General features: G+C 42.3%; 5 protein-coding genes across 15 annotated transcripts in view; 2 read left to right on the top strand and 3 right to left on the bottom strand.

The window, feature by feature from the left end:
* Window positions 1-16,774: 16,774 nt before the first annotated feature.
* Window positions 16,775-20,764, bottom strand: dhrs7cb (dehydrogenase/reductase (SDR family) member 7Cb). Of its 2 annotated transcripts, none has more exons than XM_014179562.3 (7): window positions 20,610-20,764; window positions 19,355-19,508; window positions 18,999-19,111; window positions 18,275-18,485; window positions 18,089-18,181; window positions 17,702-17,854; window positions 16,775-17,359 (listed from the first exon to the last, which is right to left on the bottom strand). In XM_014179562.3, exons 2-7 carry the CDS (start codon window positions 19,506-19,508, stop codon window positions 17,172-17,174), a joined length of 912 nt encoding a protein of 303 aa, XP_014035037.1. In that variant the 5' UTR covers window positions 20,610-20,764; the 3' UTR covers window positions 16,775-17,171. The 2 variants fall into 2 exon arrangements, with proteins under 2 accessions (XP_014035037.1, XP_014035036.1); XM_014179561.3 differs by having other exon boundaries at window positions 19,355-19,511.
* A 7,954-nt stretch (window positions 20,765-28,718) lies between these two features.
* mpripb (myosin phosphatase Rho interacting protein b) lies at window positions 28,719-102,947 on the top strand. 3 transcript variants are annotated; one of them, XM_014179564.3, is made up of 23 exons: window positions 28,719-29,672; window positions 36,172-36,249; window positions 43,010-43,075; window positions 56,775-56,926; window positions 57,043-57,308; window positions 60,987-61,428; window positions 64,566-64,692; window positions 74,171-74,275; window positions 76,026-76,082; window positions 76,758-76,826; window positions 77,075-77,164; window positions 77,359-78,036; window positions 78,185-78,322; window positions 80,056-82,737; window positions 89,592-89,739; window positions 91,953-92,070; window positions 99,543-99,702; window positions 99,789-99,902; window positions 100,043-100,129; window positions 100,268-100,433; window positions 101,000-101,085; window positions 101,506-101,577; window positions 101,878-102,947. In XM_014179564.3, the coding sequence occupies exons 1-22, from the start codon at window positions 29,469-29,471 to the stop codon at window positions 101,536-101,538; spliced, it is 6,066 nt and encodes a 2,021-aa protein (XP_014035039.1). In that variant the 5' UTR covers window positions 28,719-29,468; the 3' UTR covers window positions 101,539-101,577; window positions 101,878-102,947. The 3 variants fall into 3 exon arrangements, with proteins under 3 accessions (XP_014035039.1, XP_014035038.1, XP_014035040.1); XM_014179563.3 differs by lacking the exon at window positions 101,506-101,577; XM_014179565.3 differs by lacking the exons at window positions 80,056-82,737; window positions 101,506-101,577 and having other exon boundaries at window positions 28,726-29,672.
* A 1,946-nt stretch (window positions 102,948-104,893) lies between these two features.
* Window positions 104,894-117,306, top strand: si:dkey-94l16.4 (uncharacterized). Of its 3 annotated transcripts, none has more exons than XM_014179567.3 (6): window positions 104,894-105,131; window positions 106,843-109,400; window positions 111,199-111,292; window positions 112,246-112,295; window positions 114,344-114,417; window positions 114,660-117,306. In XM_014179567.3, the coding sequence occupies exons 2-5, from the start codon at window positions 106,848-106,850 to the stop codon at window positions 114,389-114,391; spliced, it is 2,745 nt and encodes a 914-aa protein (XP_014035042.3). In that variant the 5' UTR covers window positions 104,894-105,131; window positions 106,843-106,847; the 3' UTR covers window positions 114,392-114,417; window positions 114,660-117,306. The 3 variants fall into 3 exon arrangements, with proteins under 3 accessions (XP_014035042.3, XP_082826612.1, XP_014035041.3); XM_082970486.1 differs by lacking the exon at window positions 104,894-105,131 and adding an exon at window positions 105,748-106,077 and having other exon boundaries at window positions 106,843-109,385; XM_014179566.3 differs by lacking the exon at window positions 104,894-105,131 and adding an exon at window positions 105,756-106,077.
* A 274-nt stretch (window positions 117,307-117,580) lies between these two features.
* On the bottom strand, window positions 117,581-141,886 carry LOC106589506 (serine/threonine-protein kinase SBK1). 2 transcript variants are annotated; one of them, XM_014179578.3, is made up of 5 exons: window positions 141,750-141,886; window positions 124,169-124,461; window positions 123,741-123,943; window positions 123,070-123,261; window positions 117,581-122,873 (listed from the first exon to the last, which is right to left on the bottom strand). In XM_014179578.3, the coding sequence occupies exons 2-5, from the start codon at window positions 124,338-124,340 to the stop codon at window positions 122,166-122,168; spliced, it is 1,275 nt and encodes a 424-aa protein (XP_014035053.1). In that variant the 5' UTR covers window positions 124,341-124,461; window positions 141,750-141,886; the 3' UTR covers window positions 117,581-122,165. The 2 variants fall into 2 exon arrangements, with proteins under 2 accessions (XP_014035053.1, XP_082826613.1); XM_082970487.1 differs by having other exon boundaries at window positions 141,623-141,884.
* A 1,165-nt stretch (window positions 141,887-143,051) lies between these two features.
* Window positions 143,052-144,179, bottom strand: part of wu:fj29h11 (uncharacterized) — a 67,471-nt gene continuing 66,343 nt past the window's right edge. For 4 of the 5 annotated variants that reach the window (XM_045710175.2, XM_045710173.2, XM_045710174.2 and 1 more), the window contains one exon: window positions 143,052-144,179. This exon is cut by the window's right edge and continues 223 nt beyond it. In XM_045710175.2, coding sequence (XP_045566131.2) covers window positions 143,926-144,179 — 254 coding nt within the window. In that variant the 3' untranslated portion in view covers window positions 143,052-143,925. The other variant, XM_082970485.1, reaches the window with a different exon arrangement.

Below are 144,179 nucleotides of genomic sequence, written 5' to 3' on the forward strand. Positions count from 1 at the left end.
TTCAAATACACCCACTCAAAGTGGCGCCATCTTGGACCCCCAAGACGACTTAAGCTGTGCAGCTATTCATGTTGACCCACGACTGAGTGGCCACGCAGGACTCCAACATCATCATCAAGTTTGCTGATGACACGATGGTGGCCAGATCACCGGCAATGATGAGACAGCCTACAAGGAGGAGGTCAGTGACCTGGCAGTGTGGTAAGACCGAGGAGCTGATTGTAGACTACAGGAAACGGGGGTGAGAATGCCCCCATCCACATCGATGGGGCTGTAGTGGAGCGGGTCGAGAGCTTCATTCCTCTGTGTCCAAATCACTAAGGACTTAAAATGGTCCACACACATGCACACAGTCATGAAAAAGGCGAGACAGCGCCTCTCACCCCTCAGGAGGTTAGAAACATTTGGAATGGGCCTCAAAAAGTTCTGGACTACTGAGAGCATCTTGACTGGCTGCATCACGGCTTGGTATGGCAACTGCAATGCCCTTCGAGCTCATCGGGGCTCATCCCTGCCATCTAGGATGGTGTGAAAGGAAGGCCTGGAAAATTGTTAAAGACTCCTGCCATCCAAACTATAGACTGTTCTCTCTGCTTCCGCACAGCAAGTGGTACAGGAGCAATAAGTCTGACACCAACAGGCTCCTGGAACAGCTTCTATCCCCAAGTCATAAGACTGCTAAATAGCTACACAGACTATCTGCATTGACCCTTTTATCACAGGACTCTACACATACACTCATCATATGTGCTGCTACTCTATCATACTGTATATTCTGATGCCTAGTCACCTTACCGCTATACATATCTACCTCTACCACCCCAGCTAACAATTTTAGTGAGACAGAACATTTTTGTAATGTTACCCATAATTTTCCCCTCACATTTGACTGTCCAGTTTTCTGTAAGTTAAGTGAACAGTGTATCTATGTTAGCATTTTTACATTTTGGTCATTTCGCAGATGATCTTGTCCAGAGCAACTTACAGGAGCAATTAGGGTTATGTGACTTGCTCAAGGGCACAGACAGATTTTAAGTCGGCCCAGGGATTTGAGACAGCAACCTTTTGGTTACTGGCCCAACACTCTTATCCACAAGGCTACCCGCTGCCCCAGCAAATACTTTCTGAGAACCATTTTAGTATGTTTTGGGGTTAAAGTTAGGAGAACATTCCTTTAATAATGTCAAGCAGAACTTATCTAGAACGTGGTTACAATGTTCTCAGAATATACAATATTAATGTTCTAGACGTGTTTTATGGGATGTTGCAAGAACATTCCTGTGTCTAGTTTTCTGAGGGTTAAGAGAATATTCCATCAACATCTCCCCAAACATATACAGAACATACACAGAACATGGTGCCATATTCTCAGAATGTAAGACATTAATATGTACATATGTACTTATACAGAACATGGTTGCCATGTTGTCAGAATGTAAGATATTAACCTTTTACTGCAGTGGGCTAAATCAAGATTACACAGAGTGATTCTTGGTAGTCAAACAAATCTACTTTGAAACAAAAGTATACACCTCACACACATGCTTGGGGTCTTAAAAAAAGAAGACACCTGTTCCATGTCAGATATAGAGTTGAAATGTATTACATTTTGAGTTTGGATCCCAAACATCACAGAAGACTGAAATATAACAAAACTGTTAGACCAAGAAACACCCGATTTTCGTTGTTTAACATTCCACCCATGAGGCCAAATAGGGCGTGTTGGTCATTGACTGCAGGAAAGGGCTACTGTTCTATCTACATATGTACATATCTACGTCAATTACCTCGTACCCCTGCACATCGACTCGGTACTAGAACCTGTGTATATAACCAAGTTATCGTTACCAGGGTTGAGTAGTGTCACGCCCTGGCCATAGAGAGGGTTTTATTCTCTATTTTGGTTAGGCCAGGGTGTGACTAGGGTGGGCATTCTATGTCCTTTTTTCTATGTTTTGTATTTCTTTGTTTTGGCCGGGTATGGTTCTCAATCAGGGACAGCTGTATATCGTTGTCTCTGATTGGGAGCCATACTTAGGCAGCCTGTTTTCCTTTGGGTTTTGTGGGTGGTTAATTTCTGTTTAGTGTTGCTTACCTGACAGAACTGTTTGGCTGTCGGATTTTGTTTCTTTGTTTATGTGTTCTCAGTACAATAAATACATGATGAGCACTCAACATGCTGCGCCTTGGTCTACTCCCTGCAACAGCCGTTACAAGTAGGTTACTTTCTAAATGTAATCCGTTACGGTTACTAGTTACCTGTCCAAAATTGTAATCAGTAACGTAACTTCTGAATTACCCAAACTCAGTAACGTAATTTGATTACTTTCCCCTTAAGAGGCGCAGGTTAGCATTTTGCATCATGAATCTTCTTCTGGAGGCAGCTCTGCTGAGTGGTCACTAGCTGGCACAGCCACAAAGTCATAAAATCAGATTATTTTAAACCTAACCTTAACCACACTTAACCACACTTAACCCTAATGCCTAACCTTAAATTAAAGCAAGTTTTTGTTTTCATACATTTTTACAATAGCCAATTTTTACTTCGCAGCTGGCACAACTTCACCGCATCTAAGGGACGATGGACGGGGCCATGTACTGTCAAATCTTGGGTGAGAATCTCCTTTCCTCAGCCAGGGCATTGAAAATGGGTCATGGATTGGTATTCCAGCATGACAATGACCCAAAACACACGGCCAAGGCAACAAAGGAGTGGCTCAAGAAGAAGCACATTAAGGTCCTGGAGTGGCCTAGCCAGTCTCCAGACCTTAATCCCATAGAAATCTGTGGAGGGAGCTGAAGGTTCAAGTTGCCAAACGACAGCCTCAAAACCTTAATGACTTGGAGAAGATCTGCAAAGAGGAGTGGGACAAAATCCCTCCTGTGATGTGTGCAAACTTGGTGGCTAACTACAAGAAACGTCTGACCTCTGTGATTGCCAACAAGGGTTTTGCCACCAAGTACTAAGTCATGTTTTGCAGAGGGGTGAAATACTTATTTCCCTCATTAAAATGCAAATCATTTTATAACATTTTTAACATGTGTTTTTCTGGATTTTTTTTCTCTCACTGTTCAAATAAACCTACCATTAAAATTATAGACTGATCATTTTTTTGTCAGTGGGCAAACGTACAAAATCAGCAGGGTATCAAATACTTTTTCCCCTGACTGTACCTATGAGCAATTAAAATATACAGTGCCTTCAGAAAGTATTCATACCTCTTGACTTATTCCACATTTAGTTATGTTACAGCCTGAACATGAAAACATGTTTTTGACATTTTTGCACATTTATTGCCATTGAAATACAAAAATATATAATTTACATACAGTTTTCTGACCCCGTGACTTTTTCCACATTTTGTTAGAATACAGCCTTATACTAAAATGGATAAAATTATGTTTTGCCCTTTATCAATCTACACACAATACCCCATAATGACAAAGCAAAAACAGTTTTCTTTTTACATTTTTGCAAATGTATTACAAAAAAAAAACGGAAATATGACATTTATATAAGTATTCAGACCCTTTACTCAGCACTTTGTTGAAGGACCTTTGGCAGCAATTACAGCCTCGAGTCTTCTTTGGAGTTTCTCCCATTCTTCTCTGAAGATCCTCTTAAGCTCTGTCAGGTTGGGTGCACAGCTATTTTCATCTCTCCAGAGATGTTTGATCTGGTTCACGTTCGGGGTCTAGCTGGGCCACCCAAGGACATTCAGAGACCCGAAGCCACTCCTGCGTTGTCTTGGCTGTGTGCTTAGAGTCGTGGTCCTGTTGGAAGGTGAACCTTCGCTCCAGTCTGAGGTCCTGGATGCTCTGGAGCATGTTTTCATCAAGGATCTCTCTGTACTTTGCTCCGTTCATCTTTGCCTCGAACTCACTAGTCTCCCAGTCCCTGCCGCTGAAAAACATCCCACAGCATGATGCTGCTATCACCATCCTTCATCGTAGGGATGGTGCCAGGTTTCCTCCCATACGTGACGCTTGGCATTCAGGCCAAAGATTTCAATCTTGGATTCATCAGACCAGAAAATCTTGTTTCTCATGGTCTGAGAGTCTTTAGGTGCCTTTTGGCAAACTACAATTGGGCTGTCATGTGCCTTTTACTGAGGAGTGGCTTCCGTCTGGTCACTCTACCACAAAGGCCGGATTGGTGGAGTGCTGCAGAGATGGTTGTTCTTCTGGAAGTTTCTCCCATCTCCACAGAGGAACTCAAGAGCTCTGTCAGAGTGACCATTGGGTTCTTGGTCACCTCCCTGACCAAGAACCTTCTCCCCCGATTGCTCAGTTTGGCAGGGCGGCCAGCTCTAGGAAGAGTCTTGGTGGTTCCAAACTTCTTCCATTTAAGAATGATGGAGGCCGTTGTGTTATTGGGGACCTTCAATGCTGCAGAAATGTTTTGGTACCCTTCCCCAAATCTGTGCCTTGACACAATCCTGTCTCGGAGTTATACGGACAATTCCTTTGACCTCATTGCTTGGTTTTTGCTCTAACATGCACTGTCAAATGTGGGACCTTATATAGACAGGTGTGTGCCTTTACAAATCCTGTCCAATCAATTGAATTCACCACAGGTGGTCTCCAATCAACTTGTAGAAACATCTCAAGAATGATCAATGGAAACATTGATCAATTGGAAACATGCACCTGAGCTCAATTTCAAGTCTCATAGCAAAGGGTTTGAATACTTTGGTGAACAAGGAATTTCTGGTTTTTATTTTTAATACAGTTTAAAAACTTTTTCGCTTTGTCATTATGGGGCATTGTGTGTCGACTGCTGAGGATTAAAAAAAAATGTAATCCATTTTAGAATAAGGCTGTAACGTAACAAAATGTGGTAAAAGTCTAAGGGTCTGAGTACTTAAGGAAGGCACTGTATATCAAGAAGAGTATGGTAAGATTATGGAAGACTATGTTTTACTCATTGTATCAGTTCCCTGTTAATATGCTGAGTGATCTATCTTTTTTTATATTTATGTGAGGAACCATTCTACAAAATGTAGATCTGTGAACACTGGGGTTTACAGAAGATTATAAAACGGGTGGGTCTAATCCTCAATGCTGATTGGTTAAAATCGCATTCCAGACGGTGTCTATTCCACAAGTTACCACCGGCTACATCTATGATTGTAACAGTCGTCGTACGTAGTGGACCAAGGCGCAGCGGGTTGAGTGCTCATAGTGACTTTATTGAACACTGAACAAACAAAACAAGAAAATGATCGAACGAACAGGATTACAGGCTACACACACAGCTATGCAAACAACAACTTCCCACAAAGGGACAGGTGAAACAGGGCTACCTAAGTATGACTCTCAATCAGCAACAACGATGTACAGCTGTTCCTGATTGAGAGCCATACCAGGCCAACACAAAGAAATACACAACATAGAAAACCATAGAAATACAAAACAAGAACATTACCCAAAAACCCCGGAACACATAAATCAAACACCCCTCTTACATAAATACATATCCCATTAAACCCCGAACCACATAAAACAAATACCCCCTGCCACGTCCTGACCAAACTACAATAACCAATAACCCCTTATACTGGTCAGGACGTGACAATGATGGTACAATGGCTATTTAATCTGTTCCATCTGACTGCGCAATCCACTGTCTCATCAGCCCAGCCAGGCAATTTATAAAACTTGATCTCCATTATAAAAAGCATCTAGACATTATCCCACATTTCTTTTAGACTAACATTTAATTTTCAATAGTGGAGATTTGTATAAACCTTACTGTCTGTCTCGCCGACATTTGCAACATTGTTTAAATTCTATCTCCAGCTGTAACGATGTGCACTGAGAGTCAGGAAGTTCAAGGAGTGCATAATTTAATAAACAAATGAACAAAACAAGAAACATGAACAACGCAGACAGCAAACTGAAACAATAACGCCTGGGGAAGGAACCAAAGGGAGTGACATATATAAGGAAGGTAATCAGGGAAGTGATGGAGTCCAGGTGAGTGATGACGCGCAGGTGAGCGTATCGATGGTGACAGGTGTGCGCCATAACTAGCAGCCTGGTGACCTAGAGGCCGGAGAGGGAGCACACGTGACAGTACCCCCTCCCCGACACGCAGTTCCAGCCGCAGGACACCGACCAAAATGACGATCACGGGGATCAGGAGCGGACCGGTCACCTCTGCTGAGGCGCGGGAAACTTGTCAGTCCGGCTGAGATGCAGGAGCATGGTGACCTAGAGTGCCGGAGAGAGAGCATACTTGGCTTTACCCCCTCCCCGGTGCGTTCGGCTCCAGCCGCAGGACGCCAACCAAAGGGACGATCCCGGGGCTGAGGAGCGGACCGGTCACCCCCGCTGATGCGCGGGAACCTGTCACTGGCTGGAGCACGGGAACCTGACAGACCAGCTGAGGCAGAGGAGCCAGGCGATCCGGCTGAGGCATGAAAGCCCGACGAGCCGGCTGAGGCAGGGGAGCCTGGCGATCTGTCTGAGGCATGAGCGCCCGGACACAACGCCCGGACACAACGTCAATCCCATCGAATAAAAAAAAAAAACTCACTTCCCTTAAGTGAGTCGTTATTCTGTAACGATGTGCGATGAGAGTCGGGAAGCAAGTTCAGGGAGTGCATGTTTTAATAAGTAAACGCAACATAATACAAAACAATAAACACTAACAGCACACAGACAAGAAACAGAAACAATAACGCCTGGGGAAAGAACCAAAGGGAGTGACATATATAGGAAAGGTAATCAGGGAAGTGATGGAGTCCAGGTAAGTCTGATGACGCGCAGGTGCGCGTAACGATGGTGACAGGTGTGCGCCATAACGAGCAGCCTGGTGACCTAGAGGCCAGAGAGGGAGCACACATAACACCAGCTGTCGCATAGTAATGAACGTGTCGTGTCGGGATGCGATAGACAGGCAGCTTTTCTCAGCCAGTTGAAATCATGAATCAGCATCATTTTTATGGACGTATACAAATAACTATCAATAGAAAACAGGTAAAACGAAACGAAGTCCAGCTAGTTTGCAGTCTTTCCATCTTCAGTTTAAAGTGGTTGTGTTAGCTGTGTTGTTGGCTAGCTCCTCTGAACAACAGTGTCCTGACTACTAGAGAGCACATTTTCTATGCCAGGTGAAATCGCATATTGTTATGGATGTATCCAAATAATTGTCACTAGAAAACAGCTTAATCAAATGCAAATGGAGCTACATTGTTGTTATTCGGGCTGCACTGTTTGACGTGACTGTAAGTTAGCTGTTGTTGGCTAGCTAGCAAGCAAGGGATAAGAACGTTGCCAGCCAGTATGACAATAGAACATTTAGAACGAACAACTGGGTCGCGTCCATAGATACAGAACAAAAAGACTTGGCGACTGGGTCACATCTCTGGGAACCGAACCGATAGAACGAAGTACCAGCTGGCTTGGGTAGCAACCCTAAATTTGTGTCGGTGTCATAGGCGTCGTAAGAATAGGACCAAGGCGAGAGGATAAAGTGCTCATCTTCTTAATTTATTTAAAGAAAACACTTAAACAAAATAAACAAACGACGAAAACAGTTCCATAAGGCTCCCAGGCTATACAGAAAACAACCACCCACAAAACACAAGTGAAAACAAACTCCACTAAATATGGCCTCCAATTAGAGACAACGACAACCAGCTGCCTCTAATTGGAGGTCATTGCCAAAAACCCAACATTGAAATAGAAAACTAGATATACACATAGAAATAGAAAACATAGAACATAAACCAAAACACCGAAACACACAAAACAAACACCCCCTGCCACGCCCTGACCAAACTACAATGACAAATAACCCTTTTTACTGGTCAGGACGTGACAGTCGGAACTATATCTTGTGGAAGGATCAAATTGTATGAATAAATTCATCAAAGTAAAGTCTATGAAAATATGTCAATTATTATTTGAATATGTTGGTAACCCATTGTAAAAATGTCACACCCAGATCTGTTTCACCTGTCTTTGTACTTGTCTCCACCCCCTTCCAGGTGTCGCCCATCTTCCCCATTATCCCCAGTGTACTTATACCTGTGTTCTCTGTTTGTCTGTTGCCAGTTCATTTTGTTTCGTCAAGCCTACCAGTGGTTTTTCCGGTGCTCCTGTCTGACTCTAGTTCCTGTTTTCTAGCTTTCCCGGTTTTTGACCATTCTACCTGCCTTGACCCTGTGCCTGACTGTCGTTCTGTACCTTGTTATACCACCCTGGTTTACTGACCTCTGCCTGCCCTTGACCTGTCGTTTGCCTGCCCCCCTGTTTTTGTAATAAACATTTGTTACTTCGAAACTGTTTGCATCTGGGTCTTCTCCTGAGCCTTGACAAAAAGTGATAATGACCTCGAAGCTGGTGTTTTGAGGATATATTGGCATGGTTTGCTAGACTTCGTCTCGGGCCTAACAACACCCGTGCCAATGTCCTCCAAACACCGGCTTTTCAGACATTATCACTTAATTAGAATCTTATTTCAAGATTAAAGATGTATTCTGTAAAGAAAACAACAATCACTGTATGATGCTGAAAATAGAGAAAAGGGAGGCATGTTCTTATAGACGCATCATCTGATGGAACAGACATTGACATTGTGAGAACCCATTAAGAGTGAAAGAGAGTACAAAAGGGACAATGCTTGTATTTTCCTCACGTCTTATAGTCAAATAATAAAAGCACTCGTGTTGTCAGTATCAGATCTGTTAGCTACTCTAGGCCTAGTAGCAAACCTAGCCCGCTGGTGTTAAAGGTTTTGTGTAGACAAAGGTTTGGGCAATCATTGCACTGGGCACAGACGTCAGTTCAACGCTAAGTTTTGATTTACATTTGGTTGAGTTGTCAACTAATGTGAATTCAACAAAAAATAAACAAAAAATGTCACCATGTCATTGGATTTAGGTTAAAAAAAATGGGGCGAATTTTTTTTTGAAATTCTCTTTCGTTGATGACTTTTTTCAATTCCATTTTTCACATTGATTCAACGTCATCACAATGACATTTTGGGTTGAAATGACGCAGAAACAATGTTGATTCAACCTGTTTTTATTCCAGTGGGATTACCGTGCCCCCTACATAATCGGCATAACTCAAGATAGTGTTAAAAACACAGGACTTTAAATATTGTTAATTTATTTTATTTTATTTAACCTTTATTTAACTAGGCAAGTCAGTTAAGAACAAATTCTTATTTACAATGACGGCCAACCAAAAGGAAAAAGGCCTCCTGCGGGGACAGGGGCTGGGATTAAAAATAAAAATAAAATATAGGGCAAATCAAACATCATGACAAGAGAGACAACACAACACTACATAAAGAGAGACCAAAGACAACAAAAAAGCAAGGCAGCAACACAACATGGTAGCAACACAACATGGTAGCAGCACAAAACATGGTACAAACATTATTGGGCACAGACAACAGCACAAAGGGCAAGAAGGTAGAGACAACAATAAATCACGCAAAGCGGCCACAACTGTCAGTAAAAGTGTCCATGATTGAGTTGTTGAAGGAAGAGATTGAGATAAAACTGTCCCGTTAGAGTGTTTGTTGCAGCTCATTCCAGTCGCTAGCTGCAGCGAACTGAAAAGACGAGCGACCCAGGGATGTGTGTGCTCTGGGGAGAATGTGACTGGCAGAACGGGTGTTGTATGTGGAGGATGAGGGCTGCAGTAGATATCTCAGATAGGGGGGAGTGAGGCCTAAGAGGGTTTTAAATAAGCATCAACCGGTTGGTCTTGTGACAGGTATATGGAGATTACCAGTTTACAGAGGAGTATAGAGTGCAGTGATCTTTTTTATTTTACCTTTATTTAACTAGGCAAGTCAGTTAAGAACAAATTCTTATTTACAATGACGGCCTAGGAACAGTGGGTTAACTGCCTTGTTCAGGGGTAGAACGACAGATTTTTACCTTGTCAGCTCGGGGATTCGATATAGCAACCTTTCGGTTACTGGCCCAACGCTAGGCTACCACTAGGCTACCTGCCGCCCAGGTAGCCAATAAGGAGCATTGGTGGCAAATCTGATGGCTGAATGGTAAAGAATATCTAGCTACTCGAGAGCACCCTTCCTGCCTTTCTATAAATTACGTCTCCATAATCTAGCATGAGTAGGAACGTCATCTGAATCAGGGTTAGTTTGGCAGCTGGGGCGAAAGAGGAGCGATCACGATAGAGGAAACAAGTCTAGATTTAACTTTAGCCTACAGCTTTGATATGTGCTGATAGAAGGACAGTGCACTGTCTAGCCATACTCCCAAGTACTTGTATGAGGTGACTACCTCAAGCTCTAAACCCTCAGAGGTAGTAATCACACATGCAGGGAGAGGGGCATTCTTCTTACCAAACCACATGACTTTTGTTTTGGAGGTGTTCAGAGCAAGGTTAAGGGCAGAGAAAGCTTTGTTGTGGAGCGTTTAACACAAAATCCGGGGAGGGGCCAGTTGAGTATGACTGTATCATCTGCATATAAATGGATGAGAGAGCTTCCTACTGCCTGAGCTATGTTGTTGATGTAAATTGAGAAGAGCGTGGGGACTAGGATCGAGCCTTGGGGTACTCCCTTGGTGACAGGCAGTGGCTGAGACAGCAGATGTTCTGACTTTATACACTACACTCTTTGAGAGAGGTAGTTAGCAAACCAGGCCAAAGACCCCTTAGAGACACCAATACTCCTTAGCCGGCCCACAAGAATGGAATGGTCTACCATATCAAAAGCTTTGGCCAAGACAATAAAAATAGCAGCACAGCACAACATTGCTTAGAATCAAGGGCAATGGTGACATCATTGAGGACCTTTAAGGTTGCAATGACACATCCATAAGCTGAGCGGAAACCAGATTACATACCAGAGAGAATACTATAGACATCAAGAAAGCCAGTCAGTTGATTATTGACAAGTTTTTCCAAGACTTTTGATAAACAGGGCAAAATAGAAATAGGCCTATAACAGTTAGGATCAGCTTGATCTCCCCCTTTAAATAAAAGATGAACCATGGCTGCCTTCCAAGCAATGGGAACGGGTGATCACCTCCCTCTCCTACAGCCCATTCCTGAGGGGGTAGTATAAAGGTGTCTCTCCTGCACTGTGTCATTCATGGCTGATATTTAAGACATGTCACTTCACATATCACTTTAGGACAATCACTTCAGCACTGTTCTATTATGATCTACATATTACACAGATCAGAGTGGAATGACGAATGAATGGGGAGAGACTGTAAATGTGTGATTTGTCTTTAGTTGTCATTGCATCCAACTGCACAGTATATCTGATTCAGTAATTCAATGCTGTTCACCGGTTATTGACATTAATTTCAAAGTCACAAAATACCTAAATATGCATAATGTAATTCCCCATACATGGTTGACTCTCACTCATGAAAAATTGATAAGTGAATTATACAACCTTTATTACATACTATAAAACATACATAATTCCACCATCCTTACATGACATAGCATATGTAAATAACTCAGATCAAAACAATTTGGAAAGTCCAGCTGAGCACTCAAATAAGTTTTTACATTTCAAAATCTCAGCGAGTTGCATTTAGGAGGGAGACAAAAGGCTTAGATATGGGATTATAATGATGACAGAACTATGTGAGTTTTTATTTTGAATTTCGTGGTCGCACATTCAGATTCATGGTTGCAAGTACGATTTTCAAATGTGTAATGTAATTTCACAAGCTTGTATCATGATGTGTGAAAGATTTAACTATGGTCACAAACGTGTAACTTGACATTTGAATAAATTCAATAAGATTTGCAAATGTAATTTATATTCAGAATTATTGTAAATCCATTTACGACTATGAATATTCTGCTGTGAATCAAAAATACACTTGCAGATTTCTGTCGCTGTTGTCACATTGTGTGTATGTGTGTGTGTGTGTGTGTGTGGTGGTGGTGGGGGGGGGGGGGGGGGTGCATGACAGTGGTTTGTTTATCATGTGAAATATAACAGTACATTTCAGACGAACTCCAGACCAGCATTGACAGCCGCTGCTGCGTTAGCTTTCTGGCCTTTGACATTCATTCTAGCTTTACCATCAACTGGCTAGCTTTATCAGACAACTTTAGATATGAGGGGAAAACCAATATATTTGCTAGTTAATGATCTGATTGATAGTTTATATTATGCAATTTAACGTTAGCTAGATAGCTAGCTAAATTGAAATTGCTGGGGAAAGGTATGTAGCTAACTTCAATCACTACTACGTGTAGCAAATGTTAGCTCGGTTTCTAGAAAATAAAAACTGTTAACTATAGCTATATTTGCTAGCTAGGACTTGTTACTGACTTTTGAACACTTTTTGTCAAACTGCTTCATTCTACTGCCTGTTTATTAATTGGCATGACAGTAGTTTGCTTATCACGTGATATATAACAGTATATTTCAGACCAACTCCAGACGAGCCATTGCATTAACAGCCGCTGTTGCGTTAGCTATCTGCCCTCTTACATTCATTCTAGCTTTACCATCAACTGGCTAGCTTTATCAGGCAACTTTAGATACGAGGAGAAAAACAATATATTTGCTAGTTAATGATTTGATTCATAGTTTATATCGATGCCATTTAACGTTAGCTAGATAGCTAGCTAAATTGAAACTGCTAGGGAAAGGTAGCGAGTTTACTTCAATCATCACTGCAGTGTAGCAAATGTTAGCTAGGTTTCTATATAGCTATATTTCAAAGACTTGTTACTGACTTTTGAACACTTTTTGTCAAACTACTTCATTCCACTGACTGTTTATTAATTGGTGACTGAAAAAGTTGGCAAGAAAAATGCAAATAGACTACTAGGCGTTAGTGGTTGGGTATCATTTGGCTGATGTGCACATTTACAAATGTTTTAATTACCGTAATTTCCGGACTATTAAGCGCACCTGAATATAAGCCGCACCCACTGATTTACATTTTTTTATTTATTTTGAACATAAATAAGCCGCACATGTCTATAAGCCGCAGGTGCCTACCGGTACATTGAAACAAATGAACTTTACACAGGCTTTAACGAAACACGGCTTGTAACAAAAATAAATAGGCTTTAATGAAACACGGCTTGTAACAAAAATAAATAGGCTTTAACGAAACACGGCTTGTAACAAAAAATAAAAAATCAGCAGTAAGCTTTAGTTGTCTTTTTGCACTGAGTCAATTCCTCACGCTGCTGTTTCCAACTTCTTATCATCGACTCATTAAGACCAAGCTCCCGTGCAGCAGCTCTATTTCCCTTTCCAACAGCCAGATCAATCGCCTTCAACTTGAAAGCTGCATCATATGCATTTCTCCGTGTCTTTGCCATGATGAGGGTGACAAAATGACTACCGTAATCAGAATGATGGGAAGTTTGAGAGCGCTCGATTTAATCTAAACAGTAAACAAAAAAGTTGTTTGACCTTAACCCGTTCGGCAATTTCATTGGTCTAATGAAAGCTTCATGCCGCCAAAAAACTGAGCACGTCACAGAATGTGTTTTTTTTGAAAGCTTTGGTGAGGAAAGGTACATAATGAATTTGTCATCTCCCTATCAGGCCACTGCATGCTGTGACAAGGGCCTGGATGGTGACACATCTGCTTTATGCTGCCTGACTGAATACGGGCCTTCAGTGGTACCTTCCAGTGCTGCTCTAGAATTCCATGGCCCAGTCGACTCACCTGGGAATAGGGGATGACATGTTCGTTTTTATAAAAGTATGGGAGACTTAAGAGGGAGGAGAGTGCATGAGTTGAGTACAGTGAATCCAACCAGTGGCCCTGGATAATTAAGCAATAAGGCCCAAGGGGGTGTGGTATATGGCCAACAGCTAAGGGCTGTTCTTATACAGGTCGTAAAGTGGAGTGCCTGGATACAACCCTTAGCCGTGGTATATTGGCCATATACCACAAAACCGAGGTGCCTTATTGCTATTATAAAATGGTTACTAACGTAATTAGAGCAGTAAAAATGTTTTGTCATACTTGTGGTATAGTCTGATATATCACGGCTGTCAGCCAATCAGCATTCAGGGCTCGAACCACCCAGTTTATAATATGCTATATGTCATCACACAGACCGCCATAGTGAAGGAGGTTTACATAGTGCATAAAGTATTTTACCACCAGCAGACCTTACTTATCTGTGCTCAGGAGAGATCGCAGGTAGTTGGTCTGAAGGCCCTTGGACTATACGGCTTCTGTAGCACCTGTACAGAGATGGATAAAGTTACTGAATACTCTTGAAAGAGAAAGCAATAGTTAACATTTGCATTGTTGATTAAGGACTATGTCACACCCTGATCTGTTTCACCTGTCTTTGTGCTTGTCTCCACACCCCTCCAGGTCTTGCCAATCTTCCCCATTATCCCCACTGTATTTATACCTGTGTTCTCTGTTTGTCTGTTGCCAGTTTGTTTTGTTTCGTGAAACCTACCAGCGGTTTTCCCCTTGCCCCTGTCTGTCCTAGTTCCTGTTTTCTAGTTTTGTTCCGGGTGTGACCTTTCTGCCTGCCCTAACCCTGAGCCTGCCTTCCGTTCTGTACCTTGCCACACCACACTGGATTATTGACCCCTGCCTGCTCTGACCCTGAGAATGCCTGCCGTTCTGGACCTTTTTGCACCCTATCTGGATTACTGACCTCTGCCTGCCCCTGACCTGTTGTTTTTCCTGCCCCTGTACTAGTAATAAACTTTTGTTACTTCGACAATGTCTGCATCTGGGTCTTACCTGAAACGTGATAGTATAAGGGTCCAATAAGACAAATGGATGTGTAAAAGACGCAGCAACTCAATGGTGTTCAATAGGGGGGGACTAGGGTAGTGTTGCGCTGTCCATCAGAAAAGATGCAAAGACTATCCATCAACCAATTACAAACGTAAAACAGTGTTTTTTCCGACCAAACAGCCTCGTTGGACATGCGTTTCATGCATTTTGGTTTGAAGGTAGCCTTACTCTGTGGTTCAAGCTGTATCTTCATGTCTCTAATTTTGTTCTCACTCCCTCTGACCCCTAAGCCCTCCCCTGACCTCCCATTGGCCCAGGGCCTCCTGGAAAACCCTCTAATTAAAGTATCTCTGAAAGGGAGTTACTCCAGGAGAAGACAGGTTTATGGTGCATAGCGTTTATCCACTCATATGATTGGAGTATTAGCTATACATGTATTTATTTATTTTTTAAATATGCATGACTTACTGACATGGAGTGCTCAATGTTTCTGCTGATAGCAGGCCTCAACCTGGATGCAGGGAAATGTCCTGCCTTGGAGTATTGTTGTATTCAAGCGCCTGGAAATCACATGATTTAAAATACAGCTATAGTTTTTGTTATCTACTCTGCAGTGATGTTGGGAGTAAACTCGCTACCTTTCTCCCAGCAGTTTCAATTTAGCTAGCTATCTAGCTAACGTTAATGCCATCTGTATAAACTATCAATCAGATAGATGGTTATTAACTAGCCAATATATTGATTTTCCCCTCATATCTAAAGCTGCCTGAAAGCAAGCCTGTTGATGGTAAAGCCAGGATGAATGTCAGAGGCCAGATAGCTAACGCAACAGCGGCTGTAAATGCAATAGATGGCCTGGAGTTTGTCTGAAATGTACCATTATATTCAGTGGTGAAAAAAAGTACCCAATTGTCATACTTGAGTAAAAGTAAAGATACCTTAATAGAAAATGACTCAACTAAAAGTGAAAGTTGTCCAGTAAAATACTACTTTAGTAAAAGTACGTGGTTTTAAATATACTTAAATACCAAAAGCAAAAGTATAAATAATTTCAAAGTAAAATATTAAGCAAATCAGACGGCACAATTGTCTTTTTTATTTATTTACGGATATCCAGGGGCACGCTCCAACACTCAGACATAATTTACAAACTAAGGATGTGTTTGGCGAGTCTGCCAAATCAAAGGCAGTAGGGATGAGCAGGGATGTTCTCTTGATAAATGTGTGAATTAGACCCATTCTTGTTCTGCTAAGCATTCAAAAAGTAACGAGTACTTTTGGGTGTCAGGGAAAAAAGTTCTAAAAAAATGTAAAGTAAAGTACAGATACCCTAAAAAAAAAAAACTACTTAAGTAGTACCACTGATTATATTTCTTTTTTATATACTGTAATGAAACAGCTGGGAGCAGGTCTCGAACCCTCGACCTTCTAGCCCGAAGTCCAACGCGCTATCAACTGTTCCGCAAAAGCACGCTCGTGCGGCAGAGTCGATTTCCGCGTTTATAAACCCAGGGTCGTTACAGTATTTTCGATTCACAGCATAATATTCATAGTCGTAAACGGATTTGCAATAATTCTGAAAATAAAATACACTTGCAGATCTTGAATGTGTTCAAATGTCAAGTAACAAGTTTGCGACCGTTGTTAAATCTTTCACACATCATGATACAAGCTTGCGAAATTAAATTACACAGCGAAATTCTAAATAAAAACTCACGTAGTTCTGTCATTATAATCCCATACTTAAATCCCTAGAGAGCAAGTGACGCGCAGGATTAACACACATGCAGGCCAGCTGGACCTCAGACTGGGCCATACAATTAAACAGATACACACACATGCAGATTTCGAGATGAGGACCATTCTCGCGGACTCCTTAATTTACATGACAATATCACAGGGAGGGATCATCGCAGAAATAGTTGTCACATGACTGTGCGTGTAGTGAGTGAATGTGCGACGCATATCAATACTAAGTATCTATTACTGCTAGACATTTATGTCATAAACAATGTCAATGAAATCTAAATATTTATATCAATGTTTTCTATAAAAATCACAGACAAATAATGTAATTCATATGGACAAGTGTATTGGTCAAATGAAAAGACAACATTAACGATCACCCACAAAACAACACGAGGCCATATATTCCAATTATGGTTAGGCTAAACATTGAAATATCCAATAGAAACAATGTTTAAAGTGAGAGCAAAAGTTAATTTTGATAGTGGTGGGTGGTGCAACTTTGGCATCCTTTCTGCACAGGCATGACATAAGAATACAAGAACAGTGAACTGCTGCCATCTACAGGACCCAAGGCAAACTGCAATGACATCAGAGGCCATGTACATGTAGCATAGGCTTCTAAATTGCCACGAATGGTTAGATTTCATTGCATTATGCCATAATACACTATACATTCTATTGTCCTTCTTTAATTTTCTCTTCTTCTCTCTTCCCTTCCTTCTACTGCATCTGTTCTGCCATGGCAGAGTCCTTCACTCCAGCAGCAACCACGGCAAAGAAGAAAGAGGGAAAGAAGGAGCGGAGGTAGAGAGCGACCCTGGGGATGGGGTGGGCCAGCAAAACCTCTTTCTTCTTCCTGCTCACCGTTCGCATTATCTCATTGGCCAGATCGGCCGGGCGCACGCCAACTGAGGAGAGAAGGAGCAAGACACGAGTTAGCGTAATCTAACAGGGTTTGATAAAAATTAATGTGCTCAAAATATTCAAACATAACAACAACAACAACTGAAGACCTCAGAATAATCATAATGAATATGCATTTTTTGTTACTCGCTCAATATATGCTATATTGCCTAATGATTTAGTCTGAAAATCATTATAGACTCAAGTCTATGAATGTGTATATGTGTAAGTCTGCACTCATATACTGCCCGCCCTCATTTTGTTTGGAAGTCATTAGGTGTATATGCATATGTTTGCAGACACTAGACAGAGAGAGCTGTATGTACAGTATGTGTGTATGTACTCACATGTGGGCAGGCCCTGAGGTTTAGCAGGAGGGGTGGACGGTACAGCTGCGTTGATGAAGGTGTGGCTGATAGTGCTTACTATTATCCCATACTCCTCCACCTCCGCTCGCAGGCAGTCAAAGAACGCCTGCACAGCATGCTTTGAGGCCGAGTCTGAAATAACACATGCACACACACATAAACAGGACGCGACTCACCCATTGCTGAGGCTTATTCCATACGTTGCAGAAGAGATACTGTGCCTAATCCTTATCTTGAACTGTACTGTTCAGGAATCCTGTGCATCAGACTGTGAGAACTACAAATCCTTCTTTGAAAGTGCAACAGGTTTTTAATCTCATACAAGGTGTTTGGATTGCAACAGGGGAATATGTAATGCAGCCATACAGGAGGTTCTGAAGGGGATAGCCAGTCTGCCCTGGATGCTGTTGACCAATAGAATGTGACCAGACCTCCTAGACATCATAACTGGAAGCACACCTGCAACAGCAATCAATCAATCAATCAATCAATAACTGAATCAATCACTTGCAACACAACATGCGTTTTCCTCCTGTGAAAAGTCCTTCATACCTTTGGCCAAGGTGCTGGGTCCAAAGTAGTTGATGTCCATGATGTTCCTGTCCAGCTCCAGTGAGACAGTATGTACGGGGGCCTTCAGCTTCATGCTGCTGTTACACACCAGAATGTCCACACAGCCGTAGCACTCCACCACCTCATTCACCACCTCAGGCATACTGTCCATGTCACTGAAGTCCAGCAGCACCAGCTTGGGAGGGAACGTCTGAACAGAGGAGAGAGGGATGCAAAAGAAAAGGACATATGTATGAGAGAAGGAAGGACAGGGATTTTATACTGTTATGCAGACTTTTACAGTAAGCAATACAATAGAAACATGGGTGTGAGGGTCTGAAGACAGCCAACACTAAAGTATGTGGTTGTGCTTGAAAGGATGATTTAACCGCTAACTCGAACTTTAACCTCCTCTTACACATTTACCTTTTACACTAACACGCCAAATAGCGTATGTCTTTGCTCATCATCATATCGCCCTTTTCTAGTGTTCATGTTGGTGACATCTGTTATTTTTCTATGAACTGCTTTGCCCTGTGCAGGAGAGATACCCAGAGGACAGTGCACTGTCAGAGGGGATATCCTGCCATTGTCTGCCACCAGAAGAAGAACCAGAAGCGGTGACTGCCGAGACAACTGGCGAGCACAAAACTATGATAATAACTAACTGGAACTTTCCTTTTGCTCAAGGCCACCAAGGAGGGCACCTATTAGTGTTACTCACCACTCTGGGGTCAGCCCCGCTGGTCAATGTGTCGTACAGCGACTCCATCTTGTCCCAGCTGGCCCCACACAGAATCAGCCTGGCACCACCCTTATGGAAGTGATGAGCACACTCTGGACAGAGGAGAGAGGAGCGGGAGAGAAAGATTGAGAGAGGGATGGATTTAGTCAACGGTGGCATTTACCCAGTCCTCTGTTTCAGAATTGAACAACATTACATTGTTGGCTATACAGTCAAAACATTAATAGACTTATTCTTCGCAGGCTATTTTTGAATGGTGATGCATTTATACAGTCCATTCAAATATCCCCATTTGAATTGAGATTGAATTACAAATAAGAATATAAAATCCTCACCACTTCCCACTCCTGACACAGCATCAGTGATGACCACCACTTTGTTCTTGACCATGGACTTGGACATGTACTGGATGATCTCGTTGTAGATGTAGTAGATCCCAGCAGCCACCACGATCAGCATGGGCAGCACCATCACAGTGGGGAGCGCCATCTTCTGCGAGAGAGAGAGAGAGAGAGAGAAGGAGAGAGATAGGGAGGCCATCAGTAAATTGTGTATTTCAGTCTCTGTGGTTTGTGATGTACGATATTTTAACTTCCAATCACGTGTCTGTATCATTGACAAACAGAAATCATATCTCAACGTAATGTTATCAAATAACAAAATATTTCAACTGTAGTAAACGCAGTGTAACAAGATTTATACATTTGAAGAATGAACCTGGGGCTATGGAAGAATGCTGGTGTTGCCCAGATCAGCTGTCTACCACGGGACAACATTAAACACCTCTTCCTATAAAAACGTAAAGATGTGAATGAGGATGACAGAGAAATGTGAGGGTCACGTTTCAGCATGTGGAGGCAGTCATATGGGTTTGACGCTGAACCCTTCCCGAGGATAGCTGTGCCCACTTCCAAGCCTAGGCTCTTGGTATAGATCTTCAAGGATTGGATCGGTGCAAGCACATGGTGAAGACACCACTTAACCCCCTAGAGAGCAAACACTTCTACTTTACTCCTCACACTGACAATATAACTGAAGTATAGCCAAACCAGTAGCCACAATCATGTCAAGTAGCTCTAGGCAAAAGACAATACACAGAACATTTCCCCCCTCTAATCTATGTATATCTGTCTATCCCCTGTGCATGTGAGCATTCAGGGTTTTGCAGGGTGAGTCTGGTAGCACTGCTGACAAGTGTGGCCATATAAAGAGTGTCTGAGGAAGACAGCTAAATATACTCTGGGCCAGACCAACCTGCCTGTCACCACTAAATGCCTTGCACTGTGTCACCTCCAGGATAGTCACTGGATACCCCAGCAAATGGGGACACAAACATAGCCTACAGTATGACCGTACCCGCCTTATACAATAAGAAATATAACTTATCGTGACACCAATTCTCATAAGCAAAAGGGATATTTGTGCTCTGTATGCAGGCACCACAGGCACACAACAGCACAGCCAAGGCATGGGTAGGTTGACAAGACCTAGGGATCTGTCTGGGTTATCACCTGGTTAACAAATAGACGGCTACAGCACACACAAACAAATACACACACACGTAATCTGGGTTATTCTCGGATCACTTACAGCGCGCGTAAGGAGCTAATCTTCTGTTGTTCTCCAGGTTCAGTTAGGTAACTGAGAAGTATCCCTTCTCTCGCCCTCTCTATGCCTCTATCCCTCCGTCCATTCACACAACTCCCCCTCTGTGTTTCTGCCGGACCCACTGCTTAGGTGTGGGAGCGGGTTGCTTATAATAGCATGTGGGGGAATCAGCCATTAATACTCCTATGTGGTGCCCATAGTATCTTAGTCATGCCACCATGTTGCCAAAACGAATGGGGACAATTGGTGTGTGTGTGTCCCCAATATACTTAAAATAGGACCCTGGTGAACTGGCTGTGGCAAAGCTAGAGATTAATATTTAAAAAAAAAACAGAAGAGAGGATTTTGACCAACCAGTAGCAATATGTAGTCATTCAGCAGGTTAGGAATAGATTACATAGAGGTTACAAGTTAATGCCACTTACGATTAAGGTTTGTATCTTAAAATGGTTCAATATTTGTAAGTGTATTAACTCTGTTAGACAGAATTAACACAACAAAATAATGAGCCATGTTTTCAGAATATAATATTTTAAAATGTTATAGGCACGTTTCATGGGAATGTTGCAAGAACATTTGTTGTCAGGACATCACCTGATGGTCCCAAAGAAAAATTCTCCAAAAAGATTCTAAAATGGATTAAATACTTTTCCCCCCCCTCAATCAATCTACACACAACACTCCATAATTCCAAAGTAAACAGTTTTTTCGAAATGTTAGCAAAAATATATTCTAAAATAAATGGAAATATGACATTTACATGAGTATTCAGGCCCTTTACTCAGTACTTTGTTGAAGCTCCTTTGGCAGCGATTACAGCCTTGAATCTTCTTCGGTATGACGCTACAAGCTTGGCACACCTGTATTTGGGGAGCTTCTTCCATTCTTCTCTGTAGATCCTCTCAAGCTCTGTCAGGTTGGATTGAGAGAGTGTCACTGTACAGCTATTTTCAGGTCTCTCCAGAGATTTTCGATTGGGTTCAAGTCCGGGGTCTGGCTGGGCCATTCAAGGACATTCAGAGACTTGTCTGAAGCCACTCCTGTGTTGTCTTGGCTCTGTGCTTAGGGTCATTGTCCTGTTGGAAGGTGAATCTTGGTCCCAGTCTGAGGTCCTGAGCAGGTTGTCATCAAGGATCTCTCTGTACTTTGCTCCGTTCATCTTTCCCTCGATCCTGATGCTGCCACCACAGGGATGGTGCCAGGTTTCCTCCAGACGTGACGCTTGGCATTCAGGCGAAAGAGTTCAATCTTGGTTTCAGCAGACCAGAGAATTTTGTTTTTTATGGTCTCAGAGTCCTTTAAGTGCCTTTTGGCAAACTCCATGTGGGTTGTCATGTGCATTGTACTGAGGAGTGACTTCCATCTGGCGACACTACCATAAAGGCCTGATTGGTGGAGTGCTGCAGAGATGGTTTTCCTTCTGGAAGGTTCTCCCATCTCCACAGAGGAACTCTGGAGCTCAGTCAGAGTGACCATTGGGTTCATGGTCCCCTCCCTGACCAAGGTCCTTCTCCCCCGATTGTGTGTAGATTGATGAGGAAACTTTTTTTTTTAATCATTTTTGAATAAAGTTCTAACGTAACAAAATGTGGAAAAAGTCAAGAGGTCTGAATACATTCCGAATGCACTGTAAATGATTACATTGTGCATGTTAATTTATACAGTAATTATTAACATGACCTCACCTGGGATTTGAACTCTGAACCCCAGTTCACGGCATTCAGATCTTCCTGCTACGCCACCATGTCTGTTAACAGTTAATTTGGCCATTCTGTCATTTATTTGATTTACTTATTAATATATGACTTATGGAGTAATATAATGACTTACTATCTTCAAATATTATTCATTACTTTTTCAAATAACCCGTATATTACTTTCAGAAGCATATCTCTACCGCCTTGATATATATTTAAAGCCTTGTCTCATGCTAATGGTTTTCATGCTTTAGGCTAACCCGTTTTCCAATAGGCTATCGTAAAGCCTATGGCAGCTGTGTTACCCACGCTTTTAACCTTTTCCTTGTGGAAATGCTCCCATTATTTTGAGTTAATCGAGGAGAAAGAATTGTAGTCAAATATAAACTCTGAAAAAGCATCTGGAGGTCGTGCTCAAAGGCACAAAACTCTTAGCCAAAGTTCCAGAAATGCGTTGTTATCACATTGTGATAAACAATATTTCCAAGTGTTCTAATGAAATGTCCATATAAACAATCAAAATGTTGGATAAATGCAATCAAAACGGCAATGACAACCTATTTATAGCGTAGAATGTAAGAGTATGGTGACTCCCCTAGTGGGTCTCAAACCCAGGCCACCAGCACCAATGATGAACACCCTAACCACTGAACCAATAAGGGCCATGTGTTTATTGGGCCAGTATAGTTAGGCCCAGTCCAGAAGCATAAACCCTCCTCCCTTGGCACTTGTGTGGATCTGAAACAACTTGATCAGTGTAAGCAATAGGGTGAGTGCACTTTGAAGTTAATCTCATCTCTGTTGAAAGTACACTTAAGAAAATATCTTATTGATCATAGTGATTCAGGAATATCATTAAAAAAAAACAGGTTAACATGCACACCAACATTACACAGCTATACAGAAAGCCCTTCAATTGCTGAAACAAATAAATAAAATCAATGATGAGAATAGTCCGATTAACTCATACATGACACGGACATGGTGGCGTAACAGGAAGATTGAAGTACAGTGAATCAAGTGGTTGTGATTTCAAATCCCAGTTTACTGTATACATGCACAATGTAATCATACACTAAATTACCAAATGTATGTGGACACCTGCTCGTCGAACATCTCATTTCAAAATCATGGGCATTATTATGGAGTTGGTCCCCCCTTTGCTGCTATAACAGCCTCCACTCTTCTTGGAAGGCTTTCCACTAGATGTTGGAACATTGCTGCGGGGACTTCCTTCCATTTAGCCACAAGATGTCGGGCACTGATGTTGGGCCATTAGGCCTGGCTTGCAGTCGGCGCTCCAGTTCATCCCAAAGATGTTTGATGGGGTTGAGGTCAGGGCTCTGTGCAGGCCATTCAAGTTCTTCCACACCGATCTCAACCAACCATTTCTTTATGGGCCTTGCTTTGTGCACGGGGTCATTGTCATGCTGAAACAGGAAAAGGACTTCCCAAAATGTTGCCACAAAGTTGAAAGCATAGAATATCATTGTATGCTGTAGCGGTAAAATGTCTCTTCACTGGAACTAAGGAGTGTAGCCCGAACCATGAAAAGCTGCACACTAATGTTACTGCATGATTGTATCAGGTTTTCTAACGCGTTAGTTTTATTACTGTAGCTATGTTGATTATGACATTACTTTAGCTAATATGGTGACAACGATGTAAGTTGTGTGTAGCGGTTATGATATGGTTTGGCTTGGAAAGTTTTTTTTCGCCTGGTCACATGCTGCTGATGTGTTGTGCATTGAAGTCCACAAGCGAAGGGAAAAGGTGAGAGGAGGAGAGCGCATAGATGTGAGAAGGAATACGACGTGGCTGCTATGAAAGTGAACTGTGTTTGCACATGATCAGGGGTGTATTCATTCTGCCGATTCTGTTGAAAAACATTTCTTAAACAGAAGCAAACGGAACAAAACAGGGATAAACATACCTGAATTTGTCCAAACTAAACTCTTGTTTGCAAATGTTGGACTACTGATTACTCCCTATATCAGCTAGATGCACGCAAGAGTGTGCAAGGCGGTATTGCATGTGTCTCTGTCATCTCAAATTTCTCGACTTGTGTGCACCTACATTGTAAACTTTCATTCATAAGCTAGGTTGTAGCAACCTCATGATGGGTATAGGGAAAATGCAAGTATCATGTAGTAGCCTAAACCCATCACTTTTACATTGAACTGGGTGAATGGAATATGAATGCCAGTCATCCAATATGTTGTAAAAATGGTCCTCCCTCATCTTAAAAGGCACTGTCCGCAACTGGTTTTGAATGCATGTTTAATTCCCCCAAAAATATTTGGATCAGCAAAGGTCCTTTTCTCGACAGTTTACAAGGTCCAGAGAGGCATATTAGCAGGCCTGTCATAGTGAATATTTTGTCAGGATGTATTGGCGTTAACAGATAGGCCTACCATCGAAAACATGGCCTTCTCATGAGCTGTTTGTCGTGGAACATCTTTCTCCCAAGTGTCCTATAATTAACAAAATATATATATTTCACCTTTATTTAACCAGGTAGGCCAGTTGAGAACAAGTTCTCATTTACAACTGCGACCTGGCCAAGATAAAGCAAAGCAGTGCGACAAAAGCAGCATAGAGTTACACATGGAATAAACAAACATACAGTCAAACACAACAGAAACGTCTATATACAGTGTGTGCAAATGAAGTAAGATAAGGGAGGTAAGGCAATAAATAGGCTATAGTGGTGAAATAATTAAAATTTCGCAATTAAACACTGGAGTGATAGATGCACAAGTAGAGTTACTGGGGTGCAAAGGAGCAAAAAAAATTCAAAATAACAGTATGGGGATGAGGTAGTTGGATGGGCGATTTACAGATGGGCTATATACAGGTGCAGTGATCTGTGAGCTGCTCTGATCTGTGAGGTGCTTAAAGTTAGTGAGGGAGATATAAGTCTCCAGCTTCAGTGATTTTTGCATTTTGTTCCAGTCATTGGCAGCAGAGAACTGGAAGGAAATGCAGCCAAAGGAGGAATTGGCTTTGGGGGATGACCAGTGAAATATACCTGCTGGGGCGCATGCTACGGGTGGGTGCTGCTATGGTGACCAGTGAGCTGAGATAAGGCGGGGCTTTACCTAGCAGAGACTTATAGATAGATGACCTGGAGCCATTGGGTTTGGCGACGAATATGAAGCGAGGTTCAGCCAACGAGATCATACAGGTCGCAGTGATGGGTAGTATATGGGGCTTTGGTGACAAAACGGATGGCGCTGTGATAGACTGCATCCAATTTGCTGAGTAGAGTGTTGGAGGCTATTTTGTAAATGACATCGCCTAAGTCAAGGATCGGTAGGATGGTCAGTTTTACGAGGGTATGTTAGGCAGCGTGAGTGAAGGATGCTTTGTTGCGAAATAGGAAGCCGATGTGGCCACCAACATGCTCACACATGCGCAGTTATTCAGGCATGCTTACCACAGTGCGCTCTGCCTTCTCTCTTCTCCAAGCAGCACCTATAATCAAGAACGCTTCAATAGAACGAGCTTTTGATTGATTGTCAATGTTTTATGGTTGGAGGGACCGGGAAGAAAGTGACCTAAATGATAGCTCTAGTTATTGTTCTCCACTCGTTTTGTAGTTAGCGTAGTAGTGTGAACACTGCTGTTCACTTGAATTTGAACGATTTTTTAAATCGCTATAATTAAGTGTTGACGTCCCTTAACGAGTCCTAAATCGCGCAAAAAGTTTCAAAATAAAAGCATTCCCTTTACTTGAGCACAGTATCACAAATCGTAGTATGTTTAGCCTGCTTCAATATGCGTTCTTTTTATCTGATCCTACCCTCTCCTTTTGATGCTAGTTTGGTAAGTATTGAGGCTTATTGTTGAGTTCTGGTGGTTATTTGTAAATAGGTACTTTGCCAAGGTGGGTAAATGAAATAAAATATTCAATCAGTACATGTTAATAAGGGGACATCGAAATGTGTATTAAACAATGGTAAATATGAATGTGTTGAAAAGGAATTCATGATATAAAGTTCAATATTCTTCATTAAATAATATCTGGAATAATATTTGAATTATAATTCCACTAGATGGCAGTGTTCCCCATGTTGTTCCCAGTCAGGAGTCTGAGGATTCAAAAACAAAATAGTTTACGCTCTTTGAAACGCATCCGTGCATTGGTGGATGTGCTGTACATTGTTATAAACAGTTATGTTGCAGTGCTATAGACTTATTACAGTCATTGATTGTTATAGAAACGTAAAATATTAATTATTATTACACTGTTAAAACAACAGACCTACACTGTGAAGTTCTTTCGTTTTCAAATGAATATTTGTGTGGAAGGTTTACGTCAACTGGACAGACAGCACATGTATCTGTTTAATTATTACCTGATTTGTGGACAGAAATAAGGGAAGGGTATTGTCTGTATTAACCAGTGATCTACTATAATACAGGGTATTATGTCAAGTTATAATAATACAGGTTATTATTCAGAGGTTCTACAGCTGCACCATCGAGAGCATCCTGACTGGTTGCATCACTGCCTGGTATGGCAACTGCTCGGCCTCCGACCGCAAGGCACTACAGAGGGTAGTGCGTACGGCCTAGTACATCACTGGGGCCAAGCTTCCTGCCAGCCAGGACCTCTATACCAGGCGGTGTCAGAGGAAAGCCCTAAAAATTGTCAAGACTCAAGCCACCCTAGTCATAGACTGTTCTCTCTGCTACCGCACGGCAAGCGGTACCGGAGCGCCAAGACTAGGGCCAAGAGTAATCTGAACAGCTTCTACCCCCAAGCCATAAGACTCCTGAACACCTAATCAAAGGGCTACCCAGACTATTTGAATTGCCCGCCCCCACCCCCTCTTTTACGCTGCTGCTACTCTCTGTTATTATCTAATCAGTCACTTTAATAACTCTACCTACATGTACATATTACCTCGACTAACCGGTGCCCCAGCACGTTGACTCTGTACCGGTACCCCCTGTATATAGTCTCGCTATTGTTATTTTACTGCTGCTCTTTATTTGTTACTTTAATTTCTTATTATTTATTTTTGTAGGTATTATTGTTTATTTATTTTAACTCCATTGTTGGTTAAGAACTTGTAAGTAAGCATTTCACGGTAAGGTCTACACCTGTTGTATTCGGCGCATGTGACAAATACAATTTGATTTGAATTGACTGACAGTAGGCTATTGGAACAATATGATAGTGACTGTCGTAAAAAATAAAAAAAAAATACAAATAATTGTCAGTGGTGGCTGTAGCTTTCTGCTGAAAAAAATACTATTGATGCAAATATGAATGTTATGACACTGGATCCTGTTTGCAGAGTGTCTAAGGATTCCAAATCCCCCCCCCCATATTTGAGTCAACTTCTATAGAATTAGCAGTACATTGGCAAAAGCCTTTATATTGCTATAATGAAAAAAATTATAATTGTAACAGTTGACAGTAGGTTTTTTTCCCAAAAAGATTAAATTACACAAATCTTCATGGCATGACACCAGATCCTATTAGTATAGTGTTTGAGGATTCCAAATCATCTTCTTTATTGGAGACAACTTCTATAGAATTAACAGTACAGTAGAACATATCTGTATAGTGCCATAATAAAAAGAGGGTTTTGGTAACAGTTGACAGTAGGTTTTCCGCAAAAAAAATATTGAATGACAAAACTTCCTGGGATGACATCAGATCCCATTAGCACAGTCTTTGAAAACGTGTATAGTTCCAACAGTACAGGAACAAATAGCTGTATAGTGATGTCAGAGGCTTTCAGTGAAAATCACAGTTTTTGTCAGTGGTGGAAGTAGCTTTCTGCTGGAAGAAATACCATAATGACGCAAACCTTGATGGTATGACACTGGATCCTATTAGTAGAGTGTCTGAGGATTCCAAATCACCCCCTCTTTATTGGAGACAATTTGTGTAGTTCCAACAGTACAGTAACACATAGCTGTATAATGCTGTAATGAAAATACGGTTTTGGTAACAGTAGGTTTTCCTCCAAAGAACTATAGAATGACGCAGATCTTCCTGGTTTGACACCAGATTCTGTTTGTAGTCTGAGGTTGCCCTGAAAAAAGTTACCCTTGAACGGGGAAAATGTGAAAATGTTTTCTTCAAAACATGTTCTGTTAAGAGTTGACAGTAGTTTAAAACCATGAATACTTCCAGCAACAGTGTTGGTATTGTTGCATCATTATAATTTATAGTTAAAAAAAAGTTATATTAGACAGTAAATCGATCATTATTAATTGATTCCAATAATACATTGTTCGTTTTTTCAATAAATGTATATTTAAGTCAATTCAAACTTTAATATTTGTGATTTTAAAATCAGAAAAAAGTCAAGTAAAACAATTACAGTGGGACTTTTATTTAGAAATGATGCCGTACGATCACGTGACCGTAATGTCACTAGGTTCACAATGCCCAACAAATCTGAGCTCGCGACCTCTCCACAGGGAAACATTTCGCCTGAAAATAGGAAGAAAATAAACCAGGGGAGCAGCTAGCCGAGCTGGTTATCAAAACACAACCGAAGAAGTCGTTGATGCTTCAATGATTCTGCGAGAGGCGCTTTGTCCGTTTACTATGTGTCAACGGGGAGTGAATTTCGCTGAACATTTATATTCTGGACCGTTTTAACCCAAGCTAAACAGCTAGGCGAGAGGATTTCTAGCTCGCTAGCTAATTTACTACTATAGCCAGCGAAGAAGCAGTGGTGGTAGACTTTGCAAAGAGCAACTGCTAGCTACAATCGTAGCTAGCCAGCTCTTGATAGCCAGCTACCTCCACTTTTGCGATTTTCTGTCAAATGGGTACATGTTATAATGTGCAATTGCTGTTTTTGCAATTTGCACAATAACGTCAATGATTACAAAAACCAAACTAGCGAGTTTTTTAATCGCTTAGCTAACGTTACTCGTTCGGCTTTGTGAATTAAGTGCAGGCCATGGACTGAATAACGCACAAGAATGGTGTCTCGTTATCTTGATGACTAGCAGTCATATATTGGATCATATAAATTGGGTACAACTAAACAATAGAAACCTTGCATTTGGTTTGTGTGTGTAAAACTCAAGACCACTAACGTTAGTTCGCCAATTTAGTTATTTGGATCATCATGCGTTGGATTGCTGGGCCCTTGTTCCAAATTGGATGAAAGAAACGCAGAGAACGGATTATCCAGACGTCAATTTTGAATTAATTTGCATTTACGGTGAACGGAGGCGATATACAATGTCTACAGCGAAAGAGAACCCTTGCAGAAAATTCCAGGCGAACATTTTTAATAAAAGTAAATGTCAGAACTGCTTCAAACCTCGGGAGTTGCATCTCTTGACCGATCAAGATCTGAATCAGGTAAATAATTATTGTGATGTGGCCACATTTCAGTTCACATGTTACAAACACCTATGCGACAATGTGACCATTTGGGCGTCTCGAGTTTGCTGTTACTGTCAAGTTGTGTAACAGTCCAATTTTGGCAATATTTTTGCCAGCTACCTAGTCACACTTCCACTTAGTGTTCTAAAGCTTTTAGAAACTGACAGTCACTTCATGCTGTCTGCTTTGCCATCCTCAAGTCTGTTAATTGGAAGTGTCTGTGGTTATAGTTCAGCATGTGTGTGTCATTCTGGTTGTGTCCTCATTCAGTGACCATTTGTTGAAGACAGACTCCTTTAGAGATGAACCAATGGTGTGTGTGTGTATGCATGCATGTATGTATGTATGTGTATGTATAATCTCCTGCTTCAGTCTGACAAACTAAGGCGTGGTCTGCTAGGAAGAAAAACAGCGTTTCTCACGATCAGCCACTGGTTCAATATGAGGAATCAGCTGTAATAATAGGACCCTGGTATAAAGCCACAAATGAACATTAGATTTGGATAGATTAATTGGATAAAGGGAGGTTTGACCAGCTTCAGGTTAGGAATAACATTTATTACTGGCAAATAACACTATCCTCCCAAAATGAGGAATCAGCTGACCCATCATGGAGCCTGTCCAATTTTTGGGAGACATTGTCCTGAAACATCCATATGACTGGCAGGCAGGGTCACCAGCTGACTTAAGGGACTGTGCTGCCACACTCCGATAACTGTGGCTGCAAACAAGAAGATTGTGCCCTCCTGAATGTGACCCCAAATTCAACTTAAGTGTAGGCCTACACAAAGTCCTCACGTCAATCAAATGTATTTATAAAGCCAAAGTGCTGTACAGAAACCCAGCCTAAACCCCAAACAGCAAGCAATGCAGGTGTAGAAGCACGGTGGCTAGGAAAAACTCCCTAGGAAGAAACCTAGGGAGGAACCAGGCTATGAGGGTTGTCCAGTCCTCTTCTGGCTGTGCCAGGTGGAGATTATAACAGAACATGGCCAAAATGTTCATAGATGACCAGCAGGGTCAAATGATAAATCACAGTGGTTGTCAAGGGTGCAACAGGTCAGCACCTCAGGTGTAAATGTCAGTTGGCTTTTCATAGCCGATCATTTAGAGTATCTCTACTGTTCCCACTGTAGCTCAGTTGGTAGAGCATGGCGCTTGCAATGCCAGGGTTGTGGGTTTGATTCCCACGGTGGGCCAGTATGAAAAAAATGTAATAAAAATCTATGCACTCTACTGTAAGTCGCTCTGGATAAGAGCGTCTGCTAAATGACTAAAATGTCAAATGTAAAAAAAAAAATTTTTCCTGCTGTCTTTAGAGAGTTGAAAACAGCAGGTCTGGGACAAGGTAGCACATCCGGTGAAATACTGTATGTGTACTCAAGTCGCATTATAAGTCCCCCTGGTTTCCTTCACCCAGTGAAGTAGTGAATGAGAGGATTTCTATCTCTGAGATCATTAGCTAGTTTCTGTTGTATCCTATAATTGATCCCATGCGATGAGGTCCAGATGGGCCCTTGAACATGGCTTAAGAACAGCAACGCCAGCAAGCATCCTCTCCTCCACAAAATGTGTATGTGTTTCTCTGCTTGTGTATTAGTGAGAATGTGTTTCTCTGCTTGTGTAGTGTATGAGTGAGAAAGTGTGTTTGCGTTTCTCTGCTTGTGTGTATGACAGCCTGCTTGTGATTACTGCAGGGTTAACCCCTTCAGACCTGGACTCCTGACTCAGGACTAGAATCTTAAAGCGATTACATCACTTCTTTAATCCTCCTGAGACCCAGCCTTGCCCTCTCCCAGGGCCTTTGACGTCACCAGTTGAACCAGAGATGCTTCTATCCGCTGCTCTATCCATATAGGGCTAGTAATGAGTTGTCTCATACCGGGGAGTCTGAGAGTTTAAACAATACGCTACAGCTAGCTGGTTCTAATCTCAAAACAAAACAACCCTTTTTAAAATAAGTTTAGCCCAAATCTATCAAAGGAACTAGTCATGACATTGACTGCCATTTTGGACAGGAAAATGTAAACACTGAAGAATGTAGCCTATCTGCGCTCTCATATTCTGTAATGACGTCCTTTGCGATGAGTGGACGAAATGAAAACAGTAAAGTGGAATTCATAAGTGAAACAGAGGGTGGTTCCACTTCCATGAGCTGGGCCTCTGGTTAGTAGATGCACCCTGGCTGGGTTAAGTATCTTAATGCAGTTTGAATACTATGCATGGCTCCAAGAGAGGCGCTCATTAGTCTAACTGAATTTGAGCCCTAAATTTAAAGCGAGTTATTCTGAATTTGGAAGTGGAAGTTGTTTAACTCAAACTTTCACACTCTCCAGTCATTTGGTCACGCCTCCCTCATGAATACATAATTGAAAGAGATGCCTAGCCCACATGGAAAAGTTATCTGAAAGGAAATGAATGTGGAGGAAGAGTATGTTTAAATTGCAATCTTTGTTTTACACACCAAGGGATCGGGGGTGTCAGCAAATTCTTTCTATTACAATTTGTTTAGCCTGAAAAATAATGTCCTGAAAATGTAGACCTAAATGTCTGTAAACTCAGTGATGCTGGTATATTTAGTTGGTCACGTGATAGTGCAGTGTTTCCCCTAGCATTTTTCCAGCAGCGGTGGAGTCAGGCAAGGTTGTTCTAGATCAAAACAGAGTGTAGGTGGTAGCCCAACCACGCCCCTGACAAGGCCGTTGGCTTGGCATAAATCGTTCTGGAATTGGAGGCGTAGAGAGATGTGGCGTTTTTCAGCTCATTTCCTGTAATTCTCAAAAAAATGTCCATGGAGCTGAGATTTTTCTGCAGCGTGAAAGCTAATTTCCTACAATCCACACTCATTTTGCCATGGCTAATTCTGTTTTCTTATCCTCAAACATAATAAAACCAATGGGGCCCCCTGGAAATGTGCCCTATCAGTAGTCCAGCCATGCAAACAAATACTCATTCGTTTTTAGAATGGTCTATTATCCCTGACTTTCTAGCTTTTATTTTAGTAATTTCTAGTTCTCAAAGATCATATTATTAAAAAAGTTTTTACATTCTGCTGGGAGAGGACGATAGTTTCAAAGGTATTTTTTCTGGATCGAGGCTATTGTTGAGCCATGCTGCTCTGTAGTTCCCGAGGCATCGGTGAGATAAAGAACCCACTCAGGATAGGTGGGAGGCAGGGAGGAGGGAGAGTGGGAGGCAAGGAAATGGTGGAAATACAGACTGAGGGTAGTGGGTGAGAGAGAACAGTTTGGGAGCGATAGTGGGGGATGATGGGAGTATAGAGGGAAGGAGAGCGAAGAAAACCCAGGGAGAGAGAGGAGGCACGGGGGTATGGAATGATTTGAGGGAGGAGAGGAAGAGCTTGTGAAAGAAAGTGCGGGGTTGGGATTGAAACTGGAACAGAGTTTCTCACAGGTTACTCTCACCAGTGGAGCCCAGAGTTCTCAAATGAACGTACATAGATCTCAATTCCACATGGTCCAAAATGATGTGTTAGACCTATAAGTTCCAGTTCTATCTATACTGAACAAAAATAAACATGCAACAATTTCAAATATTTTACTGAGTTACTGTTCATGTAAGGAAATCAGTCAATTGAAATAAATTCATTAGGCCCTAACCTATGGATTCCAAATTACTGGGAATACAGATGTGCATCTGTTGGTCACAGATGCCCTAATTAAAAAAAAATAAAAGTGTATGGATCAGAAAGCCAGTCAGTATCTGGTGTGACTACTATTCGCCTCATGCAGAGCCACACGTCTTCTTCGTAGAGTGTTTGTCAGGCTGTTGATTGTGGCCTGTGGAATGTTGTCCCATTCTTCTTCAATGGCTGTGCGAAGTTGCTGGATATTGACGGGAACTGGAATACGCTGTCATATACGTCGATCCAGATCATCCCAAACATGTTCAATGAGTGACATGTCTGGTGAGTATGCAGGCCATGGAAGAATTGGGAAATGTTCAGCTTCCGGGAATTGGGTACAGATCCTTGTGTTATGGGGCCGTGCATTATCATCTTGGAAACAGGTGATGGAGGCAGATGAATGGCACAGCAATGGGCCTCAGGATCTTGTCATGGTATCTCTGTGCATTCAAATTGCCATCGATAAAATGCAGTTGTGCTCGTTGTCTGTAGCTTATGCCTGCCTATACCATACCCCCACCATGGGGTACTCCCTTTGCAATGACATCAGCAAACCGCTCTCCTACACGACCCCATACACGTGGTCTGCAGTTATGAGGCCAGTTGGATGTACTGCCAAATTCTCCAAAAACATTGTCGGAGGAGGCTTATGGTAGAGAAATTACCATTCAGTTATCTGGCAACAGCTCTGGTGGACATTGCTGCAAGTCAGCGTGCCAACCGCACGCTCCCTCAACTTGAGACATTGTGGTGTTGTGTGACAAAACTGCACATTTTAAAGTGGCCTTTTATTGTCCCCAGCACAAGGTGCACCTGTAATTATGCCGTTTAATCAGTTTCTTGATATGCGACACCTGTCAGGTGGATGGATTATCTTGGCAAAGGAGAAATGCTCACTAGCAGGGATGTCAACAAATTTGTGCAAAACATTTGAGAGCTACACTTTGTGTGAATGGAACATTTCAGGGATCTTTTATTTCAGCTCATGTAACAATGGACCAACACTTTACATGTTGCGTTTTATATTTTTGTTCAGTGTACAATCACCAAGGCTCTGCATTGGTTTTACTTGGCTAGGAGGAGTAAGGTGAACTTTCAGATGGGTCTACCTTACGTTTGAATGGACCTTTTGGCATGAGTCCTAAATGAGTGGAGGAGAGAGCAGCGTCCAGGCCTCCCTGGATTGTACTGGGGAGGCAAGAGGTAAACGCGTGATAGAGGACGCAACTTTATCTGTTCGATTATGGCATCTGAGAGTATTAGCATCTCCATTTTGAAGTAGTCAATTTTCTTCTACTACTATGAGTTGGTAAACAAACTGAAAGGGTGCATACTGGCACTTGGAGTGTGTTGTTTGAACAGGTATGAAGCCAAGGTTGACGATTTACTGCCACCTGCAGTTACGGAATGTTTTCTCACAAGTATAATTCATTGGTTAATCCCTCCTGATGACCTGGATGGAATGATGTGATCCTCCCTTAACCCATAGGAAGTCCCACCCAGTTTTCTACTGCAACATTGTGAAAGTCCCCAATAGCGCTGCCCATGCTAAAACAGACTTTTGGGCACTAGAGTCCTCTATCTCTATGGGTTAACCTCACTGCTGGTGGGGTTGGAGGTGGGCTGGAATGGAGGGGGAAGGTAGGTCTGTGGGAGAGAGCTGAGGGGGGAGGGCGAGGTCACAGGAGGACCACTATAAAGGAAGTGAGGCTTGTGTGTGTGGAGGGAGGAAGGGTGCAAGGGTGTGTCCCTCCTCTCCAGGTCTCCTGGTTCCTCAGCCCACCAACATCGCTACAGGCCACAGCTGCTCGCTTACACTGCCTCTCCTTGTGTCTCGCTCATTCTTTCCTGTCCAGCTCTTTCTCTCTGCCTCGCTCTCTCTTTGGATGTTTTGTAAGAGAAGAATGGATGTTTTGTAGGAGAAGAATGGAGAAATCAGTTATGCATTATAGCAAGACCTGTGTGATATTTGCTACTTTATTGATAACATTGCCCATATAAGATCTGAGATCAGGAAACATCCATTTTGGATTGTAGCCTAGGCGTAGACTTCAGTGCTGCAGATAATCAGCTAATCATCAATAAATAAAACCATTAGTCATAATTGCTGCCTAAATGGTAGACTTATCAGATTTCTTAGGACTAGGTCACGGCACGTTTATCTCCTCAGTCACCCCATCACCTGTTAAAAGTAACCAACTAAATGTCTCTATAGGCAGTCAGTCTATGCAAGCGGAAACAAGGCACATATAGATTTGACAGACATGCAGGGACACAGGCTAGCTAGTGACAGCCAGGGCCAATACCCATAAAGTCTTAATAATCGTACACTCCTCTACCGCGTGTAAGACGCTAGTCTGGATTTTGAGGTAAAGGTAGGAGGGATGTTTTATTTTGCAAAACAAGCCTGACAGCTGCTTCTTGGTAATGTTTAACAGTAAAAGTTAGACCAAGACAAACAAGTTTAGAGTGCAAAGAGCAGCCATTTTTAACAGCCACCCCCTCACCGTGGGAGCTCTGCTCCATGTTTATACATTTCCACATCTTTTGAACTTTTGTGTTTTCATTGGAAACATGCAGGTTTTTGGCTCAAACAACTTCCATGAGGTGAATGTAGGTTGATAAACGGGCTGTTCTCATTCACAAATCTTCATTTAATCGCAAGGCAATGGTGTCTATCAAACGATGCTAATTAGGCCGACAGGCTTGCTAACTGGTTTTGTGGTTTGAAAACTGAACATCTGGACCCCGAAATGGGTCCTCTCCTTGCTGACTGCTTCCCCCCCTCCCCCCAATTTTAATGATTGTCTAAATCACTCTGTTTTACAGGCCAAACCTATTTACGGCGGATGGCTGTGCTTGGCCCCCGAGGGAACAGACTTTGACAACCCCATGCAGAGATCCCGGGTAAGAGCAACCATGAGGCGTATATTTGTGCACGCGCTCACATGGAATGGGGGATGGGTTAGTATGTTTGTTCCCTGTTCTTCCATAGCACTGTAGTCGAATGATAAACATTAGACAAACACCATTCCCGGGCAGCAGAACCTCAGTGAGAGGGGGATGGGTGAACATTGACCATCCGGATGTTTTCATCCACTTGGGAAGTATGCTTTGAAGCGCTTGAAACACAGCCCTAGCGTATAGTCGAATGGTCAGAGAAATGGGCTCTCGATCTGCAGAGGTATTGTCCTTTTCATGGCAATTCGCCTGGTGCTATACGTCACGATGATTAGAGCGCACATACGGGTACACACAGTGTCGTGAAGGAGCCGAGCACTCGCTCATGTCCGGATCATGGAATCTATTCAACAAACTGCTCTAAGCCAGATGGGCCATGGCGCCATCTTGGGGGCAAGTCCACTGGGGCTGCATCTGCATAACAATGGATAACTGTGAACATGGGTTTACACCTTTGACGGTTAACACCTCACAACAACTGTTTCGATTATGCAGAGGTTGTTGATCCTGCTCTTCAGAAGTTCTCACTGTCAGCCCTAGCAATGTGATAAGGCAGGTTGCCTATTTTGAGTGCACTGGGTGAGGTAGGTGACGCAGTGATCCTGGGTTAGAGGATAAGGAGAGAGACTTGAGGTTTTGTTTCAGGGAGTCGGTGCTCCGGTTTTATTTCCTCCAAATCAAACTTCATTTCCATTGACTTGTGCTGACAGTAAACAAAAACATTTCAGCATATTTGATCATAAACAATTACTTGTCACAATCTGAGCCAGTAGTCAAATGATAAATATAATTTCTCCAAAGCAGTAAAATAAATATTAATTTAAGGTACAAATTAGATCCTTTCAATATGCAAATATTTCTAACAACATCCTACCGCTAATAAACAACAGTGCATCTTTAAATGCAGATCAATTGAAGAATGTAAATAATATTGCGGGTTACTTACGTTTGGGTATTGGATTCACAGATAACAGAAATTAAAGGATACATGTTGGAGAGGTTTTGTACTAGTGCTTAGATTGTTTGGCACTGAACTAAAAGACAAAGGAACTCAGGTATTTAAGAAGTGAAATTGGTTGCAGGTGTGCTCAGAGCATAGAGATGTACAAAGGGTCTCTAGTGCCAAAAAGCGTGTTTAACATGGGCAGCGCCATTGAGGACTGATACATTGTGATCTCTATACATCTCTATGGCTCAGAGGTGTCTGCAGTTAAAGGGACAGTTAACAAAAAACGCAATTTAAAGGAAGTGTGAACTAAAAAGTCTAAGATCAATAAGAGCCTTTGCTACACTATGGAAACACAATTTCCTATAACATCAGGTTGTATACACTATTATAAACTGGGTGGTTCGAGCCCTGAATGCTGATTGGCTGACAGCTGTGGTATATCAGATCGAATATCACATATGCCAAAATATTTATATTTACTGCTCTAATTACGTTGGTAACCAGTTTATAATCTCAATAATGCACCTTGGGGGTATATGGCCAATATACCACGGCTAAGGGCTGTATCCAGGCACTCCGCGTTGCGTTGTGCTTAAGAACAGCCCATAGTGGTGGTATATTGGTCATATACCAGATCCCCTCGTGCCTTATTGCTCAAGTATAACACTGGCGTTACAGTTGAAAAGCAGCAATAGAGAGTACTAGTGTTGTCACGATACCAGAATTTTGACTTCGATACCAATACTCGATACCAAAACAATAACAAAATGATACCACTGCAAAAAATAAGCCATATTACCAGGTCACAGAATGGCACTTGATCCAGACAGATAAACTCAGCTACTGCTCTGTTCAGTCATTGGGCATCTTTTGAGTTCAATATCATTACGTTATAAAAAAATGTACGTCCATATTTTTCAGAGACCATACATTAATGAATCAATTATACAATCAATTTGACTTTTTACCATTCTAACTTCATTTTTTTTCATTTTTTTTTTTAACCTTTATTTAACTAGGCAAGTCAGTTAAGAACGAATTCTTATTTTCAATGACGGCTTAGGAACAGTAACTGCCTTGTTCAGGGGCAGAACGGCAGATTTGTACCTTGTCAGCTCGGGGATTCGAACTTGCAACCTTTCGGTTACTACTCCAATGCTCTAACCACTAGGCTACCCTGCCGCCCCGGTAATAATTTATTTTGAATGGTAAATCTTTATTGATTAACTGGGTAAATCAAGATGTAGCCTAGGCCTATCCACAATACAGGTGAATGCATATTCAGTGTGTGCATGCATTGAGTTATTGAGCTTGTTTTGGCTGATTTCATTGGGCTACAGATGACAAACAATCTGTTTCCCTTGCAAGGGCTCCCGAGTGGCGCAGCCGTCTAAGACACTGCATCTCAGTCTAGAGGCGTCACTACAGACACCCTGGTTTGAATCCAGGCTGTATAACAACCGGCCGTGATTGGGAGTCCCATAGGGTGGCGCACAATTGGCCCAGCGTCGACCGGGTTTGGCTGGGTATAGGCCGTCATTGTAAATAAGAATTTGTTCTTAACTGACTTGCCTGGTTAAATAAAGGTTACATTTATTTTATTGTACTGATCAACAACATTTGTATAGAAGTAGCTTATTTTATACAAATGTGCTCCGTCTCTTTAACAGAGTTCGCTGATCATCTTTGGGAGAGATGTGAGCGAGAGACCGAGTTAATTAATAACGTTTTTGGTGGCAATCAGCTTTGAAATCAGCATTTTTTTTTAATGTTATCTTTAGCTGTCCGCTACCAGTGTCTTCTTGCATTGTAAAGTGTTCTAGCATGTATAGACATTGTTTTACGAACAATAATCATGTTTAAAAATCTCTACATGCCGTGTCACGTTATTCAAATGTGTTGACTTATGTGCGGCATGATGATGTAACATGATGCAGCCCAGACTTTCAGTGCGCGCTATAATAAGGGCTCGGCTGCGCTGATAGACGAGCTTGATTCTTGACACATTTTGACAGGAGTACCGAAAGTAACACATTCTAGTATCGGAAAAAGTACCGTGCAGGTTGGCTAAGACTAAGTACAGTAATGGATGTTACTGTTTCATCAGGGAGCCACAAAGGTGAAGTAAACAAATGTAATCGCTGAATTCATGTCATGGTTGCTATTTCAGCCACAGAGTAGAAAGAAGCGAAACAAAATTTCCATTGTTTAAAGTTGAGACACGTCATTCACGCAAAGTAAAAAAATTGGGTGTTTAAGTACGCCTTCAGCATAATGTAGTAAAGTTGGCCTCGTATAGGCCCTTGAACAAATAATTGATTGGGCGGCAGGTAGCCTAGTGGTTAGAGCGTTGGACTAGTAACCGCAAGGTTGAAATATCGAATCCTTGTGCTGACAAGGTAAAAATCTGTCGTTCTACCCCTGAACAAGGCAGTTAACCCACTGTTCCTAGGCCGTCATTGTAAATAAGAATTTGTTATTAACTGACTTGCCTAGTTAAATAAAGGTTAAATAAATAAAAATACCAAGGACATCCATAATCCATCAGATTAACAGTTTTTAATGAAGCCAGAAACGCAAATAATTAATCTCAGTCATTGATAGTATATAGGTATTATTGCATGTTGACTAACCAATCACAGTGACATGAGATTAAATCTAGTCATGATCAGTTTCAGGTAAACTTAGTAGATTGGAGGTCAGAGACTTGGCAGTGTGGTGCCAGGACAACAACCTCTCCCTCAACGTCAGCAAGACAAAGGATCTGATCGTGGACTAAAGGAAAAGGATGGCCGAGCACGCTCCCATTCACATCGACAGGGCTGTAGTGGAGCGGATCCAGAGCTTCAAGCTCCTCGGTGTCCACATCACTAAGTTCTACAGCTGAACCATTGAGAGCATCTTGACTGGCTGCATCACCGCTTGGCATTCAACCGCAAGGCGCTACAGAGGGTAGTGCATGCTGCCCAGTACATCGCTGGAGCCAAGCTCCCTGACATCCAGGGCCTGTATACCGGGCAGTGTCAGAGGAAGGCCCTAAAATGTGTCAAAAACTCCAGCCACCCAGGTCATAGACTGTTCTCTCTGCTACCGCACGGCAAGCGGTACTGATGCACCAAGTCTGGAACCAACAGGACCCTGAACAGCTTCTACCCCCAAGCCATAAGACTGCTAAATTGATATTTAAATAGTTAAGGGAATAGCTAACCGGACTATCTACATTGACCCTTTTGCACAAACTTTTTTTCGACTCATCACATATGTTGCTGCTACTGTTTGTTTATTATCTATCCTGTTGCCTAGTCACTTTATGCCTAGTTATATGTACATACACGTAGGTTGGAGCCATTAAAACTCATTTTTCAACCACTCCACACATTTCTTATTAACAAACTATAGTTTTGGCAAGTCGGTTAGGACATCTACTTTGTGCATGACACAAGTCATTTTTCCAACAATTATTTACAGACAGATTATTTCACTTATAATTCACTGTATCACAATTCCAGTGGGTCAAAAGTTTACATACACTAAGTTGACTGTGCCTTTAAACAGCTTGGAAATTCCAGAAAATCATGTCATGGCTTTAGAAGCTTCTGATAGGCTAATTGACATAATTTGAGTCAATTGGAGGTGTACCTGTGAATGTATTTCAAGGCCTACCTTCAAACTCAGTGCCTCTTTGCTTGACATCATGGGAAAATCAAAAGAAATCAGCCAAGACCTCAGAAAAAAAATTGTAGACCTCCACAAGTCTGGTTCATCCTTGGGAGCAATCTGTTCAAACAATAGTACGCAAGTATGAACACCATGTGTCATACCGCTCAGGAAGGAGACGCGTTCTTTCTCCTAGAGATGAATGTACTTTGGTGCGAAATGTGCAAATCAATCCCAGAAAACAGCAAAGGACCTTGTGATGATGCTGGAGGAAATGGGTACAAAAGTATCTATAGCCACAGTAAAACGAGTCCTATATCGATATAACCTGAAAGGCCGCTCAGCATGGAAGAAGCCACTGCTCCAAAACCGGCATTAAAAAAGCCAGACTACGGTTTGCAACTGCACATGGGGACAAATATCGTACATTTTGGACAAATGTCCTCTAGTCTGATGAAACAAAAATAGAACTGTTTGGTCATAATGACCATTGTTATGTTTGGAGGAAAAAGGGGGAGGCTTGCAAGCCGAGGAACACCATCCCAACCATGAAGCACGGGGGTGGCAGCATCATGTTGTGGGGGTGCTTTGCTGCAGGAGGGACTGGTGCACTTCACAAAATAGATGGCATCATGAGGTAGGAACATGATGTGTATATATTGGAGCAACATCTCAAGACGTCAGTCAGGAAGTTAAAGCTCAGTTGCAAATGATTCTTCCAAATGGACAATGACCCCAAGCATACTTCCAGAGTTGTGGCAAAATGGCTTAAGGACAACAAAGTCAAGGTATTGGAGTGGCCATCACAAAGCACTGACCTCAATCCTGTAGAAAATTTGTGGGTAGAACTAAAAAAGCATGTGCGTGCAAGGAGGCCTACAACCTGATTCTGTTACACCAGCTCTGTCAGGAGGAATGGGCCAAAATTCCCCCAACTTATTTTGGGAAGCTTGTGGAAGGCTACCTGAAATGTTTGACCCAAGTTAAACAATTTAAAAGCAATGCTACCAAATACTAATTGAGTGTATGTAAACTTCTGACCCACTGGGAATGAGATGAAAGAAATAAAAGCTGAAATAAATCATTCTCTCTACTATTATTCTGACTTTTCACATTCTTAAAATAAAGTGGTGATCCTAACGGACCTAAAACAGGGAATTTTTACTTGGATTAAATGTCAGGAATTGTGAAAAGCTGAGTTTAAATGTATTTGGCTAAGGTGTATGTAAACTTCTGACTTCAACTGTATCTACCTCAATTACCTCATACCCCTGTACCTTGACTCAGTACTGGTACCCAGTGTATGTCACCTGGGACCTCGTTCATAAATATGGTGGGTCAGTTAAGAACAAATTCTTATTTACCATGACGGCCTACACCTGCCAAACCCGGACGACTCTGGGCCAATTGTGCGCCGCCCTATGGGAATCCCAATCACGACCGGTTGTGTTACAGCCTGGATTCGAACCAGGGTGTCTGTAGTGATGCCTCTTTCCCACCTCTTTAAGGAATACCTAGGATAGGATAAAGTAATCCTTCTAACCCCCCCCCCCCCCCCCTTAAAAGATTTAGATGCACTATTGTAAAGTGGTTGTTCCACTGGATATCATAAGGTGAATGCACCAATTTGTAAGTCGCTCTGGATAAGAGCGTCTGCTAAATGACTTAAATGTAATGTAAATGCCTCTAGCACTGAGATGCAGTGCCTTAGACCGCTGCCCCATTCTGGTTGCCGTCTCTATTCAGCTATTTCATTCCACTCCTTGTTCTCCATGTCATTTGCCAAAGACATGAGAAATTACCAGGAATGACTGGAGTGTCAAGGAGTGTTAGCTAAAATGTCTGGTATCCAGACTACAGGCGGTGGGTTCTCGGATTTATGTTATTGTATCTTTAAGCATCTCTTAGCTATATGTTCACTACACCCTATTAGTCCGAGGACATAATGGAGCTTAAGTGTTGGTTTGGTTTCAGCCCAATAACAATGCTCCTCTTTCCCTGCAGAAATCGTATACAGTATTAGTTTATAGGCCGTTTCTTAATAGTTTATAAGGAGATCTTCAGATTAAGTGTTAACGATGTTCCTCTTTCTCCCAACAGAAATGGCAGCGGCGGTTCTTTGTGCTGTACGAACATGGCTGCCTGCGTTTTGCCCTGGATGAATCGGTAAGGAGCTGTCATATCAGCCATGCTACTTCCACCTCCTCCCTAACAACCTAACAGCACTCCTTACCTGTGTCTATAATCAGGTTATAGCACTGCCTCATGGCTTCATGCAGAGGCAAGGTGACTGGGAAGAGTAGTATTTGATATGGTCCGTGAAGGACGGGAAGGCATGTTGAATGACCTGACTGGTACCTGCATGGGAAAGAGATGACTGGGAAGCCTTATCTCTGTTAGCTAGCCTTGTGCTGTGAGATGTTAAAACTGCCCCACCCTACCGCAGAGTAAACATCACACTGAATAACCATGAAAATGTATATGGAGGTGGACGGAGAGAGAATATAGTTTGAAGCAGAGGAACATAGGGGAGGATGGAGGTAGAATAATACAGATTGGGAAAGAAACTGAGGAACAGAGACTAGAGAGAGTCCCTTACAGCTTATGACATCCCCTTTGTGTGTGTGTGAGTGACTGGGGAATGTGACACGGGTGACCAACCCCACTGGCCGATCAGGCTGGAGATTAGGCTGCTTGTGTGTATACAGAGGCCCACTTCACACTCTGCTCTGCCTGACTGTCAAAGCTGCCATAGCTTCAGTCCCTGGCCTCTAGCTTCTAACCTTGACCCTAGCTTTGGGCCTGCTTTATATGTATCAAACCCCAGTTATCAGTTCTCTACAAAACAAAATTGATGAAGAGGAGAGGATACTGCTTTTGACTGCTGAGATGAAGGCCTACTCACTCTGTGGCTGTGTGTTTGTGTCCAGGTGGTTGCTTTGTGCAGATGAGATCGCTGAAATCATAATCATTGTCTTCATGTTGTCATGGATCCCCACGTGATGACAAAGGGAGGAAACATCCTGGTTTCGCTTTGCATACGTGTGTGTGTGCGTGTGTGTGTGCGCGCATGCTGACTGTGCTTGCGTGCGTCCATTTCTCCAGTGTGCATTGTGTGCGAATGACACCCGTTAGTTCGGTGTAGCACTTTTTTCCTGTCATTGTGAAGCTGGTCGTGCTATTTAGACGTGGAGGGCCTCATTGTCTTCGTGCCTTTTCATCTGCAGCTCAGGGAACACCCCGGAACGCCACCGGGAAACTGGGTCAGGAAAATTGCCACTTTGTTGCCGTCACTGTGACGCCTCAGTCCCCCACAATAGAAACGTTTCCAAAATGTAGCCTATACAACATTTTGGGAGTTCAGCGTTGATCTCAGTGCACATTATCGTTTACTTAGTTTAAACTCTAGGCGGAGGAGTGGAAATTAAATTAGATATGATTTGTTTTTTTTATTCATCATCAACGTATACATCCTCAGCCTGATCGGACACCAACCCCGTAAGTTAAAGGCCTACTGTATATAGTAGAGAGAAACAATACCCTGTCTTTTCCCTTGCTTGCCATGTATGCTTTAGAGGTCGACCGATTATGATTTTTCAACGCCGATACCGATATCGATTATTGGCGGACCAAAAAAAGCCGATGCCGATTAATCGGCCGATTTAAAACAAACTATATATATATATATATATATCTTGTTTTTTTAAATGTTTTATTTATTTATTTGTAATTATGACAATTACAACAATACTGAATGAAAACTTATTTTAACTTAATATAATACATAGATACTATCAATTTAGCCTCAAATAAATAAAGAGCCATGTTCAATTTGGTTTAAATAAAGCAAAAACACAGTGTTGGAGAAGAAAGTAAAAGTGCAATATGTGCCATGTAAAAAAGCTAACGTTTAAGTTCCTTGCTCAGAACATGAGAACATATGAAAGCTGGTGGTTCCTTTTAACATGAGTCTTCAATATTCCCAGGTAAGAAGTTTTAGGTTGTAGTTATTATAGGAATTATAGGACTATTTCTCTCTCTACGATTTGTATTTCATATGCCTTTGACTATTGGATGTTCTTATAGGCACTTTAGTATTGCCAGTGTAACAGTATAGCTTCCGTCCCTCTCCTCGCTCCTACCTGGGCTCGAACCAGGAACACATCGATAACAGCCACCCTCGAAGCAGCGTTACCCATGTAGAGCAAGGGGAACAACTACTCCAAGTCTCAGAGCGAGTGACGTTTGAAAAGCTATTAGCGCGCACCTGCTAACTAGCTAGCCATTTCACATGGGTTACACCAGCCTAATCTCGGGGGTTGATAGGCTTGAAGTCATAAACAGCGCAATGCTTGAAGAATTGTGAAGAGCTGCTGGCAAAACGCACGAAGGTGCTGATTGAATGAATGCTTACGAGCCTGCTGCTGCCTACCACCGCACAGTCAGACTGCTCTATCAAATATCAAATCATAGACTTAATTATAACATAATAACACACAGAAATACGAGCCTTTGGTCATTAATATGGCCGAATCCGGAAACTATCATTTCGAAAACGAAACGTTTATTATTTCAGTGAAATACGGAACCGTTCCATATTTTATCTAACGGGTGGCATCCCTAAGTCTAAGAATTCCTGTTACATTGCACAACCTTCAATGTTATGTCATCATTATGTACAATTCTGGCAAATTAATTACGGCCTTTGTTAGGAATAAATGGACTTCACACAGTCCGCAATGAGCCAGTCGGCCCAAACTGCTGTATATACCCTGACTGCTTGCACGGAACGCTAGAGAAGTGACACAAATTCATGTTAGCAGGCAATATTAACTAAATATGCAGGTTTAAAAATATATACTTGTGTATTGATTTTAAAGAAAGGCATTGATGTTTATGGTTAGGTACATTGGTGTAACAACAGTGCTTTTTTCGCAAATGCGCTTGTTAAATCATCACCCGTTTGTCGAAGTAGGCTGTGATTTGATGAGAAATTAACAGGCACCGCATCGATTATATGCAACACAGGACACGTTAGATAAACTAGTAATATCATCAACCATGTGTAGTTAACTAGTGATTATGTTAAGATTGATCGTTTTTTATAAGATAAGTTTAATGCTAGCTAGCAACTTACCTTGGCTTCTTGCTGCTCTCGCATAACAGGTAGTCAGCCTGCCATGCAGGCTCCTCGTGGAGTGCAATGTAAGGCAGGTGGTTAGAGCGTTGGACTAGTAACCGGAAGGTTGCAAAAACAAATCCCCGAATCCCCCCCTGAACAAGGCAGTTAACCCCCGTTCCTAGGCCGTCATTGAAAATAAGAATGTGTTCTTAATCTGACTTGCCTAGTTAAATAAAGGTGTGTTTAAAAAAAAAAAATGAAATCGGCAAATCGGTGGCCAAAAATACAGATTTCCGATTGTTAAGAAAACTTGAAATCGGCCCTAATTAATCGGCCATTCCGATTAATCGGTCGACCTCTAGTATGCTTACACAATGCAGATACCAGTTTAGATGCGGTAAAGGAGCGTTCCATTGACCAGATTGGCCCACATTCAACAATCTGATCTAACAAAGTGGATATTTGTCAAATCCGTCATGATTTATGTATTGTAACAGGCACACAATGTGGTTAATTAAGTCAGATTTGGATATATTTGTTTTTTGCTGCATAACATGTAGAAAGACGTTGTCCCTTTTCAAGTTTAGAAGTGACTGCTAAATGCTAACTCCCATTTGAATAAGATGGTTAGCATAGTTAGCGTACAGTAATCAATGGTGGTAGTTAGCTATTTTTAACTGTAATGCATTTGATTGGTAAAGATGACATGAACATGTGTTGGGGTTGACATCCATACTGACATTTTACTTGGATTTTTACCTCAACATAGTGTGAAATACACATAAACAATAGCCTAAATGTAGGCTAATTTTGCTGGCGGGCAAAGAGGGGACTCGGAATCTTTCCCACACGCGTTTCCATGGCAATTCCATTGTTTTGGTCGAGTTCAATTTACCTTTACCACATCTATAGCCTATATCTGGGCCGTATACAGCATATCATAAATACTTCTTTTACCTCTCTTTTTGATGAAGGGATGTTCTCTTCTTTTTTTTTGTGCAATTGCTGTAAAAACAACAGGAAATCAGCTCCAAGTGATTTTTATTTAAGAAATCTGTTCCGAAGTATTTCTATGCATAATAGAGACACGTGATCGTATACAAATGTAAGCAAGGTTTGAAATGATTATGTTTTAGTCAAACATCTGTTTGGGCTTCTTGCGATCAATTTGCAGTCTACAAATGATTTGTAATTATGTTCTGGCCCCCGACCATCCGTACCAAAAAAGAATCGGCCCGTGGCTAAATCTAGTTGATGATGCCTGGTCTATATGTTCATTTGCATAATTTTGTGGAATTAAATTGCTGCGTGTGTATATTCGTTAATCCTCCTGTAGCCTATCTTATTTATCACATGTGCACAGCATAGAGTGCCTATTTTGAGCAGGATTTCTCCTGAAGCTCCTCGGCTGGTTGCTGCTGGAGTAAAATATGTTATTTTATAAGCCCGTTCATTGCGAAACAACTCAAAATGCAGTTGCTTGTTAAAAACAGATTTGGTACATGATTAATGAAAACAAGTTTTTATTTCTCAACTGGTAATTGAAGCGTGCCTCCCATTCACCATAGGCTACAAGTGTAGGCAACAGGCTATCGGCGTGTTACACACCACATTACAATGTGAGCTGGATTTTTTATTTAACCTGTATTTAACTAGGCAAGAACATCATTTACAATGACGGCCTACCGAGGAACTGTGGGTTAACTGCCTTGTTCAGGGGCAGAACAACAGATTTTTTACCTTGTCAGCTCAGGGATTCAATCCAGCAACCTTTCGGTTACTGGCCCAATGCTCTAACCACTAGGCTACCTGCCGCCCCAAAGCTGGAGGTAGTATGCATTTTGAAAACGCAAATAGTTTGAAACCTGAATGTTTTATTTCATATTATGAGACATCTCATATCTTGCTTTAAAGTAGCCTATAGTCAAAATCTGACAATGGAAACATGGAGTCAATTTTATAAAGACTGTGTCAGCGTGCACACGCCCGGCCCGCACACTCCACAGGAGTGATGGGACAAGGACATCCCTGCCGGCCAAACCCTCCCCTAACCCGGACAACGCTGCACCAATTGTGTGCCGCCCCATGGGTCTCCCGGTCGCGGCCGGCTGCGACAGAGCCTGGACTTGAACCCAGAATATCTAGTGACACTCGGGAGGCCATAAAGACTTTATAGGCGTGTGAGTTTCAAGTTGGGGAAGCTTACAATTTATCCTTCCATTTCTGTCAATCTGCATGCCAGTTATGATTTTCATGTGCGCATTTTCGTGGAACAGTTTCTTTTCAATAATAACGTTTTAGTTTCTCAAAATCATTGTCACGTGGTTAATCGTAAAAATCTGAATGAAAAATTATACAAATCAAAAAGCAGAAATTCAACTAATGCTAGCACCAGCCTCTGCCATATGGACACATTGATACACCTTGATCCATTGCCGGTTTAAGAAAAGAGCGCATGGAACTCATAGCTTATAGGCCAATGTAGCAGTAGGCTCCATTGTCAACTAAGTAAAAATAGGCTACATAAAGCTGACAAATTAAAAACAGTCGAAAATATGATGAAAATATAGGTTATTTCAATCGCATTCATCTCTACTCTGATGGGGATTATATCAAAATAGACAATCAAACGGCCAAAAATTCACACAATGAATGCTTAAGAATAGAGGTCGACCGATTATGATTTTTCAATACCGATACTGATTAATCAGCCAATTTATTTTTGATTGTTTTTGTAATAATGACAATTACAACAATACTGAATGAACACTTATTTTAACTTAATATAATACATCAATAAAATCAATTTAGCCTCAAATAAATAATGAAACATGTTCAATTTGGTTTAAATAATGCAAAACAAAGTGTTGGAGAAGAAAGTAAAAGTGCAATATGTGCCATGTAAGAAAGCTAATGTTTAAGTGCCTTGCTCAGAACATGGGAACATATGAAAGCTGGTGGTTCCTTTTAACATGAGTCTTCAATATTCCCAGGTAAGAAGTTTTAGGTTGTAGTTATTATAGGAATTATAGGACTATTTCTCTCTATACGATTTGTATTTCATATACCTTTGACTATTGGATGTTCTTATAAGCACTTTAGTATTGCCAGTGTAACAGTATAGCTTCCGTCCCTCTCCCCGCTCCTACCTGGGCTCAAACCAGGAACACATCGACAACAGCCACCCTCGAAGCAGCGTTACCCATGCAGAGGAAGGGAAACAACTACTCCAAGTCTCAGAGCGAGTGACGTTTGAAACGCTATTAGCGTGCACCCGGCTAACTAGCTAGCCATTTCACATTGGTTACACCAGCCTAATCTTGGGAGTTGATAGGCTTGAAGGGGTGGGTATAATTTGTGGAACGTTCCAACAGGAATCTGTTCCAAAAAACGTAAAGTAAAAGGTTGCCAACCAACAACGCATACAAAGTAGCAACGCATACAAACCTAGCTAACTAGCTGCCGAATAGGCATCAACTCACCACGTAGCTTATTCTTAATGTTTGTCCATAGGCAACCAGAGTGAGGACAGACATTTTTCGGAATAAACGTGATTAGTGAAAAACGTAATGAAATAGACCACTCCCTACCCGGTATCTTATTCTGCCGCTATTCAACTTTGTATGCGTTGTTTTTTGGAAACCTTGTTATTTACGAAGTTTTTGGAATAGATTCCTGTTGGAATGTTCCACAAATTATACCCACCCAGGTTGAAGTCATAAACAGCGCAATGCTTGAAGCACAGCGAAGGGCTGTTTGAATGAATGCTTACGAGCCCGCTGCTGCCTACCACTGCTCAGTCAGACTGCTCTATCAAATCATAGACTTAATTATAATATAATAAACACACAGAAATACGAGCCTTAGGTAATTAATATAGTCGAATCCGGAAACTATCAACTCGAAAACAAAAGTTTTTTTCTTTCAGTGACATACGGAACCGTTCCGTATTTTATCTAACGGGTGGCTAAGTCTAAATATTCCTGTTAGGCATTGATGTTTATGGTTAGGTACATTGGTGCAACGACAGTACTGTTTTCGCAAATGCGCTTGTTAAATCAACACCCGTTTGTCAAAGTAGGCTGTGATTCAATGAAAATTAACAGGCACCGCATCGATTATATGCCACACAGGACACGTTAGATAAACTAGTAATATCATCAACCATGTGTAGTTAACTAGTGATTATGTTAAGATTGATAGTTTTTTTTATAAGTCTAATGCTAGCTAGCAACTTACCTTTGCTTCTTGCTGCCCTCGCGTTACAGGTAGTCAGCCTGTTAATCCTTGTGGAGTGCAATGTAAGGCAGGTGGTTAGAGCGTTGGACTGGTAACCGAAGGTTGCAAAAACGAATCCCCCCTGAACAAGGCAGTTAAACCCCGTTTCTAGACCGTCATTGTAAATAAGAATGTGTTCTTAATCTGACTTGCCTAGTTAAATAAAGGTGTAAAAAAAAAAAAATCGGCAAATCGGTGGCCAAAAATACTGATTACCGATTGTTATGAAAACTTGAAATCGGCCCTAATTAATCGGCCATTCCGATTAATCGGTCGACCTCTACTCAAGAATTGGAGAGAGACTCGCTCGCCTATATCTTCGCCACTCACCCGTCCCCTTCTTCTTGTCTCAACATTTTAAATTATACTCAGCATAGTTATACTTATCTTCACACATATTTTAGATGCTTTTCACAGACAAGCACAACTCATTAATCAGCTAGGCCTATTCTGGGGTGAAAGTAGAAAGAATTTCTTCCCGGTACTGGACCTCCTATATGTGCAGGTGCTTGCACCAACATTCTTTATTGGCCTAATCATAGAACTACATATAAAATCCCTATTCATTCAATAGTATTACTGTCGGCCTAGTCTAAAGATTTGTCATTTAACTTTCAAAATGTATAACCTTTTATTATGGCATAAACCCAACCAGTCATGATGTTTTCATCTGATTGTGCAGCAATCCCTTCAAAGGGCTACTTTACTAGGCGACCTGCGCAGGTTCATCCACTCGCAACATATCTCCAGCCTCTAAACAGTGGTGAATGGAAAGAGACACCTGTTACACAAAACACTAAAAAGTGTAACAATATTTGCTGATTGTCATTAGGCCAGAATTTATGCGTCCACTGCTGTCTGTGGAGGTCTGGGTGTCGGCCAATCATCTATGCCTTGGCCAAATTTCAGTATTTTTGTCTTAACCATTTTCAAGCCCACTCACTCATTTTTAATGCCTCTGACATGCGGTAATGATAAATAGTGGTCTAATAGCATACAGTTTTCTTTACATTTTGTTTTAAATATTGTGATAGGCTCACGTTTTACTGGTACGGGGTACCCCCACTATGTATTTTGCCGGGATGCAGTGCCAGACCGTATCGCCTTACTTTCACCCCTGAGCCTATTGCTGCTACCACAAATTGCAGGCATCCCAAGTAGGCAAAGGCCTACCAGCTTGTGATTTGAAACAATCCACAGCTATTTTTTAAAAAGAAGCTAATGATCCTCGATTCCTCTGCGGCTAAGTTATGCTTTCTGATGAAGTATTTTGAATGATTAAATGTATTTCTGTATTTCTCCTTCCGTGGCCTCCAACTGCTCTTAGATGCAAGTAAAACTAAATGCATGCTCTTCAACCGATAGCTGCCCGCACCTGCCTGCCCGTCCAGCATCGCTACTCTGGACGGTTCTGACTTAGAATATGTGGACAACTACAAATACCTAGGTGTCTGGTTAGACTGTGAACTCTACTTCCAGACTCATATTAAACATCTCCAATCCAAAATTAAATCAAAATTAAATCTAGATTCCTATTTCGCAACAAAGCCTCCTTCACTTATACTGCCAAGCATAACCTCGTAAAACTGACCATCCTACCGATCCTCGACTTCGACGATGTCATTTACAAAATAGCCTCCAACACTCTACTCAATAAATTGGATGCAGTCTATCACAGTGCCATCCGTTTTGTCACCAAAGCCCCATATACTACCCACCACTGCGACCTGTACGCTCTCGTTGGCTGGCCCTCGCTTCATACTCATTGCCAAACCCACTGGCTCCAGGTCATCTACAAGTCTTTGCTAGGTAAAGCCCCGCCTTATCTCAGCTCACTGGTCACCATAGCAGCACCCACCCATAGCACGCGCTCCAGCAGGTATATCTCACTGGTCACCCAAAAGCCAATTCCTCCTTTGGCCGCCTTTCCTTCCAGTTCTCTGCTGCCAATGACTGAAACGAACTGCAAAAATCAATGAAGCTGGAGACTCATATCTCCCTCACTAGCTTTAAGCACCAGCTGACAGAGCAGCTCACAGATCACTGCACCTGTACATAGCCCATCTGTAAATAGCCCATCCAACTACCTCATCCCCATACTGTATTTATTTATTTATTTATCTTGCTCCTTTGCACCCCAGTATCTCTACTTGCACATTCATCTTTTGCACATCTATCACGCCAGTGTTTAATTGGTATATTGTAATTACTTCGCCACCATGGCCTATTTATTGCCTTACCTCCCTTATATTACCTCATTTGCACACACTGTATATAGACTTTTTCTACTGTATTATTGACTATGTTTGTTAATTCCATGTGAAACTGTATCTTGGCCAGGTGGCAGTTGTAAATGAGAACTTGTTCTCAACTAGCCTACCTGGTTAAATAAAGGTGAAATCTTTTTTTTTTTAAAGACAGGAGTAATTATATAGTTTTGGCAAATTTATTTCAATTTACTTCCCTATAGAACCCACCGCTACGCCATTTCTCTCTTGTTCTATTGGTTTTCATATCAACTTTCACAATCCTGGTCATATTAGCAACCCATCCTAGTTGTTGCATCTTAAGATCCCCCCTCTTTCTAAGTTTCTAAAGGACATTTTCATCTCTGTCACATATGGAACCGTTCTAATCAGGTGTGCTGTTTTGATTGGTGTTTTCCTGCGAATTGCATTTTGGCAAATGTTTGAAAATTACTTTTTTATTGTCTTTATCATTATGAGTTGCTTGTTCTGTTACCATAATCTAAATGTGATTTATGTCATTCTGAGCACCATGGGTGGACACCCTAATACATATTGGTCCAGTAAATGTTTCTAATGGCCGTTACATTAAAATCTTCCTGTTCACGTTGTCCGGTGCCACATTTTCGGAATCCGGAATCCCTGGATGGTGCGGAATCCCTGGATGGTGTGTATTTTAGACACTCTGAGGAAGTTGTTGACTGACATTAGGCTATTAGCTAGCTAGGCACATATTAGGTTAGATGGAATGTACCAGAAAATGTGCCAGAGAGAATATGAAGCTCAGCCCTGATTCTCCCCTGGGCTGATGGACTGTCTACTGCTCTACCCCATAAAATACCCAATATGGACTGCTGTGGCCCTTCTCTTGCTCAGAGTGGTTGTTACTATTAGTAATTCCTGTGCTCTTGGCCAGCTGAAGAGGCCAGAGTTAGGCAACCCAGCCAAACCCACAGGGGTAGAATGGCTGGAAGCCACACCGGTGGAAACATCTACAATGACCAGAGCAGCCTGATGAATCTTTGTAAATATGAAGCTATCTCACATGATACTAGATACATTGATCTTAATGATCTACCGATGTCATGATTTATTGAGCAGGTTGTTTGTTGCTATGGAACCATGACGTGCTTAGTACGTCAATTGGAGGGCCACATTTCCCCAGAATGTATTTGTGTTTTGCGTCTGACACATGATATAAGCAAAATAATTACAAAAAGGATGAAAAATAAGAGCTTTTGTGTGACTCGCATAAAGCCGAGGCAACTTTCAGGGAAGTATTATTAAGGGAAGATTTCACTCAAGATGTTTAATGCGAGTGGGCAGTGGCTTCTTAGAACTGAACTATTTTAGCCCATGATGAGACGGACTGAGAAGGAGATGCTCAGAGGTCTAGGCTCTACACAGCATTCCTCTGATATGCCCATATTTGGTGAAGTGCAGCGGGCTCCTAGTAACTAACAGGCTAGAGAAACGGAGAGAGCAGTAGACCCCAAAACCACATGAAAATGCCAGATATGCCCCAGACCCAAACATTCCACATACACACAGCCTGCCACTACAAGCACCCATATCTAATGTAGCATAATGTAATTTTACTACATCAGACAGTATTGTACGTGTTGTACATTTGATCATCTGAGAAGGAGAGTAGGTGAGAGACTGAGAAGGAGGCAAGAGAGACAGAACCTGAGAAAGACAGAAACGTGAAGGTTTGAGTGTTTCTCAAACACTGAGTCGTGGACCGACACCGGTCCCTGAGATGTTGCCGCTGACCAGTCCCTTGGGTAGTTGACTGACACCAGTTGGGCAGTTCTCAAATGCTAGTTTTAATCTAAGCGGACCTCCCAAGAAGGAGGACTACAGCTCCTCAGTCTCTGATGAGAACCTGAGCCGGAGGGTCAATGACTGAGAGGATAGGGACAGGAAACGGGACCATTCAGTTCTCTCCACAGCCCACACTTTGACTGATATAATGCTACAACAGAGAACAGATTAGATATTATCTTGAAGCTTCCCTATGGCCTGGGACCAGTGTCTATGAACAGTGTTGAATTCACAATGTAATTTTATTTCCCTGACTGAGATATTTAACCATAGTATTCATCCCATGGGAGTCAAAGCTATAGTGACAGTGTCTGCCTGCCTGTGGAAAGAGGGGTAGGAGTAGTGTGTGTTCTGTTTTGATGCAGCACGAAGGGCAGCGGCATGTCGAGGCACATATGCCGTATAAAACAGCAGCTTGCTGCTTCCCTTTCACCCCTGAGCAGAGCAGGTGCTGGTTTCTTACGCTACTTGCCACCGGCCCGGGCAATAAATCTCCCCAGAAAAATGTAGCAATTATGGAGCGGGTGTACTCTACTTAATTCTAAAGCTGGCTCTGCGAGTCTCAGTCTGACACCATTTTGGAATGATATGATGAAGCCCATTCATCAAATCATTTTGGCTGGCACTGGCAGTTGGAGAAAGAAGTTGTACTTCATCAGCATTGAACTAGTGGGAATGCCCAAGTTTCCACCAAAATCTCAATACTTTACTTGACAGTTTGTTCATTGTGAGGATAAAGACCTGCTCGTTTAAAAACGTTATATTTTGGTGCGTTTGCTAGCTTTATTAGCAGTGTTTAATTGCCTCTTTGTGTGTCCCGTTCGTAGAAACTGTGAACAGAGTCAGAGAGACAGTCTGTGAGAAAGTTGTTAGCGATAATAATACCCCCGTGCAGCTAAACATAGCCGGCCCCATAGGAGGACAATAGGAGGATATGGGATTGGATCTGGAGTGGAGAAATCAAACCCACCCTATTCCCTATATAGCGCACTGCTTTTTATCCATAGTGTTCTGGTCAAAAGTAATGCACTATATAGGGAATAGGGTGGCATTTGGGACTCAGCCAGAGAGGATGAATGGCAGGGTTGGCAGATGGAGGAGTCTTTGTGTTGATGCCAGTATCAGATCAGACGACGTATACATACTCAAAGAACACACAGCCACTGGACTGGACTGGCCCTCTCTCTCTCTCGATGTGGGTTGGACTTGCCCTGGCCTTAGCTACAGATCTAGGATCAGGTTATCTTCCCCCAGTCCTAACCACAACCATTTGAGGGGAACAAGGGAAAAGTGTGTAATGCCTTCATGCTTTCTCCTTCACAGAGATAGAAAGGTGCATCTTTTATGAGACATTCCCCTCCTACCTCTCTCTCTCTCTCACTCTCTCACTCACTCACTCACTCACTCACTCACTCACTCACTCACTCACTCACTCACTCACTCACTCACTCACTCACTCACTCACTCACTCACTCACTCACTCACTCAGCGCAAAATTCCCCCTCGCCGTAGAGTAAAGAGACTAGCTTGCTGCAGTCTGTACTCTAAGTTTCTCTGAGTGTGACCCAGTGTAATTGCCATATTTGGAAGCCCTCATGGTTTACTGGCAGCTTGCATTAAAGCAGGATCCATGTGAATGGCCTTAAAAGGAGTTAAGGAGAGAAACAGCACCTGTTTTACATCTGCAGGCAGAGCACAGTTCAGTCTGGGCCTGATAACAACACTACAGGAATCTCACTGAACTAGAGAGACCATGCTGGGGTTCAGGGGGAATTCTAGGCGGTAGCAGGGCAATATGGAGTTTGGGAGAACACGGCTAAATTGTGCCTCTCCAAAGGCAAACATGCACTTATATGCAGAACCACGTGCGTTAGCAGTACCACACAAGGACACACAAACTTATTTAGTCCAGCCTCCCAGGGCTGTCACCTCCTCCATTTACTCCACTGGAACTGTATGGATTTCCCCCATTGTCCCGGCAACCTATCGATAACGGATACGTGACCTTTATAGTAGGGGCTGTATACGTCCTCTGTCTGTGGGAAAGAGTGAAGGAGGGAGGGAGGGATGGAGGAGGAAAAACAGACGTTGTGATATCTATCCACCTGTTATATAGCAGCTCCGGGTAGAAGTTTCCCTTAGGCTCAGACGGAGATCTAAGACCCCATGCCCCTTCAGCACCTATTAAAAGCTGTAGTTTCAACTGTGGCTGTTGAAAGAGACTAATCAGACTGTAGACTGTTCTTCCCAGTTTGCTACAAGGCAATCACCTCATCATTCTACTGATTGTTGTCCTGTTCTACTGGTATTTACCCTGGTATACAGTCTGTGTCATGTCAGGTTTGGCCATTACTTGTGACTGAATGTTGTTTCTCTGTTATTCCCCGTCTAGCCGAGCACGCTGCCCCAGGGCACGGTAAATATGAACCTGTGTGCTGACGTCATTGACGCAGAGCCCAAGACGGGCCAGAAGAACGCTCTCTGTATCATCACTCCTGAACAGGAGTACTTTATACGAGGGGAGAACAAAGAGATCATCAATGGGTAAACGCATGCGTGTGTGTAGTGTGTGTGTATGTATGTATGTATGTATGTGTGCTTACGTGTGTGTGTGTTCTCTATGCCTTCACTATCATTTTGTTCTTCTCTCTCTTTCCCAGGTGGACTGAACAGCTGGTGGTTTATCCCAGGACCAACAAGCAGAACCAGAAGAAGAAACGCAAGGTGGAGCCCACCACTTCTCAGGAGCCAGGACCAGCAAAGGTGGCTGTGACGGGCTCAGGTATCCCTGAGGCGGGCTCAGAGAAGGTTCAAGACTCCAGCTCCATCATCTGGCAGGAGGAGCTGAGCCAGAGAGAGGCTGAGGGGGCGGCCGTGTGGCCTTCTGCTGACCTGCCCTTGCTGGGCTCACCACCACCCTCTACAGGTATGGAGGAACCACAGCACATCTAGCCCCATAGTCCTCATCTTTAGTATAAACTAGGATACCGGTGAGAATGGCCTACTCTGGACAACTTGTTAGAACTGTTAAGTCATTGATAATAATCTGCCACATTATTTAATGTCATTACATTAAGATATAAGTGGGACATAGCTACAGTGCCCTCTGTAATTATTGGGACAGTGAAGCATTTTTTCTTCTTTTGTTTGTATTTGAAATGAAACAATGACTATGATGTTAAAGTGCAGAATGTCAGCTTTAATTTGAGGGTATTTTCATCCATATCGGGTGAACTGTTTAAAAATTACAGCATTTTTTGTAAACAGTCCCCCTTTTTTAGGGGACCAAAAGTATTGGGATAAATTCACTTAAATGCATATTCAACTAGTAAACTTTTATATGATATAACGACAACTTACACTGCCATAAATGCAAGGACAGAAAAGTAATGTTTTAGGTCACACGATTTTGGACAAATCTATCAAGACACCAACCATGGGAATGGGTTAAGCATAGGTTTTAAATTAACTAGTGAATTGTATTGAGTGCCCTCTGTAATTATTGGGGAAAATTTGTTGGATGCATTTGCTGTTTGTTTTGGTTGTTTTTCCAGATTATTTTGTGCCCAATAGAAATTAATGGTAAATAAGGTATTGTTTCATTTTGGAGTCACTTTTATTGTAGATTACAATATATGTTTCTAAACACTTCTACATTAATGTGGATGCTACTAAAAAATAAAAACTTTTACCACTTTTAGGTGATATCCAATTGGTAGTTAGTCTTGTCCCATCGCTGTAATTCTGGTATGGACTTGGGAGAGGCGAAGGTCGAGAGCCATGTGTCCTCCGAAACACAACCCTGCCAAGCTGCACTGCTTCTTGAAACACTCCTCGCTTAACCCGGAAGCTAGCTGCACCAATGTGTCGGAGAAAACACCGTCCAGCTGGCAACCAGAGTCAGCTTGCAGGTGCCCGGCCCGCCACAAGGAGTCACTAGAGCGCGATGGGACAAGGAAATCCCAGCCGGCCAAACCCTCCCCAAACCCAGACTACTCTGGGCCAATTGTGCGCCGCCTAATGGGTCTCCTGGTCATGGCCGGCAGTGACACAGCCTGGGATCGAACCCAGGTCTGTAGTGACGCCTCAAGCACTGCGATGAAGTGCCTTAGACCGCTGCGCCACTCGGGAGGCGACTATGGATAATCCTAAATGAATCGTGAATAATGATTAGTGAGAAAGTTACAGATGCACAAATATCATACCCCCCCTCCCCCCTAAAAATGCTAACCTCCCCTGTTGTTGTAATGGTGAGAGGTTAGCATGTCTTGGGGGTATGATGTTTGTGCGTCTAACTTTCTCACTCTTCATTATTCACGATTAATTCAGGATTATCTGTAGTCGTGGTAACATCCACATTAATGTAGAAGTGTTTAGAAACATATTCTATTCTTATTTACAATAAAAGTGTCTCCAAAATGAAACAATACATTATTTACCATTCATTTCTATCGGACACAAAATAATCTGAAAACCAACCAAAACGAACAGCAAATGCATCCAACAAATTTCCCCCAATAATTACGGAGGGCACTCAATACCATTATCATCGTTGGTGTCTTGATGAATTTGTCCAAAATCATGTGACATAAAACATGACTTTTCTGTCTGTTATTTATGGCAGTGTAAGTTGTTGTTGTATCATCCATTAAGCATTAATCAGTTAAATTAGACATTGAACTTGAATCCTGGATCTATCGGTCAAACTGTTTTTTGTATAGCGATCTCAGAAATGTAGTGTAACTACGGAACATTTAGTTTTTCCTTATGTTACGAGGTGAAAACAGTTTATGTATGCGATTGCAAAATCGAATGCTTTTAACCGAAAGAGTCACCTTACCTTGATGCTTACAACCTAAATCGATACTGTCATTAACGTGGTTCTTTTAATAATTATACATAATACTTGTTGGATGCGCATTTGGTATCGAGCTGTATAATTACGGCAAGATATTTTCATACCTCATCATCTGATCTAGGAAGGAATTTTCTGAATGACAGTCAAGTGACGAACAGCTGTTGCTGGAAAAAAGGTATTGGCGAGGAATGTCCAGAATATTTTGGTGTCTCATTTCTTACGTCGGTGAAGACCGTTGTGCCTGGATCCACGTTGTCTAAAATCCCTAGCGAATTTATGTTGATCATCTGTTATCTGCTTGATTTACAGCAGGGTGTCTTTAGATTTAACAGAGAATGCATCAAGGTAATGTGTTCATGTTTTCATATGTTTTTGTGCCTCAGATTGGACACTGTCTACTGTGCACAATTGTGTAGGATAGACTATTGCACAACACCCAACACTATTCTGATGAATTATTCTGAATATAATGACAACAAATGACATAGCCTAGTGGGCTACTTCACACTATGATCTGATAATGAAATAACATGACATATTTGTTTTGTGCGTGCAGCAAACTGTGAGTAGCATTTTTGAGTTACTTGTATACTTCTATAGTTTAGGTCAGAAACTGTACAAATTGTTCGCAACGCACTCGTTAGCATCTAGTTAGTATTCTCTATGGGATTCTACACATACCTGTTAGCATTGCTAATCTTTGGATTACCGAGTATCAGTGGGGTTTGAAAACAGCGCCCCTTGTGTTCAGTGCCGGTTTTACCTAATTTTGAGGTAAGGCACAAGGTCAGTATGAAGGTATGACAATCTGGATACCGCTCAAGCCTAGTTGCACTACTCTTTTGCGGTAAAACCATGTGCGGTTATTATGAGGACAATAACATCTAATGCTGGCTTCAGCTTGGCTTTCCATACCAATCCTTCCATTACAAAAAGGAACCTGGTTTTTGGATACTTTCTCATTGTAAAAACAGTGATGGTTGAGATTAGTGGTACTGCTATTCCTGGCTTTATTATGTGTGCCTGCGTCGGACACAGGCTACAGAAAAATCGGCATGCATCCAATTTATTTCACATTATTCTCACATTTTAGAATGTAATAATAATTTGAATATCAATGCATTATTCTTGAAGTGGTGATGGCCTACTTTAAAAAAAAAAAAAAGCTTTTTGAATGCTTTTTAGTGGTTGGGTTCTATATTAATCCCTATATGTCCAATTATATAAATGATACATTTTAACATTGAGGTCCTTAAATGTTAATTGAGCGCTTTAAAATTTAAGCTTTCTGCCCATATCAGATATGTCTATGTCCTGGGAAATGTTTTTGTTACTTACAACCTCATGGTAATCACATTAGCCTACGTTAGCTCAACCGTCCCGCGGGGGGACACCGATTCCATAGAGGTGAAAAAGTACCTGAGAGTCCTTGAATTTGACTTGCCAATGTCTGTATGAACCCTGCTTAAAGGATGTATAGGTGGATTTAGGGGCCTGTTTGCATATATTCCTCTAAGTACACATGTGGAACTGCATAAAAAAATCATTTTATTTTTGTTTCGAACCATTTTGAAGTTATCCCAATGTCACACATTGGCCCCATTATTTATAGTAATTGTGTTAGCAAGCTACACAGCTGTAAAATATTATAACATTAGAATTTAGAGATGGTAAGAGAGTCTTTTTCTACTGTTGTTCTCATCTATCCTTCACCATCTTTGACCCTCCACCCCCTCCCTCTTCCAGGTGACTGTGGTTCCGTGGGTCGGGGCTCGGACGCCGGCTCAGTCAACGGTGACGAGGTGGACCGTAGCGGCCTCCCTCTCCACGGCTCAGTCCCGCTCCCCCACCACGACCTCCTGTCTCCCACGGGCTCCTGCTCCAGCCTGGGCGGGGTGCCCCGCTGCCTCTCCCCGGTCCCCAGTGACCCTTTCCCCTCCGGCAGCTCCCTGCTGTCCAACGGCTCCCACATCAGTGGCTCTGTTAGCTCGCTGGACTCTGACGCCAGCGGCAGCACGGTGACCAGCACAGAGAGCCACCCGGCGGGGCGGTTAGGGCTAGGCCACAGCGGGCACAATGATACGCCACGGTCCAGGAGGCTGGAGGCCGAGGCCAGGAAGGCAGAGAAGAGGAGTCGAGTGAGGAGTCCTGGTGAGGAGAAAGAGGCCGTGTTCAGTCCCGAAAGGAGGCAAGTCTGTCTTTGTCTGTCCATATGTTTGCATGTCTGTTCTTAGTTCAGAGAGACAAAAAAGAAAGGCCCATGTTCAGACCTAAGAGGTCAGTCTAATGAGAATAAAAGAAGGTTACAGACTTCAGTCATCGTTTCTTACCTGGGATATATTTATCAAAGTAAAGCCTTAGCTGTTAATCAGGTACTTGTATAGTCTGGTAAACCAGGTTAGTGAACTCTGCTGTCTGACTGCCAGGTTACAGACCAGCAGGCGCTGTGGCCTGGAAGGACATCAGTGGAGATTCCAATGATGCAGCGACACACACGGTCTCTGCTTCTAAACACACTTGCACAGATACACACACACACACACACACAGCCTTGTGATGCACACACACCCCCAACGAAGCTGCGTCAAAACACACACACTCAGACCAAAAGGAAAAGGCTGTGCTTGGTGAAATCGCTGAATCTCTGCGTTCCACAGTTCCGTTATACTTCTCACGAGTTATGTATGTACAGTTGATGTCGAAAATGTACATACATCTTAGCCAAATATATTTCAACTCAGTTTTTCACAGTTCCTGACATTTAATCCAGGTAAAATGTCCCTGTCTTAGGTCAGTTAGGATCACCACATTATTTTAAGAATGTGAAATGTCAGAATAATATTAGAGAATGATTTATTTCAGCTTTTATTTCTTTCATCACATTCCTAGTGGGTCAGACATTTACATACAATCAATTTGTAGGCCTCCTTGCTCGCACAAGCTTTTTCAGTTCTGCCCACAAATGTTCAAGAGGATTGAGGTCAGGGCTTTGTGATGGCCACTCCAATACCTTGACTTTGTTGTCCTTAAGCCATTTTGCAACAATTTGGAAGCATGCTTGGGGTCATTGTCCATTTGGAAGACACATTTGCGACCAAGCTTTAACTTCCTGACTGATATCTTGAGGTGTTGCTTCAATATATCCACATAATTTTCCTACCTCATGATGCCATCTATTTTGTGAAGTGCACCAGTCCCTCCTGCAGCAAAGCACCCCCACAACATGATGCTGCCACCCCCGTGCTTCACGGTTGGGATGGTGTTCTTCGGCTTGCAAGCCTCCCCCTTTTTCCTCCAAACATAACGATGGTCATTATGGCTAAGCAGTTCTATTTTTGTTTCATCAGACCAGAGGACATTTGTCCAAAAAGTACGATCTTTGTCCCCATGTGCAGTTGCAAACCATAGTCTGGCTTTTTTATGGCAGTTTTGGAGCAATAGCTTCTTCCTTGCTGAGCAGCATTTCAGGTTATGTCGGTATAGGACTTGTTTTACTGTGGATATAGATACTTTTGTACCTGTTTCCTCCAGCATCTCCACAAGGTCCTTTGCTGCCGCTCTGTGATTGATTTGCACTTTTCGCACCAAAGTACATTCATCTCTAGGAGACAGAACGCGTCTCCTTCCTGAGTGGTATGACGGCTGTGTGGTCCCTTGGTGTTTATACTTACTATTGTTTGTACCGATGAACGTGGTACCTTCAGACGTTTGAGAAATTGCTGCCAAGGATGAACCAGACTTGTGGTCGTCTACAATTTTTTTTCTGAAGTCTTGGCTGATTTCTTTTGATTTTCTCATGATGTCAAGCAAAGAGGCACTGAGTTTGAAGGTATGCCTTGAAATACATCCACAGGTACACCTCCAATTGACTCAAATGATGTCAATTTGCCTATCAGAAGCTTCTAAAGCCGTGACATAATTTTCTGGAATTTCCAAGCTGTTTAAAGGCACAGTCAACCTAGTGTATGTAAACTTCTGACCCACTGGAATTGTGATACAGTGAATTATAAGTGAAATAATTGGTCTGAAAGCAATTGTTAGAAAAATGACTTGTGTCATGCACAAAGTAGATGTCTTAACCGACTTGCCAAAACTATAGTTTGTTAACAAGAAATGTGTGGAATAGTTGAAAAACGAGTTTTAATGACTCCAACCTTAGTGTATATAAACTTCCGACTTCAACTGTAATAATTACCTTTCCCTGCAGTTTTATTAGGGCTGAGGTTCAGCATAAACACACTGAATAAACAGGCTTTGTACTTTCCATTCGCCCATCATCCGCTCCTGGCTCTGTTCTAGGAAAGGGTCAAGAGGTTAAGCGGACACACCCACACCACACCCACCCACCTCATCCCCTCATCCAAAACCAGGCCTGAGAGGAAGAGCTTAACGAGAGAGCAAGGAAGAGATCAGGAATGTCCAGTAGACTGATAAAAATTGGTCCATTTGGTTTCATTTTGGAACACTGCCATTCTGCTCCCCAGCAGCCAACTAGCATTCTATTCCATAATTATTGCACACAAATACAAACAACACACACACACACACACACACACACACACACACACACACACACACACACACACACACACACACACTGCCACTCGGCTTCTTCACTGGCTGGTGGGGTGCAAACAGTCATGTGACTGAAAATACCTCTCGTCCTCTCTCTCTCTCCATTTCTTCCTTTCTCTCTCCCTCACTCGTTGCCTTGTAAGGAAGCCAGCTACCACCGAGGATTCCCCTAATAAGGGCACAGTAAAAAAAAAAAAATTAATATTTACAAGCGACTCTCGCCCCTCATAAACCGAGGGTAGAACGAAAGACGTGAGGGGGGAATACATCAAAGCTGCCAGTGTATCTATCGTTTCACTGCATGTCTGTGCTGTGTTTACAGAAGTTGGAATGGAAAGGTTGGGGTGACAGTCACAGGAGTATGAGCCTAAACTGTCCTTCTCTATGTCATCATGTCTGTTACTCAACTTTCATGTAGCAGTGTATTGTAATGTTCACTTATAAACGTGAATTATGCAACGTTTACCCACCACACACCCATACATGTGTGTCCCCCCACACACACACACACACACACACACACACACACACACACACACACACACACACACACACACACACACACAGGAAAAACTACAGTATCCAACAAAGTTAATCTATTCTCTCCACCTGAGAAGGAAGTCTATTTTTTTGCCATACCCAAAACCATTGTACCATTTTTTTTTAATCCACAAAACAAAAGTTAAACTAAAGGCCTCTGACCTCTAGCCTTCACCGCTGACCTTTAACCTCGTTCCATATGTGTTCTAGTCGATCTGGGGTGATAGAGAAGCTGGAGGCATTGGAGCTGGAGAATGCAGAGAGGATGGAGGTGGAGGAGGCTGGGAGGACTGGAGCCAGACAGGGCCGCAGCGAACACAGACGCTTCCATAGAGAGGTACAACTACAGCACTGTGTGTATGTGTGGTACAGAGATTGTACCCCCTTTAAACCCATTCAGTTGAACTTGATCTTAGAGAGGTCTTAGGGTATGAGTACAGGCTTAGCCTTTTGCGGGGGCAGCACCTGATTGTCCTAGCTGACTCAGGACAGTGCTAACATTGTCTAGTAGTTCAGGGTTTCCCAAACTTTATAAAAGTACAGAATCAGAGCTTCAAAATGGCATATAATGCACTGTAGTTGGAGGAAACATGGGGAAGTAATCCTGATTTAAAAAATGTATACATTTATAATCCCATTTATGAGAAAAAGGCATTCAAACATTTTGCTGTGATTTTTCACGCTTGCTCTACGTCAGTGGTTCCCAAACTTTTTATAGTCCCGTACCCCTTCAAACATTCGACCTCCAGCTGCATACCCCCTCTAGCACCAGGATCAGCGCACTCTCAAATGTTGTTTTTTGCCATCATTGTAAGTCTGCCACACACACTATATGCCACATTTATTAAACATAAGAATTAGTGTGAGTTTTTGTCACAACCCGGCTCGTGGGAACTGACAGAGATCTTATAGGTCCAGTGCACTAATAATAATAATAATCAATAATTTTGCCCTTTATTTAACCATCTTACATATAAAACCTTATTTGTTCATCGAAAATGGTGAATAACTCACCACAGGTTAATGAGAAGGATGTGCTTGAAAGGAGGCACATAACTCTGCAATGTTGAGTTGTATTGGAGAGTCTGTCTTAAATAATTTTCCACACAGTCTGTGCCTGTATTTAGTTTTCATTCTAGTGAGGGCCGAGAATCCACTCTCATGTAGTTACAACAGTGTCTTAACATCTCGATTTGCCAAGGCAGGATACTCTGAGCACAGCTCAATCCAGAAATCTGGCAGTGGCTTCTGATTTAAATCACATTTTCACAGAATCGCTTGTTGCAATTTCGATGAGGCTCTCTTGTTCAGATATCGGTAAGTGGACTGCAGGCAGGGCATGAAAGGGATAACGAATCCAGTTGTGTCATCCGTTTCGGGAAAGGACCTGCGTAATTGCACACGCAACTCACTCAGGTGTTTCGCTATATCACATTTGACATTGTCCGTAAGCTTGAGTTCATTTGCACACAAAAACTCATACCATGATAGAAAGACGTGTGTGTTGTCCTTGTTAATGCAGACAGAGAAGAGCTCCAACTTCTTTATCATAGCCTCAATTTTGTCCCGCACATTGAATATAGTTGCGGAGAGTCCCTGTAATCCTAGATTCAGATCATTCAGGCGAGAAAAAACATCACCCAGATAGGCCAGTAGTGTGAGAAACTCGTCGTCAGACAAGTGCAAATTATGGTCAGTAAAGAAAACTTTAAGCTTGTCTCTCAATTAAAAAAAATAAAAACGTGTCAATACTTTGCCCCTTGATATCCAGCAGTATGTTGTAAAAGCGTTACATGGTTGCTGCCCATATCATTGCATAGTGCAGAAAATACACGAGAGTTCAGGGGTCTTGCTATAACAAAGTTAACTATTTTCACTGTACTGTCCAAGACGTCTTTCAAGCTGTCGGGCATTCCCTTGGCAGCAAGAGCCTCTCGGTGGATGCTGCAGTGTACCAAAGTGACGTCGGGAGCAACTGCTTGCACGTGCGTTACCACTCCACTATGTCTCCCTGTCATGGCTTTTGCACCATCTGTACAGATACCAACACATCTTGACCACCAAAGTCCATTTGATGTCACAAAGCTGTCCAGTACTTTAAAAAGATCCTCTCCTGTTGTCCTGGTTTGCAGAAGAGGATGTCTTCCTTAATTGACCCCCCATAAACATAACGGACATACACCAGGATCTGTGCCAGGCCCGCCACGTCTGTTCACTCATCCAGCTGTAACGCATAGAATTCACTGGCTTGTATGCGAAGCAGTAATTGTTTTAAAACATCTCCTGCCATGTCACTGATGCGTCATTAAACAGTGTTGTTTGATGAAGTCATTGTCTGTATAGTTTTTTGGGCCTTTGCCCCCAGCATTGTCCCAGCCATATCCACGGCAGCAGGAAGAATTAAGTCCTCCGCAATAGTATGGGACTTGCCTGTCCTAGCCACTTGGTAGCTCACCATATAAGGCGCTCCTAGCCCCTTCTTATCAATGGTATCTGTTGCTTTTATACGTCTTACTACTCGAAAGTCGTCTTAATTCTCGCTCAAAAAACTCCTGTGGCTTATTTTTCAAATGGGCATGTTTTGTTTCTAAATGTCTGCGCAAGAGTTTCATCGAGTTGTGAGATTGTACTTTTGCACATATAACACACTGTGGCTGAGGAAAGGCACTACTCCCAATATAAATGAACCCCAAATCAATGTGGTTCTCATCATATTTGCGCCTCTTTGATGGTCCAACGTCCCTGTCTGTTCGGTGCTTCCCGGGTAAGGGGGCAGTAACTCTTCGGCTCCATCAGATTCACAACTGTCAGTGTCCATGCTAGCTGGGCTAACAACAATTGTAGAATTACTGATGCTAGCATTGGATGAGCTCGTGGAAGCAGAACAACTTGTGTCGTCGACAGGTGCAGGTGTAGTACTGCTGGTAGTGATGCTATTGTTCTGTTGTCATTGTTTTTATTTCATAATAATAATAATTATATATATATATATATATATATTTTTCCTTCTTGGTTGATGTTTTATTTTTCTGTAAACAATGGCTTGTTGCGGGACGACGCAAGCTACAACTGTACCTGTATGCAACTGTCAAGCTAGCTATATAGCTTACAAAAGCTAGCAATGAAAACTACTATATGGTTGAGATAATGTATGTACGGTGCATTCGGGAAGTATTCAGACCCCTTCATTTTTCCCACATTTTGTTACATTACAGCCTTATTCTAAAATTGATTAAAATCGTATTTTAATCTGTCTACACACAATACCCCATAATGACATAGCAAAAACAGGTTTTTAGGAATTTTTGCTAATTTATTAAAAATAAAAAACATACCTTATTCACATAAGTATTCAGACCTTTTGCTATGAGACTCGAAATTGAGCTCAGGTGCATCCTGTTTCCATTGATAATCCTTGAGATGTTTCTACAACTTGATTGGAGTCCACCTGTGGTAAATTCAATTGATTGGACATGATTTGGAAAGGCACACACCTGTCTATATAAGGTCCCACAGTTTACAGTGCATGTCAGAGCAAAAACCAAGCCATGAGGTCGAAGGAATTGTCCGTAGAGCTCCGAGACATGATCTGTGGAAGGGTACCAAAACATTTCTGCAGCATTGAAGGTCCCTCAAGAACACAGTGGCCTCCATCATTCTTAAATGGAAGAAGTTTGGAGCCACCAAGGCTCTTCCTAGAGCTGTCCGCCTTCCAAACGGAGCAATCGAGGGAGAAGGGCCTTGGTCAGGGAGGTGACCAAGAACCCGATGGTCACTCTGACAGAGTTCCTCTGTGGAGATGGGAAACCTTCCAGAAGGACAACCATCTCTGCAGCACTCCACCAATCAGGCCTTTATGGTAGAGTGGCAAGGCAGAAGCTACTCTTCAGTAAAAGGCACATGACAGCCCGCTTGGCGTTTGCCAAAAGGTACCTAAAGGACTTTCAGACCATGAAACAAGATTTTCTGGTCTGATGAAACCAAGATTGAATGGCAAGCGTCATGTCTGGAGGAAACCTGGCACCATCTCTATGGTGAAGCAGTGGCAGCATCATGCTGTGGGGATGTTTTTCAGCGGCAGGGACTGGGAGACTAGTCAGGATTGAGGGAAAGATGAATGGAGCGAAGTACAGCCATCCTTTATGAAAACCTGCTCCAGAGCACTCAGCCCCAGTCTGAGGTCTTAAGGTTCACCATTCAACAGGACAACGACCCTAAGCACACAGCCAAGACAACGCAGGAGTGGCTTCGGGACAGGTCTCTGAATGTCCTTTAGTTAACCATACACAAGGTAGATACTCTACCTGCCCTACTGGCTGCTGGCCAAATTAGCTAAAGTTCTTGATTCAAGTTACTAAGATAAATAAAACGTCTTAAATTAGCACTTTTGCGTTAATGTCTTTTGAGGTATTTTCTGAACAGCTTCTCACTTTTTTGTTAATCCAGTTTTCAGTTCAACCACACACCATTTACAAACTAATTTGTGGTGCCCAAATGAAAAATGACAGTTGGAACTCTCTTATTTCTTGTTTCTAGGCTACCAGTTACAATGCTTTTAGCTTGCGGTTTGCGCCGTGCCTTTATGCAGATGGTATACAAAAAGTTTATCTAGTGTCTGAAAGAATTATATAGATGTAATATTTGTCAAATTATTGAAAACAAGTTGTACTTAACATACAGTGAGGGAAAAAAGTATTTGATCCCCTGCTGATTTTGTACGTTTGCCCACTGACAAAGGAATGATCAGTCTATAATTTTAATGGTAGGTTTATTTGAACAGTGAGAGACAGAATAACAACAAAAAATCCAGAAAAACGCATGTCAAAAATGTTATAAATTGATTTGCATTTTAATGAGGGAAATAAGTATTTGACCGCCTCTCAATTAGAAAGATTTCTGGCTCCCAGGTGTCTTTTATACAGGTAACGAGCTGAGATTAGGAGTACACTCTTAACTTCTATGGGCTAGGTGGGACGTGACCATCCCATCTTCGGGACACACTATTCAACAGCCAGTGAAATAGCATGGCGCGAAATACAAAACAGCAAAAATCTCAATTTCATTTTCTCAAACAATCAACTATTTTACACCATTTTAGAGATAAACTTCTCGTTAATCTATCCACATTGTCCGATTTCAAAAAGGCTTTACGGCGAAAGCATAAAATTCGATTATGTTAGGACAAAAACTTCACAAGAAAAACCACACAGCCATTTTCCAAGCAAGGACATGCATCACAAAAACCAAATACAGCTAAAATATTCACTAACCTTTGATCTTCATCAGATGGCACTCATAGGACTTCATGTTACACAATACATGTATGTTTTGCTCGATAAAGTTCATATTTATATCCAAAAACCCCGTTTTACATTGGCGTGTGATGTTCAGAAAATATTTTGCCTCCAAATCTGCCGGTGAATCAGCACAACAATTTACAAAAATGCTCATCATAAACGTTGATAAAATATTAAACTGTTATTCAAAGAATTATAGATAACCATCTCCTTTATGCAACCGCTGTGGCAGATTTCAAAAAAGCTTCACGGGGAAAGCACACTTTGCAATAATCTGAGTACGGCGCTCAGAAACATACACCAGGCAATACAGATACCCGCCATTTTGGAGTCATCTAAAATCATAAATAGCATTATACATTTTCACTTACCTTTGATGATCTTCATCAGAAGGCACTTCCAGGAATCCCAGGTCCACAATAAATGTTGTTTTGTTCGATAAAGTCCATAATTTATGTCCAAATACCTCCTTGTTGTTTGCGCGTTCAGTAAGCTACTCCAAGGAAGCGCGCCGAAAATTTCACGACAAAAAGTCCCAAAAAAGTTCTATTTACGTTTGTAGAAACATGTCAAACGTTGTATAGCATCAATCTTTAGGGCCTTTTTAACATAAAATATTCCAACCGGACGATTCCAATGTCTTGAAAAACGTTATGGAACACAGCTACCTCATTACGTGAATGCGCGCCAATGAACTCATGTCATTTTCTGAGTCACCAACTCCGTGGTTTTGTCTCTCCAAGGGTGATGGTCGGATTCGCGTTTATCATCGAAGGAATGAGCATTACACCGAGGCCTGTACTCTGGAGCTGGATTGATTTGGAGGTGGAGGGTCCGTCATGGTCTGGGGCGGTGTGTCACAGCATCATCAGACCGAGCTTGTTGTCATTGCAGGCAATCTCAATGCTGTGTGTTACAGGGAAGACATCCTCCTTCCTCATGTGGTAGCCTTCCTCAGGCTCATCCTGACATGACCCTCCAGCATGACAATGCCACCAGCCGTACTGCTTTTTCTGTGCGTGATTTCCTGCAAGACAGGAATGTCAGTGTTCTGCCATGGCCAGCGAAGAGCATTCAGCGAAGAGCATTCCCCCCAGAAATGTCCGGGAACTTGCCAAGGTGCCTTGGTGGAAGTGTGGGGTAACATCTCACAGCAAGAACTGGCAAATCTGGTGCAGTCCATGAGGAGGAGATGCACTGCAATATTTAATGCAGCTGGTGACCACACCAGATACTGACTGTTACTTTTGATTTTGACCCCCCCTTTGTTCAGGGACACATTATTCCATTTCTGTTAGTCACATGTCTGTGGAACTTGTTCAGTTTATGTCTCAGAGGCTGCTGCCTATAGACATAGATTAGGAATCACTGGCCACTTTAAGGAAATGAAACACTAGCCACTTTAATAATGTCTCCGTATCTTTCATTACTCATCTAATATGTGTTTATACTGTTTTCTATTCTATGCCACTGTATCTTAGTCCAATGCCGCTCTGATATATATATATATTCTTAATCCATTCCTTACTTAGATGTACATGTATTTTGGGTATATGTTGTGAAGCTGTTAGATATTACTGCACTGTCGGAGCTAGAAGCACAAGCATTTCGCTAAACCATCTGCTAAACACATTTATGTGACCAATTAAAATTGATTTGATACTGTCAGTATTTGTCATCATATAGAGAAAATAAGATGTCGACATAGGCCTGTCTCAGGATATCTAATGAGTCAATATCCGGCCATACCATGTATGATATATAGAAAAATATGGATTTCATATTCTAAAACTTATTGAGCATGTGCTGAAAACTTAGAAATGCATCAGAAAACGTCCTTATTTTCAGCATATCAAGACCCGGATATGGACCTCAGCCAACAGAAAGAAGCATATCTGGAGTCAATATAGCTTATTATCTTGAATGTGCTGAGAAAACACAGATATGCGATGTATACAGTCAGTATTTGACAACATGAAGAGAGAAAATAGGATGTCACATATCTCAGGATATTGAACGAGTACATATCCGGCCATAGGATATGTCCATGTGTGATTGAGAATGGTCTGTATTCTCTAGAATATTAAAAAAAAACGTGTAATGTAAAGATATCCCCTGATATGGACCCTTTCCTCCCAGTGAAACCTCCCTGGTCTTTGTAGTTGAACCTGTGCTTGAAATTCACCTTTCGAGTGATGGACCTTACACGTAATTGTATGTGTGGGGTTATTCAAAAACACCTATTATTGAACACTGAATGAGTCCATGCAACTTATTATGCGATTTGTTGAGAACATTTTTGACTCCTGAACTTTACATGATTTAAGTTTGCCATAACATCGGGGTTGCGTGGCATTTCAGCTTTTAATTTCTAAAATGTTCTACTAACAAAATTCCACTTTGACATTATGGGGTATTGTGTGTAGATCAGTGACACAAAATCTCAATTTAATCAGTTTTAAATTCAGGTTGTAACGTAACAAAATGTGTAAAGAGTTGTGAATACTTTCTGAAGGCACTGTATATTGTATATACTGTCTATTTGTATCCTGGATATTTCTTAATCGCTTATCTTTTTTTTGTTCTTTTTTAAATGATTTGTGTATTAGTGTTGTACTGTTAGACATTTATTGCACTGCTAGGGCTAGAAACATGCATTTCTCTGCTGCTGCTTTAACATATGCTAATCTGTTTACGTGACAAATAAACTTTGATTTGAAATGACACAGCACTGGATCTCTGAAATAGGAGCTTTGTTAGATTCTATGAGCTCTTGCACATGAAGCAGATTTTTTCTGTCTCGTGTGTGTGTGTGTGTGTGTGTATATATGTGTGTGTATATATATATATATATATATATATATATATATATATATATATATATATATATATATATATATATATATTCTCTGTGTCTGTCTGTGTGCGTGTGTCCTTGTTTCGGTTAGAGGTCAAAGGATCTGGAGAGTGTGCTGTATTCATTTCCAGTTTCCATTATGTGGCTGCATTCCCATGATGATACGAACTTCCCTTTCCCACTCTGCCCTTGCCGGGACAAAACGCCTCTGTTGTAGGACCAACAACAGAAAGACCTCAAAGAGAGAGACTGTACCCAAAATGTTCCTCCAAAAAAGTGTCCCGGGCCAAAGTGCCCCCAGAAGAGAACTGTTTTTATGACCAGTTTGTCCTGTCTGTGTTGTTGAGCATAAGGTCACTTGTAGTAAACATCATCCCACCTGCACTTACATTCTCTCTCTCAATTCAAGGGCTTTATTGGCATGGGAAACGTCTATGTTAACATTGCCAAAGCAAGTGAAGTAGATAATAAACAAAAGTAAAATGAACAATAAAAATGAACAGTAAACATTACACTCACAGAATTTCCAAAAGAATAAAGACATTTCAAATGTCATATTATGTATATATACAGTATTGTAACGATGTGCAAATAGTGAATGTACAAAAGGGAAAATTAATAAGCATAAATATGGGTTGTATTTACAATGGTGTTTGTTCTTCACTGGTTGCCCTTTTCTTGTGGCAACAGGTCACAAATCTTGCTGCTGTGATGGCACACTGGTATTTCACCGAGTAGATATGGGAGTTTATCAAAATTGGGTTTGTTTTCGAATTCTTTGTGGATCTGTGTAATCTGAGGGAAATATGTGTCTCTAATATTGTCATACATTTGGCAGGAGGTTAAGAAGTGCAACTCAGTTTCCACCTCATTTTGTGGGCAGTGTGCACATAGCCTGTCTTCTCTTGAGAGCCAGGTCTGCCTACTGCGGTCTTTCACAATAGCAAGGCTATGCTCACAGAGTCTGTACATAGTCAAAGCTTTCCTTAAGTTTGGGTCAGTCACAGTGGTCAGGTATTCTGCCACTGTGTACTCTCTGTTTAGGGCCAAGTAGCATTCTAGTTTACTGTTTTTTTTGTTAATTCTTTCCAATGTGTTAAGTAATTATCTTTTTGTTTTCTCATGATTTGGTTGGGTCTAATTGTGTTGCTGTCCAGGAGCTCTGTGGGGTGTGTTTGTCTCTCTCTCTCCTCTCCTTTTCTATCTCTACTGTTCTCTCTCTCTCTCCACCTCTCTCTCGTTCTTTCTGAGACACACCGCTCCTGGATGGGGCTTGTTTTCTTCTGCATCAGAGCATTGTCTTTGTTTCCATTCTCTGGTTCAGTGAAAGGCTGTTGGGTTCAGTTCCATGTTAGAATATGTGTGATTCTGTTAAAAAATAACTTGTTCTTGTGACAGTGCAGAGAGATGTTAGCACATGTTAAACTGTTCACACGGGAGGATTGTTCTTCTCATAAAAACATAAATCGCATACCACAGAAATGAAGGCTATAATATGTTTGGTAGGTAGACTGTTCTGTAAAAGTGTGAGGGATAATTGGGAGAACCGGAATTGCGCTGATGACACATTGATATGACTCCTTTCAGATGTAGACACTCAGATACGAGCCATTTTGACACACGTGGCTGCTGTAGTGTTGACGTCATGTTGTGTGTTTCAGGAGCAGAGACATGACCTGGGCCAGAGCCTGGACTTCCCCTCCACTCTGCCCCCTCTGAGACGAGCCAAGTCCCTGGACCGCAGGACCACCGAGTCTGTCATGACTGTTAGTACCATTTTACTCTCCTCTCTTCTGTCGTTCCGTCTTACTACGTTACCTCTCGGGGTGTGCCTACTCAAACACACACCAGGGAGAGTTTGAAACTGAGAACATTGTAATCAATGAGCGTTGTTTACCTAAGGCGTGTGTGCGTGTTCTTGTATGTGTGGGCTAAGCTGAAGGAGCTTTCTCTCCAGGGCCAGACAACACCACAATAGTTCTGCTGTTCTCCTAAAGCTGCGGTGTTAGAGGTCATCAGCAATGCCAGGACTTTAGCCCGGCTGAGTTGAGGGGTCGTTGGGTAACATTGTGGGTATAAGGGTTGGGTAACAGGGTTAAGAGTATTTGGGTTGAGAAAGGGCCCAGCAGGCCTTAGCTAGTGTAAATGTTATGATAATGAGCCACTGTGTCCTATTAAAGCACTAAACCTTTTAACCACATGGAGTTTTTGGCTAGAAAATCATGTCGTTACAGCAGCTTTGGTTGGGAAATGATACTCCTGGCTTGGCTGTAGTAATGAATGAATGAACCCATATTGGTACACAGAGTGCCTAGGCCCTCAAGGGATTGTTATAGTTTCATAAAGTTGATTATCTATTAATCTGCACCTCATGAACTTTGACAAATTCATTAGGTATTTTGGGGGGTCTTTTAGTTCCTACTCTTTTGGGCTGTATTCATGACCAGGGTTTTTATGACTGGGATGTTAGATGATTATACTGTAAACTAACAGACAGTCAAGGGCACGGTGATGGGTGATGTGGTTAGGACATACTGTTTCAGAGCTGGTTGGTTGGTGTCCTGGATGTCCTAATGCAGTCCTCCATGCTACAGGGGGCAGCACAGTCTCCTCTCCTGTCCAGGTTATCTTCTTGCTACTCGTGTTCGGCCATGGCCCTCAGGCCTCTGTGTGTCGGCACCCATTCTGCTGTGTGTGTTTGTGAGAGAAAGTGTGTGTGTGGGTGTGAGTGTGGGTGTGCCACAAACCAGCACTGCTTCCCCAGGGCACTTTGTGTGTTTTCTTCCACTGTGTGAAACCACAACAGACATTAAATGTTTTACTGGACTTGTACAGAAGGCTCTGTGATGCTGAATGGAGTAGGTACATATTTCGCCTAACCACTGGTCCAGGGTCAGTTACTATTGTATCCTCCTAATGTTTATGGTAGGATTGGTGGTAAGGTAATCTGATCCTAGATATGTGATCAGGGGAAACTCCTACCTCGCGCAGAGCCAGCATGTGGAGGGTGTTTTCCTGCTCTTTCTCAGACATCAAGTTTTGTTTTGAAGGTTGACCAAAGTTAACTGATGAAGGGTCTTTTTGAACCTTACAAATGTTCGAGATAGTCGTTACAAATTTTCTAAATTGTCTAAATACGTTGCCATCTAAGTAACAAAGTGCAGAAAATGTAGCATGTTGGATTTAAAATGCTTCTGTCAGCTATGCACTCTAGTTGCTTAGTTGGGTTAATTCATACTTTTCTTTCAGCTCTGGGTGCCTGTAAGTATGACCTGTTAAAATGATGGAGTCCTAAGTGGAACCGAGATGGGCTATGTGGTTTTTAAAAGGCTGCAAGTTTGGTATCTGTGTGTTTCAGCATCTCTTGGTTCATCTTGCATGATCTTACTGTGTGGGTTCACTGGACTGCCACTAGACCACAGGTTGATTTAATTGGCATTTTTAGAGAGTACATTTTATGTTATGCTTTTAGGGATGGTGTGTAATAATGCTGAGCATATTTGTTTCTCATTCCAGCCCGACTTGCTGAACTTCAAGAAAGGTTGGATGGTGAAGCTGGATGAGCAAGGACATGTAAGCAATAAATTAAACCTACGAACATCACCAGAACAACTGATGTTGCTTTTCTAATGCTTCAGGGAAATTTAAACACTTGAAAAAAATAACATTTATTGATGCCATGAGATTTGAAAATGGTACTTTTCTTTTTGGTGAGTTTATCAAAGTGGGCAGTCGGTCGAAGTTCAAACGGTTATCTGAACGTTCACCTAAAACATTCTAGAATGTCTGTAGCATTCTATGGCCTTTTAGTGCCACGCGTCAGTCAGTCTTTGATGGCACAGCTTCAATGGGTGACAGTTGAAAGGGTAATGTGGTGCTTCTCTTTTTACAGCAGGTCTATGCTCTTTTACAGCTATGTTTATTGCGAAGACTGATGCTCCAACGCTATATTACACAGTCTAAATGAACATTAAGCTTTCATAGAAATCGTTACTTTTCAGAGGGCTACCAACATCACTTCAGTCTCCTCCGCTGTCATAGGGGTTTGTTCTTGTCTTTCTCTTTGCTGTGTGTATTGCACACAGAAGCCAAGCTTCCAATGTCATTACTCCATTATTTCTTAGTTTCTCATAACTCTCACTGGCACTAAATGGATGTTTTTATTCTCAGTCTACAGCAGTAACAGAACAGTTTCTGTATTCCCAGTGAACTCTGTGACCTGTATTCCCTCTCTCCTTTTCTGAACAGTGGAAGAAGTATTGGTTCGTACTGACAGACCACAGCCTCGGATACTACAAGGACTCCATTGCTGAAGAGGTGACTTATTTTTCAATCCATCTAGACTGGTCATTCGTCCTAGTTTAACTGTGACCAACAGTAGCAATGGCAATAGTTATCTTTAAAGAAATGGAATACATGTTTGCCAGTACAGTTTTGGTTTCCTATTGATATCTCCGTAAGTACCCAGTTAAAAAATGTATAATCTCAACTCCTCCAGTGCTGATAATAGTCTATTCTGTTTTCCTGATTTTGTTTTCATCATCTGTAATGTTGCTGTATTGCAGGCTTCAGATCTGGATGGGGAAATAGACCTGTCTACGTGTTATAATGTCACTGAATACCAGGCTCAACGCAACTACGGCTTCCAGATACATGTAAGCCCCAATCACTCGCGTACAATCTCAGATTATCTATGTAATAACAATGATTTGCATTTATGTATTCACTTTTTTTTTATTATTATTAAAAAGCTCTTCAATGTATGGATGTAACACACCCCTTCACTATCACCCAATAGTGCAGCAGTTAATGTACAGTTTGAATCTAACGCCCTAACTGTCCTCCTCAGACCCAGGAGGGCGTGCACACCCTGTCGGCCATGACTGCAGGCATAAGGAGGAACTGGATCCAGGCTGTCATGAAAAACGTCAGACCCTCCACTGCTCCGGATGTGGCAAGCAACCATGGCTCCTTCTCCCCACCGGAGGGACTGGTTCGGCCGGACGTGACCCAGGACTCCCTTTCCTCCGAAGCCTCGTCCATGGAGCGAGAGCCAGGGCCAGGCCCCAAGAAAAGTCGGGCCCGCGAGCGCCGGCGAGAGGGCCGTTCCAAGACCTTCGACTGGGCCGAGTTCCGACCCATCGCCCAGGCTCTAGCCCAGCAGCGGGCCCGGGAGGCCGAGCCCCTGCAGACTGACCTAGGAGACCCCGATCGAAGCCAGAGGCGGGAAGAACGAAGGAGGAGGTATGAGTCTGTGACTAGTTCCTCCGTGGACCAACCAGCAGGCTCCGAGGTTGGGAGAATGGACTTTGAGAGTGGGGGAGGGAGTGAAGGCAGCCCTGGGGGTGAGTGTGGGGGTCCCCCCTCCCTGGAGAGGCAGCAGAAGGTGGAGGAGGAGATCGAGCAGCACTGGCAGCAGGTGGAGCAGACACCCATCAGGGATGAAAGGAGGGTACCTCTGCCCTTGACACTGCAGACCAGGGAGACGGCCGAGCTGGAGAAACTGCTGGAGAGCTACAAGAAAGGGGTGAGTATGGGTTTTGTGTGTATGTGAGTGCGCATGTGGTTCACCTGAACCGAGATCAATGTAATGTAAAAGGTTGGGTTCTTGATAGGTCAGTGCTCTCCTGTGTTTCCTCATTTTCACCTTGTCCGTTCTGTGGTGCCTCTCCCAGGTAGAAGAACTGAAGGTGCAGTTGGAGAGCTGTCACCAGCAACTGGTGGACTCCAACCAGCACAAACACAATCTGGAGGTCCAGCTGAAGACGGCTCTGGAGAGAGAGCAGCACGTCCGCACCGGATACATCTCCCCGGTAAGCACCACAGCTCAAGCTTCTTCTTCTTCCCCTCCACCTCCTCATCCTCAGAGCTGTTTTATTCTCTAGAGGCAGTCGTGTTGAGTTCATACCTGAGCTAAGATTTCATCAACTCAAAGTACAGATTGAGCTGTATTCTTCTTCAATTTGTAACCTCCTTTGCATGTTGTATTTTTTATTGTGAGAAAACAAAACTGACTGACATCAAAGCTACAAACCAGCTCCAGAATGTGCCTTTGCATGAGTCCGTTCATTGCATGTGAGGAGAAACATGAAGATCTTGTTTTTATGACTCCTTTTTACAGCTTCTTCTGGTTCATCCCCTCTTGCTGTTGTTTTTTAGAAGTAGGACAGATGTCATGAACTCATGCTAGTGTGTTGAACATGATGCATTCAATTAATGATTAACATTAGATGGATACGTTTCCTTATCAGTGTTCCTGTAATGCTGTAGATGGCATGAATGCATTAGGCCACTTGACTTCAACAGTAGAGCCGTAGTTGTTGAAATGATGACGTTTGGCTCAGAACTGTATAAAAACATTTTCGGCTTGTCTCATTATGAATTTTTATGCATGTATTTCATATTTTTTCATATTTTATTAACCACTGTTCCGACCATCCATTTTTCTTTTAACCGATGTGTGAGCCATACCATTATGCAGGTGTTAGTTGTCTATTGGGTTTTGTGTGTGTGTGTGTGTGTGTGTGTGTGTGTGTGTGTGTGTGTGTGTGTGTGTGTGCGGTGTGTGTGTGTGCGTGTGTGTGTGTGTGTGTGTGTGTGTGTGTGTGTGTGTGTGTGTGTGTGTGTGTGTGTGTGTGTGTGTGTGTGTGTGTGTGTGTGTGTGTGAGGGGAAAAAGAGAGCACGTGAGAGGTGATAATCTGTCCGTACGGTGGGTGAATTGATGCTTTTTGAATTCCTCACCACATATTGTGTAAATCTGCTGAGGTTATCAAAGACATTTAAAAAAAATAAAAAGATAAAAAAGATAGTTTGTGTAACAATCAAAATTAGATTCAGTTAAAAGGGGACTCTGGAGAAATGTTTGAGTTGATGGCTATGATGTTTAGAGAGGGAGAGAGGGAATGTAAGCAATTTATGCTGACCTTTGTGTTTTTGCTAAAGCCTTCAAAACAGGTCATTGACATCCTCATAAGAAAGGAAAATAATACATTTCCTGTTCATGCTCTGGTTTTTACTGGAACCATACATTTTTACCTGCATTGTTACATTTGCAATTATGCAATGTGATGCAATTTGATGAGTGCCTTTTGAGAAATGTTTCTGCTTTTGTGAAAGACACGAAGAGTTCAGAAAAAGGAGATTTCAAGAACGTTGTTTATTCCTAGGACCTGGTATGCCACTCATCTCTAAGTAAACCACCTAGCTAGCACTAATTTTGCATTACTTACCCCATTAAATAACTCTTAACCATTTAATGTGCATGTTCTTTTGTGATTTACTAACCATGGCCATTAAATCTCTTTCCATTGCTCTAATTCTAATAATTTAGCCTAATGATAGAAGCTGGATTCTACCTCTGTAATGTTTTTAATCATTATGTTTAGTTACATCATTTTCTAGTCAAAATTATAATTGTTATTATTTCATAATGTTTCATTTTTATGAATCCAGAGGGAAATAATTGATGGATTACCTAAAACAATTTAGGTAGCCTTTTTCACCCCGCTGTGTGTGTTAACCAACTGTCTGGTCCCCTTTTCCAAGCTGGAGCTCCCTTTGGTTCTGGAGGCTGATATCGAGCCCCAGACGAAGAGGCCAGAACTGGTTCATTCTCAAGCTCAGAGCTTAGCAAGGAAGTACCAGGAGACCAAAGAGCTCCTGCAGCTACAAGAACTGAAAAAGCGCAATATGCAGGCACAGCTTGGACTCTCGCTTTCTCACCTCTCCATCAAGGAACCTTACCTTTCCGACCCCCAAACAACAGCCCCTCTGCACAGCCTGCCTCCGTCAGAGCCACCCGTCGAAAAGACCGTTAGCTTTTTGATCAAAGATAGTGCAGACATTATTCAAGAGTTAGAGGACTTGATCTCAGGAAAGCTCCTGACTCTAAAGGGACTGGATAGATTGCTACGATCTCACAGTGAATTCAGTCTGGAGGGTAGTCAGGATATAGGAGAAAAAGGTAGCTGTGAGAGGCTCTTGCAGAGCTGGAAGTATCAGCAAGAGGTAGAGAACGAGACTATGAGGAAGAGCTTGGCCAGGGCGGGTGAAAGCATCCGCAATTACGAATCACGACTCCTGACCATGGAAGACATGCTGGGAAGGGTTCAGAAGCAGAAGGTGGAGAGCCTGAAGAGCTCTTATGGACCGCTTTGTCAAAATGAAGAGCACTCTGAAAGCCACGAGATCACAATCAGGACTTTGTCCCAGAGGGTCGAACTTCTAACGAGCGAAAATGGAGCGCTGAACCAGCGCTATCAGGAGATAGTGAACCAACTAACTGAGGCAGATAGGGAGATAGACAGGCTTAAAGCTGAGCTAATCAGCCTGCAAGGCGGGAAACAGCACCTACTGGTCCTAGAGGAGCTGAACGGAGTTAGGGCCAGACTAGCGGAGAGCGAAGCCCACACTATCAACAGGGAGTTTTATGAGCGCGAGCTGAATGAGAAATCTGTGAAGCTTCATGAGGCACTGGTCACCCTGGAGGTGCTAGGAAACAGCCTGAAGGACACGGAGAGAAGACTGCAGCTGAAAGAGGCCACTCTCAAAGGTCTGGGATTCCAAATGGCCAAGGAAGGTGACGATGAGCCCCCTAAGGAGAAACTCAAAGAGCAGCTGGAGGCCACAGAGGCCAAGCTCTTAGAAAAGGAAGCGCTCCTTCAGTCCACACAGCATCTCTGTAGAGAACTTCAAGCTCAGACGGTTGAACTTAAAACTAGAAACCAGGAATCTGAGAGACTCCAGAGTCAGAAACTTGTAGAGGCAGAGAATGAGATTAGGATGTTGCGAGCAAAGTTAGAGGTAGAGGCAAAGTCAGCTCGGGGGGAACAAGAAGTGAATGTTAGTGAAGAGTTGATGCAGACAAGTGAGAGGCAGGTAGTAGACGAAAGTGTTATAAAGCAATTAGTAGGTGGGGTAAAAATGAAGTCTGAGGCCCTTAGTCAGGTGTTAGAGGTGTTAGCGAAGGTAGATATTAGTGTGGACAAAACGCTAATTGATATGAAAAGTACTTTACATATCACAGACTGCCTTGGGTCCTTTGAAGAGGAGCCGAATGAAGTAAGTCAAAGAATAATGAAAAGGTTGGTATTCGAGGCAGAGTTCTGTAGTCGTCTGTTAAGTGCTGTAGAGGTTAACCCAGGCGAGACGGAAGGTGAAAGTGCATGTAGTTTTGAAAGGTGTGTGGCAGAGCGTATGGTAGCTGAGAAGAGCATGTTGCTGTTGATGAACAGGATTTGTCCTCGACCAAAGATGGAAGTTGATAATGAGATGACTGTGGCTGCACAGCCCATGGAAGCAGACCTTTTGAATTGGTCCAGCTGGCTTGATAAGGACACCAACACTCTCATTTTGAAAGATTTAATAGAGGCATTGCAAGATAAAGTGTTTTTGTTGAACCTAATTGCCTCCACCATTGAGACGTCCACTAATGACAGGCTCCTGTCCTTGGTCCTAGCTAGCTTTGATTCCAGCAAACTAAAGAAACAATGGTCTGAGCACCTTGAAGACGCAGCCACAGAAGCCCACATGTCCTATCTCATCAGCAGGCTGAAGTTCCAACACGAGAAAGAGCTGAAAGAAACAATGCCTGAAAAACGTCCGATTGGCAACTCCGACTGTGCCAACTGCTCTCTACTAAGAGAACTGAACCGAGATCTACAATCCAAAATGGCGGATATACAGAATTATCTGTCAAGCCTTGAAAGCCCTATGAGTGAAGATACTAGACCAATAACACACATTCAGATCGAAGGAGAGCCCATTGACTCCCTGGACAAGGCCATTCAGCTACAGGACATGGTGGCCAAGCACAAGCTGGAGCTGCGGGAGATCAAGGACGTCTACGCACAGGAAACAGAAAAGCTGAGACAGGAGGTGGCAAAGGTGGCCGAGATATTGCGTCTAGAACGTGAAGAGAACGTGAAGGAGATCGACTCTCTGACTGTCTGCATGGAGAACCTGAAGAAGAAACACGAGATGGAGAGGAGTGTTCTGCTGGAGAAGTTCCACCACCAGATGGATGTCACCCCAGGAGGAAGCTATCTCACTGGGGCAGAGGATGGGACGATGTCCCCTGAGACCTCCACAACCTCCGCCCTCAAGGAGCGAATCCAGGATCTGGTGGCCCAGGTCTCAACCATGACGGAAGAGATTAAGCAGAGGGAGGGCCAGGGTGACGCAGCTACCCTTCGGCTGAAATACGACAAAGACCTGGAGAATCTGAAGGTGGAAGCCATTCCTTGTACTTGCTGTTCCTCCGTCCGTGATGCCTTCTGTCTCCTTGTGGCACCCCCCACCCTCCCCGACCCCCTCCTACCTGCCCTTACCCCCCTTTCCCCTCTAACCCTGCTCTGCTCACTCTGCTTTCCTTTTCTTTGTAGAACAGTATCCTCCAATGTTGCATGGTTGACTAATTCACTGTTCAGTGCATGTAGTTGTTGACACTAGTTGTGTGCTGAGGAACCCATTTTGTTTCACAGGAAAAGGTTAGTTAACTAGAACTTCCAGACCTAGGGCAACTGGAACATTGTTAATGTGGGAGGCAACCCATCTGCCTAGAGAGACTAACCAGAACCTGTCCTACAGTCACATGAAAGTCAGGCTGACAGAATTTATTTTTAAGTCATGTTATATAGTGTCTATCAGCATATTTTCACATCCAATGCTAAATTGCCCCTTATCATACCATAAAGTATAGTTGCTGATGAAATGAGTTCCTCAGAAGGCACAGTTTGATGTGCTTGATTACAGATTTCTTTCTTCAATTGGCGTTGTATATTAGAAGTGTCAAAGACAAATGGTTGAACCCCTTTTAAAGCTGTCTAACTATTGAGTTATCCTCAACAGACACATGATTTAGGTAATGAGGTGGATGTATTGCTTTTTTTCTTGAGGATGAAATCAGCTGCATTTGAAGATGCATGGGGCTTACCTTTTTGTCTTTGATGTTGTGATGTTGCTTTAACTGGCTAAACGTTCAACTTTTCCCCTCCTGACTTGCTGATTAACAATTCATGATAATTGACATGCATTCAAAACATTGCAGAATACTTGAAGCTTAGACGTATTACTTTTTTGGAAAAGTAATGCTTAAAAGGACGAAATGTAAAGCAAGATCTAATCGCAACTGAAAAGTTTACTAACCACAAGTCATTCCCTGATGATCATCTACCCAGAATCTTGGGTACTGTATGTAAACGTATAGTTACCCAGATGTTTCTATATGTCGTAGAGCCTATGATTGTATATATTTTGACTACAGAGTATTTCCAGGTAAAAATATTTTTCTCCATTGTCATGGTTTCTCTACATTACATTATGTTGTAGATGTGTATTAGAATTACACACGTAATTTATGATCAGGCTCCAGCTGTACAGTCGTGGCCAAAAGTTTTGAGAATGACACAAATATTAATTTCCACAAAGTCTGCTGCTTCAGTGTCTTTAGATATTTTTGTCAGATGTTACTATGGAATACTGAAGTATAATTACAAGCATTTCATAAGTGTCAAAGAGTCAATATTTGCAGTGTTGACCCTTCTTTTTCAAGACCTCTGCAATCCGCCCTGGCATGCTGTCAATTAACTTCTGGGCCACATCCTGACTGATGGCAGCACATTCTTGCATAATCAATGCTTGGAGTTTGTCAGAATTTGTGGGGTTTTGTTTTTCTACCTGCCTCTTAAGGATTGACCACAAGTTCTCAATGGGATTAAGGTCTCGGGAGTTTCCTGGCCATGGACCCAAATATCGATGTTTTGTTCCCCGAGCCACTTAGTTATCACTTTTGCCTTATGGCAAGGTGCTCCATCATGCTGGAAAAGGCATTGTTTGTCACCAAACTGTTCCTAGATGGTTGGTAGAAGTTGCTCTCGGAGGATGTGTTGGTACCATTCTTTATTCATGGCTGTGTTCTTAGGCAAAATTGTGAGTGAGCCCACTCCCTTGGCTGAGAAGCAACCCCACACATGAATGGTCTCAGGAGGCTTTACTGTTGGCATGACACAGGACTGATGGTAGCGCTCACCTTGTCTTTTCCGGACAAGCTTTTTTCCGGATGCCCCAAACAATCGGAAAGGGGATTCATCAGAGAAAATGACTTTACCCCAGGCCTCAGCAGTCCAATCCCTGTACCTTCTGCAGAATATCAGTTTGTCCCTGATGTTTTTCCTGGAGAGAAGTGGCTTCTTTGCTGCCCTTCTTGACACCAGGCCATCCTCCAAAAGTCTTCGCCTCACTGTGCGTGCAGATGCACTCGCACCTGCCTGCTGCCATTCCTGAGCAAGCTCTGTACTGGTGGTGCCCCGATCCCGCAGCTGAATCAACTTTAGGAGACGGTCCTGGCGCTTGCTGGACTTTCTTGGGCGCCCTGAAGCCTTCTTCACAACAATTGAACCGCTCTCCTTGAAGTTCTTGATGATCCGATAAATGGTTGATTTAAGTGCAGTCTTATTGGCAGCAATATCCTTGCCTGTGAAGCCCTTTTTGTGCAAAGCAATTATGACGGCATGTGTTTCCTTGCAGGTAACCATGGTTGACAGAGGAAGAATAATGATTCCAAGCACCACCCTCCTTTTGAAGCTTCCAGTCTGTTATTCAAACTCAATCAGCATGACAGAGTGATCTCCAGCCTTGTCCTCGTCAACACTCACACCTGTGTTAACGAGAGAATCACTGACATGATGTCAGCTGGTCTATTTGTGGCAGGGCTGAAATGCAGTGGAAATGTTTTTGGGGGATTCAGTTCATTTGAATGGCAAAGAGGGACTTTGCAATTAATTGCAATTCATCTGATCACTCTTCATAACATTCTGGAGTATATGCACATTGCCATCATACAAACTGAGGCAGCAGACTGAAAATTAATATTTGTGTCATTCTCAAAACTTTAGGCCACGACTGTATATGAATAGTTTTAAGAGCTGTTGTTTTCTCTTTCTAAGCAGATGGCATGGGTTGTAAACCTCAGGAAAGAAACATGCATGTAACTTCCAAAATAAAGGAAACACTTAAGTAAATTAGAGAGACAATGTATTTTGAAAGCAGGTGCTTCCACACAGGTGTGGTTCCTGAGTTAATTAAGCATTTAACATCCGATCATGCTTCGGGTCATGTATAAAATGCCCATTATTTTGGCTACCGTGACTGTAAGAAGAGATCTCTGTGACTTTGAAAGAGGCTTCTCAGTAACCAGATCTCAACCCAATTTAATCTTAAGGGAGATTCTGGAGTGGCGTCTAAGACAGCGTTTTTCACCACCATCAACAAAACTACAAATTATGGGATTTCTCATGAAAGAATGGTATCGCATTCCTCCAATAGAGTTCCAGACGCTTGTGGAATCTATGTCAATGCGCACTGAAGCTGTTCTGTCAGCTCGTGGTGGCCCAACACCCTATTAAGACACTTGATGAGACTATGTTGGTGTTTCCTTTATTTTGGCAGTTACCTGTAGATCTTCTAGTCAGGTTTACGACACAGTTGGATGCACAGCTGACATGAAATGCAAGACATATGCTATTCCATGTCTTTTGTTGCTGCTGGTGATATATTCTTTGTATTGTTGTTGTATATAGCGATAGACAGGTGGTATCCAGGTATTTGTGCAGTAGCAGTGCTCTTGGTCGTAGATGGCTGCTGTGTGTGCAGGACAGGTTTCATCCCTTGAACAGCACATTCCCTCAGTAAGACCCACACTTTGTTTGCAAATTTCTCAATAGTGCAGTTGTATACTACACACCAGCCACCCCACTAAACAGGAAATGAGCCACACACACACTAAACAAAGGGCACGTGTTGCTTGTTGTGATGTCACAACAGGAAGTGTCCCCATACAGTTAATGTCGGAAGTTTACATAAACCTTAGCCAAATGCATTTAAACACAGTTTTTCACAATTCCTGACATTTAATCCAAGTAAAAATTCCCTGTTTTAGGTTAGTTAGGATCACCACTTTATTTTAAGAATGTGAAATGTCAGAATAATAGTAGAGAGAATGATTTATTTCAGCTTTTATTTCCAAGCATACTTAGTGTATGTAAACTTTTGACCCACTGGAATTGTGAATTACAAGTAAAATAATCTGTCTGTAAACAATTGTTGGAAAAATTACTTGTGTCATGCACAAAGTAGATGTCCAGCCGACATGCCAAAACTATAGTTTGTTAACAAGAAATCTGTGTAGTGGTTGAAAAACGAGTTTTAATGACTCCAACCTAAGTGTATGTAAACTTCTGACTTCAACTGTATATCCAGCCAGGAAGTTGGCTCACTCTGTCTCAAAGTTCATTCCCATCTGGGCCAGTTTCCCGAGCACTGGGGACTTATCCCTGTGAAAACAGACTTTGGCTAGAGAGGGAGCATAGGACAGCACCGTTGACTGAGTACTCGGATTAGCAGCGCTGAATAGAGGACGGAAGTAGGTTTTGGGTCGAGCTGGTCGGAAGGCTATTCAAATCCCCTCTTGTGGAAACATGCACTGTAATTATAATAGCATTGTGAATGGCTCTTTCTAAAGCCGTGTTGATCAGGATTACTCCCTCCTCTCCCCAGCCTCCTTTCTCTATATCAAGGTTTTCCAAACTCAGTCCTGGGACCTCCCCTGGGTGCACGTTTCGGCTTTTGCCCTAGCACTACACAACTGATTCAAATACTCAACTCATCACCAAGCTTTGATTATTTGAATCCGCTGTGTATTGCTAGGGAAAAAAGCAAAATATGCACCCAGGTAGGGCTGAGCGATATGGTCTAAAACTCATCTAAATTTTCTCAAACTTATGGCCGATTCACAATATACAGTACCAGTCAAAAGTTTGGACACACCTACTTATTTCAGAGTTTTTCTTTATTTTTTACTATTTTCTACTTTGTAGAATAGTAGTGAAAACATCGAAACTATGAAATAACACATGGAATTATGTAGTAACCAAAAAAGTGTTTAACAAATCTAAATATATTTTATATTTGAGATTCTTCAAAATAGCCACCCTTTGTCTTGATGACAGCTTTGCACACTATTGGCATTCTCTCAACCAGCTTAATGATGTAGTCACCTGGAATGCATTTCAATTAACAGGTGTGCCTTGTTAAAAGTTAATTTGTGGAATTTCTTTCCTTAATGTGTTTGAGCCAATCAGTTGTGTTGTGACAAGGTACGGGGTGGTATACAGAAGATAGCCCTGTTTGGTAAAAGACCGAGTCCATATTATCCAGAACCTAGGCTGAATACATGCCTTCCACAACCATAAGATACACTTGTAATTTAATTATTTTATCAAAATAGTTATACCTGTTTTTTGTAACTTTAAATTGAACCAGAACGATGCATAATGCGCATTCACTAATGTAGCAGGCATTATAGAAAATTAACACAATCTCTCAAGCACAAGCCCAAGCACTTGGATCAAACTATAATTTCACAAGCTCTAAATTTAAGGCCAAAAAGTTGAATTGTTATTAACACACCCTTCTGTCTGTCGCCAACTGTTTGAACAGCATGCTAGCCTGTCCACTTTGTTCAGATGCTGAAATCAAGTGGCCTACCATATTTCTCAGAATGAGAACAAGTTGCCAGTTCCTTATATAATTGTTTTATGCTTATTGCACATTTATAAAGCACAGATTAAATAGCTAGTATAACAACCTTCATTTTATTTCAAGGCTGCTAGCGATATGTGGTACTGCGCATTACATTTCCAGAATTAATGTTCATTGGTACATCTGTTTTAGTAGAGTGTGCTCTGCTCGAAATTTGAGGAGTTGAAACAACCTTTTGAACCATACCTTGTTTATCATCTCTATTACAGTAAAATAATGTCTCCGGGTAACGAGTTGAAACCGTTTGTCAGAGAGGAAGAAGTGACCTCTCATCTTTGTTGTTGTGAGTGGTAAGGGGAGGGGCTTGGGACAAAGAAGCAAACCGAGAGGTTTCACTCTCGACAGAATCTGTCCAAAATATACCCTATGCTCTTATTTTGAATCTAAGTTTGTCGAAGGCTTCCCGCCTTTGGGACAACGACTCCCATTGTTAGGGCGGAGACATCGAGAAATACAAAAAAAACTTGATTCTGCGATACAGGCATTTGGAATATCGCACAAAAGCATACATTATCGCCCAGCCCTACACCCGGTGGGGCCCCGGGACTGAGTTTGGGACCAAGTTTATGGAAGCTCTGGTCTATACCACTGAAAGGCAATCCACAGACAGGCTGGCCCTGCCACCTCACGATGAAGACACATCAGATTCCACTGTCTGTCCCCACAGAATCAGCCTATTATCCATTGTTTTGTTTGGTCTCATCTTAACCTCCTACATTCTACCAAAGATTTGTTCAATGGTAACAGATTATAGGTTTTTCAAATTATAGACTTTTACATTTTAGTAATTTAGCAGACAGGAGCAATTAGAGTTAAGTGCTTTGCTCAAGGGCACAGCAGCAGATTTTTTTACTTTGTCGGCTCGGGGTTTCAAAACGGCAACCTTTTGGTTACTGGCCCAACGGTCTTAACCGCAAGGTTACCTGCCGCCCTAGACAGCACACAATATCACACTAGACATGAACTAAATTTGTAATAGGTGTTTTATTTGCAAGCGGCCCAGAGTTTACTTAGCTAAAAACCTGGCAGTGGTTGAATACCTTTACTGTTGCAGGGTTAATTAGGCTACAGAACACCGCCTTCTCAATCACATTACGTTCTCGCTGCCTATGCATTCCTTTAACATATTGTGTATTCTGTTATTTTCTTAACACTTTGTACCATATGCTTATGTTGCTCATGGCTAAATGTGCAGTAGCTAGCTCGGTGTTTGTCATCAGTGTCAATGAATGGATGGTCAGCAGTGGTTGATGCTAGGGCCAGGAGTTTTTCCTGAACTGGACAAGATCTGGATCAGAGTTGATTGGCATTAACTAGATCCAGAGTTTGACTTGTCCAGGAAAACATTTTAGGGTCCTCTATACACTATAACTAGGGTCAAGAGTTTTTCATAGTCATGGCACATGGTCTGGCAGGATAAACTCTTGGCCCTAGCTTATGGTTGCATGTGGACTCACTTTTCCCACATTACCTTCCATTAATAGGCCACCTGTGAGAGGGGCTTTACTGCCATGGAGGATTCCCACCAGAAGGTGATCGACGAGCTGCAGAGGAAACACCAGAGAGAGCTGGAAAACCTACACGAGGAAAAGGAGAGGCTGCTAGCCGAGGAGACTGCCGCTACCATAGCCGGTCAGTAGTAATTACGATAGCTATCAGCATTCGCACCTTAGTAATCATATAGGCCGAGTGTCCCTTGCTAGCAGTAGCATCAGGCTAACATTAAGTATTTTGTTCACTTGCGTTCGCAAACCCATAATTGTGAGTTACCATGGTCCAAAAGGCTCCAGCTGGCCACCCAGACTATTTACATTGACACCCCCCCTTTGTTTTTACACTACTGCTACTCGCTGTTTATTATCTATGCATAGTCACTTTACCCCTACCTACATGTACAAATTAGCTCGACTAACCTGTACCCCCACACATTGACTCGTTACCGGTACCCCCTGTATATACAGTGGCTTGCGAAAGTATTCACCCCCTTGGCATTTTTCATATTTTATTGCCTTACAACCTGGAATGAAAATAGTTTTTTTGGGGATTTGGATCATTTGATTTACACAACTTGCCTACCACTTTGAAGATGGAAAATATTTTTTATTGTGAAACAAATAAGACAAAAAATTCTGAACTTTAGCGTGTGTAACTATTCACCCCCCCAAAGTCCATACTTTGCAGAGCCACCTAATGCAGCAATTACAGCTGCAAGTCTCTTTGGGTATGTCTCTATAAGCTTGGCACATCTAGCCACTGGGATTTTTGCCTTGAAGGCAAAACTTCTCCAGCTCCTTCAAGTTGGATGGGTTCCGCTGGTGTACTGCAATCTTTAAGTCATACCACAGATTCTCAATTGGATTGAGGTCTGGGCTTTGACTAGGCCATTCCAAGACATTTAAATGTTTCCCCTTAAACCACTCGAGTGTTGCTTTAGCAATAGACTTAGGGTCATTTTCCTGCTGGAAGGTGAAATTCCGTCCCAGTCTCAAATCTCTGAAAGACAAACGGGTTTCCCTCAAGAATGTCCCTGTATTTAGTGCCATCCATCATTCCTTCAATTCTGACAAGTTTCCCAGTCCCTGCCGATGGAAAACCATGCCCACAGCATGATGCTGCCACCACCATGCTTAACTGTGAGGATGGTGTTCTAGGGGTGATGAGAGGGGTTGGGTTTGCACCAAACATAGTGTTTTCCTTGATGGCCAAAAAGCTCAATTTTAGTCTCATCTGACCAGAGTACCTTCTGTTTGGGGAGTCTCCCACATGCCTTTTGGCAAACACCAAACGTGTTTTCTTATTTGTTTCTTTAAGCAATGGCTTTTTTCTGGCCACTCTTTCGTAAAGCCCAGCTCTGTGGAGTGTACAGCTTAAAGTGGTCCTATGGACAGATACTCCAATCTCCACTGTGGAGCTTTGCAGCTCCTTCAGGGTTGTCTTTGTTGCCTCTCTGATTAATGCCCTCCTTGCCTGGTCTGTGAGTTTTGGTGGGCGGCCCTCTCTTGGCAGGTTTGTTGTGGTGCCATATTCTTACAATTTTTTAATAATGGATTGAATGGTGCTCCGTGGGATGTTCAAAGTTTCTGTGATTTTTATTTTATTTTTTATAACCCAACCCTGATCTGTACTTTTACACAACTTTGTCCCTGGCCTGTTTGAAGAGCTCCTTGGTCTTCATGGTGCCACTTGCTTAGTATTGTTGCAGACTCTGGGGCCTTTCAGAACCGGTGTATATATATACTGAGATATGTGACAGATCATGTGACACTTAGATTGCACACAGGTGGACTTTATTGAACTAATTATGTGACTTCTGAAGGTAATTGGTTGCACCAGATCTTATTTAGGTGCTTCATATATATATATATATATATATATATATATATATATATGCACGCACCACTTTTCAGTTTTAAATTGTTTAGAATTTTAGGAAAAAAGTTATTTTTTTCACTTCACCAATTTTGACAATTTTGTGTATGTCCATTACATGAAATCCAAATAAAAATCCATTTAAATTACAGGTTGTAATGCAACAAAATAGGAAAAACGCCAAGGGGAATGAATACTTTTGCAAGGCACTGTAGCATTGTTATAGTTATTTATTGTTACTTTTAATTACATGTTTTACATTTGTTTATTTTGTAAATATTTTCTTAACTCTATTTCTTGAAATGCATTGTTGGTTAAGGGCGTGTATAAGCATTTCACGGTAAGGTCTACACCTGTTGTGTTGGGCGCATGTGACAAATACAATTTGATTTGATTTAGTTTTTTTAGTTAGCAGATGGTCCAGGTATGCTAGAGCTCTCCCCCAATAACAATGTTCTTTGTTTTGGTTGCCCCAGCGATCGAGGCGATGAAGAACGCCCACCGGTCGGAGCTGGAGAAGGAGCTGGACAAGGCCCGCAAGTCCAACAGCAACACGGAGAACGCAGACATAGAGGAGATATGCAGGCAGCACGAGTAAGTTAAGATATCATGTAGGGCTGGAAATTGACAGGGACCTCACAATACTATGTTATCACGATACTTTGGTGCCGATATGATATGTATTGCGATTCTCACAATTCTTTGTGTTGTGATTCGATTATGTGATTTTTATTGCGATTCGATGTAAAAATGCTGAAAACGTATTTTTCGCCCTATTTTAAAAGAAGACGGAGAACAAGCTATGAAGAAAAAATACTGGCGTTTTGGTGCAGGTACAGCCAACTAGCGCTAAAATAATATTGCCATATTGTCAAAATGATACAATATATCGTCAAAAATAATATCCCGAAATGTAACTGTCGATTTTTTTTCTTTTTTTTTCTTCCCCCATCAATACTGTCATGTCCCCTCAGTACCACAAGTACATTACCATCGCCAAGACCATATTATCTTCAAGTTATCATATCCCCTAAGTACCACAAGCACATTATATACAGTACACGATGCAAAGACACTCTCCAAGATCATACAATCTTGAACTCGCAATAAGCAGGTCAGGTCTCAGGTCTTCATTGAGAGTTAAGACTCAAATTTCCAGTCCAGACTTAAGTCAATGTTTACAATGTTTACTGTTTTTCTTCAGTCAAAACTACTGACTCAAGTCCGCATCGCTCCCGAATAACTGCCTTACCCTTTAGCATACAACCAGGTGCAAAATGATTGCCACCCTTGGTAAAGATTAGTAAAAATGACTGTATAAAATAAACAATACAAATACTGAGTTATTATTGTATGCTACATAAAAAATTGGCAAATTATATTATTTTAAACTACCGTAATTTCCAGACTATTAAGCGAACCTGAATATAAGCCGCACCCACTGAATTTTAATAAAATTATTATTTTGAACATAAATAAGCCGCACATGTCTATAAGCCGCAGGTGCCTACCGGTACATTGAAACAAATTAACTTTACACAGGCTTTAACGAAACACGGCTTGTAACAAAAATAAATAGGCTTTAACGAAACACGGCTTGTAACAAAAAATTAAAAATTAGCAGTAAGCTTTAGTTGTCTTTTTACACTGAGTCAATTCCTCACGCTGCTGTTTCCAACGTCTTATCATCGACTCATTAAGACCAAGCTCCCGTGCAGCAGCTCTATTTCCTTTTCCAACAGCCAGATCAATCGCCTTCAACTTGAAAGCTGCATCATATGCATTTCTCCGTGTCTTTGTCATGATGAGGGTGACAACTGACTACCGTAATCAGAATGATGGGAAGTTTGAGAGCGCTCGATTTAATCTAAACAGTAAACAAAAAAGTTGTTTGACCTTAAACGCAAGCGTCCCACCCCTGTACACCCTATCAACAGCAGGTGAAATATCAAGGGCGCCAAATTTGAAAACAATTAAATGTCATAATTCAAATTTCTCAAACATACAACTATCTTACACCCTTTGAAAGATAAACATCTCCTTAATCTAACCACGTTGTCCAATTTCAAAAAGGCTTTACGGCGAAAGCATAAAGTTAGATTATGTTAGGACAGTACATTGAAAATAGCTGTGTGTAATGTTTTGTCAATGCAAAGACAGGCGTCACCAAAAGCAGAAAACCAGCTAAAATTATGCACTAACCTTTGACAATCTTCATCAGATGACACTCCTAGGACATTATGTTAGACAATACATGCATTTTTTGTTCTATCAAGTTCATATTTATATCCAAAAACAGCGTTTTACTATGGCGTTGATATTGAGGAAATATTTTCCCTCCAATACCGCCAGTCAATCAGCACAACAAATTAAATAATTACTATTCGAAAACATTGGTAAAATATTATATTGTCATTCAAAGAATTATAGATGAACATCTCGTGAACGCAACCGCATTGCCAGATTTAAAAATAACTTTACTGGGAAATCACACTTTGCAATAATCTGAGTACTGCGCCCAGAAAAATAGGCTTTGCGATACAGACTAGGCGCCATCTTGGAGTCATCTAAAATCAAAAATACTATGTAAATAATCCCTTACCTTTGATTATCTTCATCAGAAGGCACTTACAGGAATCCCAGGTCCATAACAAATGTAGTTTTGTTTGAAAAAGCTCATAATTTATGTCCAAAAAGCTCCGTGTTGTTAGCGCGTCCTGTAGGCTACTCAAAAACATGAACGACGCCCGCCGGACTTGTCTTCATCAAAGAGGGGGAAAAAAATATTTACGTTCGTTCAAACATGTCAAACGTTGTATAGCATAAATCATTAGGGCCTTTTTCAATCAGAACTTCAATAATATTCAAGGCGGACGATTGCGTTCTCTTTTAAAACGTATTGGAACGAGAGTACCCAAACATGCACTCGCGCGCCAGAGTAGTATCGGCCATCCGCTTATGACCAACGTTCCAAGTCTCTTGTTCGGTCAGTTTTCACAGTAGAAGACTCAAACCACTTTGTAAAGACTGGTGACATCTAGTGGATGGCGTAGGAAGTGCTCAATGATTAATACGTCCCTGTGTGTTTCAATGGCATAGGGCTTAAAAGTAATTCAACACATCAGATACACACTTCCTGTTAGAAATTGTCTCAGGGTTTTGACTGCCATATGAGTTCTGTTATACTTACAGACACCATTCAAACAGTTTTAGAAAATTCAGAGTGTTTTCTATCCAAATCTGTTAATAATATGCATATCCTAGCTTCTGAGTTGGTGTAGGAGGCAGTTAAAAATGGGCACATATTTTTTTCAAAATTCTCAATACTGCCCCCTAGCCCCAACAGGTTAACCCGTTCGGCAATTTCATTGGTCTAATGAAAGCTTCATGCCGCCAAAAAACTGAGCACGTCACAGAATGTGTTTTTTTGGAGAAAAAAAAATTGAAAGCGGCAAAAATCCATATATTAGCCGCGTCATTGTTTAAGCCGCGAGGTTCAAAGCCTGGGAAAAAAGTTGCGGCTTATAGTCCGGAATTTACGGTAATACAATTTCTCCGAAAATATTTGTATTAACCAGTAATAATTTATTTTCTCAAAAAGATATGGGTCAAAGTTATTGGCACCCGTTTTCAATACCTTTCAATACCTCTCTTTGTGAGGATAACGGCATGAGCCTTTTTCTAAAGTGTTTTATGAGATTCGAGAACACATCGGGAGGGATGTTAACTATTCCTCCATACAGAATCTTTCCAGATCCTTGATTTCCTTCCTCTGCACTTATGGACTGCCCACGTCACTCAGGAGCCCTAGCCCAACAATATCAAAGATCGGCCTCCCAAGGGGCGCAGGCTGGCGTCACGACAGACCGGGTTCGATCCCAGGCAGTGTCAAAGCCAGCCGTGACCGGGAGAACCATGAGGCGGCACACAATTGGCCCAGCGTCATCCGGGTTAGGGGAGGGTTTGGCCGGCCGGGATTTCCTTGTCCCGTCGCGCTTTAGCGACTCCTTGTGGCGGGCCTTGCGCCTGCAAGCTGACTTCGGTTGCCAGCTGGACAGTCTTTTCGTTGACACATTGGTGCGGCTTGCTTCCGGGTTAAGGGAGCAGTGTGTCAAGAAGCAGTGTGGCTTGGCAGGGTCGTGTTTCGGAGGACGCATGGCTCTCAACCTTTGCCTCTCCCGAGTCCATAGAGGAGTTGCAGCGACGGGACAAGACTGTTACTACCAATTTGGATATTACGAACATTTGTAAAACTTATTTTTTTATTCCATCAAATATCCACCACCATATTTTACAGCAGGTATGGGGTTCTTTTCTGCTTATGCATCCTTATTTCGGCATCAAACCCCACCACTGGTATGCATGACCAAAGAGCTCTATTTTCGTGTCATCTGATCATAGCACCAGTTCTAATCCAAGTGCCAATGCTGTTTAGCAAACTCCTGGCATTTACATTTATTGGATGACATGAGAATGAAGCTCTTTGGCCACGCACACCAGTGGTGGATTTGGTGTCGATATAAGGATGCATAAAATTAAAACATTACAAGGTAATTATTTACAAATGATTTACAAGTATGGCAAGCTAAAAATAGTTAACATACGGTTGTTGATGTGAAGAAATAAAAGCAGTGCATTCTGTCAGAGGAATTAGAACTTTGATCAATGACATCACTGTCAGGTTACCATGACAAGGACAGGGTCAAAGTATCATATATTTTTTTTTATGTCTCTTGTTCCGACCCCTTCCCAGTGCCAGCAAGCTAAAAATAGTTAACTTACGGTTGTTGATGTGAAGAAATAAAAGCCGTGCATTCTGCTAGAGGAATTAGAACTTTGATCAATGACGTCACTGTCAGGTTACCATGACAAGGACGGGGTCAAAGTATTATTTTTATGTCTCTTGTTCCGACCCCTCCCCAGTGCCGGCTACGCAAGAGATGTAGACTGAACAAAAATATACGCAACATGTAAAGTGTTGGTCCCATGTTTCATGAGCTGAAATTAAAGATCCCATAAATGTTCCACATGCACAAAAATCTTATTTCTCTCAAATATTGTGCACAAATGTATTTACATCCCTGTTAGTGAGCATTTCTCCTTTGCCAAGATAATCCATCCACCTGACAGGTGTGGCATATCAAGAAGCTGATTAAACAGCATGATCATTGCACAGGTACACTTTGTGCTGGGGACAATAAAAGGCCACTCTAAAATGTGCAGTTTTGTCACATAACACAATGCCACAGATGTCTTTTGAGGGAACGTGCAATTGGCATGCTGACTAGGAATGTCCACCAGAGCTTTTGCCAGATAGTTCAATGTTCATTTCTCTACCATAAGCCACCTCCAACGTCGTTTTAGATAATTTGGCAGTACGTCCAACCGGCCTCACCACCGCAGACCATGTGTATGTCGTTGATTTCGGTCGAGTGGTTTGCTGATGTCAATATTGTGAACAGAGTGCCCCATGGTGGTGGGGTTATGATATGGGAAGGCATAAGCTACTGACAATGAACACAATTGCATTTTATCGATGGCAACTCTATGCGAAGGACGTCGGGCTGCATGAAGCAAATGGTGGTCACGCCAGATACTGACTGGTTTTCTGATCCATGCCCCTACTTTTTTTAAGGTGTCTTTGACCAACAGATGCATCTCTATTCCCAGTCATGTGAAATCCATAGATTAGGGCCTAATGAATTGATTTCAATTGGCTGATTTACCTATATAAACTGTAACTCAGGAAAATCTTTGAAATTGTTGCATGAAGCATTTATATTTTTGTTCTGTGTGTAGGGGGTGTGTGTGTGTGTGTGTGTGTGTGTGTGTGTGTGTGTGTGTGTGTGTGTGTGTGTGTGTGTGTGTGTGTGTGGGTGTGTGTGTGTGTGTGTGTGTGTGTGTGTGTGTGGTGTGTGTGTGTGTATATAAAGGGGTATGTATACTGGCACGAAAGTGGTATAAATGGGATGGCAAAAATTACTGCTGATCTCCTCAAAAGTTAAATCAGCTGCTCAATCATTTCAGTTGGCCTGAGTCTCTGAGCCTATTAAGATTGACGAGAGTTGTAGCATAGGCAGCGCAACAAGATTACAATTTACATATAATGTTCATAAACTTTCAATTTACATTAGCAAAGGAATGTCATGTGCCGAGAGAGGTTTCGGGGGCTGCAGTTAAAATTTACTGTAAATATCCCACTATAGCCTCTAGCCAGTACGCATGCTTTTAACAAACTATTCAGCTATGCAAGCAAGTTTCTATCTTAACCATATTCACACCACTTGAATAATGCAGTCACACCACATTATACTCTTGAATAATGCAACGATTCACAAGCATGTGCAGACAATTAAAGGGTTTATTTTCTCGTCCATACACTCATAACATTTTAGTTTCAAGACAAAAGCACAGCTACTGCTAGCTAGCTAGGTAAAGCTAAACAGCATGCTTCATCAAGTAACGTTAGCCCATCAAAAATGAGCGATTAGCCCTCGAACACGGATGTAAAAGTACAGTAGACCTACCTTACCCCCATTAGAACAAACCAGGCTTCATTTTTATTAATATCATGCAAATCCTTACGTGTGGTAAAAGCAAATTCTGACTGAAAATGTGGGTAATTCACTGGGGAGTTTAGATCAGCTGTTTTATATGGCTCTGTGCAGCCAGCCAAGCACCATTGACAGTTCTGTTTTTTGTTACTGCAATTTCAGATAAAAACTCAATAAAAACATGTCTCAAATATAAGGAAACAGTCTATACATTTCAGCTGTTTCAAAAACATTGATCTGCTATTACGATTTTTACTGTAGGTGTGTTGGGCTCAACAAGACAATTCGGTTTATACTGCCCTGCTTGGAGGGAGGGAAACTGTCGGGCGAGTGTCGTGCGCTACTTCCAGACGTAGCGGTCGAGACATGAGAAATTGACAGCTTTACATTACAGTAATAAGTATATTCTCTGGATTTCTTTCGATACCTCTCGACAATCTCCTATTTTCGTCAATGAAAATAGGCTCTGTTCATTATGAAGAGGTCTCTGAGTTTATGCGGGTTGGGCTGATAATTAGTTGTGATGACGTGTGAAGGTATTTCTCCTCACCTGCCCAATCTGCAAAGTGCCTGAGATCATATGACACATAAGTTCACCTCAGTCACAGGTGTAACTGCAGATGTCCTATCATTGCATATTATGAACATTTTTATTTCCTGTCAGTTTGAGCAGCAAAACAGCGTTGGGGGAAAGTTGTTCATCTGTCAAAATGGGGATATTCAAGATAAATAACTTAATTTTGCAATGCCGTCTCTTTCATTCAAGTTCAAACCCAACCCAGGGCCATGGGAATGAAAGGTTGGGCAAAGCCAGTATGTGAATGTGACTGGCTGTGCCTTGCCTGCTGTAACTAGGGCAACCTGGAACTGCGGTGGCGGCTGATCTTGCCAAGGTTGGAATTACAGACACACAGTTCCAGTTCTGTCAGGCCAAGGGCGTTTCATCAGTCTGTCTGGTGTTTTATTAAGGAACTGATTAGGAGCAGTCTGGCTCGGTCTGTCTAGACTCTAGATACATTGAAGCACCACTCCAGTGTCTGGCCAGAACTAAAATATGAAGGAAGGAGTTTCTGTAATGCTCCCTCTTCCGTACCGGAGTCTGGCTCCTTACAAGGCGTTTTCCTACTCACCCTACAAAATGAAGGAGTTTTCTATGCTCTGTGCTACTATTTCCTTTGGTCAGCTATTATGAGGGAAAAGAGAGCTCAGCATGGTCTTTGGTTGAGTTTCCTGAGTGTTACAAATATAAAGGTATGGTATTGATTGGGTGAGTGTTTTGCCCTGTATGGTCTGACTTACCGAGTGTTTTCCTGTGTTCTCTCTCTCTCTCCTCTCTCTCTCTCTCCTCTCTCTCTCTCCTCTCGTCGCTCCCTCTCTCTCTCTCTCTCTGTGTCTCTCTCTCTCTCTGTCTCTCTCTCGCTGTCTCTCTCTCTCTCTCTGTCTGTCTGTCTGTCTCTCTCTCTGTCTCTCTCTCTCTCTCTCTCCCTCTCTCCCTCTCTCTCTGTGTTACAGAGAGGAGCTGTGTTCATTCCAAAGGGAGATCGAGGTGCTGTCGGAGCAGTATTCTCAGAAGTGCCTGGAGAACGCCCACCTGGCCCAAGCCTTGGAGGCTGAGAGACAGGCCCTCAGACAGTGTCAGAGGGAGAACCAGGAGCTCAACGCACACAACCAGGTGCACACACACACACCCAGGCACACACGCACACTGATAATAGTCCTCACACTTACCATGACACGTAATGTGCCTTGTGTCTATAGGAGCTGAACAACCGTCTAGCTGCAGAGATCACTAAGATGCGCTCTATGGTGACTGAAGACGGGGGTGGAGACACCTGCAACGTCACACATGGGAAGGAACTGTACGAGCTAGAGGTAAGCTCCTCTCAAGGTGAACCCAAGATTGGACTTGATTTGAAGTTAGCTGAACTCTTCCTGTTTGTCAAAAGGGCACATTGCTCTATGCACAGCTGAAATTTGCCACTGAATCTTACAGTTTTCCTCTTCCTTGCCAGGTGATGTTGAGGGTGAAGGAGTCGGAGGTCCAGTATCTGAAACAGGAGATCAACTCTCTGAAGGATGAACTCCAGGTCGCCCAAAGAGTAAGTCCCAAGACCCAAGTTATCTACAACTGCTTTTTATAGTTTTTCAATGTATTTTATACTATTTTCTCATTTTTTAATGCTGAGGTTGTATTCCTCACCCAACCATCCTAAACTATGTATCCTTCATCCCGCCAGGATAAGAAGTATGCAACGGACAAGTACAAGGACATCTACACAGAGCTGAGCATCGTGAAGGCCAAAGCAGAGAGAGACCTGGGGAGGCTCAGAGAGCAGCTGCAGCTGGCCCACGAGGCACTGGGGGAACCCTCACTGGAGGAGGTGGAGAGGGCAGGAGGATACGGTAGGAATATAGAAGATTTTCTATCCTTCTACTCCATATGTGTGCTATAAATGACATCCTATTCCCTACATTGTGTGCTACAAATGGCACCATATTCCCTACATTGTGTGCTACAAATGGCATCCTATTCCCTACATAGTGTGCTACTTTTGACCTGATCCCTATGGGTCCTGGTTAAAAGTAGTGCACTATATAGGGAATCGGATACCATTTGGGACATATACCGTTGCTCTGAACACTGACCATTTTTCTCCTTACACATAACACTATTACCTCTGAGCGCTCAACCTTTTGATTGGTCATGACTGATACAACAACCAACCAATGTGCCACAATGCCTCAATATTTTAATTTGGTCTCTGAATTTACATAATAAATTATCTAATGTCAAATATAGTCCAGACTGTCTCCAACCGGCAACACACTGACCCCCTTTCAACAAGCAGCCAGAGAATTATTTTATTACATTTATTACAGTAGCGTCTATAGTATACAGTTCAGAAGCTGCAACTAGCCCCTTTTTCCAAATGACTCGTCGTTAAAGAAGCTGTCTGTTATCTCATCAGATATCATGAAGTCCAAAAGCAACCCTGATATTCTCAAGATGGCGGCTGCTGCCGCAAAACGCTCAGAGCGCACCATGAGGTCAAAGGTACGTCTTCTAAACACCTGAGTAAGACATCTTAAAGTGATTTACACAGTAGAGGAGAAGTTTCCCACAGCTGAAGGTTGTGTATGTAAACGTTCAATAGGAACCAAGTGCCATTGGCCTGTGACACACTGCCACCTTCTGGTTAACCACTGCATTACACTGCAACTTTTTACTTCCCCAGCATGTGAATGTACTTTATTGGGTGGGTTATTGGGCCTATGAGGATGCAACAGTTTTGTTATATTACTCTTAAAACCTTGAAACAATCCCTTTGTGCATCTATTTCAGTGTGGGTTAGAATGGTTCTATCAGATGTAGAAAAAAGTGTACCAACACGTGTCAGGAAACCTGGTAAGTGTGGTGAGGTGTGTTTCACCTCTTACTCTCACATGCCGGTGTGTTTCCCCCTTCTGTCCTCAGTCTGTGGCTCGTGACATGCCCTGGGACAGCTAGGGCTGCCTGAGGACCTATAGGCCTACCCTTCTCCTTTAGGTAATTTACCCAACCAGACTACAACGAACAGGATGCCAAAATCACACATCGTTAGTGGGTTTGAATGGGAGCACCTTTTTTTTTAATTTTGTTGCCATTGGGACCTTACAGAGAAATATCACTTTAACCAGGGAGAGAAATGAGTGCACGTCTCTGTGTGGATCACTGATGATACTCCTCTCTGTTTGCATCAATCTGCTTCCCTTATGATTCAGTCCTGTCCACATTAAAGTCACAATTAAACCTGGCCATGGTCATTAAGTTGTTTTTTTGTCTCTCTGTTTCTCTCTCTGTCTCCAGAGTCTTAAGGAAGGGCTGACTGCCGAGCAGCGACTCCATTTGTTTGACAAAGACACTAAGGAGTTCTGACAGCGTCGCCTGCGTCGAACCGCTCCACCCACCTTGCTGCATGTTTAGAAAGCCCACTATATTTTAGCTCGGGAATTACTTATTTAGAAACACACTGGTCACCACACACATCGTATATTAAAAAAACATGGTATGAAGATTGAATTTTATGTCTAGACTCAACATTCCATGCACTTCAGTTACTGTGACATTTTGTTTGTTTTTGTTTTCAGCGCCATGTCTTACTGTAAATACTCTGTACTGTTTTTAATGAAGCATCTATCATGCATACACTAAAAAAGATGGCTGTGTAAGCTACTGTTTTAACTCCTTAGTCTGTGTGAATAGCCGAAGGAATAAGTGTAATGTTGTAATGGCTAAACACAACTTCATAATGACAGAATAATTACTTACATATTGATGGAATAATTACTTGCATAAGCAAACCGTAGGAACAATCTTGCCTTCAGGCCTGCGTATTATGCTAGGTGAGGTCAGTATTCACATGTTAATTCTTCCTTCCACCCCCTTATCATTTCAGCACAGATTAATGTCTGGCTCAGTAAACAAGCTATGGAAACAAAATGTTTGCCTGCATCATTGTACAAGTAAACTATCTGCTACATTGGGTGTTGCTCCTCCATTGTCTTGAGTTGTTGACTTGTATATGATTAATATTAGCATCATAGAATATGTTTTCTGAAACATAGGAACATTTTTAAATTACCCCTGGAAGGTGACTGCTGAATAAATACATTATGGATGGGATTTGCTGATTATACTATAAATATATACGTTTATATAATTGTTTTCCTTCTCTGTAATCTTATTGGTCCAGCTGTATGGGAGGATGAGTTGGTTTGTATGTAGTCTTGTTCAGTGGCAATCTCTTTGTATTTATTTAAGTGTTTTTGGATTATTGTCTCACATGCCATTCCCTCTGTACTCTACTATTGTAAATATACAGCCAATGTACACCAACTGACAACAGGTTTATTAGCAATAAATATTTTTGCACCCTGTCTTTCGTTTTCATCTACTACACTGTATTAATCATTTTCTAAACTGATTAAACTAACCAGCATTAAGTATTATTATGTAGTTAAATTACATTGATCATCTAGACTTCTTTACACAGTTCAGATGTGAGAGGACTGCAGTCATATACTGTAGGTTTCCTATCAATAACTTACACTATACAGTGCATTCGGGAAAGTATTCACACATTGACTTTTTCCACATTTTGTTACGTTACAGCCTTATTCTAAAATAGATTACATGTATTTTTTACCTCAATCTATGCACAATACCCCATAATGACAAAGCGAAAACAGTTTTTTAAATGTTTGCAAAATTATATATAAAAAAAAACATACCTTATTCACATAAGTATTCAGACCCTTTGCTATAAGACTCGATATTGAGCTGAGGTGCATCCTGTTTCCATTGATCATCCTTGATGTTTCTACAACTTGATTGGAGTCCACCTGTGGTAAATTCAATTGATTGGACATGATTTGGAAAGGCACACACCTGTCTATATAAGGTCCCATAGGTGACAGTGTATGTCAGAGCAAAAACCAAGCCATGAGGTCGAAGGAATTGTCCGTAGAGCTCTGAGACAGGATTGCGTCGAGGCACAGATCTGGGGAAGTGTACCAAAAAATGTATGCAGCATTGAAGGTCCCCAAGAACACAGTGGCCTCCATCATTCTTAAATGGAAGAAGTTTGGAACCACCAAGACTCTTCCTAGGGCTGGGAGAAAGGCGTTGGTCAGGGAGGTGACCAAGAACCCGATGGTCACTCTGACAGGGCTCCAGAGTTCTTCTGTGAAGATGGGAGAACTTTCCAGAAGGACAACCATCTCTGCAGCACTCCACAAATCAGGCCTTTATGGTAGAGTGGCCAGACGGAAGCCACTCCTCAGTAAAAGGCACATGACAGCCCGCTTGGAGTTTGCCAAAAGGCGCCTAAAGACTCAGACCATGAGAAACAACATTCTCTGGTCTGATGAAACCAAGATTGAACTCTCTGGGCTGAATGCCAAATGTCATGTCTGGAGGAAACTTGGCACCATCTCTACAGTGAAGCATGGTGGTAGTGGCAGCATCATGCTGTGGGGATGTTTTTCAGAGGCAGGGACTGGGAGACTAGTCCGGATCGAGGGAAAGATGAATGGAGCAAAGTACAGAGATCCTTGATTAAAAACCTGCTCCAGAGCGCTCAGGACCTCAGACTTGGGCGAAGGTTCACCGTCTAACAGGAAAACGACCCTAAGCACAAAGCGAAGACAACATGGGAGTGGCTTCGGGACAAGTCTTGAATGGCCCAGCCAGAGCCCGGACTTGAACTCGATCGAACCTCTCTGGAGAGACCTGAAAATAGCTGTTCAGTGACGGTCACGATCGAACCTGACAGAGCTTGAGAGGATCTGAAGAGAAGAATGATAGAAACTCACCAAATACAGGTGTGCCGAGCTTCTAGTGTCATACCCAAGAAGACTCGTGGCTATAATCGCTGCCAAAGGTTCTTCAACAAAGTACTGCGTAAAGGGTCTGAATACATGTAAATATGTTATTTCAGTTTTTATTTGTAATACATTTCTAAAGTTTTAGCTTTGTCTTTATGGAGTATTGTGTGTAGATTGATGGGGGGGCAAAACAGGTTAATCAATTTTAGAATAAGGCTGTAATGAAATGTGGAAAAAGTCAAGGGGTCTAAATATTTTCCGAAAGCACTGTATATATGTGGACACCCCTTCAAATTAGTGTATTCGGCTATTTCAGCCACACCCGTCGCCGACAGGTGTATACAATCGAGCACACAGCCATGCAATCTCCATAGACAAACGTTGGTAGTAGAATGGCCTTACTGAAGTGCTCAGTTATTACTCCAATCAAACTCCACACAACATTCATGTCTTGAACGCTGCCCGCTTTCCTACATTCCCATAATGCTTCACTGTGTTCGCCAGCTGACAAATGCTGTTCTTGAAGTGCAGCTCACGCGCGGAGAGTAAGGAAGTAGCTACAGCCAGGGATTTTTTTATTTTTTATTTTTTTTATCCCGTTTACAAATGTGGAATTTTTCAAAGATATAGCTTGGCGTTTTATGGTACTAGCAGATGGGGTCTTGAACGAGATGTTGGGTGGGACTCACTGTTGAATTGGACGTTTCTAAAGCCCCCCCACTCCTTCCCGTCTGGGTAAGTTTCAGTCTCCGGCAGCGCAGTATGCTGTCTCTCTTTTGTTTCATATGAAGGGCCTAGCAAGTTAGCTTAGCAAGTTAGCTAACCACGAATAAGTCAACGAGGGTAGTTAGCTAGCTATATTAGCTAGATGCATCACTCCGCCGTCATGTGCGGGGAGGTCGATCCCCAAAGCTGTGTCACTATATCCAGCAAATTGTCAAGTATTGTATTATGATAGCCACCAGCCATCCACCCATTGTTTCACAATAAGCTAACGTTGCCATATCAGCTACAAATTAACTTGTCATGTCAGATCCAGCGCAGATCATTAGCTAGCTGGATAAGTGCAGTTTGTGGTACGCGGCTAACTATCTAACTTTGGCGTAACACATCGCGAACTGGCTACATTTGATAACCAAAACAGCACTTATCCTGTTTATTAAGTGAAGATATGGTTAATGTAATAACTACCGAAGTAACTAGCTGTTCTTGTAGTGGCACGGATCATCCTTCACATTTGACTGAGTGAAGACACACAAATGTAGGTAATACAGGACTAATAGCTCGCGCCTGTCAGCTGTCATTCCAGTTAGGGTGAGTTTAGCTAACTAACTAGCTAAACATAAATGTACGTTCTATTCGTTTGTAAGACGGCAGAGGGTTTCGACGCCAGCTGTCAACTTGTTACTTTCTCTTAACCCTATTTTGGTGCATTTCCAGCAAACACTTTTATGATTTGACCACTTTTTCCAACTCAGCTTGGTCACTACACGCTGGTGCAGTTTGGTTGTTCACTATTTACTCATTTGCATAGCTCGCGCGACACTAACGAATCTTCAACAGTTCGGAAACAGAGCTTTGACATCCAACGGAAACTTTACTTAACCTTTTATGTTTTAGGTCTACTTCTTTATTGTCAGATTACACAAAGTTTGCACTTCGGAGATTTTATTGAAGATGGGTACATTTAACTTTCTAGTTAGCAAATGATGTAATCTATTTGATTTAGCTAGTTACTTGTTGATAAGTTACTATGTAGCTAACTAACTATGTTAGCTAGCTAGAAAGATAAAGACAAAGAGAGCTAAAATCCACTGCTGGCAAATGTGCTTCTGGATGATGGAACCTAGTCTGGAGACCCGACGTTGAATTGCATTGGATTCAACGTCGGGCATAAATGAGGATTTGGATCAGGAAAGTTTCCTCTCATTAACGTTACCTCTACAAGCTAGAACCTTGATTAACATGATGTGTTAACTAACTTTACCGGTTGTCTGTGCGATTGATCCTTTTGGAGGTAGGAATGTGAATATATCCACAAGAAAGTGTAATTACATCAACTTTTCAAGTGCTGGTAGTGCATTCAGATTTATCACCTGAACCATATAAACATGTGCATGAGCTCAGCAAGTATGCATGTGCTTTGAAAAGTTGACGAAATTATACTTTACTGTGGATATTTTGTCCTATTCTTACCTGCAAAAGGACCAACTGCACGGACAACCGGTAAAGTGAGTTAAAATATCACTTTATTTGTAGGGGTCGTAAAGAGGAAACTTTCTTGATACAAACACTCATTTATGCTGGACGTAGAATTCAAAGATATTCATTGTCAGGTTTCCAGGCTCGATGGAACCCAATCTTGACATATATCCAGTCATGTTACCACTGAGGTCAGCAAAAATAAATTCAATGTCAACCTTTCTGTATTTCTGCTCAATTTCAGTTGCTATGGAGCAACCACCGGGGGACTCTGATTTACAGCCCCAAGACCTCTCCTCCACCCGTAGCCTCCCTGCTGCCATAGACCTGACCAGAAAAGGTGAGGATTGCCTCGTAAAAGCCAACTCCATGGAGGCCCTACAGGTAGTCAAGCCTCCAAGCTGGTACCCAGGCTCTGGGAGCAGCAAGGGACTCTCCTTCCCAGAAACTGACCCCAACCACAGGCTTCAACCAGGAGACCAGATCCAGCCGAACGATGCCTTCTCCAACACTACAGTCACCCTCTCCTATGTAAGCAGGTCTCATATCTTTTCCACTCATGACTCTCTCTCTCACCATTCCTCTCTCTACGGCGTACCGTCAATCAGCAAGTTCTCAACAATGGATGGCTACCTGCAGCAGATGGACAGGCCTCTGGGCTTAGTGCCTCAGTCTGAAATGTTTGACTCTATGCCTCCAGCCCAGGTGATGGCTGAGAATGTGGCAGGGGTGTGTCTGATGCAGCAGTGTCATGAAATCAACAGCAGTCGAGTTGCCAGTAATGGAAGAGTGGAGAAATACAATCCTCATCAGAGAGCGAGTTCAATCGAACACAGTCTTTCTCAGGACGCAGACAACAATGCAGGACTGCAGAATGGCAGGAGTAGCAGCAGCAGCAGCTGGTCTAATTCTGCAATATGTATCGATTCCTCTCCAGAGCCTCTCATTACAGATATGGAGGAGGAAGGACAGAGGGCTGACTCAGAGGTTCTCTTTCTCATCTCATCTAGAACGGAGGAGCCTGTCCTCATCCAGGACAGCATGAGTCCCAGGGACCTGTGTTCTCATAGTAGGGAGTATATCAGTCCTCTGGAGGACACGGTCTCTCCCTCTGTTACCTCACTGGATGATGTAGAGAATGTGTTCATTCTGCCTCAGGCCTCCTGCTCACCCAGCTTTGAAAATGATGGTGAGAATGCACCAATGTTAGATACCAGCAAGGACTACCAGCAGCCAGGACATAAAACCAAGGCAGATTCAGAGCCTATTGGTGACTTGACAAAAGACAAGAGCACTCTGCCAGAGGTTTTAGAAAAGAAACCAAAGGAGACGACTGCTTCTCACTTGAATGGTAATGCAAAGGCAGAGCAGAGGACTTTTGAGAGGAAAAAACTTCCCCCTCGCTCTGGCAGGGGAACTAGATTAGAGGCCATAGTGATGAACATAAACCCTAACTGGTATAAAGTATCCACTAAGAAACCCAAGGCCTCGAAGACCCAGCCTCCGACAAATCCCCAGACTCAGAGCAGTCCATCTAAAGCCGACGTTAACAAACAGACCTCATCTGTAGGGAAGAAGAAAGTCCAGAATAAAGCAGCATCTAGCTCAGAGGGAGAGACTAAAGTAAAGGCAGCCGCAACGAAAGGCCGTATGGATAGCATTAACAGGAACACAGACAGTTGTAAAGAGTCTACGTCAGATTCTGAACACACCCGTTTTTCCAAATATCCACACAGCCACAGCACATCTCCAAAAACCTGCAGCCCACCCTTTGCTCCAGACAAAGATTCACAGAAGAAGTCGGCACACAGAGAGTCAGATCCCGAGCCCTCCGAGGTGCATGTACTGACTGTATCACCGCCACTTAAAACATCTCCAAAAAGCCCTGGGAAGCATAAAGTGAAGACTGCATGCAGGGAAGCATCGTCTCCCACAGCCAAAACAGCGAAGGTGACCCCTGCTCCCAAGAAGAAACGGAAGAAACCCAGACTGGGCAAGTTTTCCTCTATGTTCTCCCCTCAGGAGCCTGAGATAAAACTGAAATATGTCAACTACAAGGAGGAGAAGAGGGATATGAGGAGGGACACATTCTCTCCTTTCATCCACATGGGCCTTAAACCCTCCACCACCCCTGCCACCTGTACTGTCATCAACTACCCTGAGGAGGAGAAGCCCAGGCAAAAGAAGGGTCAGGGGCCACAGCAGGCTGGAGGCTCAGGGTCTGGGGGTTTCATCCCTGGGGCTGTACCCTCCACCTCCTGCCTCCAGCTGGGCCGCATCTCCACCCATAGCCAATACCACAGCTCCCTGGTCTGCTGCCTCTGTAGAGGCTCTGCTAACGCTATGGACCTGGGGGACCTCCACGGGCCCTACTACCCTGAGGGCTACAGACCCAGTGCTAAACCCCCTGCTAGGATCCCAGGCCTCAAAGAAGATGAGGATTTCAGTGACTCTGACTCGTCCTGCAGCATGAGAGGCCGGGGCAGAAAGTGTGCTCGGCCCCCGGGGGTCCCCTGGCCCCACAAACCAGGTCCACGGCTGAACCAGGATGGCCTGCTGGGGAGGTGGACTAGCGACAGCGACCCTTCAGGCAGCCCTGCAACAAAGAGGGCCAGGATTGAGAATGGGGCTGGGGTTACATCTGAGGCTGCAGTAGAGGACTGGTACAGCCCCCCTGTGGTGCCTCTAGACCAGTGTGAGTACTGGCTCCACGAGGACTGTAGCATCTGGTCTGCAGGTGTATTCCTGGTGAAGGGGAGGGTCTACGGTCTGGAAGAGGCGGTCAAGGTGGGTCAGGAGACGGTAAGTTTAAATCCTGCAGCCCAGGAATAGAGGTGCCTCTGTTTAATTGAGTATTGATTTATGATTGGGGTGTATAGTTGTATTCAGACCCCTAGACTTTTCCCACATTTTGTTACATTACAGCCTTATTCTAAAATGGATTACATAGTTTTTTCCCCCTCATTAATCTACACACAATACCAAATGACACAGCAAAAACAGGTTTAGACATTTTATTAAAAATGGAAATATCACTATACATAAGTATTCAGACCCTTTACTCCAGTACTTTGTTGAAGCACCTTTGGCAGTGATTACAGCCTCGAGTCTTCTTGGGTATGACGCTACAAGCTTGGCACACGTGTATTTCTGGCGTGTCACCCATTCTACTCTGCAGATCATTTCAAGCTCTGTCAGGTTGGATGGGGCGTGTCGCTGCACAGCTATTTTCAGGTCTCTAGAGATGTTCGATCGGGTTTATGTTCAGGCTTTGGCTGGGCCACTCAAGGACATTGAGACTTGTTCTGAAGCCACTCCTGCGTTGTCTTGGCAGGTTTTCATCAAGGATCTCTCTGTACTTTGCTCTATTAATCTTTCCCTGACTAGTCTCCCTGTCCCTGCTGCTGAAAAACATCCCCACAGCATGATGCTGCCACCACCATGCTTCACTGTAGGGATGGTGCCAGGTTTCTTCCAGATATGACGCTTGGTATTCAAGCCAGAGTTCAATCTTGGTTTCATCAGACCAGAGAGTCTGGTTTCTCATGGTCAGTCCTTTAGGTGCCTTATGGCAATTTCCAAGTAGGCTGTCGTGCCTTTTACTGAAGAGTGGCTTCCGTCTGGCCACTCTACCATTTAAAAAAATAAAATAAAAAAAATAAAAAATAAAATGTAGTTACCTTTTTATTTAACTAGGCAAGTCAGTTAAGAACAAATTCTTATTTACAATGATGGCCTACCGGGGAACAGCGGGTTAACTGCCTTGTTCGGGGGCAGAATGACAGATTTTTACCTTGTCAGCTTGGGGATTTGATCCAACAACTTTTCGGTTACTGGCCCAACGCTCTAACCGCTAGGCTACCTGCTGCCCCAGATTAGTGGCGTGCTGCAGAGATGGTTGTCTTTCTGGAAGGTTCTCCCATCTCCACAGATGAACTCTGGAGCTCTGTCACAGTGGCCATCAGGTTCTTGGTTACCTCCCTGACCAAGGCCCTTCTCTGATTGCTCAGTTTGGCTGGGCGGTCAGCCTCTACCGCCCCGATGATGAAGGCCATTGTTTTCTTGGGGGCTTTTGTTAGCCTTCCCCAGATCTGTGCCTCGACACAATCCTGTCTCTTAGATCTATGGACAATTCCTTCGACCTCATGGCTTGGTTTTTGCTCTGACATGCACTGTAAACTGTGGGACCTTATTATAGGCAGGTGTGTGCCTTTCCAAATCATGTCTAATCAATTGAATTCACCACAGGTGGACTCCAATGAGGTTGTAGAAACATCTCAAGGATGATCAATGGAAACAGGATGCCCCTGATCTCAATTTTCTCATTATGGGGTATTGTGTGTAGATTGATGGGGAAAATGTATTTAATCCATTTTAGAATAAGGCTGTAATGTAACAAAATGTAGAAAAAGTCAAGGGGTCTGAATACTTTGACTGCACTGTATGTAGTGTTCTTTATCTCCCATAGGGAATATGTCTGTTTTACCCATATTTAAAAAAAAAAAATTAAATCATGTTGAGCAATGTAAAATATTATAGCAGCTTGTCTTTTGGTCTTGGCCTTTTAACACAACCAATTAATTATATTTTGTGTTTTCAGACATGTTCTCGCTGCCATAACCCGGGTGCCACGTTGGGCTGCTTTTTCAAAGGATGCCTCAACAAGTATCACTACAGGTGTTCTCTACAGTCAGGTGAGTCTCCCCCTCTGCCTTGTCCCCATCCCTAGCTTGGGACCCTTCTATGTCTACTTAGTAATGGGCCCAGTTCCAATACTTGTGCCAAAGAAGGGAGGAGGGACGGATAGCATTTGGAAGGATCTCAGCCAGGCATCCAGGACTAGGGAGTATACTGGGTCCTCACATAAGTCTGCCATGATTCTAATGCCATGATTCTAATGCAGGATTGTGTGTGTATAGTCACTTCCTGCTGTGTTGACACCTATTAGTTTTCCAGCCTGTCACTAGCTGCTACAACATCTGACTGATTGCGCCGAGTCCTCATAGTAAACATGACCCAGCCTGATCTAGCAGCCGAGACAAGGGTATATTCATAGGGAAGCAAACGGGCTGAAATGGGGAGGGACCTGAATTTGTCCAATAAGAAACGCATGTCTTCGTCTTTTCGTTGCGAAATGTTTTGCTACGGTGTGCACTGTAGCAAATAAACTCCAAAGAGCGTTAGACTACAGAGGACCCGCAGTCTGCTGCGTGCTAAGGCATTGAAATGGGACTTGGTTGCAGTCAGCCCAAAAGTTTGAGCCACCTCAGTGACTGATAATATTCGTAGTCTTTTCTGAGACGTGATTTATCATAATGTTGCTTTATATCTGTATCTTATTCAAACAGACATCCAGCCTTGTTCCCTGATTGTCAATTTTGTGTGCCGAATGCCATGTTGTGCCACAGTCTGGTAGAGTGGAGTTTCAGTTGAAGGTTAGGCCTGGTACTGTGTTCAGTAACAGTAAGGGCACCCCAGTTCCATGGACGTGCCCTGTATGTTCTGGAAATGGCTGTTCTCTCTCTGTTACAACCAATCCCTAGCTGTAACCTTTTTGTGTGTGTGGAAGCTGGTTCAGCTGCTGTTTGCTATTGAGCCATCTGATGAATCACTGTCTTTATTGATCCAAGCATTCTTCTCCCCACAGACTGTGTCCTCAATGAAGAGAACTTCTCCATGAAATGCACCAAGCACAAGGTATGGATGGTTGATTAATTGAAGTGACTGCTAGGTTTGATCCTTACTAAACCGATCTCTCTCTCTCTCTCTCTCTCTCTCTCTCTCTCTCTCTCTCTCTCTCTCTCTCTCTCTCTCTCTCTCTCTCTCTCTCTCTCTCTCTCTCTCTGTGATTTCAGTCTCACTGTATTGTACAAATATTGTCTTTGTGGAAGAGTTGAAGCTGGCATGAAGCCAACAATTTAGCAATCCTCCATTTTATGATTTATTGTACTTCGCTAAAATGAAGTATGGCTTCAGTTCAGCATTGACTTCTTCCACATTTTGTTGTTACAGCCTGAATTCTAAATGGATTAAATCATTTGTTTTCTCACCCTTATATACACAGTAACCCATAGTGAAAACAACATGTTTTTAGAAGATTTTGCACATATATCTGTATTTCATTTTCAATAAATCTTGTTTATTTGTTCACACCCATGAGTAAATACTTTGTGGAAGCACCTCTGGCAGTGATTACAGCTGTGAGTCTTTCTGGGTAAATCTGTAAGAGCTTTCCACACCTGTATTGTGCATCATTTTACCATTTGATTATTTTCTAAATTCTTCAAGCTCTTTCAAATTGCTTGTTGATAATTGCTAGACAACCATTTTCAGTTCTTGCCATAGATTTTCATGTCGATTTAAGTCAAAACTGTAAGTCGGCCACTCAGGAAAGTTAACTGTCTTCTTGGTAAGCAACTCCTTGTTTTAGGTTATTCCCAGTTTGGCCCTCATACCATCATGGCCACCTAATCATTTCCAGCTTCCTATTGGCTCATTCATTCCCCCTCTTCTCCACTGTAACTATTCCCCAGGCCGTTGCTGTAAATGTTGTGAGTCATCTTACCTGGTAAAATAAGGTTTAAATAAAGTATTGTCCTGCTGAATGGTGAATTAATCTCCCAGTGTTTTGTGGAAAGCAGACTGAACCAGCTTTTCCTTTTTTTTGTTCTTTTTTTTGTTGAGTCTTAGCTCCATTTACATTTATTTTTAGGAAAAACCTTCCAGTGTTTAACGAATACAAGCATACCCATAACATGACGCAGCCACCACTATGCTTGACCAATATGGAGAGTGGCACTCAGTAATGTGTTCATGTATTTGGCCAAAACATAACACTTCTGTATTCAGGCCTATTTGTTGTGCAGCGGTACTTTTTAATGCCTTGTTGCATACAGGATGTATGTTTTGGAATATAAATGTGTATACTGTACAGGCTTCCTCCTTTTCACTCTGTCAATTAGGTTAGTATTGTGGAGTAACTACCATGTTGTTGATCCATCCTCAGTTTTCTCCTATCACAGCCATTAAACTCTGTAACTGTTATAAAGTCACCATTGGCCTCATGGTGAAATCCCTGAGCAGTTTCCTTCCTCTCTGGCGACTGAGTAAGAAGGACACTTGTATCCTTTGTGGTGTAGTGATACACCATTCATAGTGTAATTAAAAACTTCACCATGCTCAAAAATATATTCAATGTCAGGATTTTTATTTTTTTTACCCATCTACCAATAGGTACCCTTCTTTTCAAGCCATTGGAAAACCTACCTGTTCTTTGTGGTTGAGTCTGTTTGATATTCACAACTCGATTAGAATTATCTAGAAGGTCACTCAATGTGTGGGGTACAGAGATGAGGTAGTCATTGTGACTTGTTTAGCAGATTTGTACTCCTGAACTTATTTAGGCTTTCCATAACAAAGGGGTTGAATACTTTGATTCAAGACATTTCATCTTTTTGTTTTTAATTGGTTAAAAAATACACATTGACATTGTGTTTTTGTGTATAGGCCTGTGACATAAAATCTCAATCCATTTTAAATTCAGTCTGTAATACAACAAAATGGGGTGAATACTTTCTGGAGGCACTGTACACAGTCCTAGAAAAACCAGAAGGGAATGAACATTGGGATTGGATTTCTCCATGCCCTTAGCCACTGCGAGTATTGTATTGTACAGTACACTGATCTACTTTCAACGTTATATTTTTATTTTCACTGGGCTTTTGTGTGTACGTGTTCCTCCCCAGTACAAGTCATTCAAAGGCCCTCCTGGGAACAGAAGAGATGACAGGTGACACAACCAGGACACAGACTACACATGGTCAGTGGTTCTGTTACGTTATACACAACAGCACCACCTCTCTTATGGTCTTTGTCCCCACAAAATCCAGCATTACTGACCTGTGTGTGCGAGTCATACATTATTGTAACATTCTTTAATAACAATGATGGTAGTGCGGCATTTCTGTGTATATCCAAATCATGAAGTGCTAAAAGTTTAAATATCTTTGTTTGGAAACATGAATGTGTTTCTTTCATTTAAAAAAATGTATTCCGTTCCAGGGTGTTCCGCAGGGTCTCTCCTATGAGCCCGGTAACCATGGCGACACTGGAACACTGTCCTCTGATTTGAAAGCTGGCTTTCTACTCCTCCTGCTACTTGTCCTGTTGCCTTCAAGTGATACGCTGCACAAACTATGCAGAAGACCACGGCTGTCCTTATGTCCTGTTACCTCTGTCCTTCTCATGGGACTGTACAGGTTACGGAGGCTGCTAGATGGGCCAATGACTGAACTGAACAGAGGAGTTGGGTGCGGGGCCCAAAGCCAAGGTCACCATTAGAAGACATGCTAAGCACGTGCTATTGCTTTGTAATTATTTATTAGGAAAGAGGATTCTTTTTTTATTTGAAATGTTGACAATACAATTGGAGATATTTAATTTTGTAAAGATTTGTATGTGATTTATATATTGCTTATTTATTTTTTGGGAATTTCGTTGCTTTTGTTTTTACTTTGCAATTGACCTGGAGGTGTGTGTGTTATTGAAGGCTGGTTGGGTCGTGTTATTTGACGGGTCAAAGAGGGTTATTTAACCTGTGTGTGTTTGACACGCAACAACCCGAACAGACTTCCATAGTTTGTGTGTCTTAAGTTATTAGTAAGAACCAATGCTAAAGATTCCACTTGGTAGAGGAAGTGTTGGTCGAATAGGGGTGGTGTGCAGAATAGTCTAGTATTTAGATCAACCCCAAGTTTCTCTACAGAACCATTTCTGACTACAATACAGGTACTTGATAATATCTATTCATAAAGACCATACTTTGCTACAAGACTCAGTTGACAGGTTTATTCTTATGTGATGATAATAATACCGGATTCATCTGATTTTAATTCTGATTTACAGTGGGCGGGAGTTGGCAAGGTGTGCATTTCAACTGATTTTACTTGCACTATGTTTTGTCTGCCCATTTGTGTAGTGGATATGAAGACTTGAGGGAACTGTAGCTTGTGTGCATTGTTCATTCATCCTGTGACTACTTCCTCTAAAGAGGATGGAAGTTGCTGAAAGCACTTTGGAGAGGCACTTGCCGTGGCTGCAGTATTATCTCCAAAGCAGACTCACCCTGGCCTGTAGCATCTAATTCAGGCACTGCCCCACATGGTTGTTGGTATCTTCAGTAGAGAGAACTTGTTCATCTGTTTTCATTCCATTGACACCATTCCTGTATTTATCTCACTGACACAGCTGTCTGAGACTGAAGTGATTGGTCCACACCTTCATTACCGGTCATCTGCTCTTGGCGTTCCTCTTCTGTTTTTTTACTGAGACTAAACAAATTATTTTTCTTCTAGAATTACATTTACAACGATAATGCAAGCCAATACTACCAATACCTTACACATGCATTATTTGTTTGAACAAGGGCACATGATGTAAACTGACTTGATTTTAGATGACCTCTGTCTGTAGAATTCCCACAAGTATAGGCAGAAGCTCTACAATCAGTAGTTTCTAACCGTCGACCACATTTTGGGCTTTACATCAACCTTTACCAGGTAGCTGTTGATTTGGTCAGAATGGTCATCTTTAACATTCTCCATTCGCCTGTCTGAAGTCAAACTCTCAGCTGAACTCTCCTAAAGCCTTATCACTGCTAGTAGACCTCTAGATTGTCCTACTCATCTTCACCAGCTTTGTTGCAAAGAAATCAGTGGGTGTCCAGTACATTGCCTTCTGTTGGACATCCACACAGCTAACCAGGGCAGCTCGAATGCTGCTGCAGATGTAAACCAAGCAGGTCTGATAGACTGTATATTTAGAGATGTCACTGTGGTTGGTTAATGTAGGTTGTGCTGCCTGGCAGTTAGTTTCTATGTGTACTTTTCCATAGTGACAGTAGAGGCAGTGCTGTTCTGAGACCAGTGAAGTCTGTACAGGGAGACCGAACAGCAGTGACGGTGAATGTTACAGCAGGTCGCTCCCCGGGTGAGGATTCCTCACACAGCAGGAGATACACGTGTGTGTCTGTACCAATATCCACATTAGTATAGCACCTAGAATGAAGCAATGTATTGGGCATGAATTCTAAGTGGTATGGCTTTTGGAATGTAGCTAGCTACACATAACCTCTTCTTACCTCCACATCTGGTTATATTGTGCCATCTGTCATTTTTGTTTATTGTTTTGTATGTGCTGCAGTGAAACAGATTTTGTCAAATACTTTGCAAAATGAGCGCCAAACGCTCTGCTGTTCCTTATTGTCACAGCTGCTTTATTTAATCAAACTGATGCATTGTACCAGATAGGGCATTTGGATTGTTATTTTCATGGTTGTAAAATGGGTTTGGTTTGTAATATTGTTTTCATGTCTAAATCTCAGGGCTGGGTCTCAATTATTCAAATGGTTTTTGTTTTGACCTATGAAATGTTATCACACATTGACTGGAGCAATGCTAACAGTAGCAGGATATTGATCATCACAGCAGAGTATGTGTTGGCTACTATAACCTTTTCTTTACAGTCTACTGGTTAAACCTGTTCTTGATTCAGTTGTATTATGGGTAACATTTGACAAGGCTGCCAATGTCACTTCTCTTTCCCTCTTTATTTTAAGGTGACTTTACAGGTGTTATTTTGTACTGTGTGGGTTTACCCCTGGCTAACAGAGGTCGATGTAACTGTAAAATAAATATTTTGTTGCACCCCTTTTTTTTGTATAATAATAATTTTAATAGTTATAGAGTATAGACAATCAACTGTTCAAACTTGACATTTTCTTAAACTTCCCATAGAACATGAATCTTCATATTATTGCAAACACACTGCTGGTGCAGAGATGCTGTAACATGGTGCTGTTGCAGTTGCTAAATGGCCTGTGTTGTGATCTGATGTAACGGCAAGAAATGTAAGAAGAGCATGTCCGTATCTCCTGCAGAATACTGGGACATTGAGTCCAGGGAACAAACTCACACCGGCATTCATTCCAACCACAGTTTTCATTTTATTGTCGACTAAATCAGAGCTTACAGGGAAGACGGTTGTATTGCAAAGACATACTCGGACACGAGTTCTTGCGCTGTGTTGCCCTACTCACTAAAACGCCATAAATCATGATGCCGCATCAATATGTCACTGTACAGACAGACGGAACTCCAATACACAACTTGCAACACATTACATCATGATAGCTTTGCAGAAACCTCTTTGCCCAACTCATCTATTGGCTACAGCTATGGTCTGCAACCCAGGTTTTAGCCTTAGATTTGAATGATTAGTTGAATCAGGTGTGTTAGTGTTGGGCTAGAATAAAAGCCTGCACATCTAGGGAGTCCCCAGGACTCGGCTTGGTGACCACTAGCCTCTAGAGAAACAACTCCAGCCCTGTGCATCGGGACTGGAAGTTGTTTGGAGTCAGAACACAATAAGGTCATAGGTTGTCACAAGGTGTAGTAATCTCACTACCCAAAACACTGATGAAAGGTCAGTGGAGTTTTTCAACCTTATGGATAAGGTGAGGATTTGGGGAGAGTAAGCTGATCCTAAATCTGCCTGAAGCCAACTTCTACCCGGAGCGTGATTGAACAATACTTCAACTAGCTACAAACATTGACCAGTTCATTGTTGGAAGATGTCAAACCTCAGAGGGAAAACAACTTTACTGACTGTTACACGACATTCATACACCCAATTATGAAGAACAGAATACTACAGCTTGTGACAGCAAAAACATTTTTTTTTTTTAACAATTGTTTTCCAGCACACACAGATTTATGCAAATATGTCTGGAAATCACAACACACATTTTATTTTTTTAAATCTTATTTCTAATCTTATTTCTGACTTTAAAATGACTCATTCATCACTCTTGGGATGTTTTGCTTGGCAAGGAAGTGAGAAATCCTCTCCAGATGTCCCTTGCAACTTCTCAAGACTTGGCAATTTGGAATCTACACACCATCAAAAATGCATTATTTTGAGAACTACGGTATCTAAACTATTGTAGAAAATCTAGGATTCCCAGGATCAGTAACTTAGTTCTAGATCCTAGTTCTAATTGGTGAGATGGAAACAACATCAACAACCTACAAACACAACACATTGAATAAAAATGAACTATTATTGTTTTGTCTGGTATTGAGCCCTAAGATGTCTCAAGAGGTCATAAGACCAATATTCGCTTCAGGACATAATGCAAGAAATTGTGCTACAGCTAAATTCCACATTACAACAATCTTGACATAACTTTTTGTAAAGCTAGTTAAAAGGATTCATAAAGATATGTTTTAGTTACTCATCATGCAGTTGTTTTAAGATGTGATTGTGTACTTCACTGTATTTTTCAGCTTGAATTTAAAATGCTAAATAATTATCAAAATCCAAACAATACTCTATTCATCAGCATTAAGACATAAAAAAAAGAATCAAATAAATTGATTAAAATGTGTAAAAACAAAGTAGATATGTGTGTGTTAAGGTGCAGGGATAAAGTGTTGGAAATCATTTAGAGCTATCTGTCGTCTTGGCTTGCTGCGGCAGAATAAAGTTATCTGTAAAATACATTAATCTAAATGGTCACACTTTATTTGGATAGTCCCATATAGATTATCTACAGATGGTCATACTATCAACAAACTCTATGTTGATAAGCAACTGCTTGCTAAGGTTGCGCTTAGGGTTAGAATAAGGGTTAGGATAAGGGTTAAGGCTAGGGTTTGTGGATAGCAAGGTTTGGGTCAATCTATTTGAATTCCAGGCAATTCAGAAAGTAAACCAAATTCCAATTCCAAATGAAAAGCATTGAAGAGAATTGGAATTGGAATTTCAGTGTACTTCCTGAATTGACTGGAATTGAAATGGAATTGACCCCAACCCTGATGGATAGTTAGTTGAAATGTTGACAGGTATTGTCTACATCCACAAACCGCCTACTTGGGACTATCCATATAAAGTGATACCAACTTAATGCCTTACTCTTCTCCATCTGGTGGCTTTGAATGATCCAATATTAATGTGTAGCACATCATCGGACTAAATCTAAATCATAAACTGGAGAGAGAATACGCCATGCAACAAGTACTATTAAACACAGTAATGTTCAAGATCCAGTTGTTGTAACAGTATTCATTTTCCTGTTCAAAATGTGTTGCAGAAGACCATGTAGAGATTTGGCACTAGAGCCTCCAAAAAGCTTTACTAAAATGAGTCAAACACAAAACACCTAAAGCTAATCTGGTTATTTAAGATTTAAATAAATAAAGTAAATCTTAAAAAAAAAAAAAAAAAATCCACCTAATCAAATTTCTAATCCATACTCATGGAACATACAGTGATACGTACATACATACTGTACACACACACATACTTTGTACCAGAGTTCACATTGCATTACAGTAAACATCAAAACTGCTGTTCATTTTGATGATATTCTTTCATTGAGGAACATTTTACAAAGTATTTCTATCAGCTAAAAACCCTAATCAAAAGAACATCTCATCTTTTGACTTTTTCATAAATGGTTCAGCCATGCCAGTTCTGAAGCTCTTTTTTCTCAATTCACCTTCGACTTCAGTCTTTTTGGGGGAAATATATTGCTTTAAGAAATACATTTTGGTTTTCTTCTGATACTGTCTGAATACCAGCATTTCAGATCACAATGTGTTTTTCAACCTCTCTTTCCGTGTCTCGTCTGTCAGTCTTGGTTGGTTGGTTGATTGTTCATTGAGTCTTTGCAGTCTCTATAAAGATTTGCCATCTCTGTAGAATTACTTATCACTGGATCTCTGACTGGATCATTGTACCCTAAGACCCCAACCGGAATCATCAGGAATGTCTTGAGTTGATCCCTTTTTATTTGGCAAAATGTTCATTCATTCATTCATTAAATGTCCTTGCATTTGACCCGGTTCTCAATTTTTTTTGTGTGTGACGATAATAAGGTATAGTTATAGTATAGTATGTGTCTGTGTATGAGTATGAGTATACATAGTATGTATGAAAGTGTGTGAATATTTGTATGCAGTGCATTCAGAAAGGATTCAGACCCCTTGACTTTTTCCACATTTTGTTACGTTACAGCTTTATTCTAAAATGGATTCAATATTTTTTTTCCTCACCAATCTACACACGGTACCCGTTAATGACAAAGCGAAAACAGGTTTTTACCTGTTTACATAAGTATTCAGACCTTTGCTATGAGACTCGAAATTGAGCTCAGATGCATCCTGTTTCCATTGATCATCCTTGAGATGTTTCTACAACCTGATTAGAGTTCACCTGTGGTAAATTCAATTGACTGGACATGATTTGGAATGACACACACCTGTCTATATAAGGTCCCACAGATGACAGTGCATGTCAGAGCAAAAACAAAGCCATGAGGTCGAAGGAATTGTCCGGGGAGCTCCGAGACAGGATTGTGTCGAGGCACAGATCTGGGAAAGTTTCCCAAGAACACAGTGGCCTCCATCATTCTTAAATGGAAGAAGTTTGGAATCACCAAGACTCTTCCTAGAGCTGGCCGCCCGGCCAAACTGAGCAATCGGGTGAGAAGGGCCTTGATCAGGGAGGTGACCAAAAACCTGATGGTCACTCTGACAGAGCTCCAGAGTTCCTCTGTGGAGATGGGAGAAACTTCCAGAAGGTCAACCATCTCTGCAGCACTCTGCAGCACAGTCAGGCCTTTATGGTAGAGTGGCCAGACGGAAGCAACTCCTCAGTAAAAGGCACGTGACAGCCAGTTTGCCAAGAGGCACCTAAAGAACTCTGACCATGAAAAACAAGATTCTCTGGTCTGATGAAAGCAAGATTGAACTCTTTGACCTGAATGCCAAGCGTCACGTCTGGAGGAAACCTGACACCATCCCTACTGTGAAGCATCATGGTGGCAGTATCATACTGTGGGAATGTTTTTTAGCGGCAGGGACTGGGAGACTGGTCAAGATCGAGGGAAAGATGAACAGAGCAAAGTACAAAGATCCTTGATGAAAACCTGCTCCAGTGCCCTTAGAACCTCAGACTGGGGTGACAGTTCACCTTCCAAAAGGACAACGACCCTAAGCACACAGCTAAGGCAACGCAGGACTTGAACCCGATCGAATATCTCTGGAAAGACCTGAAAATAGCTGTGCAGCGATGCTCCCCATCCAACCTGACAGCGCTTGAGAGGATCTGCAGAGAAGAATGGGAGAAACTCTCCAAATACAGGTGTGCCAAGCTTGTAGCGTCATACCCAAGAAGACTCGAGGCTGCAACAAAGTACTGAGTAAAGGGTCTAACTAATTATGTAAATGTGATATTTCAGTTTTTCATTTTTAATACATTTCCCCAAAATTTCCAAAATCGTTTTTTTGCTTTGTCATTATGGGGTATTGTGCGTAGATTGATGAGGGAAAAAACTATTTAATCAATTTTAGAATTAGGCTGTAACGTAACAAAATGTGGAAAAAGTAAAGGGGTCTGAATACTTTCCGAATGTATGTATGTATGAATATGTGTGTGTGTATATGAGTGTAGGTGTCTGTACGCAGTATTTCAGTCCTTCTCAGGCCCGTCTCGCACATACATCTCTCAGACACAGATCTCTATAGGTGTAGCCACCAGCATGCGTCCTGGGGGCCGGTTGTTGTTGCTGATGCTGTCTCTGGGCATGCGTTCATAGCTGTTAGTAGAGGATACTGAGCTGGTGGTGGAAACAGAAACAAAATGGTGTCCACCACCTGATTCCATCATCCCTGCCTTCGTCCCCCCAGTCCCCCTCTCCACAGACACAGGAGAGAGAGGAGACAGAGTCTGCTGTTTCATCCTCTCCACCAGCATGTCTTCATCGTCCTCCCCGGACGAGGACGACGTACTGCTACCTTCCCCCTCCACCCTCACCCCTCCTCCTCTCTCCCTCTCTCTCTCTCCACCCCCTCCTCCATTCCCGTTGCTGTCTCCATCCAGCATCCAGCTGTGGCTAAAGTAGCCAAACACCTCTTTGACAGAGCAGCGTCGGTCCTGCTCCACAGAGAGGAGCCTGCGGAACATGCGGAGGGCCTGCTCTGTGAAGCGGCGCCACTGCGAGGGTACGGAGCCCGTGCGGCGCCTCTGCCAGCGTGTGAACTCCTGGTAGAAGGAGTCGGAGGGCAGGGCCTTCTCCCAGGGGAAGTTACCGGTCAGCATGCAAAAAAGAAGGACGCCAAAGGCCCACACATCTGTGCTGTAGTCCACGCAGAAACCCTCGTGGCGAGACGCGTCGCACAGCTCCGGAGCCGTGTACGGAATGGTACCGCTCACCTAGGAAGAGAGGAAGAAATAGTATTTGTTTATTGATGAGGAAGATTTCATTCTTTATTTAAGTTGGCTCCCATGACGCCTGGTCTCTTTTATGACATAGTTGGTGGTTTCTGCATCTCAAATGACACCCTATTACCTATACAGTTCGCTACTTTTGTCTTTTTAATTAAAGTTGCATGTGATTTGACCCACTCACACGTTTGACCGGCGAGCCAGCGCGGCGTGTCATGCCGAAGTCGGACAATTTGACCTTGTGGCACTCGCGGTCGAAGATGAGGATGTTCTCAGGCTTGATGTCTCGGTGCACCAACTTCTTACAGTGAAGGTAGTCCAGGGCGATGGCAACCTGGTGCACACAGCGCTTAGCAACTGTCTCCGGGAGACCAACCTGGATGGAGAGGTTGAGGAGGTTAGAAAACAATATAAACCTCAAAGATGTTTGTAATGACAACCTCTATAAACGTGTTATGAAGCACTGGAACCTGGAACCTTACGGGCAATCTGACAAAAGCTATTATAAACTGTCATTGAACATTATTAAGATTCATGTTTACAACAAAGCCGACATAGCCATTATAACAGAAGATCCCAAATATGTGTAACAGTATAGCTTCCGTCCCTCTTCTCACCCCAACCTGGGCTCGAACCAGGGACCCTCTGCACACATCAACAACTGACACCCACGAGGCATCATTACCCATCGCTCCACAAAAGCCACGGCCCTTGCAGAGCAAGGGGAACAACTACTTCAGGTCTCAGAGCGAGTGACGTCACCCGATTGAAACGCTATTAGCGCGCACCACCGCTAACTAGCAAGCCATTTCACATCGGTTACATATGCATCCCTGTATTTCTGTCTCTGTGTACCTGTGGAGGGATGATGTCGAAGAGATCCCCGGACAGGGCATACTCCTGGGCAAACACGTAGTAGTCGTCAGTCTCGAAGGCGATCCCAAACATGTTAATGATGAAGGGACAGGGCGAGAGGTAGAGAGAGATGCTGTACTCCCTCAGGAACGACTTCAGCTTGGTCGTCTTCTTCCTCAGGAACTTCAGGGCCATCTTGGTACCTGAGGGGATAACAACATGTGAGAGATGAAGGATTGTAATAGTTGATCATGCTACATGTAATCCTCGATATTTATGAACTGTAGATTAATGGACAAGTGAATGATCCTGTTAAATGTGTGTATCCTCAAGATCAAATCTAGTGTGTGTGTGTGTGTGTGTGTGTGTGTGTGTGTGTGTGTGTGTGTGTGTGTGTGTGTGTGTGTGTGTGTGTGTGTCCTCCTCACCTCTGATCTTGTGTATGACCAGGTCTACCTTGCCGTAGGTGCCCTTGCCCAGCTCCCTGATGACATCATAGTACTTGTTGATCTCTAGCATCTCCAGGTTCTGGGCTGCGATCAGCTGCAGTTCCTCCAGAATGTCCATGTTGCCACGGGAACCCAGCGGAGAAGAACTCATACTGGGGACCAGGTCAGGGGGTGGACTAAGGGATAGGGTTAAGGGACGGACAGGAACACGTGACGGGTTTAGGGGACTGACACACGGGCAGGACTGGAGAGGTGGCTAACGGCTTGTATCACTGAAGAGGAGAGAGAAATAGAAACAGGAAGACATTTTGTTAGTGGAAAATACATCAAACATGCAAAGACATTATTAACAGCTTATACAAAAAAAAATGACATTTTGTATGTCCAATAAACAAATATCGAACAAGATATAGAAAACGTGCTGATGCACACAAACACACACCAGCCTAACTCCATCCTACTGCAGTGTGATTATTCTCTCAAAATAACTTATTTTCTGAACACAGTGTTTACCATCCAGACGCAGAACACTCTGACCTATTCCTCAGACTATAGATTCACACACACACACACACACACAACTCTGAATGACACTAAACAAGATGGCTCTGTTTATGGAAACTTCAGGCTTTATGTTTAATTCCTCTGCTTAACATAAAACACTTTGGAACATACCCTCCCTTTATTTGGACAATGAAGCTAAAATGTTTCATTCGGCTCTATACTCCAATATGAAGGTGCCATAAGTATTTGGACTGTCACAATACTGTCATCTCTCGGACATAAGCTCAATTACTGTCAGTGTTGAATCAGAATCACTACGTCTCTCTCACACACACACCATCTCTTTAAGCCTGGAGGAGGGTTTATCAAACAGTACTCTTAACTCAACTTGTCCTAGCACTGCATTGGCGGCTAGGACAAATGTTTACAGGTACACGTGTGAGTGTCAGTGTGTGTGCATGTGTGTGTGTCTATGTGTGAGTCAGTATCTCTGCCCTGCTGTACTTTTATAGAAGCAGCAGCACAAGCGTAAGCCTCATAGCTGGATGAGTCATCAGCTCAGAGACAATGTCAGCTATTTGATGCCCACACTAAAAGCACGACAAGGATGCCAGGATCCACCCATTTAAATATTCTGTGACAATTACACTACTAAAACCACCTAGTGGGCAGATGTGACGCCACCTGTACTGGGTTGGACAAAGAGGAAAGGATGCTCCAAAAAGTTTTTGGACACTGTAAAGTACATGGAGAATAAGAGCACCTCCTCCCAGCTGCCCACTGCACTGAGGCTAGGAAACTGTCACCACCGATAAATCTACAATAATCGAGAATTTCAATAAGCAATTTTCTACGACTGGCCATGCTTTCCACCTGGCTACCCCGGTCAACAGCTCTGCAACCCCCACAGCAACTTGCCCAAGCCTCCCCCATTTCTCCTTCACCCAAATCCAGATAGCTGATGTTCTGAAAGAGCTGCAAAATCTGGACCCCTACAAATCAGCCGGGCTAGACAATCTGGACCCTCTCTTTCTAAAACTATCCGCCGCAATTGTTGCAACCCCTATTACCAGCCTGTTCAACCTCTCTTTCGTATCGTCCGAGATCCCTAAAGATTGGAAAGTTGCCGCGGTCATCCCCCTCTTCAAAGGGGGACACTCTAGACCCAAACTGTTACAGACCTATATCTATCCTACCCTGCCTTTCTAAGGTCTTCGAAAGCCAAGTTAAACAGCTCACCGACCATTTCGAATCCCACAGTACCTTCTCCGCTATGCAGTCTGGTTTCCGAGCTGGTCATGGGTGCACCTCAGCCACACTCAAGGTCCTAAACAATATCATAACCGCCATCGACAAAAGACAATACTGTGCAGCCGTATTCATCGACCTGGCCAAGGCTTTCGACTCTGTCAATCACCACATTCTTATCGGCACACTCAACAGCCTTGGTTCATCAAATGACTGCCTCGCCTGGTTCACCAACTACTTCACAGACAGAGTTCAGTGTGTCAAATCGGAGGGCCTGTTGTCCGGACCTCTGGCAGTCTCTATGGGGGTGCCACAGGGTTCAATTCTCAGGTCGACTCTTTTCTCTGTATACATGAATGATATCGCTCTTGTGGCTGGTTATTTTCTGATCCACCTCTACGCAGACAACACCATTCTGTATGCTTCTGACCCTTCTTTGGACACTGTGTTAACTAACCTCCAGACAAGCTTCAATGCAATACAACTCTCCATCCGTGGCCTCCAACGGCTCTTAAATGCAAGTAAAACTAAATGCATGCTCTTCAACTGATCACTACTCTGGACGGTTCTGACTTAGAATATGTGGACAACTACAAATACCTAGGTGTCTGGTTAGACTGTAAGCTGTAAACTCTCCTTACAGACTCACATTAAGCATCTCCAATCCAAAATTAAATCTAGATTCGGCTTCCTATTTCGCAACAAAGCATCCTTCACTCATGCTGCCAAACATACCCTCATAAAACTGACTATCCTACCGATCCTTGACTTTGGCGATGTCATTTACAAAATAGCCTCCAACACTCTACTCAGCAAATTGGATGCAGTCTATCACAGTGCCATCCGTTTTGTCACCAAAGCCCCATATACTACCCACCACTGCGACCTGTATGCTCTCGTTGGCTGGCCCTCGCTTCATATTTGTTGCCAAACCCAATCAAGTCTTTGCTAGGTAAAGCCCCGCCTTATCTCAGCTCACTGGTTACCATAGCAGCACCCACCCATAACACGCGCTCCAGCAGGTATATCTCACTGGTCATCCCCCAAAGCCAATTTCTCTTTGGCCGCCTTTCCTTCCAGTTCTCTGCTGCCAATGATTGGAACGAATTGCAAAAATCCCTGAAGCTCGAGACTCATGTCTCCCTCACTAACTTTAAGCATCAGCTATCAGAGCAGCTTACAGATCATTGCACCTGTACATAGCCCATCTGCAAATATCCCACCCAACTACCTCATCCCCATGTTATTTATTTTATTTATATATTTTTTTGCTCCTTTGCACCCCAGTATCTCTACTTTCATCTTGTGAACATCTATCACTCCAGTGTTTATTTGCTAAATTGTAATTATTTCACCACTTCGGCCTATTTATTGCCTTACCTCCCTAATCTTACTTAATTTGCACACACTGTATATAGACGTTTCTATTGTGTTATTGACTGTACGTTTGTTTATTCAATGTGTAACTCTGTGTTGTTGTTTGTGTCGCACTGCTTTGCTTTATCTTGGCCAGGTTGCACTTGTTCTTAACTGGCCTACCTGGTTAAATAAAGGTGAATTTAATAATAATTTGAAATGTCTCGGTGCACCAACAGTGTTACATTAGCACAGAGACCAGCAAGCTCAACATTCAGTTGGACAGCAGCTCTGGCACTGGATTGGGTGGCACTTGGCAGCTCTGGCAGTGAATGGCTGAGCACCCAGGAAGTTTTGGATGAGAGGAAGTCTGCAATAGCCATCTGTCTGTCTGTGGCATCAGTAAAATGATTACTGGCGGTTTTTGTTTCTATGGCAATGGCATGTTATTAATTATTTTGTATATCCACTGTACCAAGGTGGCGGAAATTGACTTTACCCTCCCCTCCCCCCTTCTCTGTCACTCTCCCTCTCTTTTTCTAACCATCTCTCTTTCAGAGGTTAGTTAGAAGCCGACAGCACTCTGCCAATTTCCAGATTGCTGTTATGCAACAGCCAAGCTGACAGGCCTAAGTTAGCTGAGGCAAACACACCAGAATCACAATGTTATTCCTTCAATGTTATAACAACCTCAACAAAAGTACTGCTCTGCTCTGCTGCTGTTAAGCCAATAGCTCTCTTCTTAAGCCTTTCAATAGATTGTAATTTGCCTGATGCTGGACCATTATGGAAGCAGCCGTTACAAAATACATTAAAGATGTTTTTTTACTGTATTGTTAAGAGGCAACCTTTTTGCAGGTCCACTCGAATAAATAAAATCAATCAGAATTGAAGATGAAAGATGACCTTCCTGTATTCAAAAGAGAGCACTGGAGATAAACACACACAGTCTATAGTGTACAACCCTTCTGGATTGATAAACACACAGTCTGTAGTGTACAACCCTTCTGGATTGTTTGGTGGAACCACCTGATTATTTTCTACAGCATGTAATCTAACAACAAAATATATTAGCATTATTTGCATCTCTCGCTCTCTCTCTCTCTAATCACCTGATCCTTTCCTTGCCTTACGAGGCTGGCAGCTTTTCAGCCCCACACAGCTGGAACCGAGAGAAAGAGCGAGAGACAGAGAGAGAGAAAGAGAACGCAGATAATGGTTTCCACCTCCTGCTTTGACCACAGGGGTGTGAAGAGCTTCAGGTACAACAGGTACTGTACCACGCTAGCTCATTTCACACACACACACACGCACGCACACACACACACACACACACACACATTGAAGAACCACATAGCTCTATGTCAAACCCTAGTCTAGTCTGACAGGGCAAATTCACCCCAGTCCTAAAGCAGGGTCTCATTCAGGAGGACATAACGTTACCCAACATTTAAATGCCTTCTATAGAACACACATACTTCCCTGTCCAACAAGTCCAAGAACTCCTTAGCAACAGCAGCCAAGCAGTGATTGTTTCAACCAGCTCTAGTTAGATACAGACAGAGGAACACACTGTATTTGACTTTCACTGGACCATGTTGAGCTGCTGCTGGTGTTGAATTCTAAAGTAAAGGCGAGCTGTGCTCATGTCAACGGGGCTTCTGTCTGACTGATACTGTGTGTCATCATAAGCCCCTTATGATCAGCTGGGCTAGGCCTAGCTCTGCATGCGGGCCACACACATGCACAGACACGCGCATGCACACACAGGCAGATGCCTAGTTAAATAAAGGTTACACACAGATCAGGGTCTCCGCGCCGGCTTTTGCACCCCCTCCCCCCAAAAAACAAAGTTGATAAATAAAACTATTGCTGGCCAAAATGATCGGGAGAAAAAAAATCCCATTGCAAAATAATGCTTTTTATTCATTGATGGAAATACCAGTCAATGGAAATACATTCGATCGTTATGCTTACCGTCTATAGGTTAATTTGCATAATTTAGTGGAATTAAATTGGCGTGTGTGTATATTCGTTAGTCCTCATGTAGCCCATTTTATTTATCACATGTGCTATTTTGAGCGGGATTTCTCCTGATGCTCCTCGGCTGGTTGCTGCTGGAGTAAAACATGCTATTTTATAGGCCCATTCATTTCGCAACAATTCTAAATGCAATTGTGTGTTAAAAACAGCTACTATTTTGTAGTTCTCAACTGGTACGCCAAATTGAAGCGTGCCTCCCATTCACCATACGCTACAAGCGCAGGCAACAGGGCGGTATTCCAACACTTTACAATGTGACCTGGAGGCAGAATGCATTTTGAAAACATACTTAATTGTTTGAAACCGAAATGTTTTACTTCATATTATGAGGCATGTGTTACCTTGCTTCAAAGTAGCGTACAGTCAAAATCCGACCATGGAAACATGGAGGCAATTATTTTATAGACTTTATAGGCGGCAGGTGCGGTTCAAGTTTGGGGAAGCTTACAATGTATCCTACCCACCATTTCTATCGATCTGCGTGCCAGTTATAATTTTCATATGCACATTTTCGTGGAAGTTTCATTTCAATAATAACTTTTGAGTTTCTCAAAATCATAGTCACTTGTAAAATGATAAAATCTAAAAATTGTAATTAAATTAACGCTAGAGGACCAGCCACTGCCATACGGACACATAATCACATTGATCCACTGGCGGCTTAATACATTAAGTCAATGCAGCAGTAGGCCTATAACTTCCATTGTCAATTAAGTAAAAATTGCCTACATAAAGCCGACAAAATTAAAACAGTAGGAAATATGATTAAAATGCAGTTTATTTCAATCGCATTCAATTCTCTACTCGGCCTGTCTGCTGTAATGGGGAATTGATCAAAATAAACTATCATAGGGCAAACAATTCACACAAATGAACAATGAATGCGCAAGAATTGGCGGAAGGCAGCTGAGCCATTCTGGAGAGAGACTCGCCTATATCTTCACAACTCACCCCTCCCCTTCTTCTTGTCTCAACATTTGAAATTACACTCAAAAAACATTATCTTCACACATATTTTAGATGCTTTTCACGGGCACCTGCAACTCAATAATCAGCTAGGCCTATTGCCACTCCCACTGACCAAATTGCGGTCTTCCTATGTACTGTAAATAGGCAGTGGCCTGTGAATTTATGATTTGAAACAATCCACAGCTATTTTCTAAAAGAAGCAAATGATCCTCGATTCTTCTGCGGCTAAGTCATGCTTTCAGGTGAGGTATTTTGAATGATTTAATAATATAATTTTGGAACATTTATTTCAATTTACTTCCCTATAGGACCCACCACTACGCAATTTCTCTCCTGTTCTATTGGTTTTCATATCAACTTTCTTCCGTTGCCCAGAAGCCAAAGGCACAATCCTAGTCATATTAACAACCCATCCTAGTTGTTGCATCATTACATTCCCCCTCTTTCTAAATTCCTAATGGATATTTTAATCTCTGTCACAGGTATGATGTTTAGAATGTTTTTTTTCCTACTAATTGCATTTTGGCAAATGTTTGAAAATGACGATTTATTGTCTGCTTCATTACAGGAGTTGCTTGTTCTGTTAAAATGAATTACCATAATCTAAATGTGATTTATATATATATATAATATATATATATATATATATATATATATATATATATATATATATATATAGCGGATAGATTGTAGCTTCCATCAATGTAATTGTTTGCATCATTTCCAATCCCCCATACATTTTTGGGGTAAATATATACTACCGTTTAAATGTTTGGGGTCACTTAGAAATGTCCTTGTTTTTGAAAGAAAAGCTCATTTTTTGTCCATTAAAATAAGTCTACACCCGCAAAACACCAGTCTCACATCAACAGCGAAGGGGCGACTCCGGGATGCTGGCCTTCTAGGCAGTGTTCCTCTGTCCAGTGTCTGTGTTCTTTTGCCCATCTTAATCTTTTCTTTTTATTGGCTAGTCTGAGATATGGCTTTTTCTTTGCAACTCTGCCTAGAAGGCCAGCATCCTGGAGTACCCTCTTCACTGTTGACGTTGAGATGCGGGTACTATCTAATGAAGCTGCCAGTTGAGAAGTTGTGAGGCGTCTGTTTCTCAAACTACAAACTCTAATGTACTTGTCCTCTTGCTCAGTTGTGCACCGGGGCCTCCCACTCCTCTTTCTATTCTGGTTAGATCCAGTTTGCGCTGTTCTGTGAAGTACACAGCGTTGTACGAGATCTTCAGTTTCTTGGCAATTTCTTGCATGGACTAGCCTGCTTTTCTCAGAACAAAAATAGACTGATGAGTTTCAGAAAAAGTTATTTGTTTCTGGCCATTTTGAGCCTGTAATCAGAACAACAGTTTTCAGCTGTGCTAACATAATTGCAAAGGGGTTTTCTAATGATCAATTAGCCTTTTAAAATGACAAACTTGGATTAGCTAACACAATGTGCCATTGGAACACAGGAGTGATGGTTGCTGATAATGGGCCTCTGTACGCCTATGTAGACATTCCATTAAAAATCAGTCGTTTCCAGCTACAATAGTAATTTACAACATTAACAATGTTTGTACTGTTTTTCTGATCAATTTGATGTTATTTTAATGGACAAAAAAAGGTGCTTTTCTTTCAAAAACAAGGACATTTCTAAGTGACCACAAACCTTTGAACGGTAGTATATATATATATATATATATATATATATATATATATATATATATATCTTACATACACACACGCATATATATATATACACACACACATATATATAAAATATACATGCATACATATATATATATAGTATATTACATATATATTACATACACACACACACACACACACACACACACACACACACACACACACACACACACACACACACACACACCACACACACACACACACACACACACACACACACACACACACACACATATATATATATACATATAAAAATATACATATAAAAATATACATACACACTACCGGTCCAAAATTTTAGAACAGCTACTCATTCAAAGGTTTTTCTTTATTTTCACTATTTTCTACATTGTATAATAATAGTGAAGACATCAAAACTATGAAATAACACATATAGAATCATGTAGTAACCAAAAATGTGTTAAACAAATCCAAATATATTTTATATTTGAGATTCTTCAAATAGCCACCCTTTGCCTTGATGACAACTTTTGACCGGTAGTGTATATGCATATCTTCTTAAAATATATTTTCCTTTATTATTTCCCGCACACCCTACCGTCCCTCCCCTAATTGGAGTAAAGTAATGGTTTCCACTTTTTTAATGATTTTTTTTAATTTAACCTTTATTTAACTAGCTAAGAACAAATTATTATTCACAATGACGGCCTACCCCCAGGCCAAACCCTAACCCAAACGATGCCAATTGTGCACCACTCTACGGGACTCCCAATCACGGCCGGTTGTGATACAGCCTGGAATCGAACCAGGGTCTGTAGTGACGCCGTATACACACTATATACATTTTACGGACACAATCTATTTTACAATAGTTATATTTAGTCCTGGCCTTCCTATATTTGTGATGTATATCCAGTTTGATGTAAATGTGATTTCTGTTATTCTGAGCACCGTGGGTTGACGCTCTAATTGGTTTATGCACCCAATGCATATGGGTCCAGTACATTTTTCCAATGGCCGGTAAATTCAAATCTTTATCAAATAGCTCAGCTCAGTATTTGTATGATTTATTTTATACAGTCTTTTTAGCTCAATAACCCAATCATTTTGGACTACACTGTAGGTCTGCGTAAAGGACACCCATTCTGTCAGGCATAATCATTTCTATTGGGACAGCATTCTCAGGAGCTGCATCATGTTGAGCTCTGCATGGTGCAGCTGTAGCCTGGGCCTACGACTCTGTCCTCACACTGCCCTTCCCCTCTGGCCCTGACTTGGAGGTCAGATCTGATCGGTTCTCTTTCAATTATTCATTTTGATATCTCATGTGGGGATTCGCTAGGATCACCTACTCTCGGATCTCTTCTGCACAAAGAGTATTACTCTCTCGCGCTCCACAGATCGACTGGATCCATGTTTTCCTGACTAACTATTCACAAGTGAACCGTGAAGGATATCGCTGCTGAGCGTAGGTCTTCAGACCCTGTCGAGAGGTTGAGTACTAACTGGAAGGTTTTTGTTTAATGTAAAAATTCCTTTCCTACTTCTGAGTCTCCATTGGTAACTAGCTTCATGGCTAGCTATTGAGACTCGGTTAGCCCACGCTGCAAGCTAACCTCACTAGCATACCCTACCCAGAACATGGTAGCAATTCTATCTACCTTCTCTTGTCTGGTTTAATCTACGTTCGCCCACTGTGTTAACTAGTCTGACCGTCTCAGCCTCACGGCTCCTTCGGTTGCGGAAGCACACTATCTAAAGGTTAACTCTGCCCCCAAGCGGGTTCCTTCAGCCAGCACTAAGCTAGCCACGTGCCTTCACCACGAGGTAGCTGCTAGCTAGCTAAAGCCCCAACACCCCAAGCGTGTATAGCGTTCTACTGTGCTCATTATTGCTATCTGTTAGCCGCAAGGCTTCTAACTAGATATCTTATTACGCCGTTTATACAAGCTACTATTTGTTAGCCACAAGGAGCAAGGTTTCTAACTAACTAGCCTACACCATCTACACATTGTTCTTACAGCAGGCATTGCTCTGTCCCCCTATCAAGCCTTGTTCCTCACAATGGCCAATGCTATCCCATCCCAGGATGAGCCTAGCCAAGCACTCAGACACCCATGTTCTTGTACTTGCGGTTTCATCATTGCAGGGAAAGATTCCCACCCTCAATGCATCAATTGCTTGGGTAAGGAACATGGCCAAGAGGCACTTGAGGACTGTGAATCCTGTAAGAACTGGTAAATGTTGACAAGGGCAGGTCTGAAAAGGAGGCTTAAACGTGCTTCTATCTGGGAAGTACCCTCGCCACTGAGCCAAAAGCAACAGCTGAGGCTCAGCTCCCTACAACAGTGCCTAATTGAGGGTGAGGCCATGGATAGCCTCAACTCCCTCACCTCACTGTCTGATGACATAATGTCAGGCGAAGGTGAGTTAGGGGATGACGAGAATGACGATGGGATTAATCTCAAGGAAATCCTCAAGAAAACTCAAGAGGTGGAGCCTGACGACCCCGTTCTCCCGCCCTTTTAGTTCCGCAGGCCTGGTGGCCCAGAGAGCAGTGGAGCTGCTTTTGGTCAGCCATTACAACCCTGCTTGAGTCACCGGTGCCGACAGAGATGGCCGCCTCGCTTCGCGTTCCTAGGAAACTATGCAGTATTTTGTTTTTTTTATGTGTTATTTCTTACATTGTTACCCCAGGTAATCTTAGGTTTTATTACGTACAGTCGGGAGGAACTATTGGATATAAGAGCAACGTCAACTCACCAACATTATGACCAGAAATACGACTTTCCCGAAGCGGATCCTCGGTTTTGCCCACCACCCAGGACAATAGACCGGTCCCAGCCGGCGACCCAAAACAACGACGCCGTAGAATGAGCAGACGGTGCGGTCTTCTGGTCAGGCTCCGTAGACGGGCACATCGCGCACCGCTCCCGAGCATACTACTTGCCAATGTCCAGTCTCTTGACAACAAGGTAGACGAAATCCGAGCAAGGGTTGCATTCCAGAGAGACATCAGAGACTAACGTTCTTTGTTTCACGGAAACATGGCTCACTTGAGACATGCTATCGGAGTCGGTACAGCCAGCTGGTTTCTTCACGGATCGCGCCGACAGAAGCAAACATCTTTCTGGTAAGAAGAAGGGCGGGGGTGTATGCCTTATGACTAACGAGACATGGTGTGATCATAACAACCTACGGGAACTCTGGTTCTTCTGTTCACCTGACTTAGAATTCCTCACAATCAAATGCCGGCCGCATTATCTACCTAGAGAATTCTCTTCGATCATAATCACAGTCGTGAATATTCCCCCCCCAAGCAGACACATCGACGGCCCTGAAAGAACTTCATTTGACTCTATGTAAACTGGAAACCACATATCCTGAGGCTGCATTTATTGTAGCTGGGGATTTTAACAAGGCTAATCTGAAAACAAGGCTCCCTAAATTCTATCAGCATATCGATTGCGCAACCAGGGCTGGCAAAACCCTAGATCATTGTTATTCTAACTTCCGAGACGCATATAAGGCCCTCCCCCGCCCTCCTTTCGGAAAAGCTGACCACGACTCCATTTTGTTGCTCCCAGCTTATAGACAGAAACTAAAACAGGAAGCTCCCGCGCTCAGGTCTGTCCAACGCTGGTCCGACCAATCGGATTCCACGCTTCAAGATTGCTTCAATCACGTGGACTGGGATATGTTCCACACTGCGTCGAACAACAACATTGGTGAATACGCTGATTTGGTGAGCGGGTTTATTAGCAAGTGCATCGGCGATGTCGTACCCACAGCGTCTATTAAAACCTGTTGGGGATAGGGGGCAGTATTTGCATGGCCGGATAAAAAACGTACCCGAATTAATCTGGTTACTACTCCTGCCCAGTAACTAGAATATGCATATAATTAGTAGATTTGGATAGAAAACACTCTAAAGTTTCCAAAACTGTTTGAATGGTGTCTGTGAGTATAACAGAACTCATATGGCAGTCAAAACCCTGAGACAAATACTAACAGGAAATGGAAATCTGATGTGTGGAATCACTTCAAACCTTTGCCATTGAAACACACAGGGACTTATTAATCATTTAGCACTTCCTAAGGCTTCCACTAGATGTCAACAGTCTTTACAAAGTGGTTTGAGTCTTCTATGGTAGAAACTGACCCAAAGAGAGGCTTGGGAAGTTGGTCACAGGGGGAGGGCCATTACTACTATGACGCGGGCGCCCATGGGAACCCTATTGTTCCGAAACGTTTAGTAAGACAATGCAATCGTCCGCCTTGAATATTATTGAAGCTCTGGTTGAAAAAGGCCCTAAAGATTTATGTTATACAACGTTTGACATGTTGAACGAACGTAAATATATTTTTTTGCACATTCGTGACAACAAGTCCCGCGCGCTTCAGTACATTATGAGTAGCCTTCGGAACGCGCTAACAAAAAGGAACTATTGGGACATAAATTATTAACCTGGGATTCCTGGAAGTGCCTTCTGATGAAGATAATCAAAGGTAAGGGAATATTTACAATAGTATATTTGATTTTAGATGGTTCCAAGATGGCGCTAACATGTATCGCCTAGCCTATTTTTCTGAGCATACCACGTCGGTTATTGCAAAGTGTGATTTCCCAGTAAAGTTCTTTTTAAATCTGCCAATGCGGTTGCATTCACGAGATGTTAATCTATAATTCTTTGAATGACAATATTACATTTTAACAATGTTTTCGAATAGTAATTTTGTAAATTGTAGCGCTGATTCACCAGAAGCATTTGAGGGAAAATATTTTCTGAACGTCACACGCCGATGTAAAATGCTGTTTTTATATACAAATATGAACTTTATCGAACAAAAAATGCATGTATTGTGTAACATGATGTCCTAGGAGTGTCATCTGATGAAGATTGTCAAAGGTTAGTGCTGCATTTAGCTGTGTTTTGGGTATTGGTTATGCATGTTAGTTGCTTTGAAAATGGCAGTGTGATTTTTTTTGGCAGGGTACTCTCCTAACATAATCTAATGTTTTGTTTTTGCTGTAAAGCCTTTTTGAAATCGGACAACGTGGTTCGATTCAGGAGAGGTGTATCTATAAAATGGTGTAAAATAGTCATATGTTTGAGAAATTGAAGTTATAGCATAGGAATTTGTATTTCGCGCGACGTGATTCCACTGGCTGTTGACTAGGGTGGGACGCAAGCGTCCCACGTTCCCAGACAGGTTAAAACATTCCCAAACCAGAAACCGTGGATTGATGGCATTCGCGCAAAACTGAAAACGCGAACCACTGCTTTTAATCAGAGCAAGGTGACCGGAAACATGACCGAATACAAACAGTGTAGCTATTCCCTCCGCAAGGCAATCAAACAAGCTAAGCGTCAGTATAGAGACAAAGTAGAGTCGCAATTCAATGGCTCAGACATGAGAGCTATGGTTAGATCCAGCCCATCGCGGACCAGGATGTCTTGCTCCCAGACAGACTAAACAACTTCTTTGCTCGCTTTGAGGACAATACAGTGCCACTGACACGGCCCGCTACCAAAACCTGCGGGCTCTCCTTCACTGCAGACGACGTGAGTAAAACATTTAAACGTGTCAACCCTCGCAAGGCTGCAGGCCCAGACGGCATCCCTAGCCGTGTCCACAGAGCATACGCAGACCAGCTGGCTGGTGTGTTTAGGGACATATTCAATCCATCCTTATCATAGTCTGCTGTTCCCACATGCTTCAAGAGGGCCACCATTGTTCCTCTTCCCAAGAAAGCTAAGGTAACAGCGAAATGACTACCACCCCGTAGCACTCCCGTCATCATGAAGTGCTTTGAGTGACTAGTTAAGGACCATATCACCTCCACCCTACCTGACACCCTAGACCCACTCCAATTTGCTTACCGCCCCAATAGTTCCAGAGATGACGCAATCACAATCACACTGCCCTAACCCATCTGGATTTTGGCCCATTCCTCCTGACAGAGCTGGTGTAACGTAGTCAGGTTTGTAGACCTCTTTGCTCACACACGCTTTTTCAGTTCTGCCCACATTTTCTAAAGGATTGAGGTCAGGGCTTTGTGATGGCCACTCCAATATCTTGACTTTGTTGTCCTTAAGCCATTTTGCCACAACTTTGGAAGAATGCTTGGGGTCATTGTCCATTTGGAAGACCCATTTGCGGCCAAGCTTTAACTTCCTGACTGATCTTGAGATGTTGCTTCAATATAGCCACATACTTTTCCTCCTCATGATGCCATCTATTTTGTGAAGTGCATGAGTCCCTCCTGCAGCAAAGCAGCCCCACAACATGATGCTGCCACCCCGTGCTTCACGGTTGGGATGGTGTTCTTTGGCTTGCAAGCATCCTCCTTTTTCCTCCAAACATAACAATGGTCATTATGGCCAAACAGTCCTATTTTTGTTTCATCAGATCAGAGGACATTTCTCCAAAAATTACAATCTTTATCCCCATGTGCAGTTGCAAACCGTAGTCTGGCTTTTTTATGGCAGTTTTTGAGCAGTGGCTTCTTCCTTCTTCCTTTCAGGTTATGTCGATATAGGACTCGTTTTACTGTGGATATAGATACTTTTGTACCTGTTTCCTCCAGCATCTTCACAAGGTCCTTTGCTGTTGTTCTGGGATTGATTTGCACTTTTCGCACCAAGGTATGCTCATCTCTAGGAACAGAACGCATCTCCTTCCTGAGCGGTATGATGGCTGCATGGTTACATGATGTTTATACTTGCGTACCATTGTTTGTACAGATTAACGTGGTACCTTCAGGTGCTTGGAAATTGCTCCCAAGGATGAATCAGACTTGTGGAGGTCTACTATTTATTTTCTGAGGTCTTGGCTGATCTCTTTTGATTTTCCCATGATGTCAAGCAAAGAGGCACTGAGTTTGAAGGTAGGCCTTGAAATACATCCACAGGTACACCTCCAATTGACTCAAATTATGTCAATTAGCCTATCAGAAGCCATGACATAATTTTCTGGAATTTTCCAAGCTGTTTAAAGGCATAGTCAACTTAGTGTATGTAAACTTCTGACCCGCTAGAATTGTGATACAGTGAATTATAAGTGAAATAATATGTCTGTAAACAATTGTTGGAAAAATGACTTGTCATGCACAAAGTAGATGCCCTAACCGACTTGCCAAAACTATAGTTTGTTAACAAGAAATTAACAAACATTTGTGGAGTGGTTGAAAAATTAGTTTTAATGACTCCAACCTAAGTGTATGTAAACTTCTGACTTCAACTGTATTCTACTGTATTTTAGTCAATGCCACTGACATTGCTCGTCCTAATACTTATATATTTCTTAATTCCACTATTTTACTTTTAGATGTGTGTATTGTTAGATACTACTACACTGTTGGAGCTAGGAACACAAACATTTTGCTACACCCGCAATAACTTATGCTAAATATGTGTATGTAACAGAGTGTAGGATGGAACAGTCTGTTTAGTCATACCATTTCTCCAAGAAAAAACAGCAATAACTCTAAAACAGTGAGTTTGCATAAAGGGCTGGCACTCCTTACATTTTAATCTTTTTTTCTCACCAGCTATGCCCCGAGGTCTAAAGCATCCGGGTGAGGATGGAGAATTTCTTCGTTCACATGGGTATAAAGCATGACGATAGCTGCCATGACTGGTTGTAAGCAAATCAAATCAAATGTTATTTGTCACATACACATGGTTAGCAGATGTTAAAGCGAGTGTAGCAAAATGCTTGTGCTTCTAGTTCCGACAATGCAGTAATATCCAACGAGTAATCTAACCTAACAATTTCACAACAACTACCTTATATACACAAGTGTAAAGGAATGAATAAGAATATGTACATAAAAAAATAATGAATGAGTGATAGTATAGAACGGCATAGGCAAGATGCAGTAGATGGTATAGAGTACAGTATATACACATATGAGATGAGTAATGTAGGGTATGTAAACATTATATGAAGTGGCATTGTTTAAAGTGGCTAGTGATACATTATTACATCAATTTTTCTATTATTAAAGTGGCTGGAGTTGAGTCAGTATGTTGGCAGCAGCCACTCAATGTTAGTGATGGCTGTTTAACAGTCTGATGGCCTTGAGATAGAAGCTGTTTTTCAGTCTCTCGGTCCCAGCTTTGATGCACCTGTACTGACCTCACCTTCTGGATGGTAGCAGGGTGAACAGGCAGTGGCTCGGGTGGTTGTTGTCCTTGATGATCATTTTGGCCTTCCTGTGACATCGGGTGGTGTAGGTGTCCTGGAGGGCAGGTAGTTTGCCCCCGGTGATGCGTTGTGCAGACCTCACTACCCTCTGGAGAGCCTTACGGTTGTTGTGGGCGGAGCAGTTGCCGTACCAGGCAGGTAGTTGCCGTACCAGATTGTGCATCCGTAAAAGTTTGTGAGGGTCTTAGGGGCCAAGACGAATTTCTTCAGCCTCCTGAGGTTGAAGAGGCGCTGTTGTGCCTTCTTCACCACACTCTCTGTGTGGGTGGACCATTTCAGATTGTCAGTGATGTGTACGCAGAGGAACTTGAAGCTTTTCACCTTCTCCACTGCGGTCTCGTTGATGTGGATATGGGCGTGCTCCTTTTGTGTCCAGTATGAAGGAAGTTAGATAGTTTCAGGTGCCAATCCTAACTGGCATTAGCAATTACACTAGCGCTAGTTAGCAACTTCCTTCAAACTGCATGCAGAGACATAAAAATGTTATCTGCGAGTTCATCTGAATCTGGGTAAGTAGATAGAGGGCCTCATTGCCAAAATCCATAAGTATCCCTTTAAGCACAATGGACATGTCCCAGGACCAGATAAAGGCTTAGAGACTGTGCATAAGCTAAGCGCCCTCCTCATCTTCTTCCTTTATATTTTTTACTACAAAACATAGAAATGCGCCATTTTCACATATGTTGATGTTGGGGTGGTGCTGTAGATGATGAATATGAAGTAAAAAAAAAGAAAGAAAAATAAGGCCTTTCCCTTAAAGTTAGTTTCTGATAGCTTGACGGCCCCTGAGTACCCTGGCCGCCTGCTGCACCAACCCGGCCAGAAGCGGCTATGTTGGTGTCCCCTGTAGGCCTAGCCATAGGCCTATGCTATATCTATGACTATGTCTGCTCGGTCCTCGACAACTGCAAGTGATGAGAACAAGTGACCGTCAGATAGAGAGAGAGAGAGAAATAGGGAGAGAGCTGCAGACGAGATAGAAACTGGAAAACAGTCAATATGATGTAAAGTGACTGTCATTGCGCGCGAGAGAGAGCACTGGAGAGAAGGAATTAATTTACATACGTGAGTGTTTGCCTAGCCTAGAACAAATGAAGATAACCACATTGCGAAGAGGCAACACATATCAATTGTCGGATATAATGGACTATGTTATGCACTACACATACCTGGCATGATCCAGGTACACTTTTACGCAAACCCATAAAACATCAGAAGACATCGCATCCAGTACAGAGGACGGCAATAAATAATCAGCACAGAAATACAAATGCAACAGCATTGTTTCAAATGACTGACACCTTGCAGCAGTAGCCTTGCAAGCACAAGTCTCATTTCGTGCCAGGCAAATGCGCACCACCCATTCGGCAGCAGCAGTGGAGGATTCTACAATGTTTAGATAATTCAATATCAGTTACTTCTCATTCTGCAATAGGCTACTCACCATTCAATCCATCCAACATACGAGGGCTCTGAAGTCAGATAAATAAATAACAAATCGTGAGGATGATAGCACATAGCCGAGCAGTTTAATATAACAATTTATCTTCCCCGTCTGCATTCAAATGTACCTTATCGTGCTATTGACAGCCGGTGTAGCGGTAAATTCGCATTGCTCAGCGGACCACTCTAGCTCCAGTCCTATTGTCTCCGCATCGCTCCTGGATGAGAGGATCACAGACGAGGTTCCAGCCCCTTTTCCGCCTCAACCAATAGCAGCGGAGAATCGGTAGACGCGCACCCTGCTTGCAAGCCTGGACCGGAGCTGTCTCCGTACAGATTAGCGAGTTAAACTCGGAAAGGAAAGGTAGGAATGAGACGTGAATTTTTCGGTTGACGGTTGTTGAAGGGATTGGGAGGGCTATGGCATTATAGGGATTCAAGTCATGGAAAGTGATGGGCTACATCTCAAAATTAGTAATAGGTATTTTTATTGTAGGACTATGATGGACATAGTTTCATATTACCACTATGATCAGCACAATTGGAACTGTTTAAAGCAATGCCAGCTTTGCCACTACATCCCTTGATCAAGGAAGGGGGCACATTGGATGCATGACAGTCTTGTAACAAACAGTGGCTTCCTCTCCATCATGTTTGTTTAGGCTAATAACTGATCTGAAAACAGGAGAATGTTCACTACACTAGGACTTCGCTATCACCTGTCCAGTTGTTTCAGATCACTGAAGATGAAGGAAGAGAGAGAGGAATACATCTTAGACTACTGCACCTGGTGCACTAAACAGTCACTGTGAGGCGGGAAAAGGACTAGTTATTAGACCTAGTAACATATCATTACCATCTCTGTTGTGGTGTTACCAACAGGTTGCGTCACAAGAACAGATAGAGATAGCACTGCTGGCCTTCTCCTATCTAGATACCATAACATTACACTCTCCCTCATACCGCAGCGTTACATTCCACAGAGAAATGCACACGTGATACACAAGACAGGGAAGATACGAGCCTATAAAAATACTGCAATGACTAAGTGTGTGTGTGTGTGCATGTATGTGCATGTATTTGTCCTGTCAATGGTCTGTTCATTATTATACAGTAATTACAGAGGAACGGTGTGAGTCGTGTGTGGAGGCTGTCTGGTCTGGCAGCCTGCTCTGCTCTGTTTCTGCCTGGTTTATCTTCACACACACTCATCATAATCACTTAATCCTCTGGTACAGAGGCCTCTAAACTATTCTGTTCCTACAGGGTCTGGATGTCACAAACAAACAAAGTCTGCTGAAAAGAGCAATGAGGAGTGTGTGTGTGTGCATTTGCGTCACAACGCAGTGCTAGCATTTTGTGAGGAGCAGCACCCAGACTCAGAGCCTATGATTACTTTCCAAAGATCAGAGAAACGAAATGGTACAAAATAAATTACATTTAGACTATTTTTTTGCTACCATATTACTGGGAAAGATGTTTTATTTTTCAACGGAATGATAAAACAAATCTAACATCAACAGTTGTTCAGTATTTTCTGGTTTTTTGGTTGAGAACTGAGACAAAAATAAAAGATTCTGTTTGAATCAAACACCTCATCTCGGATTCAAAACTGTATAACTTAACTCACAGTCCAGTATGACATTACAATATAACTGACTGAATACCAGGGAATGTCCTGACTGTCAACTTGCTTGGGACGGAGAACAGGGCATAAACCTAATATTTCGCAAGAGTATGTTCACTTACATCAGACCAGTCATGATTCAACACATCTTCAAACTATAAAAGGTTCTTAAATGGAAATCTGTGCATTTAAAAGGTTGTTTAAAAAGGCAGCACAAATCCATGTAAAACATTAGTTACCAGTAAAAGTCTTCTCTGCAGTCCTTCTGACTATAGTGCAATAGCTATAACATAGAAACCCGACCCCTCTCTTACACAAGAGGTAGATAAAAACAACTTGCATGATAAAATAAAGGAAAGCAACTTTTTTCAACAAACATCAACACAAATGTTACCATAGATAAGACGCACTCAGGAAATACATGACAGTTGTTTCAGCTGGTATTCGTCTTGTCATTCACTAGGGAACTGTGTTAATAAAGTAAGTCGATTTTATGCTATTAAATTGAACAAATTAAAAAAAAAAGTGGCATCTACATTATGGTATCAAATGGTATGGTCCACAGACCTGAATCCAAATGTTACTGGAGGGACAGTAAAAGACACATTCAGGAAGAAAGACATACTTGGCTGGGTCCAAAATGGCACCCTATTCCTTATATAGTGCACTTCTTTTGGCTAGACAAAGAGGAAGAGCTGCAGGTCTTTAGCATGGAGGTGTTGGGCCAGGTTCTGTATACGACACAGACGGACCTTTTCGGAGTCGCCGGCGTTGTACACCCTGAACACGTGATACCTCTCCCTCTCCTTCAGAGCAAAGTCCAGCTCGTTGGCTGAGAGGTGGATGAACGCTCTGTCCTTCTTCACCGTTGACTTCACCTCCACAAACACCTCTCTCACTACCATCCCTCGCTTCTTCTTCTCTTGTTTCT

This window comes from Salmo salar, chromosome 28 (assembly GCF_965601325.2).
Source record: "Salmo salar chromosome 28, fSalSal1, whole genome shotgun sequence".
In the NCBI taxonomy this organism is placed as follows: domain Eukaryota; kingdom Metazoa; phylum Chordata; class Actinopteri; order Salmoniformes; family Salmonidae; genus Salmo; species Salmo salar.

Bases quoted from the DNA above. Each gene is read 5' to 3' on its own strand.
- si:dkey-94l16.4 (XM_014179566.3), top strand. The intron at 111,293-112,245 runs GTGAGTCTCCCC...TTCTCCCCACAG, and splicing joins CAGGTGTTCTCTACAGTCAG to ACTGTGTCCTCAATGAAGAG. The intron at 112,296-114,343 runs GTATGGATGGTT...GTTCCTCCCCAG, and splicing joins TGAAATGCACCAAGCACAAG to TACAAGTCATTCAAAGGCCC.
- LOC106589506 (XM_014179578.3), bottom strand. From the start codon at position 124,340: ATGAGTTCTTCTCCGCTGGGTTCCCGTGGCAACATGGACATTCTGGAG. The intron at 123,944-124,168 runs GTGAGGAGGACA...TTATCCCCTCAG, and splicing joins GGTCATACACAAGATCAGAG to GTACCAAGATGGCCCTGAAG. The intron at 122,874-123,069 runs GTGAGTGGGTCA...CTCTCTTCCTAG, and splicing joins CTGGCTCGCCGGTCAAACGT to GTGAGCGGTACCATTCCGTA.
- mpripb (XM_014179563.3), top strand. From the start codon at position 29,469: ATGAAAGAAACGCAGAGAACGGATTATCCAGACGTCAATTTTGAATTA. The intron at 100,130-100,267 runs GTAAGTCCCAAG...TCATCCCGCCAG, and splicing joins AACTCCAGGTCGCCCAAAGA to GATAAGAAGTATGCAACGGA. The intron at 100,434-100,999 runs GTAGGAATATAG...TTATCTCATCAG, and splicing joins GGAGAGGGCAGGAGGATACG to ATATCATGAAGTCCAAAAGC.
- dhrs7cb (XM_014179562.3), bottom strand. From the start codon at position 19,508: ATGGCGCTCCCCACTGTGATGGTGCTGCCCATGCTGATCGTGGTGGCT. The intron at 19,112-19,354 runs GTGAGGATTTTA...TCCTCTGTCCAG, and splicing joins TGTGTCAGGAGTGGGAAGTG to AGTGTGCTCATCACTTCCAT. The intron at 17,855-18,088 runs GTATGGCTGCAT...GTGTTATTTCAG, and splicing joins TATCCCCTTCAGAACCTCCT to ACTCGGCCTCAAAGCATGCT.